Source organism: Uranotaenia lowii, chromosome 2, assembly GCF_029784155.1.
Source record: "Uranotaenia lowii strain MFRU-FL chromosome 2, ASM2978415v1, whole genome shotgun sequence".
Taxonomy (NCBI): Eukaryota; Metazoa; Arthropoda; class Insecta; order Diptera; family Culicidae; genus Uranotaenia; species Uranotaenia lowii.
In genome coordinates, this window is record NC_073692.1 from 284,303,401 (window position 1) to 284,447,579 (window position 144,179).

Genomic DNA, 144,179 nt, shown 5'->3' on the forward strand with positions numbered 1-144,179 from the left:
AACTCCACAAAATTACCAATTTGATTTCACATTGAATGTCATTAACCAATCAGCATAACCATATTCGTACCTTAAAGGGCAATCAACAGTGAAAACGATAGCTTAACATTAGGTACAAAAATATGATGCAGCAAAAAAAAAATACCACCTGAAATTAAATTAGCAATCCGCCAAAACATGTTTGCCAAAACTTTGCTCTCTCTCTCAAGGTAGATGCACTCTTTCTGATGAGCCATCTCCGGATTCCCGCCTACAACCGCCAGTCTATTCGATGATGGGCAAAATTATCTGGCGTTCGCATGAAACATGGAAAGGTACAGGCATAGATGGAGGCATGTTGGTAATTAACAATTTTGCAAATATTCCTCCGGGAAATCAAACATCCGCGTGTTGGCTGGCTGGAAAGTTTTGGTTGCGGTAGCAGAAATTCCAACCACTTACTTGAAGTGCCGAAAAGCTGGATCATATTTGCGCAACCATTTTTAGGAATGCTTACGTTGAAAACAAGATTTCAGTCAAAAATTGCTGCTAATGTAAAACAATGAATTAAAGCAATTTAAATTTCCAGCTCCTGCTCAAGCATAATTGATTTTTTTTTTCGGTTAAAATTCAAGCAATGCTCCACAACTTCAGTAAGTTCGCTTCCTGCCATAAAAGCGATAACTAGCAAAACACTTTCCACACTATATCCCCTGTTTTGTGTGCGCGTTGAGGGTTAGACGAAAAGCTTTTAAGTAGTAATTAACGCCAGCTAGATTGAAAGCCACTAATTTGATCAAGCGACTCCTCGGAAACACGCTGATGAAGATGACGACATCATTGCTGTGTACACCCATAGAAGAGGTTGCAAAAATCCAATGCCTTTTTAGCAAATCTCTGTGCCGATAATGCTCTGAAATGTGCACTGTGCCGAAGACGGTATGTTTGAAAAACCGTAACTGGCATAAGGACTCGGCTCCCAACCAAAATGATGACCACTACATTCAAGCGAAACAAGAAAAACATTTTATGGGATTTCCTTCCTATTGGATAATTCATCCCAGAAACAAGAAAATAAAAATTAAAACCACAGCGCTGTAGTGAGAATCGAACTCACATCACCAAATGTATCGTCTTGCCAGTCTGACATTCCAACCAGTGTACTATTCGAGCTTCATGCAGGACGAGGTATATTTGTCATATGCTTTCTGTTACCGATCAATCACAAAAAACGTACAACAGCAGCTTCCCGGCGTTTGGCCTCCTTTCAATGCATTGCTTTGCCTTATGATGGAAACGGGAAAGGGAACGGGAGTGAAGGAACGGGAAACCCATTGAATGAGAACTGTGCTTTGCTTACTGCCTGCTATTACATACACACGCTACATATACACAGCTGCCAGAGCCGGGCAGCTTGGCCGGTGTTGTTTGCCTGTGAATTGAAGGAATGTTTTTGTTGTTGCTTTTGCTACATACACACGCACAGCTTAGCCGTGTTTGCCGGTTGATTGAATTAGAAGGATGTTTTTGTTGTTGCTTTTGCTACATTCACACGCACAGTGCTCGGTTCGCTGGCTGCCTGGTGTTGGCCGGTATTTATTTCCATCCTTCTTCGGCTTGTGATGCGATGGGGAGGGACGCGAAAACGTTTTTATTTTGTTTCATTCAGACATACGCAATTCGGTTGCGCTGGGAGGTTAATGCCGGTGGGCGCAAATCGAATCAGTGCCGGTCGCGTTATCTTCTTGTACCAATGATGCTATGAAATTGACTACACGCCATTGGCACAGAGGCTGAATTTTGGGTGTAGAAGAACAACCGCACAACGAACGAATGGAGTAGACGCCATCATTAGAGTTTCTAGCTGTTTCTTAGCCGCAAACAGTTGTGGAGCTTTCCCGGGTTGCAGATTTTTTTCTTTTGCTTCCTGCTGCGGGGGTTTCGAAAACTATACGAGGCAGCGAAGATTGCTGGAGTTTCAGTACACGAAATTGAATTAATGCTCCTGCGGGTTGAAAAATCGTTTAAGCAAAATTGAAATTCAAATTATTTGTTCACACGTTGGGCTGCTAGAATTTATGAACTGATGAGAGGGAAAATTTGAGATTGAAACAACGAAAATGCTAATAAGCTCAAAAGCACAAAATTCGACTAAGAACAGAATGAACATTAAAGAAGTTGAGGTGATCGAACTAAAGTATCGTATTAAAGGAAAATTATCAATAATTCTCGCATTCACTTTCATTACGTCGGATGGAACATCATCAAGATTGAGCCAAAACGGCTGAAAAAGTTAGAAAAACAATTCAAATTTTTTTTTGGAGAATTTTTTTTTTGAATATGTCTTTATACGAACCAATTCATCATTACATTTATATTACATTATTTCATTAAATTAGGTGTTCAGTTCAATAATGAACTGTCCAGAACCCTATAGTTTACAAATCACTAAAATTTATTTATTCGACTTAAATTTGCTGAGCGCAATCAAGTTTTTTTTTATGTAGAAAAACATCCAGTAATGTCAAAAATAAGTTAAACTTACAACTAAAAAAATAAAACTACCCTAAAATTAAACTCATTATAGAGAGAACAAATCTCTGCGATGGAAGACTGCATCGATTTGCCTCTGAAGTTTTTAGATGATTTTGTTGGCCATCTCTCCGATCGATTCAATGCTCAAAAGCCGATAGAGATCTTCGGTGCTGTGCCAAGGTGGAAGCTGCAAAATCATTTTCAGAACCTTGTTCTGAATCCTCTGGATGGATTTTTCTTCGTCGCGCAGCAGCTAGACCAAATCGGAACTTCATACATTATCGCTGGTCGGAACACCTGTTTGTAGATAAGCATCTTATTCTTCAGGCACAGTTTGGATTTTCTGTTGATGAGAGAATAAAGAGATTTAGTGTATTTATTACATTTAGATTGAATATCTTCAATGTGATTTTTAAAGTAAAATTCCGATCAAGTGTGAGTCCCAAGTAATTCACGTGATCAGACCATTCTAATGAAACCCCATTAAAAGTTATTGAATGATTTTCATTAGGTTTTAAAAATTCAGCTCTTTGCTTATGGGGAAATAAAATAAGTTATGTTTTAGAAGCGTTAGGAGAAATTTTCCACATTTTTAAGTAATTCTAAAATGAATATTCAAATTTTGATGCAATCTACTGCGTACCACCCGTAAATTCCGACCTTTGGCTGAAAGCAAAGTATCATCAGCAAATAATCTTCTATCTTTTCCTTCTGGTACATCAGGAAGATCAGAAGTAAAAATATTGTATAAAATGGGCCCAAGTAAACTGCCCTGAGGGACACCAGCTCTAATGGGTGTTCTTTCAGAGCATGAATTTTGATAGCTTACTTGTAAGGTTCGGCTAGTCAAATAATTTTGAATAATTTTGGTGAGATATACAGGAAAATCAAATCGAGCTAATTTAGCTACTAAACCTTTGTGCCAAACACTGTCAAAAGCTTTTCCAATATCTAGAAGAGCAACACCAATTGAATAACTTTCAGATTTGCTAGCGTTAATCGTATTAGTTACACTCAAAAGTTGACGTGTAGTAGAATGTCCATGACGAAAACCAAATTGTTCATCAGGGAAAATAGAATTCTGATTAATGTGGATCATCATTCTATTCAAAATAACTCCCTCAAATAGTTTACTTAAAGAAGGAAGCAAACTAATTGGTCGATAACTTGAAGGTTCTGAAGCATTTCAAAGCATTTCTGCAGATTTCAAAATTGGAGTTACTTTGGCATTTTTCCATTTATTGGGAAAATAAGCCAAGTGAAAACATTTATTGAAGATTTTAACTAAAAAATTTAAAGTGCTTTCAGGCAACTTTTTAATAAGAATATAGAAAATCCCATCTTCCCCCGGAGCTTTCATATTTTTAAATTTTTTGAAAATCTTTGGGGGTCCAAATTATCGGATATCGATTAAGAAACGCGTGTTCACTGTTTGACGTAAACTTTATTAATACTCGTTTTCTATGTACAACTATTGCTATTTATACTATTTAATGTGTATGTGTGTGTGAGAGATTGAATGTGTCGTGTTTGCTATTGTACATGCAGGTGAGTGTATGTTATTGCTATTGTTGTTCTCTATTGTCTGCTTTCGCTGTCGACTGTCGTCTGCTGTTGTTGTTGTTGGTAGCCGGCTATTGTCTGTCGCCGGTAATTGCTGCTACCTGCTATTGCGTGTCGCTGATTGGCTGACGCAATTGTCGTGTCGCTGATTGGCTGGCGCAAGCGTCGTGCGTTCTGGATGTCGAACGTTCTCGATGAGTAGAATGTTCTAGATAGTTCGATGCGATGACGCAAGAAGGGATCGGCGGTAAAGTACGCCACAAATCAATTTAAGTTCATCAATATTGGTCTCACAGGAACTTTCAAATACATTTTGCTTAAAAAGAATATCATCAAATTCTAGGAAAATTTAAGCATCAATTGGACTTACAACGTTTAAATTAAAATCATGAGCAGACTCAAACTGTTGGGCTTATTTTCTGCGTTAGTTAAAATAAGTATATCCCCATCTTTCAGAGCAGGAATTGGCTTCTGGGGTTTTTTCAGAATTTTAGTTAATTTCCAAAATGGCTTTGAGTAGGGTTTTATGTCCTCTACTGCTTTAGCAAAATTTTCATTACGGATGAAATTTAAACGAAGTTTGATCTCTTTTTGAAGGTCGCAATAAATAAATTTCAAATAAGGATCTCTAGTTCGTTGATATTGGCGACGACGAATGTTTTTCAGTCGTATCAAAAACTGAAGATCATCATCAATTAAAGGTTGATTAAATTTATGTTTAACTTTGGTTATTGAAGCGGCTTTAGCATTGACTATTGAAGTTGTCAAATTTTCTACAGCCAAATTAATATCTTCTATTGAATTCAGTGGAACGTTTACATCCAAATTGTGTACAATGTGGAGGGATTTCTAATTGAAGAAAAACAAGTATGCCCATTAGGATATTCAACAGTACAATAACCTGCTGAGCAGTCATTAAATAAAATATTCTCATTTGAATTTGATGAAATATTATTCCAAGATCGGTGTTTTGCATTGAAGTTACCAATTTAAAATAAAATTCGAATTATTTCTGGTGAGTTTTTCTAAATCGTCCCTCAAAAAACTTTTCTGTTCACCGCTACATTGGAAAGGCAAGTATGCGGCAACAATTATAATTTTCCCCACAGAAGTTTCTAAATCAATTCCAATTGTTTCTAAGACTTTTGTATTGAAAGAAGGCAGAAGTCTAAATTTGAGACGACTATTGATGACAATAGCTACACCCCCACCTTGTCGATCAAGTCAATCATTTCGTAAAATTTTAAAGAAAGCATTGCTTTTCAAGCTATTGTCTGGCTTTAAAAAAGTTTCAGTGATGGCAGCAATATGTATGATTTGAGTTTTCAAAAATGAAAAGAATTCATCTTGATTATCCAGCAAAGATCTGGCGTTCCAATTCTTAATATTTAAACACCTATTTGAATCCATGAGGGAATCGTAAGTCATAATAACTTTGTTAGCATAATTAAAAGAAGTTTGGAAAGCTTCAAACATTGAATTTGCTTTCAACGGCGTACGTGTTGACGGCTCAACGGTACAGATAGAAATGAATGTAATCAATGTGAAAAAAATCAATTGATGGTGTGTTACGCATGATTTTATAAATAAACGAAGTGCGAGCTTCATGAATACGTCGAAAGAACAAATAAATACAAACTCAAATAAAGCCAATAAAAACCCTTGTAAAAAGTAATGAATGAATGATTCCATTTTTTCGGCGCTTACACGTGCTTTGAGTGCCAACGAAACTGTAATACAAAATGTAAATGAACGAGCTTAGCCACACCGCGGCACGTGTTCTTCCTCCTTCTCCCGTGGGACGTGAAATCAGTTTACTAGTTTTAACGACACCGCAATGGCGTTTCATGCAAAATGCACACCTCTGACAGTAGCATCGTGTAACATATGCAAATTACATTACATCGGAAGGCATTGCTCTCCGTATGCTGGAGAAAAGGATGAACGAAAAAAAAAGTGTTGTCAACGACATCGCCCGGTATGCAAAGCATCGACGTTTGATATTCGAGTCGAATGTGCGATAGACTGTGAAAACATCGTTAATGAGAATGGTGTCCAATGCGCTGGAAACGTGACATTGTGAGTGGTTTCGTTCAGCTGGATCAAACACCTTCCCGACATGATTTTACAAGCGATTTGGATGATTTTTTTTTGAAAATATTTTTCCTAGCTCTGATTCGAAACAAGAGCAAAGATCCTAGACTCCCAAAAGTCGAATTTCAATAAATTTCTCAGAATTTCCATCGAACTAATTGTAATAATATGCTCCCGAAAGTTTGATCAGCCAAAATTGGTTAATGAAACCCTAATCTATAGCAGATGAAGTAATGAATGCACGTACTCAAAAGCATATGAAGAATCAACTTCAATTTGCAGTCTAGCAGCGTGCCTTCGTTCATTGTGTGAATAAGCTCAGTTTGAAAACAAGCTTAATTTTACCGTGTCAAAAAGTCTGCTCATGTGAGTCTGCCAGTATTTCGTCTATCGTGGGATGCTTTCACGAGACGAGCAAAGACGGGTCCGTACGAGTTCTTCTCTGGAGGAATGACAATTAAAATCATTATGGTAATGATAATTTGTGCATACATGCTTTGGTTTAATTAAATATGCTTCGCTTTTTCGCATCACCAGAGTTTCCGAAAAGTTAAACTCTCGCAGCGCCATTTAGAATATTACCAAGATGGTACGACTGAATCATACTAGAGGGAATTTTTAATAGCTCTGTTTGATGATTTACCTACTTGTAATTGACTGCTTTTCGTTCAAATATATCTACCATCTACTGTCGAATTCCAATTAAACAAATTTATTGAAATCCTATTCAATACTGAAAAACGAGTAGTCCATTTAAAACTTCTGACGGTAAAAATGTGTTGATTTTCTACAGTTACGATAAAGCTAACGATTTAAACCTAATCCACTGTAGAGTATAAATAACACTTTTGGGAGTTTAAAGGGCTTGTAACTTTTTTTCAGAAGCGTCCGAATATTTTTGATTGATATGTCTTTGGTTAAATTAGAGTGTGGACAAATATCTTTAAAACTAAAGAGAATCTGTTTAAAACTAATTTAAAATTACACTTACTCATGTTAAAATCGAACAGATGGTACACAGAAACGTTCACAACATTTTATCCATCGGGTGGTTTTTTCCTTAAGTAGTACGTATACCTTGACCCGTTGGATAATGTACGCTGAGTCAATGCGGTGGATTAACACATCACAGATGAAGGTTTGCTGCAGTTATTTCGGCGTTTTTCGAAAGTGGCAAGGGTTATCAAGGCACATATTTGTTCATATGGAGAAATTCGAAGCGGTTCATTTCAAGGGAGGCGACGTAGAGCGTTCCTAACAAAACTACGCTGAACACGTTCGAGGAGGTAGCATTCCCAAGTAACAATTTTATCTTTGTTATGGTCAGCAAAATTTCGGACTATAGCATTAATCTTCATAAAAAGCTAAAGCGTATTCTTTAACACCACCTGGACTCTAATAAAGTCAAAGTCAGGCTATTTGGCCCTATCCTAGAAACGTCATCACGAAAAATTGGTTGGTCATCAATGTTGGTCACCAAAGCTCTTAAAAAGCTATTATGTTAGCCATTTTGTTTGTTTTTTTTTTTTTGATTCTGTGAGTTCTCGGAGTTTTTTTTTTATTTTTTTTCCAGCAACCATAATGGTTGATGAATGATGATTGCGTTATTGAGATACGATCTGATAAAATTAATAGCCAAAAAAAACTATGTTTTAACCTTATTATGAGCATCTTTTCTACAGCCAGTCAAGATTTTAGGTAAAATGGGTATGAAATAGTATCTTGAAAAAAATGCGCCTCGTCAAACCTGATGGTCAATCATGATGTAATTGATGAAAAATAGGCCTGAAAAAATATTTTCAAATACTTGCATCGTGAATTCATCAACATGGCATCATTTTGTGCCCTTCGATTTTGCAACCAACATGGCGTTAGTCAATTCAATGCATAATAGCTTTTTTATGGTCAGATAAATGGCTAATTAGTTTTATAATGGTTTTATGAGAGCAAAAAAAGCATAAAAAGTTAAAATTTAACTTTTCTCTCGCAAGCCAACCAATCACACGCTGAGGATGAGTTCCTCATTTCTGAGTTGTTAATCATTAGTACAATGAATGAAGATAAGCTTTTTGAATGAAAAGGGATTGGTTGTGACTGACTCGTGGAATAAACCATGAGTTAAAGTCGAATTTTGTTGTTTGACGCCATCTTAAAATCCAAGATGGCGGATTCCGCTGAACTTTAAAATGTTGTAAATGACATAAACTCGTATGAAACCACAACATTATTGGTATTGGGTGAAAGGGCTAAACGAGTAGAAGTCTAATTTTTTTTCTTTCCGGCGCCATCTTGAAATCCAAGTAGCGGCTTCTGCTGAGCTTTGAAATGCTTTTGATCACTGGGAATCAAATGAAAACCCCACAATGTGAGTATTGAGAGAAATGGCTAAACTAGTACAAGTCGAATTTCACTATCCGACGACATCATGAAATTCAAGATGGCGGCTTCCACTGAAATTTAAAATGCTGTTAATCACTGAAAATCGCAAGAAAGCCCTATAATATGGGTATTTGGTGAAAGGGCTAAACTAGAAGAAGTCGTGTTTTGCTACTGGACGTCGAAATCCAAGATGGTGGCTTCCACTGAACTTTAAATTGCTGTTTATTTGTTTATTAGAATAAAATCAACGGATCATATGTAGATCCTAATGATAACTTAATAGTAGATAATAACATCAATGAAAATCGCATGAAAATCCCATAATATGGGTAAAGGTTGAAAAGGATAAACGAGTAGAAGACAAATTTCACTATCAGGCGTCATCTTGAAATCCAAGATGGCGACTTCCACTGAACATTGAAAAGATCCAAAACGGATTGAAACATTGGATACATAAAACAACAATCGTTTTAGCTCTAAAAAAGACTGCAAGCCGGAATTTCCCTAGAAAAAACACAACAATCCGTCGATTCCCAAACATAAAAAGATGGCGGCTCTCACTATTCTTTTTAAAGCTGAAAATCTCATGATACATCCACAATACGGAGTATTGGGTGAAGGGGCTACACGATTAGAAGTCGTTTTTCGTTGTTCGATGCCATCTTGAAAGCCAAGATGCCTTAGCTTAGCCTTTACACCCAGTACCAAAATAGTAACGGTTTAATGCAAGCGAAAGCCACTATCTTGTATTTCAAAATGGCGTCAGGTAGCCAAATTCGAATTCTACTCGTTTAGCCTTTTCACATTAAACTCCGTATTGTAGAAGTTTCATTAGATTTTCAGTAACTTATAGCTTTGAAAAGAAAAGCGAAAGCCGCTATCTTGGATTAATACCCATGCAACCAAAAACCCAGCTAACATGAAATCGTATTAGAAATATCCCAATCGATTAGTAACACATTTTCAATAACCATCGTAAACACGTTGGTGTTGAGTGCTTTTCTATCATTAATTTACAAGCGCGGTCCTATGATGGGAGGGGGGGGGGGTGATCACCCCGATCGGCAAGCGGCTAAAAACCGTTACAAAATACCCGTAAAAGCTCGAATTTCTTAAAAAAATTTGAACTTCCCCTAGTAGATGTGCTTTTGAATTTTAAAAAATATTCCACTCCGTGGGGGTGTTTAATCAACGAAAAAGTTTGCTTATAACTTAAAGGCTCGAAATTGAAGAAAAGTCGGTCTACCAAACTCAAGCAGCTGTAACTTGCAATTCTCTGGACCAAATTATACCAATCAACTTTAGTTGAATTACTTAGAGCGTTGACTTAGAATTTGATACCCTTTTATCTGTTTAATATTTAGTAAGGTAATGAAATGTAGGGACATTTTTTTTAATTGTCTCTAATATCCCTCATATGCCTGAATTTACGTGAGCTAATTGTGATAAATTTGGTATTTATTTAAAAATCTGAGCTTCCTAATTCTTCATTATGTTTTGAATTTTAATGGAATGACAAATTTGAAAAAGTCAAATAGGGGGTGAATATTGTTATAACACTGCAATACTCGAATATTTTTTCTTCTGAAGTCATACATTGATTGCCTATACCATGCAGTTTCTTTTTTATTCTGTCAGATAGATCAAAAACAATAAAAATACTCAAACTATACACATATGTATGGAATCAGAAGATTGGCAATTTCCTTTAATTTTCAGAAATTAAATTGCCTTATTAGTAAGAAATTTAAATTGTAGTCACATCCTCCATTGGAGTGATCAGTTTTCCAGTAGACACCTTAAAAAACGTGTGACTTCAATTGACGGTCTTTGGTACCTTCTAATCTTTCTGTTTGACATCAATATTTCACAAAATAAATTCAATCGTAATATACAAAATGTTAAGGCCTCATGAAATCCATTTTTAAGGAAGATTCAGCAACGGAAAGTTCCTCACTATGATTTTTCTTTGTAGTTAAAAATACCTTAAAAACCGAAGGAGTCTGGACAAAATATCATAATAAAACTCTCCTTCAAGATAAAAAGCTAAGACTAATCTGAAATTCAATTATTAAATTCTTTTGATTACAGTTGGTTTATTGACAATTTTAAATCTTCACAAAGTGATGTCTAACTCATTCCAAAATCAATGCAGTTCTATTCTCACTTGCGTTTACAAGGAATTCACAATTAGATTGCAAAATAACAATTGAGTTTCTGAATCACAGTAAAGATTCTCTTGCACAAATTCATGTTCCCCTCGATTTTACATCATTCAAATATGAATTATGAAACTTTAAACTAACCTATATTAAGAAATTAAAAAAAAAGATCCAATTTAATTTCATTTGGTTTGAAATCCATCACATCATGCATTCATATAATGGATGACCTAAAAAAATTCAAGTATATATACTACCAAACAGAAATTGAACATGAAATTTTTAAAATTTAATAGTTAAAGTTTAAAATTTAAAAACTTTTTAAAGCTTTCTAAATTCAAGTTAATGCATTAATAAAACACAAGAGATTCCAAAGCAACAATAAATCAAAAGAAGAAATTGTTGGCGGTGTTTGTAATTTCTGCGTTTCCCATGAGGTTTTTAGAACCAAATAGGAATAAAAACTATTTATAAAAGCTGTTAAAGGAATTGATGTTTTGAGAAAGAGATTCAAATTCATCTTAAAAACTAAAAATCTGCATTCACAATTATAACACATGGAAACAAAATTCACATTTTCCGAGGTGCAAAGAATTTGAAAACTGGCTTTGACTTATGTAAGGGTACTGAATGTAAATTTCTTTTTTTTTTTCTATCTGCACTGTTTTTCAGTATAACTTTTGAAAATACAAGATTAAAATTCATTGAAAAAAATTATGCACTTTCTTGCAAAAGTGTACAGTATAAAAAAAAATTAGACAAAGATTCTAACTTCACTATCAATTTTTCTGAAGACTGTGAGTAATTTACCGTGACTTCTGGACGACAAAATTATAAAACTAAAAAAAAATAAATAAAAAATAAATCTTTTTTTAAATCGTTGTTTTTTAGAAACAAAATCTGTTTCGTTTTTTTTTTGGAATTTACCATTTAGTGGCATTCTTCCATAAAATCTGCATCGATGAATGAATAAAAAATTATTTATACCTTGATTCAAAATAATTATTTGTTGTTCATGTAGGTCAGTCGCTTATCATCGATGGAACTTTTAACTAATTAGTTTTCTGACAACAAATCTGACAAAAAATCGAGTTAAGGTCGCAAAATTTTTCCAAAATCAGTTCGCCAATGTTTTATTTTTTCCTTTGTGGATTTAACCTTTCCCGTTATCAGTCGATTATTTTTTCGGCTACAAGGTAATCCATCAAGCTAACATTCAAATGAGCTTTTTCTGACTTTTGACTTATACTGCTGGATTTCAAGATCTATATCAATTATATCGCCGAAATCTTATCTTATCTTATCTTTCAGTTCTTCCACATAATTATTTTGAAATTTTAAGTTAAAATCCAGTTTTAGGTGTGAAACTCTACATCTGAAAGTTTGGCTTTTTCAATTGCAATTGATAAATACTCTTCACTAAACTAACCTTTCATGGCTTCATTTCATGTTTTTTTTTTATTATAAATCAATATTATTTTAAGCGTTTGGAATAATGAATAAGTACCTACATGACCTAAAATTCAAGAGCAAATCAATTTAAATTAAGTTCAAGAAGCTTCATACTTCAGTATTTGATTTTGATAATCTTATTTTCAACAAAATTTATGTTTAGAGTGTTGATTTTTTATATTGAGAATTTGAAAAATCAAAATCAGAATTTTGAACGAGGATTGTGTTTCCAAATTGAAAATATTATTACAAAATTTCCAAATCCCTGTTCAGAAAATTACTATAATGAAAAATTTATAAACCGTTAATCAATTTGTAGTTCATAGCAATAATTAACTTAATCTCAAAACTATACTTTTGTTTGGTCTAGCACTTAAAAAATATTCAGAAGCTCATCAACATGTGTATAATTTTGATTTGTAAATAGCATTTATAACAAGAAATTCTTTAAAGATCTTTGAAAGTGACAATTTCAAACTAGCAGATAAACAATTTATGACAATTTTCTTTTTATTAACATTTTTTCAAGTGAATTTTGAAGATTTTCTGTTTGTTCTATAATTTAAAAAAAAGTTTGTTAAAAGATATTATTATTCTTCTCTTATTTCATATTTTTCGAAATACATCTGATTTTGATCAGTAAATATTGTATTCATTTGAAAGTGGAAACCCAAAACCTCCCTGCCCCCGCCACCCTCCCCATTTTTTCGCTTTTTTAAAATGATCGTTTTTTAACCAGATATTACGTTCCTTCATATTGACTGATTTTTGAAAATTTGGAAAATCACAAATTTTGATTTTTGTGGGAAAATCAAATCGTTGGAATCAGGGTGGATAAAAATCAATGATTTTTTCAAAAAAATCTAAAAAATCAGATTTTTATGATTTAAAGTTCATCAAAGACCAAAGCTTTTCAAACTAAATCCACATCGATTCGATTTTGTATCTAACGACTCGAAACAATTAACGGTTGTCTTGGAAAATTTTGTTAAATTCCTTCGTAAACTTACTCCTTTTTTATGCATGTTTTCCTTTGTCTAATTTTATAGTTTGAATAAAATTTTTAAAAGTTTTTTAAAAATTAAAATGGTTTATTTCATTAACAAATGAGCAATTCCTTTACTGAATGAAAATATTATCGAAATTCACCAAACACTTTTTATAGACGGACTACGCGAGTAAGAATGTAGCACTCAATCAGCCTTCTTGCTTCAGAGAAATCCAAAGATCAAATAAAAAGAATAAATTCTAATTCATAACTTTTAAAAACTTTGAGCGTTGAAATATAAGCAAAAACATAAAAAATCAGATGATTTTATAAGAAAAAGAAAAAAAAATATTTCAGTTTTCTTGAAAGAAATGAACATTATTTTGAGCAGACTTAAGCGGACATTGTTTGCCAATGCGAACATCATATCAATATATTCATTGAATTGAATTTGAGTGATATTTATAAAGTATGTCCACGAGGACATCATCCAAACTCCAACCACCTTCTACGTGGACAAGCATTCGGCATTCTCATCAATAACTACTTTCAGAATATCACAAAGAGCAAGAAAAAAAATCAGTTCTAAATTCCCGAGGGGATGCTTCGATGCTTAAAAACGTAGAAAAATGATATAAAAATTATTCTATACTCACTAAATTTCAGATATTTTATTCACTGAGGAACTATGATTTAAATCACTGATCAAAATCAAGTGATTTAAATCGTGATTTAAATCATGATTTAAATCACTTTGATTTAAATCAAATCCACCATGGTTGGCTGCCAATTTTGTTTGATCATTGAAGATGATTCTCCGTTTATCTCAGTATTACACTGTTGTGCTTGTGAATGGTCAAAGTATTGATGACACAGAGACATCAATTTTACCGAGGAAGATGAATCCATTTTGGGCCCATACCTAAACGTATTTGAGAAAACATGTGAAAATATGAGAAGATTCCATCGATAACTTCACTTAGGACAGGAAAAAAGTGGTTGAAATAACACATCAGTCTATGCCGGAGCTAATGAGCAGTTTTCTTTCGAAAACTTGATCACTGGCCCACGATTGATTGGAATTTAGTTTTGTATTGAATTGCTGCAAAAGAAGACCATAGAGAACATAAGATTGAAATAAAAATTTGATTTTCTCCTAAATTGTGTATACACTGTTAATTTTATATAGTGCTTAGACATAATGGTACTCTCTATAATCACATAAATCCTCTACCATATAGGTATTTGAAGAAAGTTCTCAAAGAGTAGAAGACGAAAATTATTATAAAACAAAAGATTCGCTAGAATAAAAGAAGACAGGATTACTGGGATTTTGAAAAAATGGAGATAAAAGAGATAAAACAAAATAACACTAAATAGAAAAATATAGAAAAATATAAACGAAAGTATAACCAGATAAAACAAGGTGAGAAAATGAAGGAACCAAACAAAAACAATGTAAAACACGATCAATCAAGGTATACGACGATGAAATTCAATTAAACTACATAAAAAAAACTTAATATCTATTTGAAAAAAAAATTTAAAAAAAGAGAACAAGATGAAACAAGATAAAACACACCAACACAATGTAAGTTAAGGAAAACAAGGCAATACAAAATCGAACAAAATAAAACAAAATCAAACTAGGTAGTACAAGCTAAAACTAGGTAAAAAAAAAACAAAACAAGGTGAAATTAGGGAGAGTAAAACTAAATAAATTAAATCCAAAAAACGTAATTAAACCAGAACGAAACAGGATAAAACAAAATAAACAAATTATAAACAAATTAATAAAAGTTAGATAATTTCGTGATGCAATATCCAGTCCATTATTTTTATCAAATTAACATGTTACAACTTTTGCTTAATTCGATGCGATTTGAATGATTTCTAGCTCTCAATTAAAACGTGCCATTAGTAAAAGTATTTCTAAAGTTGCATAAACTTTAACATACTATATATTGCATTTTCCCCTAGCTAACAGAAGAAATCAGTATTTTCGGGAACTGGCCTTGTGATATTGCTCAGTCGGCAATTGCTTCCTGTGCCGATGTCCGTGAGTTCGAGCCCAAGATTAAACATCGATCACATTTGTACCGGATAAGTTTTTCAATGACTGTCCGCCAACTGCATCGCTGATATACATAAGTCGCGAATAACATAAAAATGTTAAAACGACTATAATCGAAACAAAAAAAATGTTTTTTGCAGGAGTTTATAAAGCTGTCAAACTTTTAAAGCGTTTTTCTCAGAACAGTGATGATGGTGCATTCGCCGAGTTCAAAATTCGATACCGAAATAAATAAATAAAAAAAAATCCAAGCAGGTTATATGCTCAGAGTTGAGGTTAACTGTTTCGATGATGAAATGCATACATAAAATACTGTCTATAATATCTATCAAATCTTTTCATATACACCTGTCTTCTGTTGTTGTTTTCATTTTCAACTAACTAGAAATAAAAACCATCAACATTATTGTTGAGAGATTACCAGCTGATTTTACCTCACCTTGCTCGGGTTCACATAAAATATAAATCAAAATGATTCTTTTGACTTTCAGTAATTTCGGAAGCTTTTCATTTATCATGATAACAAATTTGCCCATATTTTGCCATGTAAGCTTTGTAAGTTTTGTTAGTTTTTATAAATTTTTGATTGAGATCATTTACTGTGTTTATAGTTTTCATAATAAAATAGGCTTGTATTAAACGAAATTTACAATAATTTCCTTTGAATGTTTATTCACCTGTAACCAAAGATTCTATAACATATCTACTATTTTTTAAGGAAGCTTGAATCTATTTGGCGATTTTCTTAACTTAACTAATGAAAAAAAAAATCAATCTTTAAATACCATCCCCAATCTAATGAAAATCTCTTTTGTAGTTCATCCCACTTTTCCAGATGTAAGGTCTCCCCGTTGAAATATTCATGATTTATTCACTTAGAAATTTCTTTCTTCACTTACTTAAACACTTTTGGCTCTAAGAGCCTCATTTATGAACAAGAGAAAAAAATCTCGTATCCGCACTTATTAGTCCATTTTCCGAGGATACTTTGTTCCAAGTTTTAACTATTTTGTGACTAATTTTTAATATTTAAATATGCTGTTTATTAAGGATATGATGTGCATAATAATTAGTTCATCTTGAAAGCTGTCAATTTTCCTTTTACATGAATGTTGAGCAGCTTCGACAGCAAACGCCACACGTGCATCGTCGCTGCTGTCACTATCAAATGATCCGTTAGAGAAGCTTAACATGGCTTCTAATTAAAAGTTTATCCTTCAGCATTTCTTCGTTTTTATGCAACCAGCAGCAAGTTCAGGAAGAAAGTTCACTGGCTCAAGAAACTGGTGACATTATCTTTCGTTCTTTGTTCTTCTTGTGGTGGTGATGTTTCTCAGCGCTAAACTATTTTGCATTCAGATGAAATTTTCAGCGAGCCAAGACTAATGAAGCCAACTATCGTCCAAATAGTAACGGATTGTATTGCAATGGCGATAGGATTTGTGGCGCATTTTTCGAATTCCTTATGGAGTTCTGAACAAAATTAAGAGATAATTTAAGCCTCTCGTCTGTTGAAGCCTTCTAGCTAGACCCGGTTACTGCAACATCGACCAGCAGATGCCGGTGAAGAGTGTTTCGCATTTCATGGGGTGGATTCGTTTTTTTTTTTTTCGTTGTTGGCCCGTCGTGAAAGAAACATTAATTCATGACGCAGCTGCCGTCGAAAATAAACTTTTGATTTATGACCTGACCGTAGATTTGCGGTCGCAACAGATGTTATTTTGAAAGATTAAATCGTTGCGCCTATTTTATAGCACCGCTCGATTAACTCCTCGCTTTTCTTATGTGAGGATCGTTATTAAATGTACCATTGCTAATTTTGAAAGCTTAAAGATTCGTTTTATGTTTTAAACTTTTCTTCGTCTAGTTCCAAATCAAACAAGTCAAAATCTAAGGCTATGTTAAATATTGCCATAACTAAATGAAGAAAGATGACTTTGGGGTTCACTCAAAAAATATATGGATTCTCATTCCTCATATCACATTTCTCATTTCTCATTATTCAATCCTAGTTTCTAATTTTTCATTTCTAATTTCTCATTTCGGTTGATGATAACTTGCCAATGAACATAACATATTAAATCAATTTCTCATTTCTCATTTCTCATTTCTCATTTCTCATTTCTCATTTCTCATTTCTCATTTCTCATTTCTTATTTCTCATTTCTCATTTCTCATTTCTCATTTCTCATTTCTCATTCCTCATTTCTCATTTCTCATTTCTCATTTCTCATTTCTTATTTCTCATTTCTCGTTTCTCGTTTCTCATTTCTCATTTCTCATTTCTCATTTCTCATTTCTCATTTCTCATTTCTCATTTCTCATTTCTCATTTCTCATTTCTCATTTCTCATTTCTCATTTCTCATTTCTCATTTCTCATTTCTCATTTCTCATTTCTCATTTCTCATTTCTCATTTCTCATTTCTCATTTCTCATTTCTCATTTCTCATTTCTCATTTCTCATTTCTCATTTCTCATTTCTTATTTCTCATTTCTCATTTCTCATTTCTCATTTCTCATTTCTCATTTCTCATTTCTCATTTCTCATTTCTCATTTCTCATTTCTCATTTCTCATTTCTCATTTCTCATTTCTCATTTCTCATTTCTCATTTCTCATTTCTCATTTCTCATTTCTCATTTCTCATTTCTCATTTCTCATTTCTCATTTCTCATTTCTCATTTCTCATTTCTCATTTCTCATTTCTCATTTCTCATTTCTCATTTCTCATTTCTCATTTCTCATTTCTCATTTCTCATTTCTCATTTCTCATTTCTCATTTCTCATTTCTCATTTCTCATTTCTCATTTCTCATTTCTCATTTCTCATTTCTCATTTCTCATTTCTCATTTCTCATTTCTCATTTCTCATTTCTCATTTCTCATTTCTCATTTCTCATTTCTCATTTCTCATTTCTCATTTCTCATTTCTCATTTCTCATTACTCATTTCTCATTTCTCATTTCTCTTTTCTCATTTCTCATTTCTCATTTCTTATTTCTCATTTCTCATTTCTCATTTCTTATTTCTCATTCCTCATTTCTCATTTCTCATTGCTGTTTTCTCAATTCTCATTACTTATTTCGCACTTCTCATTTCTTATTTCTCACTTCTCATTTCTGGTTTAGTATTTGCTTCTCTTCTGTTTTGCTTTCCTTGAATTCTCTTTTCCTTATTTATTCTATTTCTTTGTTCGTTCCTTTTATTCCTAATGTGTCTATTTTTTTCTCAAGTTCTTTCTTCTTCTCTTTTGTAATTTTCCGTTTTTCTTCTCGGTTCTCTTTCCAACTTTTTTAGTTTCATTTCTATTTTCTTCTGTTTCAATTTTTGTATCTCAAAATTATGATATACAACTCTCTGTTCTCCTCCTTGCATTGTTCTCTTTCTTTCATACCTCCTCTTTGGTTATTCTTTTGTTAATTTTCTTTGTTTTCTTTCATTTTTTTCTGTTTTAGTCTTCAAATTGGTTTATTCAAGTTTTGACACGTCTCTTCAGCTTCTTTAGTTTGTTTTCTGCTTTGTTCTATTTTCTTCTGAATTGTTACTTTTTGTCCGTTTTCTTCTTCTTTTTCTGCGCTTTCTTTTAATCCTTTTTTCACTTCATTTTTTTTATTATCTTAGTTTTTCACAAAAAAAACTTATTTTTTTCGTATCATAATTTGTTTTAAGCCTTTCAAGCAGTGCATTCTCATGAGATAAGAAAACAAATCCCTGCTTGCAAGTTATTTTCGGTAAGAATGTCCACAAGTTTTTCTAAGAAAGCATCCATTCTTTCGGATTTTTATCTTCTACACGTTGCAAGAAAAAACAATTGCAGCGACGATTCAACAACGTGACAAATGAATTCCTCCACCAATCCTCATGCTGCGCTTTGGTCTATTTGAGTTCGTCTCTGGTTTTTTTTCTATTGCATTTTCTCCTTCCCATTTGAGGCAGCGTGGGTGTCAGCAAGTTGATGCGGAAACGTTGAAGAAGCATTTGCGTCCCCCGCTTCTTTCCACTCTCAATGGCGATGCATGCTGCATCCTGTATGTATTATGCAGGATGACGAATGGGAAAAGTTTAAGCCGACTTTCGCCATGAGCTTCGCAGGTTGGCCGGAATCGCGGAAGAAATGCTCCCCCGGACAAAAGTTTCAACGACGACAACAGCCAAAGACACAGCTCCAGACGGCCGAGTTTCTGCAGAAAGAATCCATTTTGTCCCATTAAGATATCGTAAAGTTTTCAAGCGCAACCGGAAAACTAACAAGCCTCTTATTTTGTCTTAGTGCAATGAAAATTTTAAACTCAACTTGACGATGGAAATGAAAAACTAAGAAAACGAGAAAAGGAGCGGGTAAAAGAGAAAAAAAAGCTGTAGATTGGTACGATGACATTAATATCTGTTTCCTGCTTCCGAGATTGCTCTTTTGCTTTTGCTCACTAGCCGGCATTTTCCAAGGAAAACAGTCTGCTTTCGCGTGTACCTTAAGCCTCAACCTAGAATCTAGGGGGACATTTTATTTCCCGAAACGAGGATTGCCACTGACCGTACGGTGAAAAGTTAAGCATTTTACAACTTTGATCTGAACTTGTAATGACATTCATAGAATATCTTATAAGAAGGGTTGATAAACCAGTAGCGACAAACTTTCAACTAGTATTCTCTTCATTCAATAAACGAAAAGGTTTCGAAGTTTTATTCGGCCCAAAAAAATTACATTTTTAATGCGTTAATATAATTACACCGCTTTCTATTTTAAAAAAAATATGTGTAGCTACCCTATTGAAGTTTTTCTTCAGATAGCAGCAAACATAAACTTTTCCAAGACAACTGAAATTAAAAGTCAGCTGAAAAAAGGAGCACATAATTTGTATTCATAATTCATAACCAAAATGGAATACGAAGTTCACCAAACTGTTTTAATCTTAGACCCGCATAACTAGATCACCCAGTGAAAAAATGTTTCTGAAAATCTTTTGGTACGTTTCTAGCGGATAAATAACTCAAGCAACCAAATGTCTCGTTAAACAGGTCAAACACAGTTCATTCAAAATTGAAGTTCTCATTGAAACTTCGATGTTCCATTATAATTTTGAACGGCCTTCTGTCCAGTTCACAAGTAATCGTTAAATGAGCAAAAACAAAAACAAATCTCTTCTCTCTTATTGCGGTCACCATTAACCCTATTTTGTGATTGAGAAAAGCTGCACAAGCTGAGTAAAGTGGCCCATGCCAGTATTTTTCAAATACACACTAACATATGGCTTCGAAAGATGTTTTTCTTCATTTTTGTTGTAGCAAACAATCGTTTCTATCATTTCTTAGGTGAAAAGTTAACTAAAACGGATTCAATTCTTGGAAACAAAAGGATGAGTCAAATCTGTGTAAAATTTGTAATTTTTCATGGTTAACATATAAGTTTTCTTGTCGCTAGAGCGAATTTCATAGACTCCCTTCGGGCCCGAGGAAAACCACCCTATGTTCCAGTAAGAGATGTGCTGGCCGTGATAGACTTGGACTACATGTTCGAAATATACCTTTTCCTTAAAGCTTTTGATCTTCGTCTAAAATTCTTTTTATTTTCATATTTCCCTTTCTATTTTCTTTTCTTTTCTAATAAAAAGTGATGAACTAGATTTAAGCACATAATTGTAAACAAACAAAACGAGTTTGGCTCCTTAAAACCTAAAGGTATGAGCCGTTTCAAATAAAGATATTGCAAAAAAAAATATTAGTTTTCATGATAAACCAGGCTGAACAGTCTGAATAAACTACAGCTTTTCGTATATCCTCTAGGGATACCATACGTACTCTTTTAAGACTACGTGTACGAATTTTCGATTTGATAAGAAAAACCAACGTATTTCATCCAATTTATGAAGTTTTGTCACATCTTATGCAAAAACTACAAAAGAAGTACAGCATATAACGAATTACTCCAACATCTTGTTTTAATAAACATGCATTCTTAGTCGTTATAAACAGTGAGCACGATAAGCGCCTTAGAGAATGCTAACAGGTGCCCAAAATGCCCAAAATGTATATATAGTACAGTAGGGTTTATCAATATATTGCATTTAATCCGAGGTTTCACTTATCCGTCCGGTGGTCCATCCCCCCGACTACCTCTGATAAGCGGGGTTCTACTGTACATCCTTTTGCATACCATCCGGGCGCAAAGCTTATATGGTATGTGTTTCAAGTTCCAACCTGCTGGCTGGGATAATCCGGGAGCTCAGAAAACTGGAGTTCGGATAAGAGGGATTCTGCTATTTAACGTTTCTCCAGATTTTTTTTTAAATGATATCTCAGATTGGTATTGCGGGATATGGTAACCGTAATATCCACTCGTATGAACATTCGAATGAATATAATAAATATTTAGCTATATTTCACCCTGCCTGCCCAAATGTTGTACCGTCTTTCCGCTGACATCTGGAATACTGCAACATTCCCGGCCGACTGGATGCAGGGTATCCTCGTAAAGGTCCCTAAGAAAGGAGACCTGACAGAGTGCGGTAACTGGTGAGGCATAACGTTGATCTGTACAACCCTCAAAGTACTCTGCAAAGTGATCCTGAAGAGGATCCAGGAGAAAATCGACGCTACACTCCGACGGCAACAAGCTGGATTCCGATCCGAACGATCATGTGTGGACCACATTACAACGCTACGAATCATACTGGAACAAATCAACGAATTCCAGGACTCTCTTCTGCTGGTGTTCGTTGATTTCGAAAAAGCATTCGACCGACTTAACCATGAAAACATCTGGGCGGCTCTAAGCCGACGAGGGATTCCAGAGAAACTAGTCATCGAAGTGCAATACGAGGCATTTTCGTGCAAGGTGTTGCACGACACGGTGTCTTGTCCGAACCAATCCCGGTAACTGCTGGAGAGAGACAAGGATGGATTTTATCACCGCTACTTTTTCTAATCTTCTATTCTGACTGGATCGATCGACTGTGCACCGAACCGAGGATTCCGTGGAATCCTTCAACAATGGAGCAACTGAACGACCTTGACTTGGCTGACGATATTGTTTTGCTCGCCCAAACACAACCGGATATGCAGAGCCAACTAGACGACCTCACCGAAAGTTCTAAGGCAGCAGGTCTCAAAGTCAATGTCGGAAAGACCAAGTCGATGGAGATCAACACAGGAAATCCCTCCAGTTTCATGGTAGCTGGGCAACAAGTTGAGGCAGTGGAGTGCTTCCAGTATCTTGGTAGCCAGATAACGCCTGATGGTGGTACCAAAAAGGACATCGAAACCCGGATCAGAAAGGCCCGATTTGCGTTTGCGAGTCTCCAAAACATCTGGCGTTCTCTCTACGAACAAAAATCCGAATGGGTGGAGGGTGGAGTTTTCATAATTATCCCCAGCTAAAAATACTGACGTGTAGAAGGTTGCATATGCAAGCAGAATCAAACAGTGGTTTACTTAGATTTTAACTAAATCGTACACATTTTCGAATAAGTAAAATGAATCACAGGTGATACTCTGGGAACAAAACGTACTTTTCTTCTTGTAAAGCTTTTGATCAATACTCAATGCCGAGTGCCATGGCTGTCATGCTTCAAGACAAAAATGAAAATTTCAATTTTTGACTTTTCATGGATGGGTGGATGGATGAATAACCAAAAAATATTTTTAAAAAAAAAACAAAACTCAAAACCCAAACTTATCAACTGGATCGTTTAAGTAGACTAAAACTAAGCATCTTTTGTTCTAGAACTTAAGTTGTGATTCAATATTTCTACTTTTTGAATGTGAAAAACCTCGTGAGAAGGACCCAGCAAACATTAATGATAGTATAACGCAGGAACAACATAATTATTCAAACAAATATACCAGATGAAAAGATTGTATAAAACTTACCAAAATAGCATATTTATAGCTACAAAAGTGGAGGCGATATACCTACAATGACAAGATTCCAACGATTCAATTTTCCCACAAAAAGCAAAATAAACGAAGAAATAATAATTTAATAAAGCCAAATAATGATTTAATAAAGCGAAAGGCCCCGATGTGGTCTAGTGGATAGGCTGGCGCAAGTCTTAGTTTTAGTATGCCAGGCGTACTGGGTTCGATTCCCGGTATCGACAGGTAGGATGTGTTTTCTCATATAACTGACTATATAATATAAGAATGTTCAATCAGTTGTCAGCTGGCCAGGTATATACACGGATGCCGGAATACCTGTAAGTAAACTAGCCCATCTGATTGATTCGTTCTTCCAAAATAAACCTACATCAACACAATACATTCACTACATAACAGTTCATACGAAACCATGGGGTCCAGATATGGTGTACACGTTGCATTGGAAATTTGTTGAACCTAATAATCTAAAGAATGCATTTGAGCACATACTTAGGCAGAAACTGCAGTGAATCCGTGCACCTATGGTGGATAACCAACATGCATACAAACAAATAATGATTAAATAAAGCTACACTCAGCCGAAAAAGTATCGTTAAATTTACCTGTATTTTCATGTAGCCCCTCATAACGTGAATTTTTTGCTTGATTTACGTGAATCACTTGATTCTTACGTAAAATTCACATAGTTGAATGCTGTCAAAAGAAAAACACATTCGATTTACGTGAAAATCTAGTGGTTCTTCAAGTATAGACGAATCTGATTTTCTATCAAAAATTCACAAACCGTTACAATCTGCTATACCCCCCTAAATGCGTTACGTAATATTTCAATGGTCCTTTTGTTATTTTAATTTGTTCTATCATTTTATTATGTTCATTTTTTAATCTTGTTTTTAATTGTTTTGTCTAGTTTAACCATGTTTAAACAGATCTTATCTTGCTTTATCCTGTTTATTTATTATCGTCTTATTTCACCTTGATTCTTACCTTTTATCATGCAACTTTTCTTTAAAAAATTGCGTCACCTCGTATTCATTTCCTTAAGATTCCACGTCATATCCATTGCAGTCTCATTTCCACAGTTCTGGATTCAGCCAGGTTTTCAGCATGGTTTTCGGAATATGGTGCGGTTATCACGTGATTACTTTTTGAGCGTTAAATGCGCATTACGCGCATTAAACTAAGAACGGGAATTTAACAATGTACTCAAAATCCAGTGCAAAGTAGAATTAAAATATTTAAAAAATCTAAGAACTTGCAAATTGATAAAAAGTTAAAAAGGTGTCTTTGAAAATTTGTCAAAAAATATGTGCTTAGTATTTTGAGAATCTAAAGATGCGAAAATGTGTAAAACGCCAACTTTCCTATCCACTTTTCAAAATTTTTGTACTTTGATTGTCAATGAAACCGTTTTGAAGGTTCAGTGATTGAAAAGTACTGTTTTTAAACATTTTTTTTTACATTTTTTGTGGTCATGATCTTAAAAAATTAAAAAAAAACATATTCTTATGGGCAACATAAAGCTTCTATTTAGCTTCAGCTTTCTTAGGCACTAAGTGATTTTTTTGGGCATTTGGTAGCTGGTCTATAGTCTTTTTGCGAAATATATTTTTTCGATTTTTTTTCTTAGACTTTGATTAAAAAAATGAACAGCTGGAGCTGAATATTGTCTCAGAAACATATATGAGTTACATCAAGAAGTTTTCAAAACAACATAAAATAAAAATTTAGTTAAAATTGTATAAAGTTGTATAAATTTGGTTAAAATCGGTAGAGAAACTAGAGATATGAACATAGCGATTTTAAGCGAGGAGTGTCTAATTGACACTTAACGTCTAATTAGGGATTTTTTTGTGTAAGCTTTCAGACGTCCATAAAAAAGGAATGGTGCTAAATTAAAGATTTCATGAATTCCTTGAGGGTCACAAAGAATTTTTTTATTTGGATGCGCCTAAATACAAAAAAGTACAAGGTTCCAAACTGACACTCAAGATCGGATTAGGGTTGAAAAAAAAAGACTAAATAGATAGATTTTGTTTTGAAGATTTATGCAATGGACTAAAGAGTCATAAACTAACTTTTTGTAAAATCTCAGAAAAAGAAAACTTTTAGAAATCTCTTTTAATACGACTGATATACTCTAACAAACAAGAGATGAAATATGGCCAAAACACGGTTATTTATCCTCTTATCTATCGATTATGCTTGTTTTAACGACAGTAATTGTCCTCTTAATGAAAGATAAAGAATTCTGCAATTCAAATTAGATTTCTTCCGAAAATCACAGTTCTTTTTTGGTTCTCGAAAAAGCTTCTAACACTTTTACGGATTCAAGAAATGAGTCTAGAAACCTGGAACTACATGTTATCAGAAAATGCAATGAGCAGCGCTTTAAATAATTGAAAAAAATTATAAATAAAACTTTCTTAAATAAATAAATAAAAGATGCTCAAAAATAATAGAACCCCATTAGAGTTTTCTGTTTGTTTTTTGGGAATGAAGTGAACAAATCCGGGCAAAATCCGGACTTTTTTTAAAATTGTATAGCAAATATCCGGACTAGTTCGGATAAAACCGGGCATTCTGACAAGCGTATTCATATTTCTTGCAGAAACAGATAAAAACTTAAGCCAGATTCGAACTCAAGGCAAATATTTCTTCAAGCATAATGTTTTCAAAATAAAATAATCTTTGCCTTGTATATCATGCTTTAACACATAAACAACACAACAAATGCAGGAAAAGAATTGAACATTTAAAAGAGGAAAAAACAAGAAAATGATAAAACTCTATCAATAATATGCAAGCACTCACAGGCGCTTGAGAATGGCTTAATTTGATGGGGTTTTATTACCAGCTTTATTGTACTTGAAACAAAGCAAGATGCGTCGCCTTCATACAGGTAGATACTTCAATGGAAATCATCCGGTTCAGGCAACTGAAGCGAACAAACGATTGGCAGCAGAATTATCTATTAGCATATTATTCTGGTTTCCCCAATTTATGTTTAGTTAAACGTCGGTAATTAATTAAACTCCACAAAACCACACATTGGGCGCGTGAAGTATCTACCTAGCGTGTATTTAAGCCATCTATGATGAGCCCAGATTTCAATCTCCCTGAAACGCACGTGTGTGTGTGTGTGTTTGGCTGTACGTGTGCAGATGTGTATGTAGGTGTGCGTGTGGATGTGTGACTTTAATTAAAATCGTTATTGACTTACTTCTGTTTGTGTTCCCTAACGATATTGTCGCGCTGCAATGCTTCCTGTTCCAGAATGTAACTAGCGTATTCCATCGAAAAGTTCATTATTGTCACATCCAGAAACGTATGGTTGTAACTCAGAATCACAGCAGCGTGTATGAGAAGGGAAGGGAAAAAAAAGAATACTCAAACCCCGTTTTCTAGCATCTTCCTCTGCCATATTAGGTTGTTCCGTCTCAAAAGTAGTCATTCTAACCAGCTAGCTAGCTATCCGAATCCGCCCAACCAGACCCACATTCTTCGCATTTGCCGCCTCCGGAAATCTTCGGATGTTCGTGATGTGGCTTTTTTGCCGGAAGATGAAGAATCCCTCGGAAACTTGTTCCGGCACGATTTCCGAATGGAGATGTCAATAAATGAAAAGTTTTCTCATTTTCCTTGCAGTTTTTCGTGAAGCATGCCTGATGCTACTCAACTCATACACCCGGCCGTCCGCCATTCAGCTCCAGATCCACGGGCCTGGGTTGGGGTTTACGAAAACGAATATCGACATTGTGAGCTCCCGTTCCGGCAATGAAGTTTGACTTTCGGTCGTTTGGGAGCATTGGAATTTGTCGGTCACCAGGAAATGTGTCATTGTTTGTTCCTGGTTTCTGCCTTTTCGAAAAGTTTGGCGTTTGCTAGGGGCTTTCTAGTCAAGATTAAAAGGAATTTGTAATATGAGAGCCAACTCATGCTACCGCGAAACCAATTTCAAAGATGATTTTAGCCGCTTGGGACTTACTAGCTGTTGTTTTTTAAGTCTTATCCATCCTTAAATAAGCCAAGTTTTGTTTGTAGAAGATTATCCACTTTAAGTTTATTTGAAGCGAACACCATAATCAAACAAACATTGAAAGGACATACATGTAAGTGATCTGGTGAAATCGAAAATCGTTAATTAACTTAAAAGTATTCATCAATGTATAAAAAAATTTCGAGATGTGAGGGTGTCCCATTAACAGTGCAAATAAAACAAAAAAAAAAAGCGCAGAAAGAAGTTTTCGCGAATTTCTTTAACATTTTATTATTTTTTAAAAAAGTACATATGCCTTCGTATGTTAACGTGTTAAAAAAATGACTTAAACTGTATAAGGGTACAAACAAGACCAACTTGAATCTATAAATTTGGAACATTGAAAAGCCTTATTTTCCAGATTTTTGGCCTAGTCTTATTTAGATTGAGAGATTTTTTTTACTGGAATTTTTTTTTTTCGTATTCTCAGTAAAGGATGACCACAATTTGCGGATTTATTTTGGTTTTTCTCTGACATAATGGCTGACTGAAAAAATATGTTTTAATAACTCGAGATCCGATCATGCTAATGGAACCAAATTTGGTGTGGGAGTGTATTTGGTTACGAGAAATGTTCCTAAAATTGTTTGGTGCCCCTTCCTCCTTCCAATGAGGAAATAGAAAGCGAGAAGTACTCAAGCAATCGGAACCAAATTTTACACGCGAGGCATTATATGTACGTAGGAAGCATAATTTAAAGATGTTTTGCGACTCTTCCCTCTTTTACGTGTGGGGATAGAAAAGCGGGAGGGGCCTATCATACTTTATTTTACAAAATTTGAGAAATAATCAAGCAAACGAAACCAAATTTGACATGGGTGGTTATTTAGGCACGAGAAAGGTTTCTATGATTATTTGGGGACTCCACCCTCTTAGATTGGGGAGACACAAAGAGGGGGAGGGGATCTTTCTTACAGTTTAATGCATAACTCGATAGCTAATCATTCAAATCAATCCGAATTTCACATAGGAAGGCTACAAGTCAAGTTTCTACGATGTTGAGACCCATCTGTCTCTTCACTGGAGGGATAAGAAGGGGGAGGGGGTCTTCCTTATATGCATTACTCAAGAACTAATCGAACAAAAAAATCAACTTTAGCATGGAGGTATATTCGAGTACGAGATATGGATTTTTGTGTTTCGAGACACTTCCCTCTCTTCAACGGGAAGAGGGGAAGGAGGAGGGAGGTTTTCATACATTATTTTTGGATCACTCGAGAACTTATTATCCAAATAAAATAGCAGCGGGTTTTTGAGTAGATTTTTTCTATGATTGTTTAAGGCTTTCTTCCTCTATTCTCTGATTCGCTAGGAAGGAGAATGGGAGCTCTCATACAGTTTTTAATATCTCGAGTGCTGGTAACACATTGGGAGAGTATTCAAGTGCAAGAAATATTTCAAAGATGATTTGGTTTCCCTCACGGGATAGGAGAGAGAAGAAAGGTGCCATACGCGTGTTTCGATAAATTCAAGAGAAAAACAAGAAATGAATCTATGGTAGTTATAAAAACCCTTTTTACCTTCCAGTGGGGAATAAGAGATGAGAAAAGGAGTTCCCCACAGTTTTGTATAACATGAAAACTTATCCAACGTTTTTGAGTACGAAAAATGTTTCTATTATTTTAAAGGAGAGAGTTTATACAGTGCACAGTCAGGAATGGGAGACGTTTTATCGCATAGTTTTTAAAACTTGTCTAGCTAAAGAAACCATATTTAACATGAAAGGGTTTTATTTTTAAGATTCAAGACCTCTCCTTCTTCCGGAGGAGAAACGGAAAGAAGAAAAGTATGAAAAGCTCGAAAACTTATCAAGAAAATGGAGCCATATGTGAAATGTGATGTTATTTGTTTACGAAATATGTTGTTATGGCAGCTCTTATTGTAAAGATATCGAAAAAATGGGGATCGTCAAGCTAAAGTGGCGACACATACCATGGTGAAGATTATCAAGATGCATCCTGAGAGAATTTCTTGGCGTAGTAACACTAAATTGGCAATAGATTTTAAAACACCGGATCAAAATCGCCGTCAGATCTTGGAAGATGATTTTTAGGCCCAGTCTTACAAGATCCTTAGATTTCAAGACCTCTCGTTTGAACAGAAGCAAGAGCGGGTAGAAATGGCAAAGGCGCAGCTTACGCGGTCTCCGCAAGAAAAATTTGAAGAATATTGTGTTTTCTGCCGATGAATTCATCGCCGTTCAGCGGTTTGTGAAAAAAACAGAACTACAGATTTTGGTTGCCAGAAAGATCACGAACCTATGCAAATTTTTAAAAGGCCACAAGACGACAGAAATCTGTCTTATTAAAGGTCTGGTTCGGAATCGCCCGTATTTTCCTGGTGAAGATCAACCGAACACCCTGAAGAGGTGTAGATCAATCAATTAACGTATCGAAAATAGTTCTACAGCATGTCCTCGAACTGTGGACACGTCTCAATTTTGGTTTTGGTTGGTGGTTTTTCAGCAGAACTTCACACAAGCTTAGGGGAAAGGTTTCCTAAATGGGCCTATCAGGTTAAATGACCCTACGACCGTTTGACGAAATGGCTAACAATACAACATATCTAATCAATGCATATTGAGGGTAATACGCTTTGAACATAAGGCAAGAAAGAATTTTATGAATAAACCACATCAAAAAAATTTAAAAACTCATACAAGGTTTCGATACCTTTTGATGTAAAATATTGACTTTTAAAAATCCTACGTAAAGAAGCTCAAAACATAAAGTTGGGTGGTTTTTGTTTCTTATTCAAATAAACCTTAGAAGTAAATGAATTTAAGCTATTATAATGGTTTCATAATGATTGGAAAGTGGAATAAGAGAGTGTTTTTGTATGCCCCCATCGTGTTTGTAAAATGCCACTACCCATAAATAACAGGTTAAATAGAATAAATATATACGGAAATATTGCCAAAAAACAAAATTTTTTCCTAAAACATAAATAGGCGCATTTAGCCCGCACGGTTTGAGGTTCGGCAATTTTGACAACAGTTATAATAAAATCGATTTCTCAAAAACTGAAGGAGATTTCAACATAAAAATTATTTCAATGTATAGAAAACAGATGCCTGCTTATGTGTTTATAGTTTTTGTACACATATTCGATGCAATAGCTGAGAAAATCAGTATTCTTCTTAATAGGCGCATATAGCCCGCTCCTCCCCTACCAAGAAAAGAGGTCCCAATTTTTGTGTGGTTTTTTTTCGAGTACGGAGTGGTCGGGGAATTCGCCGGACCTGAACCCTATGGACTTGGCCCAGCTAACATGAAATCGTAATAGAAATGATAATCCAAATCGAATATTAAGACATTTTCAATAACCATCGTAAACAAATTGGTATTGAGTGATTTTCTATCATTCATTTACGACAAGCTTTGCCCAAAAAAAGTTGAATCGGATAGCAGTTTAGTCAATTCGTAAATATGTCTCCAAATTGTTGAGAATACGCTAATTCGACATTTACGATTTGAGTGAACTGATTTACGATAAATAGGCGATCCTTCCTTCTTTCTTCCTTTGACCGGTTCGTGAACAGAAAATCATACATATAGAGCTATAGCGCGAATCATTTCAACTGATGAGTTGGCATCGTGATAAGATACCGGACAGACAACTCGAAGGCTGGAATTCAAATCTCGGTCGGGGAAATTTTTTTTTTTCGTTTTATTCTTTTACTTCAAATCGTATATTTTGCTTTTTGTGGGGAAATCGAATCGTTAAAATCTTTTCATTGTAGATATATCGCCTCCATTTTTATAGCTATAAGCTATTTTGTTAAGTTTAATGCAAGTTTAATGCATGACTCAACAATCAGCTGATGGCGACCGGCGTTTTCTGAAAGCACGGCTGAGGGATCCCAAAATCATGCACATCGTTCGCCTTTATTTGTCCTACCTACATAACAAGGATTCATCTTTCTGCCATGAAGGGATGACGAATACCAGTGCAAGGATAAGCTTGGCTTCCGAAGGACTCCCGAAGGAGGAGCTCTGGAAAATATTTTTCGAGGTTCACCACGAGTACGGAATAACAGAAAAGGCGGCTTCTGATGATTTGGAGTCGTATCGAAGGCATCTCCATACACACCGGATCCAATACCTTCAGCGTACCAGAGAGAGCAGCGATAAATTTTACAATCCTAGTTTTCGGAAGTAAGGATTCCTTTCGAAGAGAAAGAGGTAAAAAATCAATTATTAGACACTATACATCCAAATATCTCTAAACATTCGCGAAATACGACTGAAGTTTTAATTTACTGTCAAAATTTCAATCGCATGAAAGGTCCCGCCAAAATTAAACAAATCCAAAATAATTTACTTGGTTCGTCTTTTACAGCTATTTTGACAACTGAAACAAACTGGGACGAAAGCTTTAAAAGTGAAGAGATCTTCGGAAGTATGTTTAGTGTATTTAGGGACGGCAGGAACCTTCAAGAGTCTGACAAGAAGTCAGGCGGTGGAGTTCTCATAGCCATTTCTTCAAATTTTAATTCCGAGATAATTGCTACTTCAAAATTTAATGAATTTGAACATACATTTGGGTTAAATCTCTTATTGAAGGTGAAACGCACATTTTGGCCTGTGTGTATTTTCCACCACATAATGCTAATAAAAGCTCATATGAAAATTTTTTAAATTGCGCAGAAAAAATACTTATAGAGCAACCTCCAGAAGTTAAAGTTAACATACATGGGGACTTTAATCAACGCAATGCTGACTTCATCTCGGACCCTGAAAATGGAAGTATCCTTCTCCCAGTCATTGGGGAAAACAATACTTTGCATTACATATTTGACGAAATTGCCAAATTAGGCCTAAACCAAGTTAATCACGTAAAAAATCAAGAAAACTGTTATTTAGATTTACTTTTGACGAATATTCTTGAAGGTTTCTGCGTGACAGAATCGTTGGATCCACTGTGGAAAAATGAAAAGTTTCATACAGGGATTGAATTTTCTCTTTTTATACATAAACACAATAGACCCAATGACTGCGAGTATGAAGAAGTTCTCGAATACAAACATGCAAACTATGCAAAAATAAAAAATAACTTACCTGTGTAAATTGGCAACCATTTTTAGAGATGAAGGAAATGTCGAATCATCGGTTAGTGCCTTTTATCATATTCTGAACAAAATCATTTCAGAAGACATTCCATTAAAGAAAAAACGACGTCATAGAAATACTAAACATCCAATTTGGTTTAATAAACATATAAAAAACTTAAAAAATCGCAAACAGAAAGCACATAAAACGTACTGTGCAGCTTCGCTTAGCACTCATCGGCTGAACGGGAGACACACGTCCTGCCTTACTGAAGATCGTTCAGAACACTCTTCCTGTTGGTCCTCCCGATCCAACGTAAATTCATAAAGTGAACCTTCAGAACACTCTTCCTGTTGGTCCTCCCGATCCAACGTAAATTCATAAATAAAGTGAACCTTCAGAACACTCTTCATGTTGGTCCTCCCGATCCAACGTAAATTCATAAATAAAGTGAACCTTCAGAACACTCTTCATGTTGGTCCTCCCGATCCAACGTAAGTTCATAAATAAAGTGAACCTTCAGAACACTCTTCATGTTGGTCCTCCCGATCCAACGTAAATTCATAAAGTGAACTTTCAGAATACCCTTCATGTTGGTCCTCCCGATCCAACATACATCCATAAAGTGACCCATGTCAGATTGGCTTTTGGTAATATGCTTCGTCGATAGGATGAATATATTGTTGACCATGTTTTTTCCAAACATTTCGACTCAACTGAAAAATAATAATGTCGTTCAATTGTATAACACTATGTCTCTCGTGACACCGCTTATTAATTTTAAGACCTGCTGTCTCAAATCATTCTTTTGACTTTAACATGCATTTGATGCTATCGGTGAAAATATTTTAACCATAATAAATGAGTCACTGCGGACTGGAATTGTTCCCCGCTCTTGGAAAGAATCTTTGGTTGTCCCAATAGAAAAAGTCAATGGTACATCGAAAGCAGAAGAATTTCGTCCAATTAATATGCTTCCTCTGTACGAGAAAGTATTGGAGTTAGCAGTTAAGGAACAATTAATAAATTATATTGACACGTATAAACTGCTTATCCCAGAACAGAGTGGCTATCGTAAGAATCACTCTTGTGAGACAGCTTTAAACTTGGTGTTGGCCAAATGGAAAGGAATGTTGGAGAAAAGGCAAAAGATAATCGCAGTATTTCTAGATTTGAAACGCGCATTTGAAACAATTTCACGCAGAAATCTTATAAAAACTCTATGGAAATACGGTATAGAGGGCACAACTCTGAATTGGTTCCAATCGTATTTAGAATGCCGTTATCAACGAACGAAGTATGCCACTGTGATATCCAATACCAAAGAAACCAAGGTCGGTGTACCACAAGGAAGTGTGCTTGGACCCTTGCTTTTTATTTTATACATTAATGACATGAAACGAATCCTGAACCACTGTGATATAAATTTGTTTGCTGACGATACTGTAATATTTATTGCTAATGACAATGCTGATGCTGCTGTTGTACAACTGAACTGTGATCTAGAAAACTTAAGTAAATGGCTGAATTTTAAAATGTTGAAACTGAATGTCTCGAAAACTAAATGTTTGATTGTCTCCAACAAGCCTGCAAACTGTGATATAGTTAATGTTAGTATCGATGGTGTGCGTCTTGAAATAGTTCACGAAATTAAGTATCTTGGTGTTATAATTGATGAAAAATTGAATTTCAAAAACCATATCGACTATGCTGTTAAGAAAATAGCACAAAAATTTGGAATTTTATGTCGGTTGCGTAATGATTTGACTCAATGGAGTCTTATTTACTTGTACAAGGCAATAATATCACCGCATTTTGATTTCTGCCCCTCAATAATATGCTTTGCAAATGATCAACAAATGGCTCGTCTACAGAGGCTTCAGAATAAAATAATGAGACTGATTCTAAGATGTGACCGAAGAACCCCTATTCAAATTATGCTGAGTACATTACAATGGCTCTCAGTTAAGCAGCGAGTGACGTATCATACCATGATCCTGATATTTAAAATTGTAAAAGGAATAGCGCCAGAATACCTCCAGGAAAGAATAATCAGAGGAACTGACCTGCATCGCTATGGAACTCGTTTTGCCAGTGAGATAAGAGCAGCTTCATTTTTATTAGCATCCACACAGAATTCGTTATATTATAAAGGAATAAAAATGTATAACACTTTACCTATGGACATCAAGCGAGAAGAAAACTTGACAAATTTTAAAAATAAATGTTTGGCGTTCGTGAAAAACAATATTAGGATATAGTACGTGTTAAAATAAGCTAGTAATTAAATTACATGATGATGATGAACTCAACTGAACAAACGTCTCTGGGCCGCACATGACAAATCTCAAAAGCAACGCGATCTGGGGCGCGGTAAAACCCTGAAAATGGACTCATGTGTGTGTGGGATGGGGCTACACCCCAAAATGTCCCTTTTCCCAGATGGTCCCTGTTCTTAAGTTGAAAAATTTGAAGCAGCAAAAGAAACAGCAAGAAAAAAAAAGCAATAAATAAAAAAGGCAATGATGGACGTACATGGGAACAAATCCAGTAAGATTCAACGAATCAATTGATCAAAGACTAAATGAGACAATTTATAAAAAATATCTATTAAGATAATCCAGCCCAATTTCCCATGTACGGGGGATAGTGGAGGGCCATCATCATCATCATCAACTTATTAGTGGTTGTCTAGCAACGAATTCTAACAATAGATTCAGCCGTACGAATCTAAAGTTCCTTCTAAATTCTTGCTTCTTACCATCGCATTTCTTGAGACGTCATGATTATTTTCTTTATCTTACCGAAACAATGGTTTTTTTCTCTTACTTCTATAGGCAAAATCCAAAATAATTATTCTGAGAATTTTCATGAGTAAAATCATCACCATATTCATATGAATTTTTTTAGGGTTATTATGACCCTTTTTCAATTTTTTGTAACTTTGTCTTTAAGGCAATTCTTTACAAAAACACAATTTACAATTTGACATCTCTTATGAATATCTCGTACAATTCGATATCTCGTCACTGAATCTACACATCTTACAAAGCTTGTCAAAGTTTTTTTTCTGAATTTTCATTGCCTTCCTATGGATTAATTACAATAAGTTTATCTGACTGGTTATATGAATAACGAATTACGAAAAATTTCATGGTTTTGGTCACTAAATCGTCCGATCAATCAGATTCAGCAGATTAAATTTTCCAATATTTGAAAAATAAGATGAAAAAAATTAATTAAAATTATTTTTTTTAAAGAAACAAATATTATGCAAATGTCTGAATAAAAAATAACCAACTATTTTACAAAAACCACCTTCATCCTTGCATCTACAATTTTTAAAATGAAGTTGATGAAAGGATACCACTTTGATGACTGACAACTCTGCTTCGCGCTACAGTCCCTGATCAAAATCATCCGTAATATTTTATTGTTATATTTGATTATTCATTTACCTTTACGGTGCTTAATCCGGATACCGCACGGCACCCTTCCAAAAAACGAATGTCAAATCAAATCAAAATCTTTTATCTTTATCGACTGTAAACTTTAATATTTTGACAATAAACATTTAATTCAAACTTTGAATTTTTTTTTCTCAGTGTAACTAAACTTGCGCCCCTTTCTGGCGGGCGAATTTGTTGTTTCTGTCGGTACCGATTTCAACGGCCCTATTTCCCTACCCGCAAACTAACGCCCGGTTCTATAATCAGAGTATGGTGGCAAATGCTCTATTTAACTTTGCTTGAGCTTGCTGCATTTTCTCTAACCGACTAAAACCACTCATCACACTAAACTTTCTTTTCAAATTATATAATAATTCTACCGTCGGTCATTACTCAGCAAATCGAACATTTGATTAGACCGTTTGCTTTGCGACAGTAAACATAAAATCCTCTTTCCACATAAATGCGGAGTATAAATACTGCGATGCCGGGACATCAATTTTATCTGTGATACTCAACTAATCAAATCGTCTCAAATCGCCTAAATGTAACCCCTCATCTCTCGGAACTGTACACTCAGAAAAATACTATTATGTATGCCATAAGATTCTCTTATGAAGTGGCGCCATAAGAAAAATTAATGAAATTCATAAGATTGTCTTATGACGCGAATGAATTCTGAAGATGAACGCCTACTTCAATGAGAGGTTGTTGCTTTTCATAAGAGATTCTTATGGAAACAGTAAATCACTTTCTAATAAGAAAAATTCTCGATATTTCATGCTGAAAACATTCACTTTATTGTTTTCCAAATTCGTTTAAAATAAAATCCTTCATTGTCACCATCAGCAGCGCATCAACAGACGGCTCCATCAAGGTTTTTTTTCGCCGCATCTTAATCTTCGACCTTTCGTTTTTTGCTGATCAGCTTGCTGAAAAGTAAACAAATAATGTATTTTAGTTTACTAATATATTCAACGTTCGCACCAAAAACAGCAAATCGAACTTACCATTCCGGAGATAACAATAACATTTAACATTGAAGGAAAACTATAACAACTATGAACTGGCGATTGCTTCGTACTGTTAGATGATGAAAAAAAACTGATGCTATGAATGAATGTGTTCATCATTTTTTCACAATGCCGTTTCTTCTATTTTTCATAAGAACATCGTATGAAAATTGAAAGAATTTCATAAGACTCTTATGAAAAATTAGTTTGGACGCAAAAAAGTGGTTCATAAGATGTATCTTATGAAATTTATAATAAGATTTCCTCTGAGTGTACAATTCCATTCTTTCAACTTTGCTAATAAAAGTTACATACATACATACATACATACATACCTGTGGTGAGTCTGAATCGTCTGCGAAACAACGGACCAGCTTTCCAACCGGCACTCGCACTAACACATCGAACCACCAGAGCTACGAGGTTCTGGTATAATTGTGTGTTAATTCACCACTCGATTCGCTAAAACATTTTTCTTTTCACTTCTTTCTACTGTTATTTTGAAAACCAAAACCACAAACTACACTTCCTAATGCGAACGATTAAAATACTAGATTCGATAATTCAATAGAGATCCCGCAACACACTTTGACACTTTCTTCCTTCCATGTAAGATTCCACCAGACCGGTCTAAACTTTCATTCAACTCAAGTTTCACTTACAGCACACAAAAGAAAAAAAATGTCTCCCGTTCAACCGCCACAAAATAATCCTGGCAGGTTTCGCCATTGTGCAGCTTCGCTTAGCACTCATCGGCTGAACGGGAGACACACGTCCTGCCTTACTGAAGATCGTTCGTTAACTGACGACCGCTCCACGACGTGGCAGCTTAGCCGTCGTGTGTGTGCGAGTAGTAAGCAGCGTTGCCACATTTAAATCTGTATTTTTGAGGCAAAAAATCTTTTAAATCTGTATAAAATCTCAAAAATCTGTATTAAAATCTGTATCTAAAATTTTTATTCCGGACACCAACGCTTCCCTACGATTACCTTTTTATATGAGTAAGTAGCACACTACATTTAACTGCGCTTTTGATAATCGAGGACTGCGGACTTTCAAATATGTTTTAGTTTCATGTCATGTCATTTTGATACACGCGAATTACTTTTTGGTTTAACTTTGTTTGAATGACTGCGACTGCAAAAGTTTTCAGAAATCAAACTAAGTGCAACGGTCAATATAAGGTCATGTGGCAAAATGCATAAGTCTCTGTTATGAGCCAGTTTCTGTACTGAGTTGTATTCATAGTATATTGCGAGAAAACTGTCCACGGCCGCAAATAGAAGTCAACAATATTTGACTAGCATTGAAAGATACATTTCGTGTATAGTATATTTGGACTGTTCTTGATATATGATTCTCGAACACAGGTTTCGAAACTGATTTCAAACCCTTGCTTGTCTTGGTAAGCGCTGTTTTGTTACGGCCCCGATCTTTGATCTTGATGATTTTCCAAATTTGCGGGAGTGAAAATTAAATTTGGATTATTGAAGTGAATTGTTATCGAACAACTCAAAATCTAATAAAAGTATCGCTAAATTTTTTGATTTGCAGAAAATCTGTATGAAATCTGTATAAATTTTCAATTATCTGTAATCTGTATATACAGATTCTTGGTTGCAAAATTTCTAAAAAATCTGTATGATTACAGAAAAATCTGTATATGTGGTAACACTGGTAGTAAGGACGATGGAGGGAGATCGTTGACTCGGAAAAGGCCTATCAGCCGAGAGAGCATCGTGCTCGCAATCATCGGCTACACACGTACTGAAAGTACAAAAGCAGTGAAAACCTAGCAAATTATTTTAAAATATGCGATCAACTGAACTTAGCTATCAATAATGCATTTGAAGAGTACAATGCAAAAACCGAGCTTGAAATTAAGTCCTGCCCAAAGAACTTCTTTAATTACGTTAAAACAACACTTTAATCTGACAATTTTCCATAAATAATGCAACTTGATGAACATGTTGGTGATTACTCAGAAGAAATCTGCAATCTTTTTGCAAATTTTTTCCAAGAAATCTATACCACTTATTCGGAAGAAAATCGCGACCGTGATTATTTTGCATTTTATCCAGAATATCCTAGTTATATTGGAGTCAATTACCTTCATGAACAGGATATCTTGAAGGGTTTGAAAAAATTAGATCCCTCAAAGGGACCTGGACCAGATGGAATTCCTCCAGTATTTATAAAGAACCTTGCCAATGAACTTACATACCCTTTGTTTCAACTATTTAATATGTCACTTGAAACAGGAATTTTTCCCAAAGTATGGAAAAGTTCATTTCTGGTTCCTATTTTTAAATCTGGGCGGAAAGCTGATGTACGTAATTATCGTGGAATTGCTATTATCTCTTGCATTCCCAAGCTTTTTGAGGCAATTGTGAATGAAAAGTTTTTTCTTCAGATCAAAAACCGAATAACAGCCAAACAGCATGGATTTTTCAAAGGTCGATCAACTTCTACCAATTTACTCGAATTTGTTGATTATTCTTTAAATGCAATGGACAATGGGAATCACGTTGAGGCTTTGTATACAGACTTTAGCAAAGCTTTTGATCGTATAGATATACCGATGCTTCTTTATAAGCTGCAAAAAATTGGAGTTGTTTGGGACTTCTGAAATGGCTTGAATCATATTTAACAAATAGGCAACAAATAATTAAATTTAATGGAAAGAAGTCAAATCCCATTCAAGTCACTTCAGGTGTTCCACAAGGCTTACAATTAGGACCACTTCTTTTTATCTTGTACGTGAGCGACATTAAATTCATCCTTGAAAATCTTAAAATACTCATATACGCCGATGACATGAAGCTATATTTAGAAATAAAAAACCATGAAGATATGAATTTGTTCCAGAACGAAATAGACATTTTCTACACCTGGTGTAAGAAAAGTTTACTCGAATTAAATGTTAAAAAATGTAACTCAATATCATTTAGCCGAAAACTTTCATCTCCAAATATTGTAATTACACTAGGAAACCAGGATGTAGAAAGATGTAATAAAGTGAGAGATTTAGGAATTATCCTGGATTCCAAACTTACTTTTATTGACCACTATAACACTATTATACATAAGGCGAATAGCATGTTAGGGTTTATAAAGCGTTTCTGCTATAACTTCAAAGACCCGTATACCATCAAAACTCTATATGTTGCCTATGTGAGGTCCGTTCTGGAATATTGTAGCACTGTGAGGTCTCCTCGCCCAGGTATTCATGAAGAAAGAATAGAATCAGTACAAAAACAATTTCTGTTATATGCTCTTCGTAAGCTAGGTTGACCATCACACCGTCTTCCATCATATGAGGCTCGCTGCATGTTGATCGACATCCAAACACTAAGAAAACGGCGAGAGTATGCAATGATTTCTTTTGTAAACGATATTGTTTCGCAGAGAGTTGATACAGCAGAACTACTTTCCAAATTAAATTTTTACGCGCCAACAAGACGACTTCGAAACCGTAATATATTTGCTCTCAATCACCATCGCACAGAATACGCAAAAACTGGACCAATCAACAGCATGATGAACTATTATAATCAACACTGTGAAGCCATTGACTTTACAACATCTCGGCATAAACTCAAAGAGTATTTTAAGTCATTGACATAATTGACTCACAAACATAATTATTTTTATATTTTTGTATAGTTTTAAGCAAAACCAAAATGTATGTGTCTACTAATGATTGACGAAATAAATAAATAAATAAATAAACTCCACAAAACATGACGAGTTGGAAGTTCTGAAGTGCCATCTAGTTGAGTCCTGGGATAAAATACCACAAAAACCACCTGCGGACTTTTTAGAATATGTGCTTTGAGATTCTGCAGCGAGTGAATGATGAGAGATGAAAAGTTTTTCAAATTAAAATTACCCTTCCGCTCATTTTTAACATCTTTCTCCTTATTCTAATCTTCTATTCGTCTATATTCTTTCAATTTTAAAATACTCTTTCTCAAAGAATATTAAATTTCACCGATAAAGCCGATAAAACAATTTTCATAAAATAAATTTACGGCGATTAACTCTTCATTCCAAAAAAGAAAAGTTTTTGTTTTGATCAAATTATTTGTTAGTTCTAATATAGCACTTCAATTGCCGGACCCTGTATGTAGATAAGATATGGAAACAACTATCTCAAAATAAATTGAGCTCCAAAAGTTTTATCCAGAGCTTTTCATGTAATGAATTGAATTTCTAAATAACAGGAAATTAAAAAAAAAAAAAAACGATTGTAAGCTGTGATGAAATTTATTTTTTGCCGTTGTAGCAATAGATTAGCGAATAGCAAAAGGCAGTAGAACGAGCGGCCGTATATCGAGGGTGTAGTCCAGAATTCTAAAGCATTTTAAAACTTTATATTCATGTCTTCAGCAAACTTGTTGATCTCGAAAAAATACACAAACAGTAGAACAAACAAAGTCATTTGAACTTCATATTATAACTTATGAATTTTTGGCTATTTTGTGTCTCTGAGACCTAGAATGAATTTTTTTCAAAATGATGAATTCTTCATTTTAACAGTGATTATTTTTATTCAGTTCCAATGGGTTGACGATCTAGAAACTTAGCTATTTATTTAGAAAAAAAAAATTAATTTTAGAAAAAACAGAATTATCAGTTTTGAATGACCTCGAATAAGTTGCACAGTGTTTCTTAAAAGGATTTTTCTTGGAGAAAATAATGTTGAGGTATATTTTTACTTTGACAACGAAAATATCACCTGTAGTAAGTGACTATTTTTTACTAATTATGAAAAAATTAAATATTAAAGTTTTATGAAAAACTAAATATGCCTTCCAAAAAGCCAACGATTATTTACAAATCCTGACGTGTCCATCAAAAAGATCTAAAGACGAGTAAACGTTGCGGAACTGATACATGTCGCTTGAATCCTTAAAGCATCCAAATTGGAATATGGTTTCCGGGGACATATTGCTTGTGGTGAACGTCTTCCGATTTGAATGAAGCTAGCGTTTGAAGTGAAAAGCGGAAGTTCCAAGTAAAAATAAAAAATCAATCATAAAAAGCGTCGCGTAACATGCCTCCTTTTAAGGTAAAAAAAGTATAAAATACAGTTTGTCACGTTCACTTGCTCGAAAAGTTCTACCGATTCTGATGTCATACTGGGTTTGTCACTTCGTTTGCTTTCACAGACAAACGTTGGAGTCTAGTATTTTTTGCGGACTCCAACATCACGAATGTTGGCGGAATACTTATTTTTGGATCGTGCTTGCTTTCAATGTTTTAAAGCTTTTAACTTAGACTACGGTGGTGTTTGCCAAATCACCAACAACAAATGTGGAGTGAGTCGTATTGAAGAAAGGGTAAGGTAAGGGCTAATAATATTAGCCATATTAACCTATTAGTGTCAAACGTCGCGTGAATCTACAAAATTACTTAAAATTATAAAAACACAAATTTTCAGCAAACATTTTATGAGTATTTTATTTGAAAATCGTTTCAGGTGATAACTTTTACAAAAGCAGTTCGTACATTGCATAGCATACAAATGTTGCTCTTAACTATCAGCTACAACTATCGACACAAATATGTCTTTTGGGAAAAACAAAATTATCAAAAATATTCCACACAGCTATGACCTAACCCTCCTTCAAACCCAACAGAACATTTATCGAATCCACATTGATACGGGCCTGTTCACAGATCTTACTTTCCGGAAGTTCACTCGGCTCATGGGACAACATCCGGACACACTCTTTGGCATTGAACAGCGAGTCCTCCATGGCACTGCGAACGGCTGGATTCTTAGATTCCACTCCTCGACGGCCAAACTCGGCCAAGGCAGCATGCAGCTCAAATCTGGTGGCACCAATAACTCGGGCTTCAGCTGGAATAAGAATTTAACAAGTGAGTTTTAATTTCAATTCGTTTTTCAATAATCTTGTTAAGTGTACAACTTTGTTATGGGAGTGACAGCAAAAATAGTAATATCAAATTTCAAACACAGACCAAATATAATATGTTGTTTGCTTGTTATATATTTATGTTATTTTATTGATTTACTCGTTGATTGAAATGTCGATTGAATATATTCTGTTCATTGAATCATTGATTACGATTTTTGACCTTAAAAATTTCGCTAATAGGAGACCACCAAAATTCGAGAAGATCGAATAAATGAAAAAATTGACCAAAATGACAAAAATGACAAAAATGACAAAAATGACAAAAATGACAAAAATGACAAAAATGACAAAAATGACAAAAATGACAAAAATGACAAAAATGACAAAAATGACAAAAATGACAAAAATGACAAAAATGACAAAAATGACAAAAATGACAAAAATGACAAAAATGACAAAAATGACAAAAATGACAAAAATGACAAAAATGACAAAAATGACAAAAATGACAAAAATGACAAAAATGACAAAAATGACAAAAATGACAAAAATGACAAAAATGACAAACATGACAAAAATGACAAAAGTGATAAAAATGACAAAAGTGATAAACGTGATAAAAAAGACAAAAGTGACAAAAATGAGAAAATTTAAAAAATACAATAACATAACTAACCAAAGTTACAAACATGACAAAAATTGCAAGAATTATAAAATTCATTTAAATTAAATTAACAAAAAATACACAAAAAGACATATCAAACATTTATTTTTGTGATATTTGTAATTTTTTAAATTTCTGACATTTTTAATTTTTATAACATTTGATAGTCCATCGAAATCTATGTTTTGCCTAAATTTTGTGTTTAAAAAAAAAGTACCAGACCCCGACTTTCTTTGTACTTCCTTGTCATTCCAATTTCCCTTATTTTCTTTTATTTTTTGTAAGTTGTTTTATCAGGAAAAAAACTCTTTGGGGCACCACCAAGCCGAGTCCGATTGAGCTTATTTTTAAGCAGATAAGTTTTTTGGGCCAAATAACAGAATTTTCTTGGTTCATTTTTGAAATACTATGATGGAATTATCTCATACATTTCAATACATACATACAAACATGTATACTATGAGTGAATTAGAAATGAGGCAATTAGAGCCGAAGGGGTATAAGTGACAAAATGGTCGATTTTGAGTTAATGATGCCAAACGATTTTTCATATTTCAAACTATATTTGGTGATTTTTTCAGGTTTTTTGAATTTTATTTATATGCTTTTACGTTTGAGAGCAAAATACAAATTTTCTACAAATATATGGCAAATGGCCCAACACAAAAACTTTAAAGCGTGTTTTCTCGAAATAAACTTTCATGCACTTATACCCCTTTGGCTCCAAGGGCCTCAAATAGAATGGACCCGAATTTTAATAAAGTTGATCCAAAGCCTGCAATAAGGTCCATGAAAATTTGAAGCTTTGAAGCGTTTTTGTTTTGCAATTTTGACCTTTTTCAACTTATTTTTTATAATCTTAAATAATTTGAGTCACTCCATTGTGAAGATATGTTCGCTAGAACATCCACATATCAAAAATCAAAATAAATAATTAACAAAATTATTTTTTTTCTATCAGCACCCAGCAAGATGAAAGAGAATATATAACAGACTTGTTATGTCTTTTTGTCATGCATCGACTAGGAAACTTTTGGGGTCCAGTATTGATTATTAAAATTTTGAAATATGTCCCCCTCATGGAAAAGATGGCCTTTATAAAAATTTTGGTAAACATGGAATAAAAATCTGTTAATTTATAAACATTTTAGTTGAATTCAGTATGTAAATGTTCTTCAAGGAGAGAAGAGAGTTCCCAACAAACATTTGGGCTGATTCAAAACGACAGGTCAATGAACGAGAGCTGAGTTAAAGCCTAATTGCTGTTTCAGCTTAATGACTGAACAAAAGCGAACTGGAATGCTGTTTAGCGTTTATAGAAATTAGAAATAAGAAACAGTTGAAGAGTTATACCTATTCCTTATATTTTCATCATGTTATTTTCTTCATATTCGAAAATATTCAATACATATCTTATAATTTTTTGTTAGGAATCCGAAACTGTCTCCGGAGTCAACCTGTAGAAACATATCGTAGATAATGTTTTGTATATGCCCGAGTGCATAAAAAGAGCTAAAGAAAAACTGAAATAATGTTCACCCTTTAAAACCAGTTTGAATCAATTGACGTTCGGATTTCGCAATGTTAGAAAGTATTCTTGACACGTAATTCTAAGCTGTACTTTTTTAAGTGGCTAAGCAGTTTTGGCCATAAACTAGATTCATCTGAACCAAACAAACCAGCAGTTTATAGAGATACTTTAGTAGTACGGGGAAGTATTTTCTACTAGTCTTTGTTCTGACTCAAGGAAATGCATTTGGAATTAAACGTAAATTCGGAAGAGAAACGTAGATCGATCGCAGCTCGCCGAGCTAACATTTTTATTCTGAAATAGTTATTGGAGTCAGGATATCGGTGGGGCTTTTTCTGTGAGTCACCTTGACGTGACTTGTGATATTTTACACCGATATCCATAATATCCGATGACTCCAATAGCCATTCAGAAAATTAAAAAAAAGTAGCTTGGGTAAGCTACGATTGATCTTCGGTGTTGTTCCGAATTTCCGTTTTATTCCGAAAGCATTTCCTTGAGTCAGGACATAAAAATGAAATTTTGCGTGTCACGACACCTGACTCGAAAAAAATGCCCTGAAGTGTTTGATGACTAAAATTTCAATAAAGGGTCATCCAAAATCCAAGAAAAAAATAATATTTTCTGCTGAAGGTTTGATTTGCACACGAGTTACAAATGAAGCACATTTCGATGTTTAAAAAAAAATTCAGGAAACATGGCCATTTGCAGTCTTCCGAAGACAAATTTTTAATTCGAATTGTATCCTCAAAGAGCTATAGAAATTAATTTATTTTTTATTAAAGTCGAATTGAAATTACAAAGGAGAACGAGCAATTTGATTTTCTGGTGCTAATGGCTGTGTAATATGCGGTTCGAAAAAAACTCAAATCCTGGGGTCATAAAGCTTCGTTTTTGTTAAAAACTCATCCATATTTTTTGCAGAATTTCCAAGTAACGTTTACATAAGTAAAATTATACTGTTATGGTTGTCTGGAAGAACTGAATATTTTGTTCTGAAAAATCAACATCATTTTTTTTCTTCTCTGGAACCGATCCTGCTTGTGGGTTTTGTGCCAATTTAAAAAAAAATGTTAAGGAACTTTCCGCTAAACAACTTTGTCGAAAATCTTAACTTTGTATCTTATCAAGCAAAAAAAGTTATAAGCTGTTGAATCTGACATTGATAAACCATCAATTCTGCTGACATCACTGCTAATGCCTAGCGAAGTATAAGTAGTCGTACTATACCTTGATAGGCACCAGCAGTGATGTCAGAAGAATTGATGGGTTTTCAATGCCAAGAGACATACCCGTATTCATACATCCATTGCCTAATAAAGTCTGCTTCATTTAATATTGGAACACAAACAATTGCGTGTAGTTCAGTCATTTATTAACGAATTCATAATTTGTTTTTCATACAAATGTAGCATTTTCATTACTCTTTCATAAAAAAAAAATTAAAAAAATTATTCATTGCTGTTTCGAAGAAATTCTCGTACTTTTCCCGTAATACGGCACATTAGGCGGCGCACACCCTTTTCGTCCACCGTTTTGGCGATTTGATTCCACCAGTTCTTCATTTGAGTCATGTTCCTAACAAGTTTTCCCATTGCCTTAAGCCTCCGCTTCGTGATTGCCCAGTATTTCTCTATCGGCCGGAACTGGGGGCAGTTTGGGGGGTTGAGGTCCTTCGGTATTACGCTGACCCCGTTCGTTGCGTACCATTCCATAACCGTTTTGCTGTAACGGCAGCTTGCGAGGTCCGGCCAAAACATTACTGGACGGTCGTGGGCACGAATGAACGGCAGAATTCGTTTCTGTAGGCACTCTTTTTTTGTAGACTTCTGATGTCATTGTCTTGTCAGTGAGAAAGACTTTGGTTTTCTGTCCACAACTGCATATCCCCTGCCAAATCATGTACTTGCGGGCGAATTTATCCGCAAACACGAACTTATATTTTGCAGGTACATCCCCCCGAGCCGTCGCCAAATAAAATTTTTGACCTGGGATTTGCCCAAAGTCCGCCTTCACGTAGGTCTCATCGTCCATCAGAATACATCCGTCGAACTTGGTCAGCACTTGGTCGTACAGCTTTCGAGCACGGATTCTGGCCACATTGTTCTGCTTCAGCGTCCGATTTGGCTGTTTGCTGGCTCGGAATGACCTTATTTCTTCCCGGAGACGAATTCGTCGCACCGTACTGTGAGCGGCCTGGAACTTGTTGGCCAAATCGCGGTCTGAAAGATTGGGATTCCTCTTGACGGCCTTGATGATTTTCCCACGCAGTTTCCGGTCGACAGTTCCACTCCGACGCTTCGAATGCGGCTTCCGAGCCGTCGTCAATGTTTCCTTGTACTGCTTGATAACACGCCATACGGTATTTCTGGGCATTTTAAGCTGTTTAGCTAGCTTCGATGCCGACAACAATGGATTTTCAAGAAAACTTTGCACAATTTGATCTCTCCGTTCGGCTTCCACGGCGGTTGTTTACAAAATGCTATCGTTTGGTGTTATGACATAAATACATGGTGAAAGGTAATGAATTTCCCGACACGTGGGTGAAAAAAGTTTCCAAATCCGTCCACTAGGAGCGCCACAATGAGCAAAAGAATTTGTTCCAATATTAAATGGAGCAGACTTTAAGATACGAAGTTACGATCTTCGACAAAGTTTTTCAATAGAAAATATCTATTAATTAATTTATAAATTGGCACAAAACACAGACTTGGTTTAAGAGAAGAATAAAAAATGATGTTGATTTTTCAGAGCAAAGTTTTCAATTTCCCCATACAAACATAAAAGTTCAAATTTACTCATGTAAACGTTACTTAAAAATTCTGCAAAAAATCATGTATCAGTTTTGAATAAACACGAAGGTGTTAAGATCCCAGGGTTTGAGAAATTCAAAAATGACCCCAAATCGACTCTGTCTAGCGGTATTACTACAAGTGAACAAACAGTTATTGGTACTGTTTTGTATCCACTTTATGTCAGGAAAAAATAAATTTTATTCAATTTCATGAAAGAAGCTAAGGATTGGCCTTTTTACGGATTGAATTTGAATTTTTATGAGTGTTTTGCAATGCAAATAGTGGTTGAGTTAGTATTCTATTTGAAAAAACCTAGTCAAATTTCAGCGTAATTAATTATTACCTGGGCATATTTTCTCGAACAGACCAATCAAATCCTGGCAATATTTAATTTTGGTCATTAGCTTCTCGTCGGAAATTTTCTGGATCGCTTCCGGTGGTGGACCGCCGCCGATAATTTGCGAAAAGGACAACTTTACGTCCACGATGAAGTGGTGATTCGGTGCGAGCCACCTTGAGTAGTGGGCAATATACTTGCTGCAGTGTTCCTCGTTCGATTTTTGCATCGCTTTCTGATCCACTCGGGCCCTGTCCATTATATTGGAAATTTCCTTCACATCCACCAAACTACGGCATTTGTTGCATATCCAACTACCGAACCAGTTGCTGGCATTTTCCGGAAGCAACAGCCCGTTGCAGTCCGAGTCCTTCTTGAACCCGGAACACTTCAGGGCGCTGAAGTAGGTGCCAAATTCCGTCGGATCCAAACACCGGGCACAGGAGCATCGGAACAGCTTGGTCTGCTGCAGGTGTTCCATTCGACTGGGCGTGCCCCAAAGGACGTCCGTGTAGCAGATGCTCAGCCGTTCACCCTTTTTGATGGCACTCGGAGCCCAGAAGACAATCTCTTTTTTGCTGGTGAAACTCTTGGACAGATTCGGCCGGCAGGAGTGTTCAATCATCGAGGCATTATTGTAGACAGCCACCGATGGCGGTTCCGTTAGAGGAATCTCATGGCCATTCACTTGCAGTATACCAACCACCTTCAATATTTCATCTTCAGTCCATTTGTTTTCGCACTTGAAGAATCTGTAGGCCGAGATGAGCAAACGTGGTCGGTAGGTGAGATTCGAACGTTCGAAGGACCCCACAATCGAAGGTAGTAAATTCACGGCATGTCATCCGAGCATAATTTGCGTTGTCAACACCAGGAAGGCCCCACGTGCGTTCAGTGTCGTCGAGTGGACGATTCAAATCGGGCGTGTAAGAAGATAAAGCTAATTAATTAGTTATTACAGTCACGTCTAACGGATTTCCTCCCCATTTATTGAACAAAAAAAATCCTAACTCCTCCTCATAGTTAAACTTAAATGGCTTAAAATCACAGTAAAATGTCAGAAAAATACTAACCTAGGGATAAAACTGGCCACAAAAGTTCGATCGTTACGCCACTGTTCCGTTCCACGGCGCTGTTCATCATGGGACTCAAGTTTACTTAGCGCTTGCCATTTGGTCGGTTCGTACTGAGCCATCAGCAGGCACCGCAAGGCGGTCACGCACTGATAACCCGGATGTGGAACGTAGAAATGCTGCAGCGACATCTGAAATTACAGAGACCGATACCCAAATGGGTGGTAGAATTACTGTTATTGCATTTATCAATGACCCATGCGAAGTTAATTTACTTCCGAACAATCAATTTAGCGCCCTCGGCAGCCAAACGACTAGAGATTAGGTTTAGATTTGAAGCTTGGTGGTACAAAATCTCATTAGACTGTTCTTTATTTATATTGGCTTATTTAAGAAGGGTGTTAGAACAAAAATCCGGTCTTCGCATACCCTATAACAAAACAGCATCATCAATTGAAGGGTAGACTTTTCTATCTCTTCTTTAATCAATCTGCCCAGATCTGTTAGCTAGCGCAGCATCCCATACGACACATTGTAGAAGTCAGAACCCAATAAACTGTTGATCAGTACACACTCGTTCCGTTTGATCCTTTTGTTCTGTGTCTGATCGTTCGCTAAAAATAAATTTCTGTCCATCCGAACCGTCGCGTTTTTTATTCGTCCAATAAAAGTTTGTCCAGTTAATTGAGTGTAAATCAATTGTCCCCGAAAATCCCCGATCATCCAATTCCGGTAAAAACATTGGTCCTTCGATAGCCGGATGTCGGGACTTTTTAGCCGCCGCGGAATACAGTGACCTGTGTCGTGTGTCGTGCTTTGTGGGTTGGGACAAAAGCTGGACAAGCGGTGTCAGTTCGTTGACCTGTGAGCACGCTGCTAAGCGTGCAGATTTGTGCACAAAACGTACAACGTTATCCTGTGTGGACGGGTGGCGCGAACAAATTGTTTGGACGCTTTCAAAAGTGCGCCGATTGAGTGGGTTAAAATAATTCGTTCTCCCGTGGTTGCCGTGGTTTGCGGATAATTTCCATTTACTTGTGTGAGCCAAAATCGGCAAAAGTGAAACATTTTGCGCTGTTGTTGCTGGTGGGTCTTAAGTTGCCGTTTGCTGTGCCGTACCGGTGTGGAATCACCGGAGTTGCTGTTATCCATTCTATTGCTGCTCTATGCCGTGCTGTTTTCTTGCTGTTCGTTGATCAACTGTTCCCGTGGATCATCTTCGACTACAGGATTACAGGGAAGTACAAATTAGCTTTGATTAACGGTCTGTGGTGATTGATCGCATGTAAATCCCACACATCTGGCTGTAGAATAAGGTTTTTTACCTTCCCGGTTGAGTTGTTGGTCGAGATAATTTTGAAAATTGAACGCTGGTTTGGATAATATTCTGGATCAAGTGGTTGAGTTTTGGCTGATTTTGGATAACACGGCCTGTTACGAATTTTGCGCTGATTTTGGTGGCACATCAGCTAATCAAGAAAAATTACTGTCAAGTCGGTTGCTCGAGACGTTGAGTGGAAACGGTCGGAACTAACAGTGAAACAGTCAAAGTGAAACTAGTGAGTGAAAAGATCCCCCTTGTTTGTGAAAATGCCTGGTGATATACGTGAACTAGTTAAGCAAGAACGCAATCTGCGTGTAACAGTTGACTCGGTGCGTCAGTTTGTGTTGAGTGAAAGTGATAACGCAGAGCTGGCAAGTGTTCGTTTAGAACTGTTAGAATATGCATACAAACAGTTCAAAATAGTGCGTACGGAAATAGAACTTATTACTGACCACCTGAGTGATACCACAGATGAGCTGAGTGATAATGTGGCATTGGAACAAGCAAGGGAGGAAGAAAATATCAGAATTTTGATCCAGTTTGAAGACGATTACTGTGAGCTGAAAAGCAAACTTCTACGCCTGTTGTCATCAATTCGTGGATCCATCAACGAAACTTCAGCTTCCAGTGCATCTGCCTTTCCTGGTGCTTCCTCAACTTTGGCAAGGGTGAAACTACCGGAAATCAAGCTGCCACTCTTCAGTGGAAAAACCAAGGAGTGGGTAACGTTCCGAGACTCTTTTAAAAGTCTCATCCACTCAAGCAATCAACTTTCCAACACAGATAAATTTTGCTATTTACGTTCGGCCGTGACAGATGAAGCTTTACAAGCAATTGCGTCAGTAGACATAACAGCAGCAAACTATGAGGTGGCTTGGTCGACATTAGAAAGGCGCTACGAAAATAGGAAACTCCTGGTGAAATCGTACTTAGACTCACTGTTCTCCATCGATTCCCTGAGGCATGAGAGCTATGAAGTGCTGAACAAGTTTATAAGCGATTTTGAGCGAAACCTCCAGATGCTACAAAAAGTGGGAGAGAAACCTGACCAGTGGAGCACCCTCCTGGTTCACATGGTGTGTTCCCGCTTGGATCAACACACCCTGCGCCAGTGGGAAACACACCATAGTTCAAAGGAAGTTCCGTTATTTGATGACCTGATGCTCTTCCTACGCAAGCATTGCTCAGTGCTTGAATCCATTTCACATCGGAAACCAGAGGAGCCAGATAACTGTGATGAGCCGATCACAGTTGGGGTTAGAAAGCCAGCAGTTCCGTCCATTGTTAAGTGTCCATTTTGTAGTGATATTTTTCATCGAGCCTTTTATTGTACAAAATTCCTGAAGCTGTCAGTGGACGAAAGAAGTGAAGCTGTGAAAAGGGCAAAGTTATGTTTTAATTGTTTGTCCTCACGTCATCTTGTTCGTTCCTGTTCGAAAGGATTCTGCCACCATTGTGGCATGCGTCATCACTCACTGCTACATCCGAAATCCTCCGTCTCGCAGCAACCAAACCGACCCTCTTCGCCAAAATTTCAGCCTCAACCACAATTCTCTCCTACACTCCAAGACTCACCTGAATCCAACCAGCTAAGGACGACCCATCCTCCCAACACTCAACCCTCAACCTCGTATCCTGTAACATACTCGCAGCCAATTCTCACCACAGATCCAAAGCATCCCATTGTACTTCCCTCTCCACCACCAAACCACACAAAACAAGTCCTGTTGCCTACCGCTGTTGTTAGTGTTCAGGACTCATATGGGAACACCCGTATTGCCAGAGCATTGCTCGACTCATGCTCTCAGTTCTGCTTCATGGCTTCTCGTTTCAGCCAACAACTTAGGCTACGCAGTGTAGCAGAGAATCTTACCGTACAGGGCATCGGGAGATCGCAAGCTGTATCAAACACGATGGTGGAAGCATCCGTTGGTTCAAATGCCTCAAATATTTCCCCCATTTCGATGAAATTCTTTATCCTACCTGAGTTGACAGCACCACTTCCGGCTACACGAGTTTCTTATGAAACCCGGCAGCTACCGCGAAGCATTCAACTCGCCGATCCTCAATTCTGGGAACCAGGAACAATCGATCTCATCATCGGTGCAGAACATTTCTTCAATCTGCTATTAGATGGAAAATTTAAGCTGATGTATGACGGTCCGTATCTGCAAAATTCCGTGTTTGGGTGGATAGTCGCAGGCACCCTCCCGGACAAATCGACAATTGAGAATGGGGAAATATACTTAAAGAAGATGGCGATCAGCAAGCCAGATGGTTGTTTTGAGTTGAAGAAATTCAACACAAATTCATCCGGAATTCTGGCACAATCATCGCAACGCAATCCGTGTTGGCGGCCGACCAGCGTGCATACTAACATAAGAGGCTTTAAAGAGTTTGAACCAATCCTGTGATACCGATCCCGTACTTCAATTCCTGTTTTAAGTCAGTTGTCATGCTGTCCACCGAATCCAGTCCGTCCATTCCAGTTGTTCCAGTAGAACACCTCAGCGATCTAGTCATCCAGTCCAGTTCAACCCTGTTGTCCAGTCCAGTTTAAATCGATACCCCGTCTGTTCAATCACCAACACTACAAGCGATGTTATCCTGTCGTTTGTACATCGGAGACAGCATCCTTCCAGTCATTGCAGTTGCAAACGTGCAACCAGACGCAGCCAGTCTGAGCAGGATTCCAGCCCTAAAGCCTAGGGGGGTGACGCGGTTGCGATCGGACGGGTCGGACCTGTCACCCCATCACCACCCAACGTTAAGTACCCTGTTCATTCTTCCAATTGGTTAGGAACTTACTCGTTCTTCCTCACAGGGTCAACGTGGCGCTGGAAGTCCTGGGCTACGTCTTCAACATATTCGTCCTCGTTGTAGTCATCGTCTCCAGTCTCCGTGAACCTAATCATCGTCATCTTAGTGGTGTCATGTTTATCGTGAATATTAGAAACTAGCATTCAGTGAGAGAAGAAGTATAAGTGCGTATGGGATTTGTTTTGAATCAAAGCATAGGAATCTATTGAAAAAGATAATATTTCAAGGCGGCCGGTATGTTAGAACAAAAATCCGGTCTTCGCATACCCTATAACAAAACAGCATCATCAATTGAAGGGTAGACTTTTCTATCTCTTCTTTAATCAATCTGCCCAGATCTGTTAGCTAGCGCAGCATCCCATACGACACATTGTAGAAGTCAGAACCCAATAAACTGTTGATCAGTACACACTCGTTCCGTTTGATCCTTTTGTTCTGTGTCTGATCGTTCGCTAAAAATAAATTTCTGTCCATCCGAACCGTCGCGTTTTTTATTCGTCCAATAAAAGTTTGTCCAGTTAATTGAGTGTAAATCAATTGTCCCCGAAAATCCCCGATCATCCAATTCCGGTAAAAACAAAGGGTAAGCAAACATTTTCAAAGTAGACTATTTTAATTCAGTGTTTTGCAAACAAAACAGAAATAAAATCTGAATAATATTCTGCAAACATGAATATCAAATGTGATTTTTTTTAAGTTTAAGTTCGTTTAAAAATAAGGTTAAATAGGGTTTAATACCAAACAACATTTTTTTTTATTTAGCTTATTCTAGAAACAGTTCAACTTAAAAGAAACATACTCAATTTTTCAAAAACTTCATTACCACAAAAACAAAGTCGAGTCGAAATTTCTCAAAATCTTCAATCACAAAAAAAACCAAAGGACAAAAGAGAAAAATGTTTCAAGTATCTATTTTTGTTATGGATAAAGTTTAAATTTTGAAAATTTATACAAAATAGTTAATTACAAATATAAGGATTGATTTTTTCGTAAGGAAAAACTGGACAAAACGTACTAGTAAAGGATGAACGCTATTTACAACACTATTAATCAATTTAAACCCAAATTGAACGTTTACGACAGTTTAGGGTCTGATTTACGTCTTTTTAAAAAGAAAAATAATAAAAACGGTAGATACTCTAGATTTCGACAGGAGCTAGTTTTCGACAATTTTTTAATGAAAAGCTATCTTTCCATTTGGTGGCTCTAGCTTTCTCTGTTCATATTTTTCTATTTACGTTGAATATAAAAATTCTTCTAAAGAAGTTGTTTATTTACTACTTAATGAATAATTTAAAAGTGACATTATAAATCACCTGTGAAATTCAATGCCATCGACCAAATAAGAATAATTTTGAAAAAACTCCCCTTTTTACTCGAATAAAACCATCATAAATGGAATCAATGGATGGATAAAGTTCTGAAATCAATCTTTTCGGTAATTTATTTCATATTTTTGTTTACATTTTATGAATTTTCAATTATTTTTGAGCTGTCGAAAACAAGCGCTGAAAATTTATCAAATAATCTTTTTTTCGACACCCATCTTTCTGGGTGTGTTTCTACTAGGGTTACCATATCTTTCAATGCCCAAAAGATTATATTGAAATAATTTCTTTATTTAGGAGCAACCGGAGAAACCAGGAAATTTAAAGCTATAAAAGTAACAATAAGTTGCTAGTTGCTAGTAGACTTACTTGGCAGTTTAATAAAAAAAAATACTTAAACAAATTGACAGTTATCGTTTGTAGTTTTTGTTAATTTTCTTGCAGATTTTTAGTGAAAAGTCAAAGGATCGTTGGATTATTCGATGAGATAGAGATCGGAACATCGCAAACATGAGAAAATGTTATATTTCAAATAGAGTTTAAATTGCTGTTGTGCTCTTTGCCAACTGTTTGGGCGCAAATTACATATTCAAAGGCGCTGATTGCCTGCACAGTTCATTTAGAGGCCTGAGAGAAGCTTTTCTCAACGGCGGTTTTAAAACTGTCGAAGTTGTTATATTTTACTTATAGAAAAGTACTGCTGATGAAATAGAATACTTATTTTTAACGAAAAGTTTAGATTTTAATCTATTTGTGATGCTTTCCATTTTTATTCATCGTTTGGAAAACTCGACAAAATAGAGAAACCTAAAGTACTGTGCCATGAATGCATAAAGTGTTGCATTTCTTTCGGACTTCTAGTACATATAACGGGTGATACGGTCAAAATTTGGTCAATATCAACTTGACGTATTTCTTTCAATTTTGCATTTATAAAACCTGAACACCCCTCATTTTGTAGGTGTGTGTGTTGAATGTTGCTCCTATTTTGATTTTGGAATTCACTCTTTAGTTGTCAAAATGCCGTCCAAGGAAGAAGAGCAGCGTATCAAAATTTTGCTCACGCATCGCGAAAATCCGAGCTACTCGCACGCAAAGCTGGCAAAATCGCTAAAAGTTGCCAAATCAACCGTTACAAATGTAATTAAAGTGTTTGGGAACGTTTGTCGACAGCCACGAAGTCTGGATCGGGGGGAAATCGAAAACCGGAAGCCGCTGAGACGACAAAGAGAGTTGCCGGTAGTTTCAAGCGAAACCCGAACCTCTTTCTCCGAGATGCCGCAAATAAGCTGGGTGTATCGTCTACAACCGTGCATCGAGCTAAAAAACGAACCGGACTATCGACTTACAAGAAGGTAGTGACTCCAAATCGCGATGATAAACAAAATACGACGGCCAAAGCGCGATCCCGGAGGCTGTACACGACGATGCTGACGAAGTTGGACTGCGTGGTAATGGACGACGAAACCTACGTCAAAGCCGACTACAAGCAGCTTCCGGGACAGGAGTTTTATACGGCAAAAGGAATGGGAAAGGTAGCAGATATTTTCAAGCACATGAAACTACCAAAGTTCGCGAAGAAATATCTGGTTTGGCAAGCCATCTGTACCTGTGGCTTGAAAAGCAGCATTTTCATAGCTTCCGGGACTGTGAACCAAGAAATTTACGTGAAAGAGTGTTTGAATAAACATCTGCTGCCTTTCCTGAAGAAACACGGTTGTTCCGTACTGTTTTGGCCGGATTTGGCATCTTGCCATTACGGATAAAAGGCCATGAAGTGGTACGCCGCCAACAACGTGCAGGTGGCTCCTAAGGACAAGAACCCTCCCAACACGCCAGAGCTCCGCCCAATTGAGAAATACTGGGCTATTGTCAAGCAGAACATAAAGCAGGCCAAAAAAAACTGCTAAGGACGAGCAGCATTTCAAGGCAAACTGGCTTTCTGTGGTGAAGAAGGTGGACAAGGTGGCTGTACAAAATCTGATGGCAGGGGTTAAGCGTAAGGCCCGGCAATTCGGATTTGGAAAAGCGGAAGCCTAACTGAATATTTTTCCTGAATTTTATACTAATGAAACTTGAAAAAGACATTAAATTTGATTTTTTCACCGATTCACCGATTTACACGCGTTTTCCCTTGACCAAATTTTGACCGTATCACCCTTTAGAGAGATATTTTTGCTCATTTTACGATGTTTTGGAAGCTGAACTAAAAGGCCACTGAAAGCTGAATAGACGATCATTAAGACTTGTTTTGGAACTTGAAACTATCAATAAAAACTTAAATTTTGAGCTGCATAGAACGTACTTCATATCAATGATGGGCCTGAGTTTGTGTACCTGATTTATGGGACTTTTGGTTGCTTGGGCTATCCTGTTTGTAAGTGTTTAGAATTCTAAGAATTTAAACTAGAATAATATACTGTCATTCTTCACCCAATGTGATAATGAGCTTCAATGCTTCAAAATCCCTACGTGGACAGGCTTTATACCATATTTCATGTGTTGATTATTTTTCATATCCTTTTATGGGTTTCGGGTTACACAGGTATATGTGCATTAGGGTGTCCCAAAATTGCATAACTTCTGGGAATCTGGGGGCTCACCCTCCAAATGGTAGATTATGATGTGCAGAACAAACTTTTGTATGGGGCAGACTAAAAAAAATCATGTTTAGAGGTTCCGCAAGCGCGATCTTTAAAAAAACTCCACTTTCAAAAGATTTGATTTTAAATAAATTCTGGGTCCAAAAATTTTCATAAAATTTATATATTTTATACTTTTTTAATTTTGTTTGAGTTAAAAACTACACGTAAAAAATACAAAATGAACGAAATTTGTATCAAAATGAAAAACTAGCAAGCTATTTTCAAGAAAAAAAAATTTTTTGGTCCAAAAATTTTGAATTCAACTGACCAAAATGTGTACCAAGCGTGAAATATTTTTGATACCAATGCCATCAAAAGATGCGGATTTTTTTGCACTTAAACTTTGCTGAACAAAACATGTGGTTTGTATCAACGTGTGAACAGCTATTCACGATTTAATGCTTAACAAAAATCACAATTTAGGTTATTTTTTATTTAATTTATCAATTTTGTCTTAATAAACACTTACTTTAAAACCAAAATACTTGCAAAAAAAGACTTTGATGGTTTAAAGGAGTCATCAGAAGGCCATATTCCGAATTTGAGCAGAATCGGACAACAGGAAGGGGTTGCACTGAATCTCAAGTGTGAAAGGGATTCTGAGACATAGTGTTCTAAAGAAGCATAAAAAACTGGTTTTTCATCATACATTTTTGTCTTTACCAATCGATTGCTTGATTATGTAAGTTTTATTAAAATTTAAATTAAGACTAACATTTCACCTGAAGACTGCAACTCGATTGGACTTAAAACAAAAAAGTTATGGCTGTTCCAAGATTGTATTTTTGTGGCAAATTGTCGTTTAACACACAATGAGTACTTTTTACTCATTGCGTTTTACAGGACAATTTGTAACCAAAATACAATCTTTGAACAGCCATAACTTTTTTGTTTTAAGTCCGATCGAGTTGCAGTCTTCAGGTGAAATATTAGTCTTAATTTAAATTTTAATAAAACTTACATAATCAAGCAATCGATTGGTAAAGACAAAAATGTATGATGAAAAACCAGTTTTTCATGCTTCTTTAGAACACTATGTCTCAGAATCCCTTTCACACTTGAGATTCAGTGCAACCCCTTCCTGTTGTCCGATTCTGCTCAAATTCGGAATAAGGCCTTCTGATGACTCCTTTAAACCATCAAAGTCTTTTTGGCAAGTATTTTGGTTTTAAAGTAAGTATTTATTAAGACAAAATTGATAAATTAAATAAAAAATATCCTAAATTGTGATATTTGTTAAGCATTAAATCGTGAATAGCTGTTCACACGTTGATACAAACCACATGTTTTGTTCAGCAAAGTTTAAGTGCAAAAAAATCCGCATCTTTTGATGGCATTGGTATCAAAAATATTCTACGCTTGGTACACATTTTGGTCAGTTGAATTCAAAATTTTTGGACCAAAAAATTTTTTTTCTTGAAAATAGCTTGCTAGTTTTTCATATTGATACGAATTTCGTTCATTTTGTATTTTTTACGTGTAGTTTTTAACTCAAACAAAATTTAAAAAATATAAAATATATAAATTTTATGAAAATTTTTGGACCCAGAATTTATTTAAAATCAAATCTTTTGAAAGTGGACTTTTTTTAAAGATCGCGCTTGCGGAACCTCTAAACATGATTTTTTTTAGTTGGCTTCATACAAAAGTTTGTTCTGCACATTCTATTCTACCATTTGAAGAGTGAGCCCCCAGATTCCCAGAAGCTATGCAATTTTGGGACACCCTAATGTGCATGTATCCGATTATTCATAAATAAATTCTTAAGACGGTACACTATTGATTTTTTTTACTTGAAAAGGTGTCCCAAAAAAATCGATTTTTTTAACGTTTAAATTGCACAACCAAATCTTAAACAAGAAAGTAAAGAACTTTGAGGAGAGTAAAGACATTAAGAATTTGTTCAATTCAGCAAGTTATATGCCAATTCAGTAGATAATTGAAAAGGCTTAATTTTGGAGGATTTTGTACTATTTATGCGGCAAATATGAAGTTCGAAGCGAAGTCGGAAGTTGTCATAAGAAAGTTTCATATCTCTTTATAATAAATCCTTAGCAGATAATTTTTCAAACTCCCGATTAAGACTTTGCAACAGACATTTTTTTGCTATCCAAAAATGGACATTGGATAATAGATCTCTAAAAAAGGTTTCAATTTATTTTGTTTTTTTTTTTTTTTCAAATATAAAATGTTATACAAATTCTACCCACTTAAAGGAGACTCGAAGTTACGGATTTTGACATTGGATTTGACTTTGGCCTGTTTTAAAATGATTTTTATTATTTCAAAAATGTTGCTCTTGAAATTAAAATTAGTTAAATTTTGGATCAGAAATATAAGACTGTTCTCTCAATAGAAATAAACTTTTTTAAATCTCAACATAAATGTTTTATCTAGAGCTACGAATATTCAATACGATTCAAAACCAGGTTGAAAGTTTTTTAATTCCAATTTCGATTCCAAACATAGGGGAGGAGCGGGCTATATGCGCCAATTAAGCAGAATACTGATTTAATCAAATATTACATCGAATATGTGTACAAAAACTATAAACACATGAGAAGACATCTGTTTGCTATGAATTGGAGTAATTTTTTTGTTGAAATCTTTTTCCTTTTTTGAGAAATTGATTTTATTATAACTGTTGTCAAAATTGCCGAACCTCAAAATGTGTGGGCTAAACGTGCCTATTTATGCTTTAGGTAAAATTTCTGTTTTTTTGGCAATTCTTCCGTATAACTTCATTGGAAATGCTAGAAACTGATAACTTTCTTACGACAAAGCTGAAGTTTTATAAAAATCTATGTCTTTTAAAATTTTATAGAATAAACAAAATTTAGGTTTGCCATCATATGGAGGAATTTCATTGATAGGATAAATTTTATCAAATTTGTTTTGAGATCTTCAATTTGCTCTTAAGATATTAATTAGAGCTTAGATTTGAAGTTTTAATGATAAAAATCATATATTTATATAGTTTAACTTGTTATTTTAGGGTAGTGGCAGTTTACAAAAATGATGGGGGCATACAAAAACACTCTTTTATTCCACTTTCCCATCATTATGAAACCATCATAAAAGCTTAAATTTGTTGTACTTCTAAGGATCATTTGAATAAGAAACAAAAACCACCCAACTTTTTGTTATGAGCTTCTCTACGTATAATTTTTAAAAGTCAAAATATTACATCAAAAGGTATCAAAACCTTGTATAAATTTTTAATTTTTTTTTTGAGTTGGTTTGTTTATAAAATTCTTTCTTGCCTTATGTTCCAAGCGTATCACCCTAAAAATGCATTGATTAGATTTGTTTTCTTGTCAGCCATTTCGTCAAACGGCCGTAGGGACATTTAACCCGATAGGCCCATTTAGGAAACCTTTCCCCTATATGATGGCAAAAAAAATTCTAAAACGTTATTCCAATTCTCAATTTTGAATCTGAAATCTGAATCCATCGGAGAATTTTCAATAAATAAGAATCGAATGCAAAATTCAATTAAAATCTGTGAATACAGTAGTCTTTCGATTTTATCATTGTTTGATTTTTCCGCTACACGTCAAATAAACGCTCGACCTTATTACGATTTTATCTCTCTTTTGTATTAATATCAGAAATCATTCAGAAACCATTTCAAATATATTAATATTCATCCAAAAACGTAGAGTTCTATTGTTCATGGTGTTTTTAGGGTGTGGTATATGAGCATTAAATAATTTCAAAATGTCACAGATTTTTTAATTTTTTTACTGAATAGATTTTTAATCGTCATTCGGATGTTTTGATGGTTTTTTTTTATCGAAATAAGTATTACAACGTCAAACTCATGTTGAGTTTATGTTGTGCCTTGCATTATTCGTGCTTGGTCAATCATTCTTGAATGGAGATTGGTTTTATCTCAACGATTTTTTTATTTAAGATGAAATTCTTTTTGCCTTGGCTTAAATATGCGACAGTGACTCCAAAAATTTTTATATGAAATATATGGTAAAGGAGGCAGGCCCGTGCGAAGGACCCGTCCATGCGGGGGGGGGGGGGGGGTTTCAAAATTGAAATTTAGCTAAAAATAATAACAACACCAAAAATGCACAAAAAATCCGGTGGGTTATTAAAAAAATTTCAAAATTATGAAACTCTATGTTTTGCAGAAAAAAATAAAAAAAATAAAGCACTTCAAAAACATTGAAATTTTGCTTTAAAGTTGCTACTTGTAATCATTTTTTAAACTTTTCATAGATTAACTAAAAAATGATGATCGATTCAAAAAAGATGATTGAATAAATAAGAAAAAGTGAAAGGTTTAAAATGCATAACAGATAGTTTAATATTTCAAGCACTAAATATTTTTTCGCTGCTAATTAAAATACTGGGTCCTGACAAAGACAATAGCTTGAAAATCAGTTTTTCTTAATGAAAATTGATGAATATTTTGTTTTTAGAAAACAAAAATTCAGAATTGAAACAAAGACAAACTTATTAATAAATATTTCAAAAAATTAAAATCGTTCTCTCACCATTTATTCGAAAATTTCTTAAAACTATACAATAAAATTCGATGAAGTTATTTAAAAATGATGCCTTTTATTAATTTCGAATTTCCTGAATTTTCTATATTTTTACACAGAGTTTGTCAATCGCCTCTCGTTTTGGTGATAAATAATTTATAAGTTTAAAGTTTATAAGTGTTGAGTAGACTGCCCCAAATTTGTATGGGAAATTCAAAACCTGTGAAATGTTATGCGCTGCAGGTTAAAATTGATCCTTGGCCTAGTACAAGATCTCATGCCAAATTTGGGCCAGATCGGATCACGTTTAGGGGTCGCTCAACGAGCCTGAAGTTTGTATGGGATTTTGAGACATTTTGTTCGGGAGAAACATGAACAACCAGTTATTCATCAATAACTTTGGTTCCCGTCGGCCGATTTCTTTCAAAAACGGGTTTTCTTAAAGCCTAAATTATGAAAAATATTTCATCCGAAGACTGCATTTCAATTAGAGTTAAGATAAGAAAGTTATAAGGCTTCAAAAATGGGTTAACATTTTTAAGGATGGTATTCATCACTGTTAATGAGTCGAGGCGGTCGAACATATTGAAGCCTCATTAACAGTGCTGAATACCACCGTTAAAAAAGTTAGCCCATTTTTGAAGCCTTATAACTGTTTTATCTTAACTTTTATCGAAATGCAGTCTTCGCATGAAATATTTTTCATAGTTTAGGCTTTAAGAAAACCCGTTTTTGAAAGAAATCGGCCGACGGGAACCAAAGTTATTGATGAAAAACTGGTTTTTCATGTTTCTCCCGAACAAAATGTCTCAAAATCCCATACAAACTTCAGGCTCGTTGAGCGACCCCTAAACGTGATCCGATCTGGCCCAAATTTGGCATGAGATCTTGTACTAGGCCAAGGATCAATTTTAGCCTGCAACGTATAACTTTTTCAAAAGTCGGGTCATTTGGGGCACTCTAGTGTTGAGTGAAACCAATAATTGATAACTAAAGAAAGAACGAAAACTGGCTTTGAATTCGATTACTTCATTTGACTAAGAAGGAAAAATATTTTGATTATGATGATGATGAATAATCTAAAAATAATAAATTAAACAGTTTTAAAAATTCGACAAATACCATAACAATACCAAGGTTTCATTAAATTAAACTTATTTGTTGAAGCCTGCTAAGTTATTTCATTTTTGCTTTAAAAATATCAAAAATTTAAATTTTGCAGGTACTTTTTTAAAAAAATTTTTTAACTCCCTTATTGAACAGAAAACTTGTCTTACTTTTTCCGCAGAAGTCAAAATAACTTGCCGTCTTAGAAAGCTTGATAATGTAATTTAAACCTTTTATTTTTTGTAAAGTTTAAATTGTCTTAAAAATTCTGGTTTTTCTTATATGATTTCACGCATTTAAAAGTTATATTAAAAAAAAGCTGATAGAAAAAAAAAACAATAACTGTATATTTAGATTTATTAAATTTAATGAAAAATTAGCTATAAATTTCTTTTCACTTCGGAAATATGTGAATTTTGTGGCCTTGTGTAATTCATAAAAAAAAACCTTTTGACTGTGGAGTTGAGCATTAGAAGAACAAGAAACACAAAACAAAATTGAAGTTGATATTTGTTTCTTGAAGAAAATTTTTAATTAGCACAGAAAATATAATGACATTTTTTTATAATCAAAGTGATAAATAGTAAAATTAATTCTGATGACTATCGTAAGTATTAAATGCCTGTCACATTTCTACCTATTTGTTGACATGTAAAATGTGTTTTCGATGAATAAATTTTGTTAGCTTCAAATTCTGAATTTTGTTGGTTACACTTCTTAATGAAAACCCCTTCTAAAAACAACCCATATTTTGTGTCAAGATTTGAGTTTCAATACAGATGGTCAATTCAAACAAAATCTGAAATTTACAGTTAATAATTAATATTAATTTGGAAACGTCTTAAAACGAAATGTCTCAGGCCTTGAGTGATATAGGATTAAATTCCGCCGGAGGCGAGCAAATTTTCTAACATGAACGGTAAATTCCTTTCTTGAACTGAAAATTTTACTTGGAAAAAACCTCCATGGGGGGGGGGGGGTTAAACCCCTAAACCCCGCTCCCCCCCCGTTCGCACAGCCTTGAAATGAGGGATGGTCGATTAAAGATTATGTAAGGCTTTTGAAGGCAAAAACTTCTGTCGAGAAAACACGACTACGAAATTCTGAGTTGTACATATTTACACATATTTGAAAAAAAGGTAAAATTTTCATTTAGATTAAGAGAAGTTGGTATAACATAGAACCACTTTAAATCATAATAACAAAATCATTAAACTTATACAATTAAACACTTTAATGAGTTTAATACTATTCAATTGATATTTTATATGCTTTGGCGTTTAGGAGAAATCGTAAGATTGCTATGGAGACGAGTCTTATGAACTTAAGACGATTCTTTTAGTAGGGTAAACTTCAAAATACAGATAGGGAAAAATGAGGACTCTTGATTCCTGCGGATACTTGATTCCTCAACTATAACTTGAAACTCGAATGTCATCAGGGGAGAGCAACCTTTTGAATCAACGGGACACTTTTATTTTGAAATTCTTTCGGCAGGCCGGATTAAAATAAAATTTAGATAATAATAGTTTGCAGAACTTTACGTATTTTTTATAGCAACATTTTTTTTGACAAAAACAAAACTGGAAAAGGATAATCAAAACAAATTCATGTACTTGCATAAAAATTTTATCAAATTTGGGGTGAATAAACCAGCCGGAATTGAATATGTTCATCACTCAATCTTGATCATTTGTCAATAATTTAATTGTTTTAATTGATTTGAAATGTTAAGAGAATATTATCATTTACAAGAAAAAAAAATCATTCGCTTCCCTTTTATTCATTAATAACGAAATATTTTGAATGTCTTTCTATGGTTCGAAAAAGATTTGAACTGTTTTCTAAGAAAATCCCTTTTTTGTTCGAACCGATGCAATGGTATTTTTGTCATCACATCCATTCGCAAGTTCCTTGGAACTTAACCACTGATCATACTGACTGGACACTTAGAACAAAAATTCGATCATTTTCTGGCTAATATTTTTTACCATTTTTCCGATACAAATGCCCTGTAGGAAAAATGTACCTGTGTAGCACTATTTTATCGTCTGAATTGCCTATTTTTTTCGAAAGTTGGGTGAAACTTTCTAACTGGGATAGCATTTCTTCAAATCGATCGATGTGCACTCTGGAATCGATATTGCGTACTGTTGGAAAAATTATCCAAAAAGCGAAATCGAGTGTCCAGTTAGAATGGTCAGTGGCTTAACCATGGCTTTTTTTCTGTGCCTACTTTCGAAAAGTTTTTTTTATTAAAACTTCACAAACACATACAGGATCTCAATGAAACTTGATGTTTCCTCGAAGAGATTCCTTTTTCTTAACTCTAAGCGTACATCTTTCGAGGATATGATGGCTAGCATCTTACAAATGCTAAAACCAACAACCTAAAGAAAGTGTACTATGTATGCCGTGACCGGGATTCGATCTCATACCCACTGGCTTAGAAGACTTGAAGGCTATCCTCTACGCCACGGGCTGCGGCAACAATTTATTTAAATTTTGTCATGAAGCCTAAATTTTTTTTCTATGAACGGTGATATTTTTTATTTGAAGTTCCGTATGAAATCATTGCATTGAAATGTTGACCAAGGTTTCAAAATCATGAAAAATTATTAATGTCACAGATTTCCAACCAGATTTGTCAAAGTTACAGTTAACATTTTTGATTCTGGAAAATACGTACTGATTTCATAAATTTTATCAATTCAATGAAGATTCCTCTTTAATAAGCTTTCTATGGTTGAATCATGAAAATATTGCGACTTTGGTATTGTGGATTGCTAATTTTGAAGTAAAATTACTCAATTTAATCTATGTTTGGCATGATTTACCTATAACATTTTTGAAAATAGCATCATACATAACACAAGACAACACAATTCACTTTTTTCCAAGGTGTAAGGACTCTCAGAACGGATTTTTACCTATTCAGAACCGATGAATCTTAATGTTCAATTAGATTTTTTTTGTTAGCTCAAGTTTTCGAGATAACTTTTAAAAATAGGTAAACTATTAGTTATTCAATTTGTGAACTTGTTTGACAAAAATGTAAAATACAAATACTTATTGACTCAATGATCAACTTTCCCAAAGACTGCAAGTTATTTTGAATTCTGAGAAAAAGTTATGGAAGTAATCTTTTTGTTATTTTTTTTTTCAAACCTGCAAAAAACAACAATTTCGACGAAATTTAAAAGGAAAATTAAACTAAATTGAGTTATTATATTTTTGAACCCTAAAGTCAATTCATTTCGCAGGCTTCAACAAAGATGTTTCATGAGTTAAAATCTTTAATATTCAATATTCAAAAACTTTCTTTAATGATGTCAGAAAAAGTTGTAATCTTATTTTTTGAAAGTTTCAATAAATTGTAGAATTCAATTTTTTGAAAGCGTTATATTTCTAATACAAGAATATCTTGGCAATATCTGAGTCCTTGATTGAATAGAAAGTAGTTTATTGATTGAAACTTTCGAATTTTATGTTGGTTGGTTGGTTTATCAGTTATGAAAGATCGATTGTTCCCAAAACAGATCAATTTAATAATTTCCACCCGCCATATTACCGAAATTAGAAGTGATAGACGAAATCTGTGTAATGTTTTGAATTCAGGACGCTAAAATCTTATAAAATCAGTTATTGAAACATAGGCACCATAATTGCTGTTCCCCCCTGTTGCTGTGTAACGATTACACACTTTTTGGGTTTAATAACAGAATTACAGATGTTGCTTATGTCGCTGAATTCCGCTGAGTAATCTCGATAAGAAATAAATCATCGTTCATTCAGTCTTTGAATTTTCCAAATAGAACAAAATATCAATCCGGTTATACCGGTTATATAAAAATTTTATTTTTTGAGTTGTTGCACTTTGTATGAAGAGTCTAACAAAATGTGACTTGGAGATCTTTTTTTATCACTTTAAAATGTTTCCCACATGAAAAATTATTATTAAAATATTTATGGCAATATGTCAATCGTAAGAGTATACTGTGAACTTCTTAATGCCATATTTTCAAAGTAACAGTAAACCTTCCACTTTTTTCCAGTTTTCCTAAATGTATGTTATGGGTTCACTTGATCCCTCGAGTCCAAAAAGATATATTTTTCTTCTGAATGGATGTTGTTCATTGCTAAGCATGTTAATATTTATCCAATAATTTCCTAATAAAAAGTACTCAAAAAAGTATCTTTTATCTGAAAAAAAGCAAAATGTGCCCTTAAGTATGCAATGCAAATAGGATAGTAGACACACTTTTCGAATTTTTCTTGTCTGACAGTTCTAAACTGTGAAATAAAAACTAATATGGGCAATAAAAGTTGATGAAATTGTTATCAGTAGATTTTGCATGATTTTTTGCCAAAGCTAAGCAGGGAACCCTTATTAAAAGATCAATTCTCCTTTAATAAAGGATCAAGCCTCTTTCAATAAAGAATCAAGTCTCGTTTATCTTTTAAAATATCACTTTTTATTTAGTTTCACGAAAACGCTTATCGTTAACGCTTATCTAACGTTTGCGGTATGTAAACTAAAAATAACATAAAATGCAAAAGGCAGCGATCTGCAAAATGTTTCCAAAAATTATTTCAGTTCCGAATTTGTATGTCAATAACATTTTTCAGTTTAGTCAGATTAAAAATAATTCTGTTGTTCCTGCGATATACCCTCTCAAGTGTTTGCTGGGTATTAATCACTTTTGCAACTTTCAAGTTTATTAATGAGTACCTACATGAATTCACTCAAGGGAAATAGGCAGTTGATTCTCTTTGTCCGTCAATATGTAACTTTCAAAGCTTCATTCAAGTAAATATGTGACTTTTGGTTGCTTGGGAGATATCTCATTTTTTCGCTTGCCGCTAGTATGATACATTAAGAAATTAAGAAGCATAACTCAAATGTTATGAATTTTATAATGAAACCTTGTTCTACAGAATTAAACCCAACAAATCTAAAATATATTAAAATTGTAGAATTTTTATCAGTGGTTTCTAAGCTGAAGAATACCGAATTTTGGTGTTTAACGGCTTAAATTTCTTCGCGGTCCTTAATGTGTTAATAGCTCCACAACTTCCTATGACCATTTAAAAACTACTGATGGAATGAATGTGTTCATTTTTTCACAATGCCGCTTCTTCTATTTTTCATAAGATATCCCAAAAAATATTGAATGAACTTCATTAGACTCTTATGAAATCTAATTTTACACTCTAAATAGCGGTTTATAAGAATGATCTTATCATATCTTACGAAAATAATAATTGGAATTTGCCTGGGTGTAGAAATTTCATTATGTGAATTTAGTTCACAACCCTTTTTTTCAAACAGAGTGAATTCACGTCACAACTTTAAAAAGGCATAACTTTGTCTGTTGTTGTTCAATCAGAACGCAACATATATCAAATTGTAGGTATTTAATTCGATCACAACTTGTTCTAAGACATCAATATTCTATTTCCTCAGAAAGAACAGGAAATTGAGTTTCAATTATACTGAATTCACCGTTCTCGATTTTTTTCATTCAACAGTAAATTGGTAAAACTCTAGAATGACAACAGTTCAAAAAAGTCCAGAAAAGCAAATTTTGCATTTTGTTTACATACGCAAATTCAATTCAATAGCTTTTTTTATCTTTTGTGCTATCACTCTTTTAAACATTGTCTGGTCACGCCCTAAATACTGTCACTGTTGTTGAAGACACCAGTGTTATTCGGAATCAAAACATTGCTCCAATCTGGAAGAATATTGGCCAATAACAGCAACCGGATTTTTTAAAGAAATTATTAGTCATTTTAAAACCGAAAATTATGTAATGAATTCGTTGCCTAATAGAACCAGTTAATCTTTACTGTGTGGAAAAATCAAGTGGTTTACCAGGAATGGTCCAAAAATGAGTTTGATTGTCGACTTCCAAATTTGGGGAATGCAATATTCTTGTAACAACATTTGAAATAAACAGGATGTTGTAAGGATGAATTTGAAGAAATAATTGGATTTTTTTTTTCAAGATCCCTTTAAAGCTAAGTAGTGAGCTCAGAGATAAAAAATGGACAGCCAAATACTTTTTTAACATCTTTCTATTACATCAGAGAAAAATATCAAGAATCAAATTCTCAGAAGCTGTCCGGAGAGTGCCAACTTTTCGTTCCGAAACCCTGTCGCGAATACCCAGCATCCAATCAATTGAAGCTTCAAGCTTCGCCGCAAATTTGCATTCTAACGGGGATTACCACGGAACTTGGGAAGGCATAATAGTGGCCGAGGCGCCGGAATCTCCGGTTCCAGAATGAGCTAGTTTCCGGTTTGAAACAACAATCGATACAATTCCACGTGCCAAGCTATTTTCTGAGACCACCCGCGCGCCCGCCTTTCCTTAGCTCCTTTTGAAATCATCTTCACCATAACACAGTAATCCATACCGTGGATGCAACAGTAGAGTGCAAATTATATATTTTTCAAACCAATTAAACTTTACTAAAACTGGAATTCGTCACTTGAGGTTTAACGCAGGGCACTTCAAAAACAGTTAGTTTAGCACAAGAATAAAAAGAATCCTAGAGTGAAGGAATCAACAAATTTCAACTGCTTGACGGCCGCTACACCTTGCTTACTTACCTTGCTACCGCGAGCGATGGTGAATTTGCACTCCGGCAGATGACTCGGATTGTTCTGGCATTCCCGTTTGCAAACAGGCCAACCGCACCTTTCGCACTCCAGAAATTGGTTTTCCTTCAGGCCCTGGAAGTAGCGCAAGTTTCAGAACACAGAAGGGATTAGTTTTACCGGAAATGGATTTTGATTACGGACGCGTGGCCGCCCTGTGCCAGTGCTTGGCGTCGTCACTGAGCGCCGTCATGATTGCAGCCGATGCTTGTTTGGTGATGCACATTTCGAGGATAAGACTCCATGGCTTTGCGAACCCAATCAGGTAGCTTATCGGTTGCAGAATAATGCTATAAAATTATTTGTCCCATATGTCATGTCCAGGAGAATATGCATTGAAATAGCAACTCGAAACGCTCGCGGAAGCGCTACATAACAAGATTTGGATACAAACAACGGAAACTCGCTGAATGTCATTCAATTTACAATCGTGTATTGCTACGCAAATGTTTAACAAGGTATTATGTTAGAAAAATATTAAACTTTTTGAATATCCATCCTACATTATTGCATGTTATTCATTACATCCGAATAGATTATCAACTTCATCATAAATAAGCTTCACTCGCCTCATCCTTATATGTATGATAACTCAAACAAAACAATTACAAATCGAATTCGATAAACTAATTCGATAAACTAATTCGATAAAGTTTTTGGGTAAACTGGACTTGAGGGTTATTCGCAAGCTATTTTATTTCAAAATTCAATTACATATGTTGGGGTTTTTGTAGTTTATCCTCGACTGAACTCAACTGGAATCCAAAGTATGGAAACCGAAATGCAAAAAAAGATTTTAATAATATGAAACCAGATCCTCTGGAATGAGTGTAATCTCATTTAATTTTCAGAAACGATCTTGTTTCAACAAGCAAAAAACATTTGAAAAACTGATGCAGAAATCTGAACCGGGAATTAGTTTTCGAGGTCTTAGGATTATCTCTAAGTCAAGTAAGATTGTTACCTGTAACAGGCCGATTCAGTATGCAAGTAGTCGTTAACATTGTGGAATTTAAGTGGGTCTATGCTAAGCTTGCCGGATTGCACGGTTTTATCCGGGTTTTACCGGAAATTTAATACAAAATTTGAGAAAAGTCCGGAACGGCCCGGTTGCCCGGATTTTATTACAATACATTGCCAAACCATATAAAAATTATAAACAATCGACTTGTCTTCAAATCCAAAAGGGCGATACGGTCAAAATTTGGTCAAGGGAAAATGCGTGAAAATCGGTGAAATCGTTTATTTAAAAAACAAATTAAATTTCTTTTTCAAGTTTAAAGGGTGATACGGTCAAAATTTGGTCAAAGGAAAACGCATGTAAATCGGTGAAATCGTATATTTCAAAAATCAAATTAAATTTCTTCTTCAAGTTTAATTAGTATAAAATTCAGGAAAAATGTTCAGTTAGGCTTCCGCTTTTCCAAATCCGAATTGCCGGGCCTTACGCTTAACCCCTGCCATCAGATTTTGTACAGTCACCTTGTCCACCTTCTTCGCCGCAGAAAGCCAGTTTGCCTTGAACTGCTGCTCGTCCTTAGCGGTTTTTTTGGTCTTCTTTAGGTTCCGCTTGACAATAGCCCAGTATTTCTCAATTGGGCGGAGCTCTGGCGTGTTGGCAGGGTTCTTGTCCTTGGGAACCACCTGCACGTTGTTGGCGGCGTACCACTCCATGCCAAATCCGGACAAAACAGTACGGAACAACCGTGTTTCTTCAGGAAAGGCAGCAGACGTTTATTCAAACACTCTTTCACGTAAATTTCTTGGTTGACAGTCCCGAACGCTATGAAAATGCTACTTTTCAAGCCACAGCACTATGGGGAAAAAAGTGTACAAACCGCGAAGAAATTCAATATCTTTCGTGCTACATGACCCAAATCTATGGAAATATACTTTCCTTCTGTGAAAATTTCCGGAGAATCGATTGGACATAGTTTCAAACGCCGCAGTGCCTTTGCCAAGTGCCTTTTTAACCCCTGATTCCCCTATATTTTGTAAACATTCCAGAAAAACACTGATTCGAACCAGAGAATTTTGAACGAAAACAGACCTATCGTGTGTAATTTTTTCTGAGGAATTGAATGAAGGCTGTTCTGGCCTCCGTACGCTCCAGAAAATGGAGTTATGGCTGTTTTTACCCTCAATTCCCCTATATTTTTCGATTATTTCAGAAAAAAGCAAATTCGAACTTGAAAATTTTGAACCAATTGGGTTGTATCTTGTGTGATTTTTTGCGAGAAATCGAATGAATGCTGTTTGAGCCTCCGCACGCTTTGGAAAATTAAGTTATGGCTGTTTTACCCTCAATTCCCCTCAATTTTTCAAATTGTTAAGAAAAAACATGTTCGGACTTGAAAATTTGTAATTTTTTGGGACGTATCTTGTGTAATTTTTTCCGAGGAATCCAATAAAGGCTGTTTGAGCCACCGCACGCTTCGGAAAATGAAGTTATGGCTGTTTTTACCCTCAATTCCCCTACATTTTTCAATAATTTAAGAAAAAAGCATGTTCGGACTTGAAAAATTTGAACCAAATGGAATGAATCCTATGTGATTTTTTCCGAGGAATCCAACGAAGTCTATTTGAGCCACCGCACGGATAAGGAACAGAAGTTATGGCTGTTTTACCCTCAATTGCCCAACATTTTTGAAATAGCTCGAAAAAAGCATGTTGAGACGCACGCTTTGAAATAGTGAGTTATGGCTGTTTTTACTCTCGACTCCCCTACATTTTTCAATGATTTTAGAAAAATGTAGGGGAATTGAGGGTAAAAACAGCCATAACTCCATTTTCCAAAGCGTGCGGTGGCTCAAACAGGCTCCATTGGACTCCTCGGAAAAAAATCACACAAGATACGTCCCAAAAGATTCAAAATTTTCAAGTCCAAACATGCATTTTCTTAACAATTTGAAAAATGTAGGGGAATTGAAGGTAAAACAGCCATAACTTCATTTTCCGAAGCGTGCGGCGGTTCAAACAGCCTTCAATCGATTCCTTGGAAAAAACTCCACAAAATACTTTACTTTTGGTTCATAATTATCTGGTCTCAACATGCTTTTTTTGAGCTATTTCAAAAATGTTGGGCAATTGAGGGTAAAACAGCCATAACTCCTGTTCCTTATCCGTGCGGTGGCTCAAATAGACTTCGTTGGATTTCTCGGAAAAATTCACATAGGATTCATTCCATTTGGTTCAAATTTTTCAAGTCCGAACATGTTTTTTTCTTAAATTATTGAAAAATGTAGGGGAATTGAGGGTAAAAACAGCCATAACTTCATTTTCCGAAGCGTGCGGTGGCTCAAACAGCCTTTATTGGATTCCTCGGAAAAAATTACACAAGATACGTCCCAAAAGATTACAAATTTTCAAGTCCGAACAGGCATTTTCTTAACAATTTGAAAAATTGAGGGGAATTTAGGGTAAAACAGCCATAACTCCATTTTCCAAAGCGTGCGAAGGCTCAAACATCATTCATTCGATTTCTCGCAAAAAATCACACAAGATACAACCCATTTGGTTCAAAATTTTCAAGTTCGAATTTGCTTTTTTCTGAAAAAATCGAAAAATATAGGGGAATTGAGGGTAAAAACAGCCATAACTCCCTTTTCTGAAGCGTGCGGAGGCCAGAACAGCCTTCATTCGATTCCTCAGAAAAAATTACACACGATAGGTCTGTTTTTGTTCAAATTTCTCTGGTTCGAATCAGTGTTTTTCTGGAATGTTTACAAAATGTAGGGAAGTTAGGGGTTAAAAAGGCACTATATCTCCGTTCGTAAGCTTGTACGGAGTTTAAAACTATGCCCAATCGATTCTCCGGAAATTTTCACAAAAGGAAAGTATATTTTCATAGATTTTGGTCATGTAACACGAAATATATTGAATTTCTTCGCGGTTTGTACACTTTTTTCCCCATTGTGCACAGGTACAGATGACTTGCCAAACCAGATATTTCTTCGCGAATTTTGACAGTTTCATGTGCTTGAAAATATCTGCTACCTTACCCCTTCCTTTTGCCGTATAAAACTCCTGTCCCGGAAGCTGCTTGTAGTCGGCTTTGACGTAGGTTTCGTCTTCCATTACCACACAGTCAAACTTCGTCAGCATCGTCGTGTACAGCCTCCGGGATCGCGCTTTGGCCGTCGTATTTTGTTTATCATCGCGATTCAGAGTCACTGTCTTCTTGTAAGTCGATAATCCGGCTCGTTTTTTGGCTCGATGCACGGTTGTAGACGATACACCCAGCTTATTTGCGGCATCTCGGAGAGAGAGGATAGGGTTTCGCTTGAAACTACCGGCAACTATCTTTGTCGTCTCAGTGGCTCCCGGTTTTCGATTTCCCCCCGATCCAGACTTCCTGGCTGTCGACAAACGTTTCCCAAACACTTTAATTACATTTGTAACGGTTGATTTGGCAACTTTTAGCGATTTTGCCAGCTTTGCGTGCGAGTAACTAGGATTTTCGCGATGCGCGAGCAAAATTTTGATACACTGCTCTTCTTTCTTGGACGGCATTTTGACAACTGAAGAGTGAATTCCAAAATCAAAATAGGAGCAACATTCTACACACACACACACCTTCAAAATGAGGGGTGTTCAGGTTTTTTAAATGCAAAATTGAAAGAAATACGTCAAGTTGATATTGACCAAATTTTGACCGTATCACCCTTTATGCACCCAAGGAGAAAAATTTTCACTGTTCCATAACTTTCTACAATACCTCTTAAAATTTTCGTTCATATGTTTTTTTAATAAAAAGTTTTCTATTTATAAACGATTTAGTCTTCACGGTTCAGATAAGCATGTTCAATTTCCCAGAAGTTCTTATGTTGAAAAGTAAACCAACTTAGCTTTCATAAATAACTCCAATATCTGTGCTTACTCATACCTATATCCGAAGTGCATCGCTCGGTTCGTTTATCGTCAGGGAGCCAGGAAACGCTGAAAGGCATCACCAAACAACCAACCATCATCGTCATGATACCAATACTCACCTCGAGGCAGCCCACACAGACGGGTCCCGTTATCTGAGCCGGTCCTTGTACCAGTGGCGATTCCTTCAGGACGACCTCCCCGGCCTTGATGTCCTTTGTGGCCACCAGATACCGGCCATAGCGTTCATCACTGCATATCTGCGCTCAGCGTGGTGTTTGATGATGGAAGAAATGAATAAATAAATATCAAAGTTAAGTCACAGTTGATGCCGAACTAGAGAGACAGAGAGAGTGAGGTTATGCACTATGATGGCTCTGGGTTGTTGGGAATGGCGCTGCTCAAATATCAAACGCTGCTCTGCTAGCATACCTTCCTTACTAGACTTGTGTTTTGGCTCTCGAAATGACGAGATATTTGCAAACATCTGCCACTTTCCTTCAGCCAAAAATATATAGGAAATACGGTAAGATGTAAAACCGTCCCACCTCACCATTCGCCCTCAAATTCGGACAGCCGACACGGTGACGATGTTGATGAGATCCCGGGCGTCACGTTTTACTTCGACCGATCGCCCGTTTTCCCCGTTTCGGTTGTAAAGATGCTGTATGGTCGTAAAAAATTTTACCATAGAACGGAATCATCATTGTTTTTCTCAGGAGAACAACAACTTCGGTGCTCTATGACCGTGGAGTGTTGTTCCGTATTTTATAGTTGCATTTCAAAATTGAATTCAACTTTAAAATAATAATGCCCTTGTGGTTAAGTAAACCGTGAGAAACCGTTCGATGAAGGGTTACTCGTTGTCTTACATAATGAAATCGATCTTTCAAAGTTATGTTTGAAGTTAAAACTTTATTTCGAAGACCATTTAACAACATTCAGAATACTTATCTTATCACATTGCGGACCAAAAACGAGATATCTTGTTTTTCGGTTGCCAGGAGTTCGCTACACCTAGAAGCATAACTTAAATATAATAAATTGGTAAAGAAACTATATTTAACTAAATGGAACACAACATTATCACGAATTCATAAATAATAAACTTGTAAAATTTGGTTCAGGGTTTCTGAGATATATAGTGCCGAGTTTTTGTATTTTTGGCCAAGATTTCTTTGCGGTTCCTAATGTGTTAAAATCATCGCATATCATTGCAAGTTTACATTAACATGCCTAACACTAGAAGGACCGGCAAATTGAATATAGGGCTAAGTGGGGTAATTATAAACAAGAGGAAATTTTGAACAAACGCCGTATGCGCCATTAGGGGCATAGTAGGGTCTCAAAACGGATCAAATGTGAAAGTCTGCCATTCTATTGACAAGTTACAGTAATAACTTGCAAACCTAACTATGTAAATTTTGTAGTTACAGTTATTAACAAAAATCATGTCTCTGAGAAACGAAAATCATTTTGAGACGTGTTTGATCAATTGACTCCCTCGTCAATGTGAATGCAGACAAAATGTTGTTTTTAAAAGTTTTAAGTTTAGTTATTGATGCTTGATGTGGTGTGGTAAGATTTGCTGCGGAAAAAAATTTCCACCCACGCACAAAGAAGTGTTCATATTTACCCCATATTTTTCAAGATACGGGATGATTATGATTTTTCTGAGCATTGGCTGATAATTTAAATTGACTATTTACCGTCAAAAAAAATCAACAAATATCGCTACAATGCACTGTTTAGAGGTGGTTTCAATCTAGAAATATAGCCAATATCAAAAGTCATCACGTAACGAAAATCGTAACAGTGTTCATAATTACTCCATAGACAAGGGGGTTATTATGAACAAACGGGGTAATTATGAACAAACGTTTTACGCTCACAAGCTGAAACTTAAAAACTAGAAAAATCCTCAAATGGAGAAGGGAACCACTAATTTATTTTTGGTTACTTTCCAGAATTTTAACATTAAAGAGCTACTTGTATGAGCTGATAGTATAAAAAACTGAGTAATTTTGTTCATAATTACCCCACCTAGCCTTACCTATTTGGACCGTGACCAGTCAAAATGACTGGTATAGAGGAAATTTTTTATATCTTAATGGTTTTAAATTTTTTCATTTGAAATTATTTTGTTATTTATTTGATAATATTTTTGTTGTAAAATGGAAATATTTTTTCACCATGGGTGCACGGAATCACCTCATTTTGGCATAGTTGACGAATGCGGGTATGTCATAAAATGAATATTTCAAATAATTATCAAACAATTGAAACACATTATTAATCTTATTAGATATAGAATCATGTTAGATGACTGTGAGTATTGACCATGGGTGCACGGTTTCACTTCAATTTTGTTTTAGTAAATATTTTCTAGCATCCATCGCTTTGAAATTTTTCAACACGTTGCCGATAAATTATACCTGATATTGTAGGTTTTGAAGCATATATTGTCTATAAGTAGAGCAATTTACCATGGGTGCACGGATTCACTGCCATCATATTACCGTACTGTATCGAATTTTGGGACAGCATGCAAACATTCGCACATACTACAAGCGTAAGTCATTCGAACAAAAACTATTAGCATTATAATGAAACGTAACATATGCATTATACTTATGTTAGGTATTACTTAATATGTTTTACCGTAACCGTACTGGATTGCATTCTGAATAGCAAGCGAGATACCATAAAAACACTAAACGTAAGTCCTTAGTAATAAACATGCAATAGAATTATAAATACAGGGATAATGAGTATTCACGCGGTTTTAAAAACAACTCTTTTATTCCGTATCGGTTACAGGAGAAATTTAACTGATCAATAAAATCTGTTTAAATTCACGGAAGTCGATCGTACCGTCTTGTTACCAATTTCGGGAACAGTATGTGCTTGAAAACTTTAGGTACTATGAGAAAGAAACCCTTTCCAAAATATTTTAAAATGAATGAAAAAAGGTATCAAAGTTCCCCCAGTTTACGGTACCAAATAAGCCGGAATCTTGAATGGAGATTTCTACTTAGCAAACCAGAAAAAGGTTTTTAGCTTCCAAGAGTTTAATTCCGGAACAAACCCCTATATTTTGACAACCTTTAATCGCATAAAGAATGTATTCGAAAAAAATGCAACACTTTGTTTTGTTAATTACTTTTGAATGCATAAATGTAAATTGATGACATTTTCAGTGCAGCTACCTAGTAATGCAATGTGTACGTGTGCAAAATTTATTAACAATCTCTCGAGTGGTTTTTGAGAAAACGTTCAATACTGAAGTTTATTGGCAAAATTTTTGGGCAGGTTCGAAAAAAATCCAGAAAAGTCCCATTGGGAGAGCAAAAGCAGCTGGAAATCAATTATTTAACCAAAGTTCATATGGTATATTGCCCTAGAGGATCGTATAGTGAACTAAAGTTTGAACAAAAGTGAAGATGATAGATTCCATGATGTTGAGGAATGTGAGAGGTTTCTTCAAGCTCAATCCAGAAATATCAATAAAAGAAGTGATACAAAAGATAAATTTTCCTGACTGGTTCGTCTAGCTAACTAATAAACATGCCTAACTTCATTTCTACAACGTAAAAAGCTGATCATCGGTGAAATAAAAAAAATACGGTGGTCAAATCGTGCGCTGAATATTTGGACTCCAAGGGGGGATATTTTGGTAAAATTTCGTAATGGACATCAAAATGAACTCTAGACCAAACCCATCGGGCGTTGCTATTTCGGTCGGTATTTAAGATTTTTTGATTGGTTTCGTTTTTATCTATTTACTGATCTTCGCACCCATTGTTGTCATCCAGGTTGGTATTTGTGATTGTTTATTTTCTGATAGCGACGACCGGCAGCGTTGCTACCGGGTTGCTACATAAACGCATCCTGTAACAACCTACTGCTCGAATGCTATTTCTCGAATCAAGTTAGCGATTGTTGATGCGATGATGGGTTAACAGATATGTTGCTGAAACTCGATTCGAGGTTTAGTAACCATTGGAGGGCCTGGTCAGGCTTCCGAAAAGTACAGCTTTGCTATGACAGCTTTTTTCTTGCCAAACAAACTGTCTCGGTTTTCCTTACCACTCGGTTCGCTGCTGTACCGTCGGTAACGAATCGTAATGCTTTGGCTACATCGCACACGTGCGAGAACCCTGGCTGTACCTGAACAATCGGCTCAAAGCATGCGTTGCCGAAAGTGTTGTGCTTTAAGCTGTAGCGAACCCAACCGACAGTTCGGTTTTCATCTCCCCATCCTCCTGTTTCGAAAATAATTTCATCCTAACTGTCGGCTGCAGGGCGTGACAGTTTTTGCAGGACTGTCACGGGTGACTGTAGTGCCCATACCGTACCCATGCCCGATCGTATGCGCTGCTGCTCGGATCGAATAGATCGAACGAGCCATATATTCACACCGAGCAGCAGCATACGACCGAGGCGTAACGCGAAGTGTGGTGCCGGTGCAGGTTAGGCGGAAAGGGATGGGGAGGGTGATTGGGGTGATCACCACCCGCAGTAGCTTCAAGCAAAAGGAAAATCGTTCGAAATTAACTCGGCCCGAGCGAATCTCGGCTACAGTCGGACGGAGTGAGTAGTACTGTCATGCGAAATTCAACGCATTGAAAACTGTCACGAAGATTTTCCCAAAACTGCCACGAAGTTTAAAAAACTTTCATACCCACGAACAAACTCTCGCATGAGGTAAAACAAGCCATCGCAGTACATCGCCCGACCGCTCCTTTTAAAACTGTCGGGGAAGAAATAGGTATTCGGGAAGCTTTCATCGAGGTGCATGTGCGACATTCGCAAGAATACTGTCGTTCGCCAGTACTTTTCGGAAGCCTGGGCCTGGTCTTAGCGGTCACCAGGCAGGTTTCCAACCAGAGACTTTTTATTGACAAGTAGGGTAACGGACTTATTTTCGACCGGGTACATATTTTGGACCACCTTTCAGCTTTTTTCCAATATCTCCCTCATAAAACATATTAATCATGAAATTTTTTTACAAACAGAGTTCAAGCTACTTCTTATGATTCTAATCGTACATTCAATTTTAATAAGATGATAAGGGAGAGAAAATTGAAAATAAAGTTTTGAATTTTCACAGTTGAGCCGAATCAAGCCCATTTCAGGAGGACGTGCCATCATTAAAGTCATCTTTCAAGAAGTTTTCTGCATAGCTGTGATGAATTAAACAACTACAAACATGTTCACAGCTATGAAAAAACACTTGAAAACAAGTTTGCAAGCTTGAAGAACCGAAAAAACTTGTTTTGATATCATATTTACCCATGTCGAAAATAGGGCCTACTAAATTCCTTAGGGACTTATTTTGGACCACTCAACATAACCTGGGTATTATACTTGCTGTTAAATGTTAATGAACGTACATACGTTATACGACGATATGAAAAGAATTTTGCAGACTATTTCAAACGCTTATTAAAAATAAAATTTGGAATTTTGGCATTATTTTATTTGATTAACTCGCTAAAGCTCAAACACGCTTTAAACGGGGTTTACTCCAATCGGCATAAAACCAAGCCAACGATTGTTTTAACTTACTTTTTGAGGTTTTAACCTTGTTAATCTAACAATCCGCATTAATGGCAACTGTTTGAAAAGCATTTGTCAAAAGCTACAGCTTAAAGAAGCTTAAAAATATGAAAAAAGTTAACATGCACGGTTTTTTAATTAAGTCATTATTTTTTATGCTTCATGAAAAATATACTTGGTTAGGTAGAAGAGGTAGAGGAAACCCCGGCCTTTAGAAGAGGTAGGAAATCCCGTCTAAAGGCGGTGAAAAAACGAAGAAAGCCCAACAACAAATCGGCAAATATGTAACGAGTTTAATTTTTTAAAGTTTGTAACAGTTGAAATATCTTAATTAATAGTAAAATAATTTTAACAAAAAAATATATATTCAACTATAGCTATGAGATCAGCATTAATATGTTTACAAACTAAGGTAAATATTAATAAAATGTGTAATAATTACAAGCAAAAATGTACTTTTGTGAAGTTTTCAGCGGTAAAATTATAACTTTCAAATGATTTAAAAGATCGAATAATTCTCGCATAATTTTATCTTTTGTATCTATGTATTCTACAAAACTGAAGCCAAATCAAATCCACTAAGGTTTTGGAAATCAAAATGCATCAATTGATGACACGAAGTTAATGATGTTAGACAATAATAACTTATCATTGGCTCGCCTGAAGGAGATTGCGTTCTAAAAAATTGATCCTAAAGATAAGCCAACTGGCTAGTATTAACCACTGCAGATCAAATTTCGTCGAGATTGCAGTGTGCTATCGGAATTTTCAAAACATTTGAAACACACAATATAACAGAGAAGTTTTTTTTTCGTTTTTATTCTAATCTTTTCGAAAATTATTGTTTTAAAGCATTGAAAGTTTTGGAAAAAAGGTTGCAGTAAGAAATATTCAACAAACAAGTGTATCTAAATAGAGGCTGGAGAAAAGTTGAAGAAAGTTAGTTCAGGAATAAATTAACGTGAACAAACCAAACTTGTCTACAAGAATAACAAAGAAAAAGCATTACTGAATTATTCGCATAATTTCGCATCAATCGCTGTCGTAAATATAGCAACATTTAGATTAAGTATAAGGGTGGTCCAAAATAGGTCCAGAAGGTGGTTCAAAATAGAAACCTGGTGGTTCAAATTAACGTCTAGAGCAATGATCGAAAAAACGAGTTTTTAGGCTTGAATATTGATATATTGCAACGGAAGAGTAGGCGGCGGTTGAAGGTGTCAGACGCGTTTTTTTCGGAGCTGGAAAATTTCTTTTTGGAAAATTAAAATATACTTAAATTTTCGTACGAAAATTAGTGCGAGACTGTTTGTACGTATGTTTGAGATTCGCAACGAGTCCAGAGTAGTGGAATTATCGGCTTTGTTTGGTGTTTTCCGTAGTGAAATAGTGTCGGAATAACCTGATAAGTGTTTCGAACATCAATTATTCTCTTGCCGGATTTCCTTCATTGTCAAAAACAGCCAGAAAACCGAGGCTAAGTTCAAGTTTTTATTCCAAGCGCATCATAATTCGTGATCGGAGGCTGCGCCCTTAGATTACGGACTGAAAATATGTGAACGGAAATTTGAAGAAAAAAGGTCTAATTTTTTTTCGGAAAGTCGTGTGTGAAATGAAATAAACAATAAATTGAAGAGCATGTAGTTTTTTCGAATGATTTCATAGCAAGAGAAATCAGATTTTTGGATAAGATAGACAGAATGATGGACTCAGGCTAGCCTTTGACGTCAAATTCTAAGAAGAGCCTAAGAGTTACAGCTCCAAGGATTCCAAGCTAAGTATTAATCCTTGTTTTCGATATTTTTGGGATTTTATAGATTAGAATTGGGTTTGAAAGCGTGGCGCCTTGTTTTTAATCGACACGGTGGATCGTGTGGTAAGAGGTGTCTTTAGAGAGGGCTGGTTGGAAATGTGAATTTAATTTGAGAATTTGGAAGTCCAGGTTTTTTTAAATTTATTCTTAATTTTAAAAGCTTTAAAATTTGTACACTTGTAGATTTCGAACACATCAAATTGTGAAATTTAAGAAACTAGAACATTTTGAAATTTTAGAACATATTTAGATATTCCGAAGTTTAAAGTTTGAAACTAAGAATAATCTGAAAATAAAAAAACACTTGATAGTTAAAGTCAACTAGATAAATGGTAATTAAGAAAATGTTGAAAACTGATAAAATTATGTAAATTGTGATGTTAATAAGACAAGAAAAATGTGATACAGGAGGAATTCAATCGATTTTTGAATACATTTTTCACGTTTATCCTACCTGTACTAAGAAATGTAAGTGCCTCTGCTTACATGTCTTGTTCTTTGTAATAGTCCACTCAAAGACATTTGGATTTTTACAGTTGATGAATCTTGAACAAGTTATAAAGCAAATAATTGCTAGTTGGGTGATGGTTATACATAAATACATACATACCTACATTAAAATAGTTTTGGTTTTTTTTTTGTAATTCAAATTGTTTAACTCGATTTTCTCACTTGTATACTATGAATAACTGACATTTTTTGTTGATTTGTTTTCATCGTGCAATTGTGAAAAAGTATGAGGCAAAGTGTTGAATTGCACTGATGAGTTTCCAAAAACGATCTTATCATATCTTAATAAACAAGTAAAAAATTAAAAAGGAGATTCACTTCATCCCTCAATAAAATTTTAATATTCTTAATATCTGCTTATAAATATTCTTAGAAAATTTATAGAAGTATCTTTACACTAAATCGTCGTTTTTGGAAACACATTAGTGTATCAGGGAACAAAATTTAGGAAAACAAGTTAGTTTAAGGAAAATTTTAATACATTTTTTACTTTACTATTAAACTTCTCATTACTGCCTCAAATATAAAAATAGGAGTTTCCTTATGAAATATCTAGGAGCATAGGAGGTGTAGGAAAACTCGATCGCACCATTCACCAAAATGGATCCTGATCTATTACCTTTCCCCCACTGACATAACCCCTTCCTTGGATATTTAAATATAGATTCGCAGACGTATAGACGGTTTCTATAGTTGGTGATATTGACTTACCTTTTACCTTTGTTTTAAAATTTTAAAATAAAACTTTGGAACATAAAGGGACAAAAGGTTGTTAATTAATCCTTTTAAGTATCCTACTAATAATCCTTCCTTCATTCCTCATTGACTACTAGGACGTGGCCGGCGTCGTTATTGATCATTTTCAAAGGGAGAGCATGAGTTTTGTGCATTGTGAATGAACTGCTAGTCCCAAGCACCATTCTTTTGGCCCTTGCACAAAACTGATGGCCTCGATCAATCACGGAGTAGCAACCATTGGCGAGGTAGAACTTGTTCTTCTTAGCCACGCCAGCGATCATGGAATTTGAAGTGCGTAAGTTGAACAAATTCTAATCAAATATGTTATCTTAAGTTTTAAATGAATGATTATTTCTGAGCACTTCAAGTTCTATGATTTAAGGTGGATATGAGTAGTCAACTAAGCTAAGCTAAGCTAAGCTTGAATATTGATATATTGCAACAAACGATGATATTTTTCGATAGAAAAGCCTCGATTTTTGTAATGAATGGATAAAGCAGTCAAAAATTGTAACATGTACTTTTTTTTATTCAGAAAATAGCATAGCCACTTCCCAAAGCGGTCCATAATAGGTCCGTTACCCTATAGTCTGTATTTCCCGAAGATAAACAAGGAGAAAAATTTGAAAAATTTAATGTCTAGTACTTGAGGGCGCTAACGATCTGTGAAAACTACAAATTACTCAGTGTTTCATAATGATGAATGGCTTAAAATACAGAAAAGACTGCCTCCAAATGCGACCGTTTTCTCTGCAAATCAATTCAAAAGGTTCCACAAAGTTAAAACTGTGTTTAAGTTGGATATGGAATCGTTCCGTTACCCAAAAACTGTGCTGGGATGATAACAAGTCAAATATGTATTTTTTGTGTAGAAAGAGGACAATCGGCTAAATTTGTTATGACTTCGAACAAATTAAAATTTTTGAGTTATGTTGAAGGTAAGACTTCGGGAAACAGAAAACGTTATCAAAAATAGAATGTCCGGGATAGCGGTCAAAATTTTCGTTAGACTCCCATATATTTATACATCGTCAGCTAGATCTATTCCTGACAAATACGAAAATCAAAGAAACATTTAAACACCAAAAAGCTGTCAGAGATTATGAATAATTCCAAAATAGACTCATTATTATTAATTGGAGACTATAATTTGCCAAACAGTGGGGTGAAAGAGAGGAGAGAGGGGGCTCCTTTACAATTTTCCGCTAAACTTTTGACTCATTTCTCCTTCAATTCGGGATAAAGTTAGGGAAGAGTGAAGCTCCCATACAATTGTTTTGCATAAACCAAGAATTTATCTAACAAATGGAATCAAATATGACATTGGAAACCATTTAGGTGCGAGTTCGGTTCTTTGATTATTTGAAACACCACTCTTCTTCCAGGGAGTACACAAAAATAGGGAGTGTGCAATAATTCCTTTTTTTTATATAACTGGAGAATACAATCAAATTTGACATATTCTATTTGAAAACTAGATATGTTTCTATGAATGTTACAGAGCGTTTTGCCTAGCAGTGTGGAAAGGGGAGGACGGAAAGGGTTGTATTGTTTAAGAACTTATCAACCAATGAAGCCAAATTCTATGTCGTAGGGTTTATTATTAGGAAAAAAAAAGTGTTCTTTCCAGCAGTTGCAGTTCGGAAGAAGAAAGGGAGCTTCCTTACAAATTTTTTGGCAAAAATCGAGTACTTATTAAGTAATAGAAACCATAAAATATGGGAGAGGTTGTTTACATTCGTATAATTTTAGAAAGTCACTTAAATCTCCAAAAATTAGAAAAATGAAACGAAATGTGACGTTATTTCAATTGAGATACTAAAAATGTAGTAATTCGTGAGCCCTTGCCCTCCTTGGAAAAGAGAAGGGGCGAGGAATCCATACCAGTAAAATATACATTTTGGCATACATAATTAAAGAATCAATGAGAAATTTATAAACCCGCCGGCCGTGGCCTAGAGGATAGCATACCAGTCTTCTAAGCCAGAGTCCATGAGATCGAATCCCGATCACGGCACACATAGTACACTTTCTGTGGTCTGGTGGTTTTAGCATTTGTAAGATGCTAGCCATAATACCCTTGAAAGATGTACGCCTTAGAGTTAAGTAAATTAGATCTCTTCAAAGAAACATGAAGTTTCACTGAGATCCTATATGTGTGTGTTCGTTTTAAAAAATCGCAAGTCTTTAAAAACAAATTAAGAGATCAAATTATAGAAGATTAAATCATCTGTGTAGTGCAATTCGTAACTCCTGTTGAAGCACTCATTTCAAAGTGGTTGATTATGAATTATGTTGAAACTAACTGACCCGGTAAACTTCGTTTTACCCGTTACTTAATACATCGTTGGAAAATGTTTACAGTTCTTTAACTTCTTAGTGCTCGTGAATCAGTTTTCATGAAAATCGTCTTCAAGTTGTACGAGTTTTGACCCTTTTCTAGTTAATTTTGTATAGGAGCCCCCCTTTCATAAAAAGTAATAATCTTGAAACTATTATACAAACCGTCTCTGGCCCGAAAAACTCTCGGATACCAAATTTCACTTAATTTCGACCGACCATTCATACGTGATGGTGTTACAAAGAAAACAAAGAAATATAAGATGACGCCAACTTAAAACATCATATGTATACAATTTTCTAAAATTTCATTTATTTTTGGAAAGAGTAACAGAGCACACCGGGTCGCTATTGACAGTCTTAATTTTTTTAGCATTCGAGATTTTTGTTGATTTTACAATTTTGTTGAAAAAATACGTTGTGACTTATGCTTCAAAAATATTTGAGATTCGTTTAGATGAAAAGATTTTTTTTAATCCCGTCAAAGCTCAAAAGGTCAAAAAAAAATTCCAGAACAAATGAATTTTTCCAATTTTCAATGCTACCCCGAAAATAAAAGGCGATAGGAAAAAATTGCAGGATAAGATTCAGCGCCCTCACATTAAGAAATTTACTCCCAAATTATGTGTACCTAGTGAAAATATGACTTTTGTTGCCTTGCTGAAATTTTCGTTGAGAATTAATAAATTACAAATCGTTTTGCTTAAAACATAATTAGTTGTGCCATTTTATGATAACATTCTATCCATATGATGTTATTTATCATATCAGCAATAAGCTTTTCTGTTATAACTGTAAGTTTGTGGTTGGAGCTCGGATTGAATGTGTCAATGATGAAAAGCAAAAATTTTATATCGATATCCTGTTTTTGTCTTAGCAAAGGCTTTCTACCTGCCTGATTAAGGCATTCAAAGACAATTTCTTATTACAATTTCTTATCTGGATACCTTTGGTAAACGTTAGATATCAACTAAATAGACGTTTTTGTTTGAAGATTCTGTAAGAATGCTTTTTAAGGTTTAATTTTAAACAACAAACTGTTTCATAACTGGAACGATGAAATATATTTATTAACGAGTCATTTCGCCTACAGGGATACTTCCCCCTGATAAGTGAAATAAAAATAGTGACCTGACTGTTTTTTTTTCACTTAACGTTCTAAATATGTGTACGTTCCTAACTTGAATTTTTCCTTTTCGACTTCAAGCCACAATTTTGTACGTAAAACTACTGAAAAAGTATGCATCTATCGTTACGGTTCATAAATAGATTGAGCTGCGGGCCTAGTCTTTCCACTATCTCAATTAGAGAATGCTAATTAATCGTGAAATAATGAGAAATGTGCGAGTAACGAGTTGGCTGACAACTCACGAAATTACATTGCCTAAACCACCTCAACCGTGTACCGGTAAAATTTTCTTATATGTCTCACTTTTTTGAAGAAACACGTATTTATCACCATCGAACCACGAACTATCAAAATATACATTGTTAGACCGATAGAGTTTTAACTAAAGTTTTTTCCATTTAATAATAAGAAGCATAATGATCATTGAAATTAATGATCCAAAGGTCACTAAAAGTATCATACCCATCGGAGCTATTTTTGAACACCTCTAACCCACTTTCACTATTACTAGCGTTGCAAAAAAAAAGGCACAACAGGGAAAAGCGAGCGAACAACCAGAAATTTCCTTCACCGTCGAATGAAAAAAGCGCATAATAATAAATTCGCCTTCCTATCCCATCCCATGCCATGCCACTTCATGCTGCCCATTCTCCCGATGCCCTGAAACGGAAACATACTTTGAATGGATGGCAAACATTTTTATGATGCTTCCAGTCCTGCCTTTGATGGTCGACGCTGCAATAGTACGCAGAACTGCACCCGGAGCAGCGCTTCTTAGCCGGTTGATTGCACACTGGACAAATTCCTCCGGGGACTTCCTTGCTGCCGACGACGACGTCGTTTGCCCCGCCGGTTGCCACGGAACCGGAAGACTGTCCTGCTGCCGAGCTGCCTTCGGTCGTCTTCGTCGTCTCCGATACCATTGTTTCGTTTCACTTCCCTTCACACGCTGCCGTCCGGAACTGTTGTTAAATGTACGGAACCAAGATGTATTCCACTTGGTCGGACTTTCTTCCTCAAACGCGAGCGCAAAGAAAAAACGTGAGCGCAGTTTCCTTTTGTCAGATTTACAATTTATTACTTTTTCCAACGATTTAGCACCCTCAGCGATACTGTCTTAATCACGAAATGAAATAATATTCTTTCAGCAGGGAACGAAAAAAGCACTTCTAAAAATCGCGTGCCTCGCCACTAGCACTAGAATAAGACTTTATTAGCTCGAGCGCGAGTGGAATCTAACTTTTATTCCAAATTAGGAAATGCGAAAAAAAAGATCTCAACCGAATAATTTTCTACCGCACAAACCGGGCCGCGAGTTGCACTAATCTATAAAGAAGCTTCCATTCCAATGATCGCACGAGGACTGAGATTTTTCCTCAGCTTGTGTTGTTCTCACGGTTAGGCACGGTTTCCTTCACGAAAGTCGCGTGAGTAAAACCTAGCGATACATGCCAAGCCGGTTGCGATCATTTCTCCAATTTTCTCAACCACCGGGAATGCGTGAAAATTTACCACTACAAATATCGTCCCGGGACTTGTGTTGGTGATCGTTTTTCCAAGATTCTATTTTGACGTTTTCATGTTTTGCTCGAATTTTCCAACCTTTCTAAAATAACGCCACTCTTGGACGGAGAACGTTCTACGCCTTTCTACTTTGTGCTGCGAAATAATCTTTGAAAACGTCAATCAACACTGTTTTAGTGCTGTTTTTAAATCAAACTCTCTGATCGCTTTGCAAAGGCATTATTGTTAAAGGACGACAGTTTTAGAAATTTGTGCAGTAATTTGAATTTTAAAAACCTTCTTCGGCATTTTAGCAATATTGTTGGAAAATCAGCAATCAAACTAACAAATTAGGGATCTGTTTGAATCGCTGTTTTTTCAAGTGGGGGTGAAGAGTGTTTGTCGTCAAAAAAGTGATGGCTGATCTCCTGAAATGTCTAAGTTTCTTATTGAAACTATTGAATCAGACTGTAAACTAAGCTGAATGATTGAGCCATTCAAAGGTTTCATTATTTATAGTCCTTAATTTTCTAAAACTCCAAAGTTTTTAAATGTAACCCTTATTCATATTGAATCGAGCCATATACATTTCTGGCAAATAAAAATGAAAGGAAAAGGACAATTGATGTTAAGACTCGCAAATTTAAATATCTATCATCGAGAAAGGCCTCACCCAGAATTTATTTTCAATAAATAGGTATTAAAACTGTAAGTTTGTTGTTATCGAACGAATTTCTGTAATCGAGGCAATAAATTTTGGAAGTTTTTAGTTTTTCAAATCCTATCCAAACAAACAAAAATCAGCAATATTTTAAAATCTGATGATTATTTATCACACAAATGTTTTTAACTTCTTCAATTTCTTCTTTTGTCCCCCCCCCCCCTACGAAATTTCCAAAATCCCGAAGGAAATAAATAAAGTTTAAAGTATTTAAAGTAAATTTCAAATATAAATTCAAATTTCCGAAAGATTACAAGACCAAGAACCAAATTTTGGAAGATGGAAGTTAATTCACATTTTGTATTCTTGATTTTATTGAATTTTTCGATAAAAAAAAACTTGATTTATAGGTTTAATGCTATAATATAGTATGCAATTTGGTTGCTTACAATCTTTCGTGCATTTTATTCCAATTTATATGTTTTTCGCATTATTTTTACTTCCCCCCCTCGCGGTGTTCCAACTCCGAGTGACAAAAGAAGGATTTGAAATTTGTTCCGGCCTAATTAAACAATCTTTTTTCCTTTTTGACATATTTTTGTGAATTATCTTCGTTGCAGGCGAGCTCTGGCGTGTTGGGAGGGTTCTTGTCCTTGGGAATCACCAGCACGTTGTTAGCGGCGTACCGCTCCATGACCTTTTTACCGTAATGGCACGATGCCAAATCCGAGCCAAAACAGTACGAAACAACCGTGTTCTTCAGGAAAGGCAGCAGACATTTATTCAAACACTCTTTCACGTAAATTTCTTGGTTGACAATCCCGGAAGCTATGAAAATGCTGCTTTTCAAGCCACAGGTACAGGTGGCTTGCCATACAAGATATTTCTTCGCAAACTTTGACAGTTTCATGTGCGTGAAAATATCTGCTACCTTTCCCCTTCCTTTTGCCGTATAAAACTCCTGTCCCGGAAGCTGCTTCTAGTCGGCTTTGACGTAGGTTTCGTCGTCCATTACCACGCAGTCAAACTTCGTCAGCATCGTCGTGTACAGCCTCCGGGATCGCGCTTTGGCCGTCGTATTTTGTTTATCATCGCGATTTGGGGTCACTACCTTCTTGTAAGTCGATAGTCCGGCTCGTGTTTTGGCTCGATGCACGATTGTAGACGATATACCCAGCTTATTTGCGGCATCTCAGAGAGAGAGGTTAGGGTTGTAACGTAAGGGATGCTCTTCTTCCTTGAACGGCATTTTGACAACTGAAGAGTGAATTCCAAAATCAAAATAAAAGCAACATTCTACACACACACCTTCAAAATGAGGGGTGTTCAGGTTTTTTAAATGCAAATTAGAAAGAAATACGTCAAGTTGATATTGATCAAACTTTGACCGTATCACCCTTTATTCAAACGAAATAAAAATGTTTTGTACTTCAAAAGTAGGGTTTTTATTGCACTTTAAAGGAAAAAAAATAAATCAAAAACCCTATTCGCTGACCTCAGCGGCCATTTTGTTCCACAATCTCTTCATCTCTGTTCCATCCCGAGTCGTTCTATCATTCTTCTTCATCTTCTGCTTGACAATTACCCAAAATTCTTCGATAGGGTGGAATTGAAGGCAGTTGGGTGGGTTGATGTTCTTTTCGACAAAATCCACACGTTGGCCTGATACCACTGCACAGTAGTCCAGAAATGAAATTTGGCGGGAAACAATTATTTGCGCTCCCGCCTTAGGTTTAAGACATTTGATGTCCAAGACAAAATTATACAACTTTACAAAGCGCTACTTTTGCATGAAATAACTTTAGGGTGGTTCATAAAACTCCTTAGATACGAAAATTATTTTTTGATGTAATGAGATAGTGCTGTATAATGTTCAGCAATTACGTAGAACAACATAATTGATGAAATTTTGTAGAAAACTTTGAATGTCTATCTATTATCGTTTAGGTTTTATGATGATTTTTCGTGTACAAGTAAGGGTGGTCCTATAAAAACAAGTTTTTCAGTTATAACTTTGTTGGGTATGAACTTATTAAAACATGTGTTCGCCAAGTATTTAGCAAATTATTATGCGCATCTTTTGCAGAAAACAGATATATTATCTGTTTTTGATTCGCAGTTATCATGAATTTTGTGTTAAAAAATGACCGTTTTGTATGAGCCATAACTTCAAATGGAGCAAACCAAAAAATCAAACTTTGTTTAGTTTGAAAGAACGTATCAAAATCTACATTATATCAAAAAATTGGAGAGGTGTTTTTTGTTTAAAGCTTTTTATTTCCATTTGAACTTGACAAAAATTGGCCATTTTGTTCCACAATCTCTTCATCTCTGTTCCATCCCGAATCGTCCTACCATTCTTCTTCATCTTCTGCTTGACAATTACCCAAAATTTTGCCATAGGGTGGAATTGAGGGCAGTCGGGTGGGTTGATGTCATTATCGTCAAAATCCATCCGTTGGCCCGATACCACTGTAGTACCTCTTAGCTGTAGTGGCAGCTTGCCAAATCTGGCGAAAACTTTACTGGTCCTGTGTGAGATCTAATGTACGAAAAAAAACGTTTTTCAGGCACTCCTCCTCGTACATTTCGGAGTCCATGGTCTTGTTTTTCACAAAAACCGGTGTTTTTCGTCCGCAGCTGCAAATACCTTGCCAGATCAAACACTTTCTTGCAAACTTAGCAGCGAAAACGAATTCGAACTTGCCGGGGACATCACCCCGACCAATGCAGGGCACCACTGCAGTGGCTTATGAAATTTTTGGTCAAATTTTTGCTGATAACGACGAAGAAACCGTAGCTCCCTGCCGATTGTTTTGTTATGGTTCATCGATTCCGAAAAGTGCTTCTTGGGTTTCTCCACTGGGACGCAACGAATTTAGCACTTGGGAGGCCTCAAAGCCACTCGACTTAGTCACGCTGTTTCCAGCCAGCGTCATCAGCCGTCCCAGCCCTGAGTTCGATTTTGGCGATGAGGTCCTCCAGCCTACATATGCAGGCAAGTACTCATACCTTTCAAGAACTTTATCTCTGTGTGATAATATTTCACCCGAACACAGACATCACGCAAACTGCCGCTCATTCCCGCCCGCAAGTACTTCGGCCATTTCTTGGGTTTCAGCACCAGGACGCAGCGACGTTCGCTTTATGGAGACCCCGGAGCCCTTCGACTCAGTCGCGCTGTTTCCTGCCTGCGTCTTCTGTCGTCCTGGCCCTGAGTTCGTTGGTGGCGAAGGGGTTCTCCAGACCGCTCTCTTAGGCAAGTACCCCGTTATGATGAGAACATCTTCCTCGTGTATCCAGTTTCCGATTCATCACAGATCAACCCCGCAAAATCATCTTGACTCCGCTACATCTACTGGGCCTCCAGCACCGGGACGCAACGTATCAGGAACTACGGAGACCTCTGAGACCTTCGACTCAGTCGCGCCGTTTCCTGCCAGCGACAACAGTCGTCCCGGCCCTGAGTTCGTCTGTGGTGAAGGGGTTCTCCAGCCTGCGACTTTAGGCAAGTAGCTACTTTATACTGTCCTTCTCCTCGTGATGGAATTTGCATTTCCAGGGATCTTCGTTCTCGTTCTGCATCCGATACATCCGAGCCCATCAATGTTTATTACCAGAACGTTGGTGGTATCAATTCCTGTCTGGTTGATTACCTCCTAGCCACGTGATGCTCCTGCTATGAAATCATCGCCTTTACAGAAACATGGCTAAATGACCGCACCTTATCCAGTCAAATTATCGGCCCAGATTATGCAGTGTTCCGTTGCGATCGAAACCCCCTGAACAGCAAAAAGTCAACTGGAGGCGGAGTTTAACTTGCTGTCAACTCTAGACTCCCGGCTCAGCTTATCGAAGACAGTTCCTGGGACGATTTGGAGCTTCTTTGGGCCCGCATTGATCTCGGTGATCGGAAATTGTACTTATGCGTAGTGTACGTGCCTCCTGATCACTCTTGTGACCCACTTGTAGCTGAGTCTTTCTCGCGGTGTCTATCCAAAGTAAGCTCAATCTGCTCTCCCGAAGATGACATACTTGTTATCGGTGATATCAACATGCCTGGCTTGAAATGGTGCCCTTCCAATGGCGGCTTCTAGTTTCCAGATCCTATGCGCTCCTATTTCTCGGCTCCTTCCAACATCTTCCTGGACTCTTTGAGCACCGCGACTCTTCGCCAGATCAACAGCTTTGAAAACGAAAACGGCCGTATGCTAGACCTCTGCTTCATAAACGAAAGCTTCAGGAAACCGCTCCTGCTCCTCTTGTTAAAGTTGTTTCCCATCACCCAGCTTTAGTGGTCTCACTCGATGTCACTAGAGTTAACGCTCCTATAGAGGAAACCGCTCCCTTCTAAACTATATAATTGACCGCCATGTTCCGAAACGTAGCTTACCCTCCAACCCACGAGCTCCCTGGGTCACTAATCAACTGCGACAACTGAAGACGGCAAAAAACCGTGCTCTTCGAAACATCAGCAAGCACAAGTCCCTCTGCACAAAGGAAGAATACCGCAAGCTGAACACGGCGTACAAAAAAAGCAGTAGGCGTTGCTACCAGAACTATCTCCACCGACTACAGCGTAATTTTTAGACCAACCCGAGATCTTTCTGGAAGTACGTTGAAAATCATCGGAATGTATCTGGGCTTCCGTCTCAAATGTTTTTAAACGGCCACACAGCGAACACCGATCTTGAAATATGCAACCTCTTTGCTGAGAAATTTACTAGCGTTTTCACAACTGGGTCCATTTCCTCAGAGCAACTGGATATGGCTGTAGGAAATATCACACCTCTAGACTCTTCCTTAAACGGTATTGCCTTCGATGACGCAGCCATTTTAAAGGCGACTGCAAAGCTTAAAAATTCATCATCTACGGGTCCGGACGGGATACCAGCTATCTTCTTGAAACGTTTCATGCAACATTTGTTGACTCCCATCAGACATATTTTTCGAGCTTCGCTGGACTTCGCAACCTTTCCCTCGCTCTGGAAAAAAGCTTACATGTTCCCTGTTCACAAAAAGGGAAATAAGAAAGATGTGAACAACTACCGCGGAATATCAGCTTTTCGTTCGATAGCCAAACTGTTCGAATTATTTTATTATTTTATTTACATAGTATTCCGTCTTACGACATAACTTGACGAACATAATTCCTAAAATTCACTCGGTCCATGGCAACCGTTCTCCAATTTCTCGGGCACCCCACGTTCGCCAGATCACGCTCCACTTGGTCTAACCACCTCGCTCGTTGCGCCCCCGCTCGTCTTGTTCCTACCGGATTCGTAGCGAACACCTGTTTTGCAGGACAGTCGTCCGGCATTCTCGCAACATGTCCTGCCCAGCGTATCCGGCCAGCCTTAACCACCTTCTGGATACTGGGTTCGCCGTAGAGTCGCGCGAGTTCGTGGTTCATCCTTCGCCTCCACACTCCGTTCTCCTGTACGCCGCCAAAGACCCACGCGACGAAACTGTTCGAATTGGTTGTTCTGGATGCGATTTTCTCGTCCTCAAAACAATACCTTTCCAACGATCAGCACGGATTTTTGCCGAAACGATCCACGACAACAAATTTGTTGACTTTTACATCGTCCGTGCAAGATAGCTCCACCATGAAGTCACAAACTGACGCTATCTATACTGATCTGTCTGCTGCTTTCGATCAAGTAAATCACGATATTGCTATTGCTAAACTCGAACGTTTAAGATTCTGTGGATTGCTACTGGACTGGTTTCGAAGCTATTTAACGGGACGAAAGTTATCAGTGCAAACCGGAAATTACTTTTCAAGACAATTCTCCGCTTGTTCAGGTGTGCCCCAGGGAAGCCACTTGGGACCGATAATTTTTGTCATCTATTTTAACGATGTTCTCACTCTCTTGGACGGCCCAAAACTTGCGTATGCCGACGACCTCAAACTTTTCCACACCATCAATGGCCAAGACGATATCGATCTCTTGCAAAGGCAGTTCAACACCATCGCTCACTTGTGTGACACCAACTGCTTGCCTCTGAACCACAGCAAATGTGCGGTCTTTTCTTTTTCTCGCAAGCGGAACCCTCTTCACGCAGAGTACACTCTTGGGAACGAAACCATCGCCCGGGTGGACCGCATCAACGATCTGGGCGTTATCCTAGACCATCGGCTGGAGTTTAAGACTCATACGAATTACATCGTCGATAAAGCGTCTAGAAGTCTTGGCTTCTTATTTCGCGTAACAAAGGAGTTTAAAGATGTGTACTGCCTAAAAAGCTTGTATTGCTGCAAAGTTCGCTCAATGCTTGAATATGCATCTGCAGTTTGGTGCCCATTTTACCAGAACGGAGCTGAACGAATAGAGGCTATCCAGCGGCGTTTTATACGGTATGCCCTGCGACACTTGAACTGGTTAGATCCGTTTCGTTTACCCAGTTACGAAAACCGTTGCCGCCTAATTGATTTAGACACGCTTCAAATAACGCTGCACGTGCTCTAGTCGTAGCGGATCTCCTTGCGTCGAGGATTGACGCTCCCATGCTGCTGGAGGCTATTCCTCTCAGTGTGCGACCCCGATGATTAAGGAATCAAAATCTACAGCTCTATGTTCCCATCCGGCTGAATAACTACGGAGCCAACAGCGCTCTTATTGGAATTTTGAGAACTTTCAACCGCTTCGCCGAGTACTTCGACTTCGACGCTTCAAGGACTACTTTCCGAAGAACATTTTTAATGGTTTCGAGAACTTTGTAGATTTAACTAGTTTTTAACTCATTATTTTATTAAGTTATCATTAGGATCAACATGTGATCCGTTGATGTTTTACACAAATAATCAAATAACCTGGTTGTATAACTTTCGGGCACGTCCTTTGGCTACTACATTATGCTTCAATGTCCGGTTTGGTTGCTTGCTGGCCCGATAAGATCGTATTCTTTCGCTCAGACGATCGGTCGGCATTGAATTTCTTGGCGATGTCGTAGTCCTACTACCCTGTGTTTGCCTTGATCGTTCTCACCACCTTCAAATGCAGTTTCCGATCCTTAGTTCCACTATGACGTTTGGTATGAACCTGCCGATAGATAGTGCGCATCTCACGGAAACGTTTGAGAACGCTGCACACGGTAGATTTGACCATTTTTCACGATTTCGCGGTTTTTGAACGCAAACGTGGGGGTTTTATCGTGGGTGTCCGAAATATATTTTCGTCTGGCGGCTTCCATCACGTGTAACTTTTTTGAAACAAAACAAATCGTAGGGGAGATAAGAGCATAATGGCCACCTTAAGGAAAACGCTTATTTAACCATAGAGAACCGCTATAATATGTGAAATACATCATTGTTTCGTGTTCAGAATAGTCTATTGCCTAATTGGATGAAATTTGAAAAGTAGATAAAAACGATTAAAAATGCATTTTCAATTTTTTTTGCCAAAAGCTCAAAACCAGTCACTGTAGGGGCATAATGTGAAACCCCCCCATTATGCAGTATAAGCACCATTTATCGAGGCACGATGAGCGTTTTCTGCCAGGGAATCTAGCAGCGAATTTGACTCGATGCAACCAACTGAATAATAGAGCTACAGCTTGATTTGTTTCATCTGACGATTTGGCCTACACAGAAAAAAATAATGACTATTACGTGTCATTGAAAATGTTTACCTTTAATATAATACATCCTGTAATTTAAATAACACGTTATTTTCAATGGATTGGTTGAAAAGCAAATGAAAAATTATTTAATATTACAGCAAATGTCCTGTAACAAAAAGGAGCAGGACATGCACTGTAATTTTAAAGATCGAAGCATTTATTTTCAAGTGATAGCATTATCTACAGGCGCTTTCATATTGCAGGACTGTGAAATTATAGGATGTCAACCAAAAGAACAAAATTTATTATTGCTTGCAACTGATCGACTGTTTGTTTCGTGGTAGTGCTATGGAGACCGACCGGAAATACACCAGTGTAAAAGCATCGCGTACGCTTTTGGCCACAAATCCACAGGAAGTGCATGTGTAAATAATTCGCATCGTTATCAGCCATCGTTGATTATTCGTAAGTTCCCATTTTTCATTTTATATTCTTTTATCAATCCACACGTTACAAGTCACCTTCGACTTTTTGCAACAACCAAAATAACGTTCCGTCGCTGATTCGATTTCTCTTTAATTGAATTGAATCTCAGTGAAATATTACTTTTAAAGAAATTTCCTAAAAGACTATAACTTCAATTCGGTTTGTGGGATGGATTTGTAGGAAATGAATAAATATGTACTCTCACACACTCACTACAGTCAATCCAATGATAGATAAATTTTAAAAGACATAGTTTTACATATTTTCGGATTTAAATTTGAAAGTATTTATACTGAAGTTGAGCCTTGAAGTAAATATAAATCTTTTGGAATGTAAAATCAAGTAAGCGAGATCACTAAATTATGAACATCCCAACCCAACTGCCACTCCGCACCACAGCATGCAAAATGTAAACACAACTGTCTCAGCTCACGATGAGGCGAAGAAGAAACAAAACTTTCATTTGGTCGGAACGTTCGGAATCATTTCTGGATCTTTTAAAAAAATGTAAGTACACGGTTATTTTAGCTATAGTTCTCCATTTTTTCTCACAATTTTCTTTATCCCAAATCTAGATGTGTCAATTAACAATTAACGACCAAAAGGAAAACGGCCGCAGCTCCCGCGGAAAGCATTAAATTTATTTATCAATCCGGGCCACGATTATACAAACCGTAAGTAATCAACCAAAATCGCCAAAATTACCTATACCTATACTTTCAAAAATATCCCTACAGCTTATCAAACCGCGGTTGATGTGTAATCCAAAGCTCGGATGAAATCGCTGATACTGAGATGCAGCACCATTTGTTTAAGTTCCGATCAACTACTGCTCAAAAATCCTCGTGCTCCATTCTCCTATGTGTTCCTGTAGATCTTGTTTAGTTCTTCCGAGTTTTTTCTTGCAGTCGCATCCAAACATTCAAATGACCCCCGGCGCACAAAACTCCCAATAGGCTGGAGGAAGTGGACAAATTTCTCGCTGACCACAGTTTCATTGAGATATAGAGGCCGATTTGTCGATGTTTGACGCTTTCGGTGAAGCTCCGGCTGGGAATAACGTCCTCGCTCAGCGCTGGTACCGTCACATTGCACCGTTCAGCAGCCAGGAGCGTAGAATTTGAGGAAGACGGCCACATATTGCCGGTGGAAAACACACGGTATTCGTTGCCACAGACGATGATGACAATGTCGATCTGTTACGATCGAAGGACGAAGGAAAGCGCAGAGGCAGCGAAACTGATGGAGGAATGTGTGTCCGCTTACAACGCCTAAAAGTCCAAGAAACCGGTCCTCATCGCCTAAAGCTTGGTCGACGAGACCGACACGATGGTGATGGAAAAGCCGGTTCGAACCATCGATATGGACGGTTTGTTTTGGAGCTCCTCGACCCTGTGGGATACGGTAAGAAAAAGTTGCAGCTTTGCTGCATCATCGGGACAAAAAGCTGTTTGCGTGAACGTTTCTGTACGTCTCATATGTTGACTACAATAGGCACTTGGAACAAAATCACGAAATCTGAATGTACTGAATTCTGAAAGCGAAAGCCATTTAAAAATAACATCCGGCACAGAAAAATTTTTCAATGATTATTCGGCTGGCGACCACATCCGTTGGCTTAGAAAAGCGTAGTTGTAGCGAAAGAAAAAACGACGAAGGTAAGCGTTTATTTATTTTTTTTTTTTCAGTGAAAAGAACTAATTCATTTTTCTTACTACAGGAACAAACTAAGATTCAAAGCTTAACAATATGAGAAACTCACGAATAGTTGCAGCAATGAAACTAGAACATCAGTTGCTTAATGTCATCGTTTTTGAACAACATCATTTAAATAGGTTGTTGCAGAATAACCCACTTAGTAGCCACTAAAGATTTGTTTAAAAGAATCGACAAATAGGATCCGTTTCAAAGGATAAATATTCAGAAATTGTTCTACGAACTATCTTCAAGTACCCGTGACACCTGTTACAGTTACATTGTCATGTGGATGATATTGTAGAAGAAATACGTAGAGAATTTTTTTTTCATGATTTCACAACCGTCTCCTAAAACGAACTAGAATTTAGATCCTGTATTTAGACTACGCTACTTTTTTGACCGACGTACTGTTAGCAAATTTAAGCGCCTTTATGTATACTTTTATAGTTTGTTTACGAAATAGGAAACTTTTCCTCTTTCGCTAATTATCATATTATCCAAAGGCGTTTAAAAATAACAAATTAGATGAAAACATGATGATTTAGAGAATGTAAATAGATTTAAATTCGTCAATTGAGTCCTTCGGACTCAGAGGGAGATAATTACCATAGTCATCGACTCTGAGTTAAGTTTCAATCGATTCTTCATATCTTAACACGTTAAGGACCGCAAAAATATCTCAGCTGGAAATGAGTTATTCTTAATATCAAAAACCACTTGATCAAATTTTTCAAATTTAGTATGCCTTTGATTAACCAAAAAAATTGTTTTCAATTTTATAGATTTTTGTAATTATTAAATTCCTAATATTTGAGTTTTGCTTCTAAGTGTAGAATCATTGCCGAATTGTCTGCTCACGATCCTAAAGCATCCTCCGATGAAGATATTTTATGAGCATGTTCATATGTTTAATTAATATTTTTTTAATACTGCAATAGCGAGTTCAACTTGAATTCGTTGGTTACTGCTGTAAGCAGCATAAGCATGCATAATTTTGTTTATGTTTCGTAGCAAATCAACTATAACTAACATGAATAAAAACAGTTTATCTTACATTTTGTGTTTTTATTTCTAATCCGAGGTTTTTGAAATTTCCAATATATTTTTTAAATAAAAAAACGCTAAACGCTGAGCTAGTACAGGAAATACAATATTACAGCACTGTAATTTTGAAGTAGCCTGTTATTTTGGAGGAGCTTGTAATTTGAAAACCTGTGATTTGAAAGCATCATGTAATCTAAAAACAGCCCGTAATCTGAATGAAGCCTGTAATTTTAAAGCAGCCTGTAATTTTGAAGCAAGCTGTAAAAATTTTTGTCACTTGAAAATTAAGTGGCATGTGACCTTTTTTAGACCTGTAAAATTGCGGTAAATGTCCTGCTCCTTTTTGTTACAGGATATTTGCCGTAATTTTACAGAAAATAATTTTTTCTGTGTATTGATAAGGTGCCGGAGAGGTAATTAGTAGACTCGAGTTCGATTCCTGGTCAAAGTGATTTTTTTTCATATATCATTTACGATCGATGCATTTTGCACTTAACGGTGAGGCATAGATTCACCTGGTGCTCTGTTCGCCCCAGGTCAACAAATTTATGTAAAAACGCGTTTTAAAATTTATTAAAGTGAAAAACCAATAATTTTATGATGGTGAAAATTGAGAAACAATGTGTAGATCATGTTGCAGTGCGTACATTTCAGATCAAGATGACTTCAGGGTCATAAAAGCTTATTTGGTGGTGCTCAAAAATTATAATATTTTCGTCACTTGAGAACCTAGCTGGTTATTATTTAATATTTCTGTAAAGATGAAAAGGATATTTCTTTTATCGTGAAAAATTAATACTATAGATAGTACGAAACAAATCCCCATGAAAATTTGTTAAAGAAAATACGTACTTTTGAAGAAAAATGTAGTGCTTATTATGCCCTGGGTGCTCGTTATGCCCTTATCTCCCCTAATGTCAAAACATTTGATTATTTAAGATGATCCAAGCTTCACGCCTTCCGGACCAGTCGAGGACCGTTGCGCTCCCAAATGACCCAATTGTATTGAAAATTTGAAACAATTCACCGCTGATAGTTTAGTTCTATAGAAACTTGCACATAAGATTAATTGAAAGCAGCATACATTTAAGAGCTTTTTCTAAAAGCGCCCGAAAGATATGCTCATTTTACAGATTTTGTAAAGCGCAAGGTTTTTATTTTTTTTCGAAGATTTTAGGTGTAGAACTTAAAAATGTGTAAGTGTGTTGAAATTTGATATGTTTCCTATAATTCTACTAAGGCTATGATCATTTAGTATCCGGGCAGTTACAAACGTGTGTATTCCAAAAACTATTCATTTGATCGAAAAAGTAGCTATGGAGGAAATGAAGGTGTTAATATGACATTTAATGTAAAAATATAAGAAAAAAAATTTTATCAATGATTTCGAGAAATACTCTAACTTTTTCATAAAATCACTTTTTTATCTTTGCACACTTTTTTCAGTCATGTATTGATTCATTTTTTTTCCACAGAAGCAAAACCTTTGCAAAATCATGATATTTTACACAAACTCACCTGGAAAAAGCAATTGAAATCTGGTTGGAACCTTTTCATGAGTAGGCATCTCGAAGAATTTGATTTCTTAAATCCGGTTTTAACATAAATTTTGTTGTCCATCACAACACATCTGTCATATTGCATAAAAACCGGATGCTCAGGTTGCGATCTTTGGAACTGATAATTATTAGTTATTTACTTGGTGTCTACTAGTCAGGCAACACTTTTTGCCTGCCGGAAATGGATTTTTGCATTATTTAAGGAGTCTGCAATCAGTTATCCCCAATAACCATAGACCTTTTACCATATTTAAGATCAAGGGTTGCACTCCGATGGTTGGTTTGAAGTTCGTGTGGATCCTAGAGTGGCTCCTTATACTTCTTAACCATTTGTTTCGAAAAAAAATCAGAAAAAAAACCAACAGTTCATGAGCTTTCAAGTCAACAATGAAGAATTTTCGAGGCGCAAAATGCGTAAAAGGAGCAAATTTGTGCAAAATTATTTTTACCATGTCTTTTTGCATCGTTAATATCTTGAACACACGTTAACTTAAAATTCTATCAAAAATAGGCAAGATAGCCCTTTTCATAACCAACACAACGCTACTAAAGTTTTGCATATTCGAGCTCTATTAACGTAGCTATCACCGAAGTAAAGTGCCCGGATACTAAATGATCATAGTCTTAAATAGTTTGAAAACATTCTAACGAAGTATTAAGCCAAAGCTTTGCTTTCTGCTGCATCAAAAATAATTTCAGAAGATCGATAATTCAAACTGAATATTTCTGAGAAATTACTTTCAAAATGAAAAATGAAGTTATTTGCCAGCTATCTTGTGTAAAAATTTGAATTCGATGCTCTCAATAATAATAAAAAAATATATCAAAAACAAATATTTTTCATTTTAACCCATAGTCATCTCCGCACGACGTTATCAAGGGAAATGTGTATCATCTCTACTTGCTATCACTCATTTAACAATTTGAACGAAGCACTGTTGCTAGTTGAATTTGAATACAAAGATATATAATATTTGTTGATGATATAGAAATTGTGTACAACAATGCGTTGGTGAAAGCCACCTATTGAACATTTGAATACCAAAATCATTCGTGCTGAAAATGGCACAGCGAGTGCGACAAACAATATAATTTAAACGATAAGCTTACCTACTCGTATCGCATTTTGATAGAGAACACAAACTTAACGTTGGCAGCAATACTCGCTCAACTGTTATAGGGAGGTTTGGGTAATCAAACTACTTGTCTTTTGTAGTGACTTGTGGAGCTTCAACAAGAGTTATTAACATAAACTATTGCGATAAACAAACTGTGTTTTTCAAGAAATTTATTCCTCAAAACTTAACCTAAGTAATTCAAATTTTTTGTTCAACAAATTAACGTGCTTGACAAAATTTGTTTATTTTCTATCCACCCTACCATCTTTTCGAAACAACAAGTCACTCATTCATGCAAACGAAATCTCTGCTGACCAGTCGATTCGCTCATTCCGGCAAAACCGGTCAACAACAGTCGCTTTCTTGTTGTGTCCCCTTTACCTTCGATAGGAGCCATGCAGCAATCAAGTAAGAGCATAAACTGCTATCGGAACAATAATATTATTTGCTGTACGGTCCTCGTTGCCTACATAATTCGCTCTTGTTCCAGAATGCTATTGTGGTCCAGGCTACGCCACTCCACTGGATGCTGTACGCGATGGGCCCCGGGAGAAGTTGCTATACGTGGTCACTGTTCAGCCGGATTTGGACGAACCCCACGGGGATTATCTGTCGACGGTCGATGTTGACCCGGAGAGCTCCACGTATTGTCAGGTGGGTGCTAATTTTGGTTGCTCTCGGAATGATAAGATTAAAGTACCTACATCTTTTATGGATGTGTTTGTGTTATGCACAGGTCATACATCGAACCTTCACGAATAGCAAGGGAAATGAGCTTCATCATAGCGGCTGGAATACTTGCTCGAGCTGCCATTTCGTGGGAGATGAAAGCAAAGCACCGAAACGAGATCGGCTGATTCTACCGTGTTTGACGTCGGATCGGATCTTCGTGGTTGACGTCGCTACAAATCCACGGGCGCCTACCGTTCACAAAGTTATCGAACCAGATGTGCTGAAGAATGCGAACGTTACTGCTCCTCATACGTCCCACTGTTTGCCAAACGGAAACATTATGATTTCGATTATGGGCGATGCCGATGGGAAAGCCAAGGGAGACTTTGTGGAGTTTGATAAGAACTTCAACTTTGTCGGAACATGGACCAAGGGAGATAAAGTGGCCATGTGTGGATATGACTTTTGGTATCAGCCCTTTTTCAATGTTATGGTCGCCTCCGAATGGGGTGCCCCTCGTCTGTTTCGTCGTGGCTATCATCCTTCGGACATCGAGGACCCTACTCAGTACGGGCGGCGTTTGAATTTTTACAAATGGAACGAACGCGAATTGTTCCAAACAATCGATCTCGGCGAAGAAGGAATGACTCCACTAGAGATAAGATTTTTGCATAATCCAAAAGAAAACCAAGGTTATGTGGGCTGCACTCTATATTCCAATGTCTATCGTTTCTACAAAGACGAAAATTCGGACAAGTATCTGACGGAAAAGGTAATTGATTGCCCGGCCAAGAAAGTGTCAGTGGATGGAAAGGAACCGGAATTTGTCAATGGTATGATGACCGATATTCTTATCTCTCTCGATGACCGGTTCCTTTACTTCAGCAACTGGATGCACGGAGACATTCGCCAGTACGACATAACCGACCGCCGGAATCCTAAATTAACCGGCCAAGTCTGGTTGGGTGGTTCCATTCTGAGTGATTCCAAAACAAAAGTCCTGGAAGACAAAGAACTGACCAAACAGCCGGACCCAACATTGATTGAGGGCCGACGTCTTCTAGGCGGGCCCCAGATGTTACAACTGTCACTGGACGGCAAACGCCTGTACGTGTCATCGAGTCTGTTCTCGCCCTGGGATAAACAATTCTACCCGGACATGGTCAAGGCAGGTGGGACAATTGCGCTAATTGATATCGACACGGTCAATGGGGGCATGAAGATCAACGAAAGCTTTTTGGTCGATTTCGGTAACGAGCCGTACGGTCCATCCCTCCCGCACGAAATGAGGTAAGCTTAGCGATCCAAAAACCAATTAATCAGATTGATTGTTACACGAGAAAAGTATTAAATTTTCCCCCTCCCTTTGATAGATATCCCGGTGGTGATTGCACGTCCGATATCTGGATCGTGAACGAATGAGTTCAACTGTTTCGATAGGAGAGGAAGAGTTCAAACGGATGCTCGCGAAAGCAAATAAAAATCCATTTCCGGTAATTGCAAAATTACATAGCAATGCTTCTGCCAAGCGGCAGTTCGAACGATTTCCCATTGCTAGGGTGCAGTTGCGTATCATTGTACTCGAGGATTGTATCTTTTTTTAAAATGTTTTTTAAATAAACCTCTTTATTAAGTTTAAAAAAATTTAACACTACCGTATTCTGTTTAAATTTTAATGAAAAATTTACTGATAAGGTCTTTAAGCTTAAAAAATGTTTTAATCTCTTCATAAAATATCAAACAGTACTACCCATATTTATAAGCACATTTTTTAAGGATTTTTTTAAGCATTTTTTTAAATTCTAGATCTGACATTTCAATGTGAATTCAGCTGAATTGAAATCTACTTTCTCATTCTGAATTTCAAATTTTGAATCAGAACTCGGAGTCCAAATTCATTATCTAAATTGTGGAAATTTATTAAGAACCTTAATTCGATAGCTTAACCATGACCATGAGTTTTAAAAATGAATTTAAAATTTTAAATATGAATCTGCATTTTGAATATGACTCTTCTAATCTGAATTTGTAATGTAATTGTCCTAGTCCAATTTTGACCCAAAAAGTTCTTTTTATTTTGTCTTTGTCGCGACACTTATCTGCACGGAAAACAAAAAAGGTCAAATTCACCCAGAAGCAAGTTGTCTTTTTTCATCATTCATCTAAGGCTATGACCATTTAGTATCCGGGAACTTCATTTCGGTGAAAGCTACATTAATAGAGCTCGGATATGCAAAACTTTAGTAGCGTTGTGTTGGTTATGAAAAGAAATATCTTGCCTATTTTTGAAAGATTTTTAAGTTAACGTCTGTTTGACATAGGTATTTACGATGCAAAAAGACATGGTAAAAATAATTTTGCACAAATTTGCTCCTTTTACGCATTTTGCGCTTCGAAAATTCTTCATTGTCGACTTGAAAGCTCATGAACTGTTGATTTTTTCTGATTTTTTTTCGAACCAAATGGTTAAGAAATATAAGGAGTCACTCTAGGATCCACACGAAGTTCAAACCAACCATCGGAGTGCAACCCTTGATCGTGAATATGGTAAAAAGTCTATGGTTATTGGGGATAACTGAATGCAGACTCCTTAAATGATGCAAAAAATCCATTTCCGGCAGAAAAAAAGTGTTGCTTGACTAGTAGACACCAAGTAAATAACTAATAATGATCAGTTCCAAAGATTGTAATCTGTGCATCCGGTTTTTACGCAATATGACAGATGTGTTCTGATGGACAAAAAACTTTATGTTAAAACCGGATTTAAGAGATCAAATTCTTCGAGATGCCTACTCATGAAAAGGTTCCAACCAGATTCCAATTGCTTTTTTCAGGTGAGTTTGTCTAAAATATCCTGATTTTACAAAGGTTTTGCTTCTGTGGTAAAAAAATGAATCAATATGAATGAAAAATGTGTGCAAAGATTAAAAAGAGATTTTATGAAAAAGGTAGAGTATTTCTAGAAATCATTGATAAATATTTTTTTTATATTTTTACTTTAAAATTTCATTTTAATACCTTCATTTCCTCCATAGAAAGTTTTTCGATCAAATGAATAGTTTTTAAAATCCACACGTTTGTAACTGCTCGGATTCTAAATGATCATAGGCTTAGCAAAAAGGTAAATTTTACGTTATTGAGATTCTCTGAGCAAAAAAGGTAGATTCTTCCATTTTCCCATTTACTGAAGTAAAAAGGTTAATACCATTTTTCTTTATTGACTGGTTCATCAATAAAAATAAACAAAAATTTTTTTAATCATTTTTTGATATTTATTCAAGATGGACGGGAGCTTTGAGCTTATAACTATTGTTTTATATGTTTTGAAGAAATAAAATCGTTGTTAGGGCAAAACCAGTGCGACTTTTTTTCCCCAGGTTCATGGTAATCCGGTTTTTCTCCTTTACCGGGTTAACACTCCTGCTTTCTTTCGGTCACCCTTTTCAAGTTCTTCCGCTCCATCTTGGCCGCTGGATTCTTTTTCATTGGTAATCACATTCATTCCCTTCTCCATTCGATTCATCTGGTCAGCTGGCTGCTAAGACTCTACTGTGGCTTGTCCCGAGCGATATCGAAAATATCTTCAAGCTCACGGAAATAACTTAATTGACCTCTAAATAAACAATTTTTGACAAGAACAATTTCACTTGTTTTTATTGTTTAACCCCCTAGTGCCATCAGGCGGAATTTACTAAAAATGTAATCAAATCGCATCGAAAAGTTATTTTTACAATTTTTGTCGCAAAATGATTAGAAAGAGGTTGTTCTAGGATTCCGTAATTATCACAGCTGTTATTCATGCGCGTGGCATTCTCTATAGCTGAAAGAAGCTTAAAAACCAATAAAAACGAGAAAATGGCCCATTTTACAAAAAATCGTTATTTTCAAAGTCTCAAAAAACATAGTTTCATAAAGCATTTCGTCCTGAAAAAGTTAATAAATGTGTAGCCTTGAATATGGCAAAGAGGCTGGATTGATAGTTTTTTCTTTTGAAATTCACCGAAGTTGGTTTCCACTGATGAAATAAAAATCTTGCCTAAAAATATTTTGTTTGATTAATCAAATTGGTAGTGATTTTTGAAAAGCGTGAAAGCTGGGTGAAAATATGTTCGGATACAAAAATTTCGGTTGTACAAAGTTATCTGAAGTTATCGAGAAATAAAGGAAACGGAATAACAGTTTTGCTGGGAGCCTACGGAGATGTCGAACTTTGAACGCGCTGTTCTCGAAACAGTGATGTTGGCACATTTGCCATATTCAAAATTCGATACCGAAGTATTGTCCACCAATAGGTTTTTGGCACAACAAAAAAATGTTTATTATCACAAAATACAACTTCTAATAATTTTTCGGCGATAAAAAAAAATGGGTTCTAGAGTAAGGTTGCCAGAATTTTTTCAATACCTATCCGGGCTGAACAAATCCGGGCAATTTTTTATAAAAACCTGGCAAAATCCGGGCATTTTATTTCATAATCGTCGACCAAAATCCGGGCAATATCCGGGCAATTTATTTCAAAATCCATAAATTACTCAACAATAACCAAGAAATTAATAAAAAATATTTTCATCTAAGTACATCGACAGATTTTAACTCGTATTAGAGAGTTCCAAAATACAATCCATGATTATTTTTTATGAAACTTGCTCAATAAATTTTGTTTAGGAGGCATAAATACAAAATTCTTACAACACAATTTGTTTTTTGTTGTTAGATTTGCCAAATAAAGTGAATAAATCCGGGAAAAATCCGGCCATTTTTCCATGAAATCCGGGCAACCGGACCGGGCCGGACTGTTCCCAAATTTTGTATGAAATATCCGGGCAAACCCGGATAAAATCGGGCAATCTGGCAACCTTATTCTAGAGTAAGGATACCATACGTACTCTTTTAAAAGTAAATACATGTACTCTTTTTCGATCGAGAAATGGACGTACTCTTCTTTTTGTGAAATTTTACCAAATGTACACTTTTTTTGTTGAAAGACATTTGATCAGAAAAACCAACGTATGTCTTACATTTTATGAAGTTGTTTCACATGTTATGCATAAACTACGAAAAGAATATAGCAAATTACTTTAACATTTTTTTTAATAATCATGCATGTTTAGTCGTTCAAAACGATGAACGCGATAAGCGCTTTTGAGTATGCTAACAGTAATCAATTTGCACAAAATTTAGGTATAGTACAAGAATATTTTAAAGTAAAATTTGTACGTCTCGGTGGTCGAGTGGTTAGCGTGGTAAAACGGTAATCTCTGGTCCATTGATGGCATGGGTTCGATTCCCATCTTGGTACTGGGTGTTAAATGTGTTAATCTTAAATTGTCCACGTCATGTATTCAGTCTGTAAAGCCTAAGTCGGTTAAGACGGTGTATGTCTTTTTTTTTAAAATTTATAATTGTCAGTTAAGTCACATAACCTCCAAGACATTAACAGTATTTGATTATATCGAAATATCTCAGTGCCACCTCAGATAACACGAAATATGAACAGTAGAAACACGCTTATCTGAGCTCTGGTTGTCCGAGATTCCGCGTTATCTGAGTCGCCATTTTTATTCAAAATCCATGAAAAAATGTGTTTAATCATCGCGATGTATTGTTAAGCTATTAAATTGACAGTTTTGGCAAGTTTTAAATCTGAACTTGCCAGAAACGTCGAATAAAAAGAAAAATGAAATCCATGTTTGAACCCATCTACGCCTGAATGATATGCAATACCAAGCAAAAGGATAGGATTTACCAATATATTTCGTTTAACACGTTCGTCGCCATGGCACCCATATTCGAGTGACGCGTCATCAAAAAGCGGGTGACGCTCTCTTACTCAAGTTATCCGCTCAGTTTACCCACACGTTGCAAATCTGGGAACTCTCCCTCTTTTCTTTCTCGCTCCCAGAATTTCTTTGGGCCCGGCTAGTAAAACTACCAAAATGAGCGTCGCGACGAACGTGTTAATCCGAGGAGGTCCCTCCCACCTATCCGAGATGATCCCTCCCCCGACTACCTCGGGTAAGCGGGTTTTTTTTAATTTATTTATTTATTTATTTAACTACAGTCAGTCATTTAACTACTGTAGTCAGATGACAGGGTCTACATGAAATTCTATTCTAACTAACAAAGAGATTATTTACTTATTAATTTTCAGAATGTTTGCATAAGAGTTTTCAAATGGTTCGATACACTAATCGTTGATTTGAATTGGCTAGTAGTAATATTAAAATCGTAAAGCTCGTAGAATGCGTTGAAGATTTGTTGCATACCTCGCATGGGTATGCAACCGCAGTTTGTTCTACGGAATTCGAGACGAAAGAAGTCCTGTCCTCTTAAGATCCTTGGTCGAACGTTGATGTTGATGGAACGAAGAAGGGCTGGAGCGTCGACGTCACCATTTAAGATTTTCGCGATGAAATTCGCTCGTGCGATGATTCTCCGCTCAGCTAGGGTCTGCATTGCAAGTAATCGATAGCGGTCCTTATAATCTGACAAGTTATATGGGTCGTTCCACGGCAGAAAGCGTAGGGCATACCTGATGAATCTTGACTGCACGGATTCGATCCTTGTGTACCAATAAGACGAACACGGGCTCCAGACAATCGATACTGTTTCCAGAACTGACCGGACGAGCGAGAAGTATAATGATCGTGGACAATAGGGATCTTTCCATTCTCTAGATATTCTGCATATGAATCCCAGGTTACGGTTGGCCTTTGCTATTATAGACGAATAATGTTCTCGGAAAGTCATTTTGCTATCAAGCACAAGTCCAAGGTCCTTAAAGGATTTTGTCCTTTCATTTGTTTCCCTTGAGATTTAATAATTCCAGGCTATGGGTTTAATTTTCCGCGAGAACGAAATAACGGCGCATTTTGAAGTGCTTATTGTCAGGCGATTTAGGGAGCACCAGTTAGTGAACTGATCTATGTAAGATTGCAGTTCAACACAGTCATCTGTGGATTTTACTTTCCGAAATAATTTTATATCATCAGCATATCCTAATCGGCAGTGTGTAGGTAAGGGTTGTTAGATATCATTGAGGAAGATTGAAAACAGTAGCGGACCTAGGTTGCTGCCCTGCGGTACACCGGAGAGGATACTGAATGGGTTAGATTCATGCGTGCCGAGCTTAACCGTGACTAGTCTATTGCTGAGGTAATATTTGAGTCATTCAACTACTGTGTCAGCCACACCCAAGTGTTTGAGTTTAGCTAAAAGTAGAACATGGTTCACTCGATCAAACGCTGCTTTTAGATCCGTGTAAACTGTGTCGATTTGGTATCCTTTTTCGATCAATTTGATGCACTGGGAGGAAATTGCGAAAGATTAGTATCAATCGAATGGCCGGGAAAAAATCCGTGTTGATCATCAGAAATGTACGATTTGACTGCATTAAACAATGATTGCTAGACTATAATTTCGAACAACTTGGAGCCTGCACAGAGTGATGTGACGCCTCTATAATTTTTGACATCTTGTTTGTCACCTTTCTTATGCGCAGGGAATAGTACTGTTCTTTTCCACAAAGAAGGGAACGTTGCGGTAGCGAGTGAGCGATTGAATATTCTAGTAAGTGGTTCAGCCAGAAAATTTGCGCATCTCTTGATCACTATTGGGGGAATACCATCAGGACCGGGAGAAGTAGACGATTTCATTTTGTGTATTGCAGCTTTAACTTCATCCACAGTATATTGAGGCATGGTAAGATTCAGAACATTGGTTGGCAGACGACTAAGGACTCTTTCTATATCATATGCAGTAACAGGTTCATTGCAGGAAGCACTGTGCATCCTTTTGCATATCATCCAGGCGCAAAGATCGATAAATATATGGATCTTGCGTGAACCTAATGGCTGGAACTACGCGGAAGCTCAGAAAACTGAAGTTCGGATAAGCGGTGTTCTACTGTTTCACGTTTCTCCTGACTTTTTAGATAAATGATCTCAATGTACTCTTTTTGGGGAATATGGTAACACTATTCTAGAGGGTTTAATAATAGGATTAAATAGTGTAATAAATGAGATAATTTCTTTATTTCGTATTGGTTTTTTAAATTGCTGATTAATTGGATGCATTGAAATTGTTTGAATTCTATTTCAGTATCTACTGAATAAAGCTTAAAAAATGCATACAAAATGAGGACATATTTGGTCTCGTATGAAGTAGATGCACCCACAAATAAGACTTTTAATACTCCAGTAATGAACTTCCTTGGGGGTGGTATTATCGGTATAAAATTATAGGCCAGACCGGCATAATCAAGCTTTCTAATAACTAGCATTTTTGTCCCAGCGCAACCGCATTGCATATGTATAAAGGAAACCAAATTAAACATATCCCATATTCTATCACAAGACAAAGCAGGATGGAAACAATCATCCAGTAAGGTTATTTTCATACAAAGGACAATGGAGGATGAAAAAACACCAGCCAAACGACAGACAGCCAATGCAGGACGGTTTTTTGGTAATCGGCTGTAGCAGAAACACTATTAATTAGATGACTAGGATTCAGATGGTGCACTGGGTTCTTATCTTTATCGGACTGGCAAGCCGAGATGAGATGTAGCAGGTAGCAGTGAGTTCAATTCTCGCTATATTTTTTGGCATGAACTTGCCAATAGGATGAAAATCTCACAAAATGTTATTCTTGTTTCACTTGAATGTAGTGGTCATAGTGGGTTTTGCTCGGGGTAGTGGGTAAGGCTATGATCATTTAGTATCCGGGCAGTTACAAACGTGTGTATTTTAAAAACTATTCATTTGATCGAAAAACTTTCTATGGAGGAAATGAAGGTGTTAATATGACATTTAAACTAAAAATATAAAAAAAATAGTTACCAATGATTTCAAGAAATACTCTAACTTTTTCATAAAATCTCTTTTTTGTCTTTGCACACTTTTTTCAGTCATGTTTTGATTAATTTTTTTTACCACAGAACTAAAACCTTTGCAAAATCATGATATTTTACACAAACTCACCTGGCAAAAGCAATTGGAATCTGGTTGGAACCTTTTCATGAGTTGGTATCTCGATGAATCTCGATCTCGATCTCGATCTCGATGAAATTGATCTCTTAAATCCGGTTTTAACATAAATTTTTCTTGTCCATCAGAACATATCTGTCATATTGCGTAAAAACCGGATGCACAGATTGCGATCTTTGGATCTGATCATTATTAGTTATTTACTTGGTGTCTACTAGTCAGGCAAAACTTTTTGCCTCTGCCGGAAATGGATTTTTTGCATTATGTAGGGAGTCTTCATTCAGTTATCCCAAATAATCATAAACTTTTCACCATATTTAAGATCAAGAGTTGCACTCCGATAGTTGATTTAAACTTCGTGTGGATCCTAGAGTGGCTCCTTATACTTAATAACCATTTGGTACGAAAAAAAATCAGAAAAAATCAACAGTTCATGAGCTTTCGAGTCAACAATGAAGAATTTTCGAGGCACAAAATGCGCAAAAGGAGCAAATTTGTGCAAAATTATTTTTATCATGTCTTTTTGCATAGTAAATATCTCATACACACGTAAACTTAAAAATCAAAAATCAATCAAAAATAGGCAAGATAGTCCTTTTTATAACCAACACAACGATACTTAATTTTTGCATATCAGAGCTCTATTAACGCAGCTATCACCAAAATAAAGTGCCCGGATACTAAATGATCATAGCCTTAGTGGGTTTTGCACGGGAGCTCGAGTCTTTATGCCAGTAATACTTTTCCAATCATATCATCTTTGGTACAGTACACTTTTCAGCGCATTTTCAGGCATTTTTTCAACCTCTTCTATGGGTGTGGTTAATTATTTGAAATCTTCGTTGAAGACTGCATAACGAATTTTAGACTTCAAAAAATAATCCAAATATTCCTTTTTGTTTCAATTTATTAAAATTTCGTTAAAATTCCTTTATTTCACAAAAGGGAAATTCTCTATTTTTACTCGTAAGTCGAAAAAATACACTTAATTCGAAAAAGTTGAAGTTTGATTTTAATCCTTAATGGTAAAATACTTTCTAATATTCCACAGTTTTGCTAAAAAATTGAACATTATTTTACCATAAATAACCTACTTCAAATATTCAACCCTTGAATATTATCAACTCGAGTTGATAAAAACAGTATTGAAAATATCTATTCAGCACCCCCAAGTTTGTCAAATCATCTTTTAGATTCTTAGCAGCTCGAGAAAATATGAATTTTGATGCCTAGTTCTATCAATATTTGACAATTGTTAAGCCTCCAAACAAAATATTTTTTTTTTCTGCCTCTAATCAAGCGCCCTAATTGTCGTCCTTCTTTTAATTAAAAATGTCCTAAATTTTTATAGTTTATTTCACCGAAAGTCATGCTTTCCTATATTTTTACCGTTAAGCCTACCCACGCTTAGATATATTTCAAGGTATGTAAAATCCAGGGTAAAAAATAGCCTCCTGTTTATTATATTGACAACGATCTTAGGAGAATTTTAACCTGGCTATGAGTATGCTTCGATTAACCTTGCAAGGAATAAAATTGGGGAGCAACTCCCCGAGACTCCCCGACGTTCAAATTATCCTTAACGAGATCTCGACTATTGCCGATTCCACCCTAGAAACCGAAAGCCGACCGTCAATTAGAATCGATCCGACGAAAGCTGGGTTCTATCACAAGACTTTCTTCTGCCAAAAGATAAACTTTGATATAGACAAAAGAAATATTACAGTTTCAATTTCCTGCAGTCGGTTGTGGCAGTACAAAGGCAAAGGCAGGAAAAACTTGCTCTACAGAGAACGGCCATTCGCCGGGCATCCATAATACTGCCACTTGCGCCATTTATGGAGTGCTGCTAAGGCCATCTCATCGACAGCTGGCCGACATTCACACCCCTTCATCAATTTTTACTGCAGAAACAAGAGCAAGGATTAACCTTTTCGTGTCCTCAATCTAAATGAGAAGCTCATGCTAAAAAATATGTTTCCCTAAGCTATGCCATATAAAATAGAATATCATAAGATAAATCAATGTATCCCAATCCTAATAGATTTCGAGCACATTCCCGCCAACAGTCTTTAGAAGGTTATTAGAAGAAAAGTGTAGCCGATGCGAGTTTTATCCATCATCGAACTGCTGCTTCCGAGATTTGCCGTTCAGATTACGCCTGGTCAAGGGAAATGGTTACACTAAATCATAAACCGGGTGAAACTTTTCAGCTGGGAGAGCGCAGAACTTCTTTGTGCTGTCGAGGCAGATCCGAAATCTACTGTTTTCCACGCAATCTCGGGAGGGAAAATGTACATCTAGAATCACTAGAACAAAGTTTTAGTAAATTGAAAATTCCCACTTGCAAACTTCGTGCTTCGTTCATAAATTTATGATCACTGGCTGTGGGAAAAGTACGAAATGCATTCAAAGTTTTTCACTGAGAAGCTCCAGTTATGAATTTTCATTGTTGGGACTTTGCAACCGCATTTCCAATTGCCAAGTTTTTCTTTCTGCTAGATAGGTAATTAGATTTATTTCAGCTCCATCCAGTGATGATTGAAAGCTTTCTCGAAATAGCCGTTTTAGAAATGGAGCAACGTTTTAGATAACATTTTACAAAGTGTTGCATACTTGAAGGCGATTTAAAAATGGACAGCAAGAGTCGTTCGAGTAAGAAGGTACCTAGACGTTGTCACGTGGTAGGAAAAGAGAATCACATATTTAAGACCGACAGTTCATAATAGTAGATCCAAATTTAATAAAATTTAAAAGACTTTCACCTACCAACATTTCAGGTTTATAATGTAACACATATTTTAACTGGAAACTTTAATGACTATCCTTTCTTATCAATTTAATGTCTTTCAAATTTCCCCTGTTCAAAAATACATTTTTTGAGGAAGAACCCATGAATTTCTTCAAGTTCTACAACTTGACAAGAGAGAGTTTGTCTAAAGAGAAATTTTCACTTTAAAATACCTCTATTAAAAAATCATTTTTTATAATTACCTCTTACTCATAAAGTTTCCATTTTTTGGTAGGTACTCTTACACAATTTCTGTATCAAAATATTTAGAACAAATCTCAACAGTACCTTTCAAGTACCTTCAAATTTGAAGAAGGAGAAGGACGGATGGAAAATAGAAATATAACATAAACCAATAATAAATTAGAGGCTAAGAAATACATTACACCCAATTCGTTGGAGGGTGCTCAAAAGTTTCATCTCTTAGATGTGTGAAAAGCTTCCAGGCAGTAATGAATGTCTTCAAAAGAGCTCATAAGGTGATGAGGATAAATTATAAAATTCATTTATTTGAAAAATAAACTTACGTTTTAATTCTCACTTTTTAATCATATTTAAACCATTCACAATATTCCATATCAAAACAGATATATTTGAACTCTCAGATAAAAACGTCATATACCGTCAACTGGGGCAACATGCAACACTTTTCAACTTCAATGGCTTCTCAAGTCTTAATGCCTACAGATAATCATTGCTCTTGTCCATCAAAAGTTTTAAAATCGATGGGACTATAAATTGACGTTGGCAGAAAAATTATTGGTTTTACCAGTTATTTTTAAACCTTCAAAAACATGCGATTTTCACCCTACTAAAAAAAGGGGGTAAGTTGCAACAAACTCGAATCGAAACGTTCGAAAATTTAAAGTTTTTGATATATTTGTGATGTCATAACGCATAAAGCACCAATTGCAGAATTTTTTGTTTAGTTCGAATTAAATTTTGCATTTTTATATCGAAAATGTTTTGTAAGGAAAAAGTGTAAATTTTCTGTGTATATGTATAGGGGTAAAAAATACTACAAATATTCTTCTAGCTTATATCATGAAAATAAATTTCAGGATGGATGAAATTTGAATGTTAACAAACGCATACCTAATGCAAAACAATCATATTCCATCGTATGGAAATGAGATTAATGAGGTTTAGTTCTGATTTTCATTTTCTTGCCTTTTCCCCCAGACTGGTAAGTGAATTATAAAAATATTTTTTAAAAAAATTGGTGATTGTTCGAAAAATATTATTACACCAACAGTGTTGGTGTATGATAATGATAGCAATATAAAGTTTGTAGGTGATATCATTAAGCCAATGTTTATGTTCACAGTTAATCATACCTTTAATGCATTAAAAGTTTCAAGGTTGACGAGACATCAAATTGGCGAAGTCAGAAAAATTTTTGGTTTCTTCAGATATTTTTAATTTTCTAAAAACATGCGATTTTCATCCTCTTCAGAAAATGGGGTAACTTGCAACAAACTATGTTTTTGATAAGAAATCTTATTAAAACGTATGAAAATGTATAGTTTTTGATAAATTTTCGATAAATTCAAGATCATTACGCATGAAAACACCATTTGCAGTGATTTTTTGTTTTGTGAAAACTTATTTTCACATTTTTTCTAAAAATTAGGGTGCTGCATACATTTAGGGGTAAAACAAAAGTACTAAAAATTGAAAAAGCTGAAATCATGAAAAAAAATGTTTGGATGAAAGAAATTTCAGTGTTGACAAACGCGTGATGCAAAACAATCATATTCCAGCATTTGGATATGAGATTTACAAGGTATTTCTTTGATTTGCATTTTGTTGCATTTTACCCCACACTGGTAACTGAATTATAAAAATATTTATTTAAAAAAATTGAGTGATTTTTCGAAAACTATTTTTACATCAATAGTGTTGGTATAGGATGAGGAAACCAGTATAAAGTTTGTAGGTGATATTATCAAGCCAATCCTTCATACTGGGTATAGTTTTTTACGGCATCGAAAATGTTAAAAATTGTACATTTAATGTTCGATTTTTTTAATTTTATATGAAAATCAAAAACTTTAAAAAACTATCTCAGGATGCTAAAAATTATGTCATCATCATGTTGTAATCATTAAAAGATATCTTTATCGCATTACATAAAATTAAAAATTGAATCAGTGTGGTGTTATCTAAATGTTGCATCCAACCCCGCTGTTGCATGATGCCCCGTTTGACGGTATAGTTTTTTACTGCATCGAAAAATGTAAAAATTTGTACATTTATTACTCGATTTTTCAAATTTTTATGAGAATCAGAAACTTTTAAAAACTCTTTCAAGATGTTAAAAACTGTGTCATCGTCAATTTGTTATCATTCAATGATAAGTTTATTACAGTTTATTAAAATAAAAATATAGTATAGTATTTTATACAATGTTTATGTTACTTAACCATAAACATTGTATAAAATACTATAAAAACAAAACAGTGCATGTTGTTTCAAACTTCAAATGCATAATGGTAAATTTACTTGTTATCTACCCAATAACTGTAAAAAAAAGATACCATTCCGATAACAACGGTTTTTGAAAGCGACTTTTTGTTTAGTTTATAATTTTAACTACGTTGTCGAGTAGATCTGCTTAATTTTCAATTGCAATTTTCTCGTAAACAATTATCTCATTCGAAATAACAAATGAGAAAAAAAAACGGTGGTTTAAAATGAAGAGAACAGAGATTTTTTTTCCAAAGCACTTAAATTGGAGACAAAATTTAAGTGTTTTGTAGGAAAAATCCTCCCTGAGGTAAGTGGGGACGGGTTTATTAAGACTTCATTTTTACACACTTTTTATTTTTTCTTTCCTTCATCCACTACAATTTAGCTGTATTTAGCATTTGGATGATAAAAGTTGGAAAAATATTTCACAATTGTTCCGCAATAAGTATATGTTCAAAATCGGTTCTGGTGTGTTGAAAGTTTTTTCTATGGTATTTATGCGCAAACAATATATGAATAAAAAAATATTTTAAGCGATTTACTTTTAGTAATATTCGATTTATTATTTTTGAAGTTCTTTAATGTTAGTAGTACAGTAGTTTTTCGATTTAATCACGGTAAAATAAAAATTACCGTGAATATGGCGAAACCGTGAATTTGGCGAAACTAAAAATCAAAGAGCAAAAAGTATTTTTATTGTCTTCAAACAATAATTTATTATGTTTTCAGTACTGAGAACGTTTTGTAGCAATAAATTTTTATCAGAAGATGTAATTATCAAAGGATCGATTTCAAATTAAATTATTCTTTTTTGCAACAATTTTAAGATTTTTTCTTGAAAAAAAAACCATGTATGATATCAATTTGATATTTTACATCTAATTAAAGTGAATTATTTAGTTTAGATGGAAATATTACAGTTGTTATCTTTTACGTCGATTTTGAAAAAGAGTTCAAAGAAAAATGTATCAAAAAAATTCTTCTGCAAATTTTCAATTTCAATATTTAGTTTCACACCTTTAACTAACTAAAAAGTTTACTTTTCGAAAAATACTTTGAAATTTGCTCCACTTTAACTTTTTATTCGTGTTTCTCGAAATTTGCTTTATGGGCATCCTATGTTTTTCGTATGTAGAAAACCATAAATTTGAGCCCTTTTCCATATTTTAAGGCAAAGCTAGCAAAAATTCATTTAAATCTTCCAAAATTATCCATTCTGTCAATAAGGATTGCGCACGCCACCCTTTCAAATAAATAAATTAAACAAAAAAATCAGAGATACTTATCTCTTTTCAAAAAACGCTTTAATTCACCCACATGTTTATATGATTCGCATACTTATCCAAAAAAGGTTACCTTTTTAAAGCGGCTCATTAAACACAAAAAAAACAACACTAGCGTTAGCGTGACATAAAAATTCTTAGATATGTCGATTACTACAAAAGTTTTTACAATCAAAATGACTATTTAAAACACTGTACAGCTAAAATAAACAGTTCAATGGTATTTTCATATTATTGAATACCCATAACATAAACCATAAAAAATAACATGAACAAAGACACTCTACGCTTTTGAACAAAAAATTAAGGTCCTGGAGATGGTTTCTGAATGATTTCTAGAAAAGCGTGAAAAAATCAAAAAAATAACCGTAAAAAAACGAGCATTAATTTAGCGAGTATTGAAAAAATCGAACAGTGATTAAATCGAAAAACTACTGTATTTCGTATTTAAAAGTAACTTTAGAAAATATGTCCTCTAATCTTAAAGTTGGTGAGCTGAATTTGTTAAATGAAGTCTTAAGTAACAAAATGGTGAACTTATGTACTTGCATCGAAGGTTAAAATCTTTACATTTGATCAAGAGTCTGGTAGGTTATGCTTATTTGTTTAAGGCATGGAATAAGTTTAAAAACAGCCTTCACTTTTAGATACACGTATTTTATTCTCAAATTAAATAATCTTATTCTTCCAAGCTCTTGATCAAATTGTAATAATAAACCATCGCACACAGGAGTATATGTATGTATAGAACAAAAAGATGGCAAAAGTGTTTTTGATGTTTACTCTCACTCATTTGATTATATTGGAATAAGATTATTAAAATATTATAAAAGTATATGAAACTAGTTTTTAGCCAATTAAATCACCTATCAGTGATTTTTAAGCTTTCTGATTAGTAAAAAGTCGATATCAGTATCAAATCCGCTTGATACTTCAAATGTTATCTTCCGCTTTGAATAATACAATATCATTAAAATCTCATTTTTGAAGCATGCATCTTGCTGTCCTTAGTTCATTTGTGTAACATCCATGGGCACGATTTTATGGAGTCCCTGTGTTTTTCTTCGCTTATTTTTTATTCTATTTGGAGCTCATCGTGAAATTTCAATAAGCCGTTTTTCAAAATCTACAAGACTTGCATCTATAGAGCGATCTTCATACTCTATTGGCGTATTTTTTTTTTTGATTCCGGATTTGGCTCTGGAACCGTCAGAATAAAAAAACAAGTTTCGGGTTTCGAGTTATTCCATACGTAGGTGTGCGTGAGAACGAGCGCAATGTTTACATGCAGCTGTCATTTTGTTCTCCCTTCTGGATTTCTTCATTCGGTTCTTCACATCCGGATTGCCGTTTTTCGTGTCCGGATTGCACTGGACAGCAGATAGTACGATTTTGCTTGGCTGAGAGGTTCAAAATAGCGGCAATAATCATTTGCCCGTTCATTATTTCAACTGTTTTGCTTTCAGCCAAAAACAGCTGTTTAATGTTTTGACAACAACGTTGAGAGTATTGGTGAACTTCTCGCAAAACTGACTTTTTTCTCAGGGCGACTCCGTCCCTTTTTCGAGCGAACCTAGGTTGCCTCTCGAGCAATAAATGAGCACGATGACAGCAGTTAGAGCGAACCTAGGTTGCCTCTAGTTTGCCTCCAGGTGAAAAAAAATACGGTATATGATGCATGATTATTTTAAACAGCTGATCTCTGAGGAATAAACGTTCCTCCTGCAAACAACATTTTTTAAATAAATTAGAATATATATTCGACATAAAACTCGTAACTAAAAATCCCAGAATTTTTATTTGGTAACATTTGAAAAAAGAATAGTGTATAACTTTCAAAACTTCATAAACAACACCGCAACTTTTTTACATATTCCACGAGATTAACATTGAAGAAAATGTTTCATAAGGTTTCATAAACTATTTGCAAAAAGCATGGAAAAACAATTTTAGACTCTAACTCAAATAATTATAAATTTATTGAGTAACTGATTCAAATAAACATTACGATTTGGTTGATTCTGTTGGATCTACTTATATGCTAATTGTTCCAACTCTGCTCCTAATTTTATCTATTATCTATTTATTTTATCTATATTTATGATTGAATTGATCAATCAAGGATTCAGATTCTAGAAATTCTAGAAATTTTTGTTTCAGAAGTGCCTCAATTCTTAAATCGTTCAAGAAAGTTCAAGAGTGTTTGATATAAGGCTGGAAAAAATATCAATTTCTTCTATTGTCACCCCTTCGATATTTCCAAAAAACCTGAAGGGAAGAATAAATTTAGTTTGGAGTATTTAATGTAAATTTCTAAAAAAAAATGTATTTCCGAAAGATTACAAGACCAAAAAACCAATATTGGAAGATAAGAGTTATTTCACCTTTTAGTTTCTTGATTTTATTGAGTTTTTCGATAAAACAAATTATATAGGTTTTGTGGTTTTGTGAAATGATATAGTATGCAACTTGGTTGCAATTTATATTTCGCATTATTTTTTAGTATCCCCTTTTCTCCCCTTCGCGATGTTCCAACTCCGAGTAACAAAAGAAGGATTTGAAATTTGTTCCAACCTTAAAGATTTAAACACAATCGACAACATCGATTTAACTTCGATAACATGACAAATACTTAAGCACACTAAAGATTCAAACTAGTTCGATATTTCTTTGAAATTTATACAACATTTCCATTATTTTGCAGATTTGGGGAAAAATAACAAAAAAAACTTCAATAACTTTTTTCAAGTAAAAATTACTCACGGTTTTCGAGAAAGTTGTTCTAAATGACATTGTTTTCAAAAAATTTATGGTCATTTTTAAAAAGTGCACAAATTTATTTGATGATATTATATTATACCTGTATGTATGTATATCAAAATAATGAATATTTGGAATCAGCGTCCCAAAACTTTTTAAAATTTATTGAAATAAGCTCTTAAATTCTTTTCACCTCGGAAAAAATGCCAATTTTGTTGCCTTGTAAAGTATTCGTTTTTTTGTGAAAAATTTTATCAATAAGTAATACAAATTTACTGACACATTAGAAAAACGAATTATATATTTAAATCAAATAATTATTGTAGATATGGCACACAACATTAGGAAGTTCGAGAACATTTTAGAGAGCTAGAAAAGTTTTACTTATTTTTGTTCCCATTACTCAAGATCGCTAAATCTTTAATGTTGGTTTGGCTTCTATCCCATCAGATACTTAAACATACTTTGAGGATTGAATTAATAAAATTATAGATCTCATTGAAATCATCAGATTTGCCCTGGGATTTAATTACACATCTAAAGAGCCTTTTCGTTCTGATAGCAAAATGGTACCAAAAATATAATTTTGAAATTGCATATCACATAAATAAACTTCAATAAAGTTTCTGAATAGCGCTACTGGGAATTATATTTTCATGTATTAATTAATGGTTCCTCATAAAAAAAATCGCTTTATTCACTCCCTTTAGCTCCAACCATCAAACGTTGACTTAAAATTTTTGCACCATCCACGCTTGAGTGACATTCTCAACTGAGGTGAAACCTTACGAAGCAAAATTTAACGGCGGAGGGCTAATGGTGCTGTACTTACATGCCCGTACAGGAGGAAGGGAATATCGGTGTACACAAATTGCAAAATTTTCCCCGAGGGGAACACTATTTGGCCACAGTTTGCGAACACCCTGCGCCGCGTACTGTTTTCAACCATCTTTTTTGTTCCCCGGTGTTGTACCGAATGCTGAGGCTGAAGTGTTATTTTTCCAAGCGACATACCAACTTACCTACAACCAGCAGGAAAGCACTTTCGAACAGTTTAAATTTTTCGAAAGCGGCAGAAGTTGGCAACGATTTCATTCTTCATGCGGTGTTGATTTGAAGGCACAGAGGCGTGAGTAATGTTTTGTAATTTACGCCGATTAGAACTCGAAATGGTGCATCATAAACTGTCGAACACGCATACATATGTATGTTGCTGTTTCAAAACTTCTTCTCATATTGTATTTTAAATGTCATTTATGTAGATAGAGTAGGCAGTAAAGCTACATTTAATAATCTGAAATTTAAGTTATTTTGATAAATTTCATAAAACGGAAAATTATTAAAACCTGATATTATACACCGTCTTTAAAAAAATAAATCACTCCTAAAATAACAACAAATGCAACGTTTTCTGATGCGTACCTATCTGGTAAGTTTTTCTTCGCCAAAACTCTGCCCCTACCATGATCCAAATGAATCCCATGATAATGAATCGAGCAGAGAGTTTGGCACCGATGCAGCAATTTAACCAGCCACGGCATCGAAACGGTTCACCTTTTGGCATCAATTAGTTATATTATATGGCCAAAGTTCAAGGAATACTTGCAAAAGCCAGCTTAAAACAAGTGAATCATTCTACAGAACTGACTGTTGCTGATTGGCCTTAATGGCTGGAAAAATTACAAATATATGATGCCGAAGATATAGCAAAATTTTACGGAATGAAATCTTTGTTATTCCGTTTATTTTTCTAGGTTAACTATCCATTTTTAGTAGGAGAAATGTTATTACCGTCATTTTGTGGCATCTAATTTATTCGTTATTTAAAAAAAGTTGTACATGCATTAATGAAATTAATTTTCTTAAGAAATTAAATATTTACTGACAATCTCTTAAAAAACAAATTTGAAAGGCTTTGCTACAACAACAAAAAACATGATCCTTATCTCGAGTTCCATATTATTGAAAATATGATTGTTTAAAAAAAAGGAATTATGATAAATTTTCAACCACTGATAAAACCAGAAGTTTCATTCTATGAAATGCAATGGGCTTGTGATATAGCTCAGTTGGCAAGTCTGTTGTCTTCTGAGCCGATGTCCGCGAGTTCGAGCCCAAGAGTAAACATCAAACACAGTTGTACCGGATAAGTTCTTCAATAACGGTCCGCCAACTGTAACGTTGATAAAGTCGCGAATGCCATAAAGATGGTAAAACGACTATAATCGAAACAGAAAAAATTCTATGAAATGCGCTTAATTTTCCATGGAAACTTGAATCCAATCAATTTTCACTTTATCAACGAATTTTATCCTTCTCTCTGGAGCCACCATCAGCAATCGGTCTAAACGTAAGCATTCGAAAGTTTTTTTTTTGCAATTCCATGCAATGTTTTTATTTTCAAAACAAAGCTTTTATTTGAAAACGGCTGCATTTTCTACCGAAAAAAAACAGTATCGAAAAGTGGTTTTCGATACATTTTGAAAAGTGTCAAATAATGCTGATTTCCAACACTGTTTTGATTTCGAAAGAACTGCAAACTGCAACCGCAGGTACCATAACATTTTTTTACATGGGTATTTCCGGCATAGCAAAAATTGCGTATGCGACTCTTTGAAAAACTCATTTTTTCATCATTTGTCGTACCGTAAACTGGGGGAACATTGATCACTTTTTAATTCATTTTCGAATATTTTAGAAGGGGTTGCTTTTGTAACACTAAAAAGTTTTAAAATACTTACTGAGGTAAGAAGTTTAAAGCATGATAATTGATAGCAGAATATTCAAAAGACATTAGGGGCTATAACAGAATGTTTGTTTCAAACCCAGATTTCATAATTCGGGGTAGCTTTGGGCTCAATTGTATTTTTCAACGTTTTCTTTCAAAACAAATACACTCAATATATGAACAATGTTGCTCCATACATTTAGGGGCAAAAATTATAAACATTTCTCAATATTTTTTGGCTTTAAAAACCAAATGAAATTTTACCATCATGCAGTTCTCTAGGTCCTCCCAGTGCTTCCATTTTCTTTTTTTATTCAAACTAAATGATTTGATAGGGGTTTTAGTCATTTGTTCTACACAGGCTTTCTCATAGAAAATATCCGTTTTCTAAATATCCAAAAATTATCATAGAATGGCCATAAAAATAGCTCTAAAACTATACCTATACAAAGAAAAAAAATTAAACTTTCAAATAAAACAACCCAGTTGCTTCTAAATGCTATCATTTTATCAGGAGAGGTGTTTGTTTGTGAGTCTTAAAAAAAACGGATATTTTAAAACTTTAAAATAACATTTTTATTAATATAAAAAAATAAAACTGCAAACCAAATTTAACCTTTTTGAAACTCAATTTATAGGCTTTCATTCAAACGTAGAAAACAGTTTTCAGACTTCAGCCTTCAGACCAGGGTCGGTCCTAGAGCTGGCTCTTGGGGGGATGATTTGAAATCAGTCAATATAAAGGAACGTTTTTATCATTTGAGTGGGGGAAAGTACAGGGAGGGGTCGCGGGGAGGAAGGGGGGGTAGTTATTAGTTGCAAATGATTCTACGATATAAGCTGCACACTGCTTCTCTTTTCCTCATGAATTTCGCTGAACAACATGTATTTATAAAAGTATGGAACAAGAGATGAATAGTGAAAACTTTATCAAATTTTCTCTATATATTTGAGGCCGATCACTTTGTACGAAAGCACGGTTTTGGAAATTTTATATCCTCCCTCCCCCCTGGTAAGACAAAGTAAGATTTTTCAAACGACGTAATGACGTAAAAAGCATGTTATTGCGGAACGTAGAGGGTCGTTGCTGCCATAGCGTGTACTTCTTGATTCCAGAGAGAGCCAATTTCGATTGCGAAGAGTTCGTTCTGGTGCATAGATGTTACATCAGGAAAGCAGCCATGCGCAATCGATTTCGTTCCGTAAAATCTTTGCCACGAATAGAGATTGGCTGATGGAATGACGATTCGATAGCGTTTGGAGACCAAGCAGGGCACAACGATGGTGGCAGGTTTAAAGAATTCTCCCAGGGTAGCTCACGAAGAGCATAACGCACAAATCGTCGTTGAATTGCCTCAAAACGCGTAATCCAAGCAGCTTCGAAAGGCCACCATACCAGGTTCGCCGATTCCAGTATTGATCGAACCAGGCAGCAATACAGAGCTCGCAAGCAGATCGGATCGGTGAATTCTTTACTCAAACGTATGATGAATCCCAGCATGCGGTTTGCCTTTTCAAGTACCACAGAGTAATGACGTTTAAAAGTCTTACGACTGTCCAATAAGACGCCAAGATCCTTTATTTCCTCCACACGATGCAACTGCTCACCCAGTATATTGTAATTATACAAGAACGGATGTTTCCTGCGCCCAAATGTTATAATACAGCACTTCGAAACGCTCAAAACCAATAAATTACAGGCAATCAGCTAGACTGTTTATGACTAAATATATTTTTAGATCGTCCGCATACTGGAAAACGCCACATCCCATGAGTAGCAAATTTATATCATTACAGAACAGCGTAAACAATAATGGACCCAGATTGCTGCCTTGTGGTACGCCAGAGTTTGGAATGAAATCAAAAGATTCGGCAGAACCAATTTTAACAGCTAATCGGCGATTCGTTAGGTAACTTTTTATCCATGTACACAGTCTTTCGGAAAATCCTAAGCGTTGCAATTTTTTCAGGAGGATTTCATGATTCACTGAATCGAATGCAGCTGATATATCTGTGTAAATAGCATCGATTTGTTTGCCGCCATCCATTTTCGATATACAGAAGGATGTGAAAACTGTTAGATTTGAAGTTACCGATCGTTTAGGGAAAAATCCATGCTGATTCTCAGAGATCCAGTTCCGACAAGCTGAGAACATAACATCGTTGACGATCCTCTCCAATACCTTTGAGCATGCAGCCTTTACCTCTGTAATTAAGAACATCTTGTTTGTCGCCTTTTTTGTGGACTGGACTCATATACGATTTTTTCCAGATGGAAGGGAATTTCTGTTGTACTAAGGACTGATTAAAGATGTGGGTAAGAGGTTTTATCAGTGAATTGCGACATTTTTTCAATACGCACGCTGGTATTCCATCTTGTCCGAATGAAGTGGAATACTTCAAATTAATGATAGCCTCTGAGACCATTTCCTCACTAATAGCAAAAACGTCCAGATCCAGAACATCAATGGGTAATCGCGTGACGGCAGCGTTTAGCTGATCGGCAGTTGGCGATTCGACTGAAAAGATACTGGAGAAGTGCGTTGCAAAAAGGTTGCATTTTTCAGCAGGTGACGTAGCAATTCTTTCCGTTTGGAGTTCACAAATTTCCAGAACTGTTTTGGATTACGCCGAAGTTTACTCTGAGTGCGATTTACATAAAGGCGATAGCAAAGTCGATTGTATATCCTATATCGTTTTGTAGCATCATTTAGTTTGATTTTTGTAAATGGGCACCTGGAATTACAAAACTTCCGCAGCAATTTCGAACGTGTCTGTTTCAAACGCTTCAGGTGAGCATTAGTCCAAGGAGGTCGAAGAGGAGGCCGTACCAGGGATACGGATTGGTCAAAAACATCATCCAAAATTGCGCAAAAAGTACTAACAGCCATATCAACATCAGTACAGCTATGGAAATTAGACCAATCATATTCAGAGAGAACACGGTTGATTGTATCGAAATCCGCACGACTAAAGTCACGAGCAGATGTATCGAAAACCTCTACAAACTCAATGGGATTCGGGAACGAAATTTCAAATTGTAAAGGAGGATGATACATGTCTATTGGGACGACGACATCGCTGGCCTCGATTATGGAGCTGATCATAATAGATTCATCCGAAAAAACCAAATCCAACGTTCGATTTTGGAAGTTACGTATCCCGTTTCGTTGATTCATTCCATTCAATGTTGTTCCGTCCAAGAGTTGAGCACTAGCAGTGTTCAATAATGAGGAAGAATCCAACACCATGCTGTTACTTGGTCCAGGAATCCACAACAATTGCGGCTGATTGAAGTCACCAAGAAAAATAATACTACTTGAAGGGTGTTGTAGTCTAGCTTCTGATAACGCATCAACATGTAAATCGATAATTGAGCTATCCTGACTTTTTTCCGGTGGTATATATGCTGATCCAATCAAGAATGAGTTACTTCCATTGGACACCTTCACCCACAAGTTTTCTATGCTATCGTCGTTAAATGTAACGATTGATGAACTAAGCTTGCTTGAAACCGCTATGAGGACCCCGCCACCTCGACTACGACGGCTATTGGCACTATTTCTGTCGCAGCGAAAAACATTAAACTCAGAACCGAATAGTTGACTAGAAGGTATTGAAGAATCAAGCCAGGTTTCGGTGAATGTGTAGATTTCGTAGCATAGTTCAGATGCGGCAATAAAGCATTCAGAAATTTTAGATTTCAAATCACGCACGTTCTGGTAATACAGGCGCAGAATGTTCATGGATGGCTCAATAATGTGTTGCGAAGTTTTCTGATGAAAGACAGGAGGGCTTCTGCAAGACGAGGACGGGTCACTGAACGCAGCGAAAGATATAAATGGGTACTTGCCTGATTGCACAGGCTGGAGAGCCCCGTTGCCTTCTTCGAACACAGGGCCGGGACGACTGTTGTCGCTGGCTGGAATCTGCGCGACTGTGACGAAGGGCTCGGGGGCCTCCATTGTGCTAATTTCGTTGCGTCCCGGGGGTCCAATCAGCAACTGTTCAGCAAAATTCTCGGTCGAGTATTCGTCAATCACATCTAATGGCACACACACATTAAACCTTCCATCCAATCGATAACCAAACGTAGGAGGTCTGTAAGGCGTAGGCGCAGGGCAGTCATTGAACGAATGAGAACATGAAAAAGAGTACTTGCCTGGCGATACAGGCTGGAGAGCCCCGTTGCCTTCTTCGAACACAGGGCCGGGGCGACTGATGACGCTGGCTGGAATCTGCGCGACTGTGACGAAGGGCTCGGGGGCCTCCACCGTGCTTAATTCAATGCACCCCGGAAATCCAATCAGCGAGCAATCTGGCGAGTGTTCCGTGTATGTGATGAAACTAGAATGTATGGGTTTGCTCAAATGAGACAAATACTTGCCGTGACATGGCAATCGGAAGCCTCTCCCTTGACCACCTGACCAAAAGACGGGACGACTTAAAGCAGGAACAAATGATCGTTGGTGGTCAGGTAAGAGAGCTTCCAAATTGGCATGAGAGATGCGTCCCGGTATCCAATGATGTTTACTATTAGGCCCCAACGGTTGTCGAATTTGGTAGTTTCTATAGCGGTCCGCGAAATTGTCGAGAGCTATAGTCCATAAATTCCCTGAAGAATAATCCCTTTGGCCAAGACTGTGGGTCCATTGCTTTATTTTTCAACTCCGGAGAAATTCCAACCTTGAATGAAATGAAGCGGAACGACGTGGTGTCACTTCCTCTGGGGACTAGTTTCACTACGTTGACATCGTCCACACCAAGGTTGGCTTTAACCATGTCTTTAACTGCTTCTTCGGAAACATCGGGTTTGATGCGAGACAGGTATATCCAAAATAATTTTGAATTCTCGTCGTCGCACAACGGAATTGAAACAATATTCCCTCCAGATGCTTGTTTCGAACCAAGTTGGCAAGGTTCAGCAGAAACAGCATCAGGAACTCGAGTCCGCTTCAATGGACGCCTGAACCCAGACGTGGGTGTTGATTTTGTCCACACAGGGGTTTGAACAGGTTTCGGTGCAATCTTTTGAATGTCGGAACGCAATTCAGAAATTGCGCTCGTTAGCTGTGTTATCACGTTGTTCTCAGGTAGAGCATTGAAAGCCATTGAGCGAAAACTAGCATTCGAGAATAGTCCAGCACAGTCATCGCAAAACCAGAAGACGTTTTTTGCGAGCGTTTCTATCTGTCGTGCCAAACTTTTCGACAAACCCGTACATTGAGTGTGGAATCTTTTGCCGCAGAATCCTTTGCAATGTATTTGCTCGATTCCCGAGATGGCTTCATTGCAATTCGAGCAGCTGTGATCCATAACGCCGAAAAGTATGCAGAGTGTTTTCCTTCACTGGAACTATTTGTGCTACTCACAACCAGATGTCGCTTTAGTCGAAAAAAATCGAGTAGGATTGTTTACAAAACGGTCTCGATAGTAAACAAATCAGTGAGAAAAACCCGGAACTTCGGCGCAGGTTTATCACTTCCTCGCGCAACTTTACGACACAAATCGATAGTTTACGCGTTTAAAACGGACTTCTTACGAGGCAGACAACACACGTCAGAGCCGCAACCAACGAGGATGAAGCGACACTTCCCCCTAGTAAGAGATCGTAAGCAAATGTGAAACCCTCCCACCCGCCCTAAGTGCTTAGGTAATTAGTGAACGGCCCCTATACTCATTTTAATATCCTTCTACACACATCTTCCACATCCTTTTATAAAACAAACAGCGATCTATAATTTTCACTGAAAATTTTTTAATTTTTTTTAATTTGTAGGTACATATGTATATCTGGTATTTTAAAATTGTCACTTTAAGAGCTCTTTAAAGAATTTCTCGTTATAAATGTAATTTTTTCAATGAAAATAATACACACGTTATTAAGAGATGAAAATGAAGAAAAAAAAATTTCAAGCTATCTTTATTTTTTTTCCTGAGCTTCTCAATATATGACCTCTGATATTTTATAATTTTTTGGAAAATTCATCGATAAAGCCGATAAACTAATTAACAACATAAATAACGGGCATTACATTTTTCATTTTACTGAATCATGATTTGGGAAATATATCAACAACAAATCAATACTTTAAATATAAATTATGTAGAAAATACGATTGTCAAAATCAGTTCCTGAATATGAAGCTTCTGGAACATAATTTTATTTGATTTGCACTTGAATTTAAAGTTATCATTCAAAATTTGAGATAACATTAGATTAGAGAATTGAAGGCAAGAATGCCAAAAAAAGACAAATTCCCGGAAAAAACAATACATATATCGTCTTGATAATCTTCGTATTTTACAAAATGGAGAAATATACTTACTTCAATAATTTTTTTTCATGGTAAATTACTCACAGTCTTCATGAAAATTGATCATTAAGTTAAAACCTTTTTCTCTAAATCTTTTGATATTTTACATTTTAGCTAAAAAGTGCACAAATTTTTTCAATGAACATTCTATTTTCAAAATTTATACCGGAAACAAGAGCTGATAAAAAGATATAAATTTTCATTTAGTGCTCCTAAATAAGTCGAAATCAATTTTCAAATTATTTGCACCTCGGAAAATGTGAGTTTTGTTTCCTTGTGTTATAGTTTCGAATGCAAATTTCGGATTCTGGAGATGAATTTGAATCTCTATCGCCAAAACCAATTCCTTCATATTGAAACAGCTTTTATTAATACTTTTTTGTTCATTGTTGTCTTTTGAAACTCATAGGGAACGCAAAATTCATAACAAGTAATCACTTTTTTCGATTTTTTGTTGCTGTAATCTCTTGATAAGATTTTTTTAAGTTAAACTCTTAATTTGTATATTTTATATTCGATTCCTGTTTGGCTGTACTTTTATTTTTCATGGTCATCCATAATATGAATGTATGATGTGATACATTTTAAACAAAATTAAATAAAATCAGATCTGAAATTTAAATTTTCGTTTTTGAATTTTTAATATTGGTTATTTATTATTATAAGTTAATAATTCATATTTGAATGGTAGAAAATTGAGGGTGAAAAAAATTCGAGAAAGAGAATCTTTACTGTGATTCAGAACCTGAATTCTTATTCCGCAATAAGTCATGAGTTCGTTGTAAACGCAAGTGAAAATAGCACTTCTTTATATTTTAAAATGAGATTAGCATAAGACTTCTGAAATGACTTTATAAAGTTTAAAAATTCTCAATAAACCAGCTGTAAACAAAAAAAAACAGAACTATATTTAAATTTCAGATATGTTTCAGATTTTTATTCTTAAAGTAAAGTTTTATTAGAATGATTTTTCCTGATTCTGAATTGATAATTTTTGTTCGATTTAAAAAATATTTTGAAATACAAAAAAAAACCTAATGGGAAGCTTTTCGCTGCTCAAAACTTCATCAAAAATGAATTTAATGCGGCATCAACACTTGTTATTTATTACGATTGAATTTGTTTAGTGAAATAATGATGACTAAAAGACAAGAAGAAAGATTAGAAAGTTAGACGGTCAATTGAAGTCATATGTTTCTTAAACGAATACTGGAAAACTGATCATTTCGATGGATAAAATTTAAAATTTCTTACAATAAAGGCAATTTATCATTTGAAGCGCAAAAGTTTTTTTACTTCTTAGCACGACCAAGATCTGTTAATCCATAAAACATGGTAGAAATTTCTTAAAATAAAGAAAATTTAAAATCACATGATTCCGTACATTTAAAGTGCAATTTTTTTTTATAATTTCTTTCTAAATCTAAGCAAATAAAAAAAAGAAACTGCATGTTGAAGACAATAATTGTATGACGACAGCAGAACAAATATTTCAAGTATTTCAGGGTTATAACCATATTCACCCCTCTATATGACTCTTTCAAATTTGTCATTTCATTAAAATTCAAAACAAAATCAAGAATTCAGAAGCTCTAAGCAAATTATTAGAAGCAAATTTAATATTTATAACGATTTGCTCGTGTTAATTTAGGCATATGAGGGAAATAAGTGACAATAAAAAAAAAGTTGTCCCTACATTTCATTTATAGAAAATTCCAAATCAACACTAAACAACACACTTTTGTTGAGTTACTTATCAACAAAAGTTATTTAGTATAATTCATTCTAGGGAATTGCAAGTTACAGCCGATTGAGCTTGCTGGATCGACTTTTTCCAATATTGAGCCATTTAAATGATAAATTAACTTTTTTGTCGAACAAATACCCCCACGGAATGGAAAATTTTGAAAATTTATAAGCACATCTAATAAGAAAAATTCTAACTATTTAACGAAATTCGAGCTAATGCGGGTATTTTATGACGGTTTTTTTGCCGCTGGGCCTGCTTCATGATGATTATCATCAAAAATTTCATATTGATCATAGATCCCCCAGTTTAAATTATTCATTTCATAGAAACAAAGGCGCATGGTAAAATGTAACAGTAAATCCATCTACTAAATATCGCTCCAAACTAGTCTAAACAAATATTTCGTTGACAGACAGGACGACGGAGCCATAAAAACGGTATTAATATCTCTGTCATACAGTAGATTACCAAGATTATTCTGCAAACGCAGTGACCGCTCCTAGCGACATTTGAGGAGAACTTAGAAACCCATCCCTCATTTGCCTAAATCCGAGCACCAAATCCGACAGACAGTGACATGCCAAGCTGGCTTAAGTGCGTGCGAAAAATATTGCAATCATGTATGACTAATTAACCACAAAAACGGCGAACCGATTTGCGCAGTTGGAAAACGAGCGCTCTAGAAAACGCGGATCGCCCGTCATAAGTTGGCGGTTCAATAATGCGCACAAAATCAATTTGGGGAAACTCGAAACATTAAAAACAAATTACCGATCAAGAGCTCAAAACATCGTCCAAGCAAAGGTTTTCCTGGGTCAGTTATTCGATTTCGATGTTGTACGCTCCGCGAAGTTAGAAATGTAAATAAATCGTGTGGGATAGCAAAACACGACCACCTGTTCGCAGCACGCGGCTTTTATTTTTCATTTATTTTCCTGTCAAACCAAATCAGCTTCGCATTTTCATTCACAACTTCAAATGGCGTCCACTCCTGTCGCGCATAGCTTGAGTGTGTGGTATTTAAATATTTGGAAATTGGAATTATCCAATTATTTAACTACTGTAATTCAAGCAGCATCGGTGCAGTTTAAGCGGTCCGAATTTAGGTCGAATCATAACGTGCATATCATAGGATCGGTTCAAGAAGTTTTATTTGCAAACCAAAACGACTAAATCACTTCTGCCCTACCGTTCTATAATTATTTTTAACGGCCATATGTTTTTTCAAGAAAAAATAAAACATTTCATTCTCACATAGTTCAGCACAGCGTCACTCTGTCGAAACTTTTCAATTCTTTTAAAACGCTAAGGTCAATGATACAAGGTCTATCTTATGTTGAAGTGTGAAAAATTATAATTCACTTTACTCAACTCGTTATTTTAAAGAAAAGGTAATAATTTTTTCTTCCACTGAAAAATTCTATCGCTAAACGGTTCGAAATAAGTCGCTTGATTCTGACATTTCTAACAAAAAAGGCCAACCACGAACATTGGACTCGTGCGTGGTATTCTACTCCGGAATGATTGTGTGATCTCGATTCTATTCACGTTGGCGATGGTGTTTCCCATTTTCCGTTCGTCGCAGCAGCATATTGGCTCGAGCAAATTCGAGAAAATTGAGCTGCGTGAAGAGAAGAAACCATCTGTAAGATGATTTCGTATATCCACAACACGACACGCGTGTTCCTCCGATGGCGCTTTGTGATGATAATTGCTGAATTAGTGTAGGAAAATTAAACTGTATGGTAGATTGAAAAACCAAACCAATTTACGTAAAAAAAGGTAGATACCTATTTCGTTTTCAACAACATTGCTAGTGATAAATTCTTGAAAATCAACATTTTTTATGTAAAAAAACTACGAAATTTTCCAATATCATCAATTATATCATCGATTGTCACGTACCAAAACGCTCATCAGTTTCTAACCTACGAGCTCCTTGGGTAACGAAAGAGCTGCGACAAATGAAAACGCTTAAGAATTAAGCTCTCCGTTATTACACTAGGAACAAAACTCTTCGCGCTAAAAATGAGTATTGCAAACTAAACTCAGCTTACAAAAAACTATGCTCACGCTGCTATCAGAGCTACTTAATTCGGATACAGCGAGGTTTCAAAACAAAACCCAAATCATTTTGGCCGTCAATACATCAAGAACCAGCGGAAAGAATCCGGCCTACCGCCCTCCATGTTTCTGGATGATAATTTAGCGACCTCGGAACCTGAAATTTGTAATCTCTTCGCTGACAAATTCCGTAGTATATTTGACTCAAACTCAATATCCTCGGACCAAGTTACCAGTGCGGCTTGTAACGTCCCTCATTTGAACACACGGCTATATAAAATTGTTGTAGACGATGATACTATTTTGAAAGCGACCGCTGAGCTCAAATAATCTTCCAAGTTTCACTCGATGAGTCAACGTTTCCATCCATATGGAAAGAGGCCTACATGTTTCCGGTGCACAAAAAGAGGACAGACGAAATGAGAACAACTATCGTCGCATTTCTGCATTATGTGCGATAGCCAAATTGTTCGAGCTGGATGTTTTGGAACCCATTTTTACGTATTGCAAGCCTTATTTTTCAAATGAACAACATTGTGCGGTGCACGAGTTAGCAAAGAGACACGTACTGCATAGATTGCACTAACCGTGTATGTGGCGTACAAATACAACCGACTGTAGTTATTCGTCTCTCTCGTCAGCATCGCCTCTTCTTTTCGTGTGTCAGCAGTCTAACAGATAAGACGTGTTTGCGTGGTGAGTTGTTGTCTCGTGATTCGGGTGATTTCCAGTACATTATTAGCGATTGCACAAACATGGATTCACGCCTAAGCGCTCTACGACTACAAACCTGTTGACATTCACGTCTACTGTGCAAGACAGTATCGCCATGGGATCTCAAACCGACGTCATCTACACTGACCTGTCAGCTGCTTTCGACAAGGTGAACCATGACATAGTCATCGCCAAACTCGATCGTAATGGTATCTGCGGGTCTTTACTGGAATGGTTCCGCAGCTACCTGCTTGGACGAAAAGTCATTGTTCGAATCGGTGAATTATTTTCCAGTCAAATCCCTGCCAAATCCGGAGTGCCTCAAGGAAGTCATCTAGGACCAATAATATTCCTGATATACTTCAACGACGTGCTGTTGCTCCTTGATGGTCCAAAACTAGCGTATGCTGATGACCTGAAACTGTATCGCCGCATCAACGGTCCCGAGAATATAAATTTCTTACAGAGCCAGTTCAACCTCTTCGCCTCTTGGTGTGATGTCAATTGCCTTCCCTTGAACCGTAGTCAATGCGCAGTAATTTCGTTTTCCCGCAAGCGGATCCCGTTATCAGCCATTTATCATCTTGGAAACGAGGCTATCGCTCGCGTCGAACGAGTGAAAGATCGTGGCGTGATTCTTGACGCACGGTTGAATTTCAAGATTCACACAAACTACATCGTCGACAAAGCCTCCAGATGTCTAGGTCTTCTTTCCAGCATGACGAAAGACTTCAAGGATGTCTACTGCTTGAAGAGTCTTTATTGTAGCTTGGTTCGATCGACCCTTGAATATTATCAAAACGGCTCAGAGCGTATTGAGGCCATCCAACGGCGTTTTTTGCGATACGCTCTCCGACAACTCAACTGGCACGACCCGTTCCGACTTCCCAGCTACGAGAGCCGCTGTCGTCTAATCGACATCGATACGCTGCAAGGTCGTTGCTGATTTGCTCTCATCGAGAATAGCCCCACATTGTTAGAGGAACTTCGACTCAACGTACGACCACGAGTTTTGAGGAATCGTGATCTTCAGATATTTGTCCCTCTCCGGCTGAACAATTATGGGGCCAACACAGCTGTAATCGGTATTATAAAAACATTTAACCGCTACTCAGAGTACTTCGACTTTAACGTTTCGCGTGATGTATTCCGAAGAAAAATTCTTTGAGTTTTAAGTCTGACGTAAGTTATCGCTTTTTGTACATTGTCTTTAATTTTAATTTTTCATTTGGATCAATATGTGATCTGTTGATTTATAATTAATAATAATAATAATAATAATAATAATAAGGTTCTAACGAAGTACGACGGATGCATCCTCATGGATGACGAAACGATCATGAAGATGGATTTTGGGCGGCTTCCTGGCCAAAATTTTACAAAGCCACTGCACTGGTCGGGGTTATGTTCAAGTTCAAATTCGATTTGGCGAGCTGCCACTACAGCAAAGATGTAATACAGTGGTATCGGGACAACGGGGTGCCCTCAATTCCGCCCTATCAAAAAAATTTCGGCAATTGTCAAGCATAAGCTGAAAAAAAATGTTAGGACGAATCGGAATGCAACAGAGATGAAGAGATTGTGGGACAAAATGACCGCTGGTGTACCCTACATTTTGAGTATAAAAGTGTATGGGTTTATGAGAGTGAATTTGGCTACGAGCAATGATTCTGAAATGGTTTGGGACACCTCCCTCTTTCCAATGGAGAGATAGGAAGCGGGGAGGGGGCTCCCATACAACTTTTCGCACAATTCGAGAAGTAATCAAGCAAACGGAACCAAATTTGGCATGCGTGGGTATATGGGTAGGAAGAATATTTTAACGATGATTTGAGACTTATCCTCCTTTCCAGATATAGAAAAGGGGGGGGGGGGGGGGGGCTGCAATACAATTTTTTGCAAAAATCGAAACCAATCAAGCAAATGGAATCAAATTTCACATGGGTGGTTATTTGAGTATGAGAAAGGATTCTATGTTTATTTAGGACTCCACCCTCTTCTATTAGGGAGATTTAAAAGGGGGAGGGCGTCTACGATATAATTTAATACATTATTCGATAACTAATCACACAAATTATGTTTTTTTTTCCCATATGTTTTCATCGATGCCTTTAGGGTCACTAAGCATCAGTGTAAAAATTGAGATAATTTGGTTGATTCCTGAGTTAGCGCGACGCGTTTCAATTTTGTTTGGAAATTTGTATGGAAAAAGAAATTTTTGCACATTAAATCATCCAGAAAATTCAAATAAGCTTGAAATGAAGTCGATCTTTGATTTTTGGTTTTGACTATTCTTAAGCTTCATTTTTTGCTAACATGACAAGCAGCTAAGAATTTCATGGAAAAAGTTATAACCTTTTAAAATAAAAAATCTAAATCCATTGAAAAGTATTTAAAAATTGCGGATATTGCTAACTAGAGCTGTAAATGATAGCATGAAATGTTTTTGCAAAGGTTATATAAATCAATAAATTGTTTGTTTGTTTTGTTTATTTTTAAATCAATAAATTTTCTCTAGGGTATAAGTTAGGTTTTTGCTTTGTTCACATGAATAGTAATGCAAGAATCAAGGAATATTTTCCATCTAAAGTTAAATTTTTTAGAACTCTAAGTACATCTGTGGCGATTTTTGAATGAAAAATTTTGTTTTCCCACAAAAAAATTAAAACTCGTTGCGCTAATTCAGGACTGAATGGATCGCTTCCAAAATATGTATTGCTATTTCTGGCAGCAAAAACAACTAACAAAAGTTATGGGAGGTGTAAAAAATTAAGAATTTGAAATTTCCATACAAAGCTTGCAGCGGTCTAGAGACCCATATGTCCTTCCACTGGTGGGATAAGAAGGGGGGAGGGGTTTCCTTTTATGCATTACTCGAGAACTTATCGAATAAAAAACCAAATTTATCACGGAAGTAGATTCGAGTACGAGAAATGGTTATTTTTAATTATTTGAGATCCTTCCCTCTCTCCAAAACGGAAAGAGGGTAAGAAGGAGGGATGTTGTCATACAATATTTTTGGATCACTCTTGAACTTATTATTCTAGTAAAGCAGAAATAAATATCAATATCTTCTCGCCCTTCGAAATTTCCAAACATCGCGAAGGGTGAAATAAATAAAGTTTATTATCCAAATTGTGGCTGATCGGAGTTATTTCACCATTTGTATTCTTGATTTTATTGAATTTTTCAATGAAAACTTACTTGATTTATAAGTTCTGTGCAACTATATAGTATACAATTTTGTTGCATACAAGCTTTCGTGCAATTTATTTCAATTGATTTGTATTTCGCATTATTTTTTTTTATTTTAGAAGCCATTTGCCAGCTGAATAGAAACAAGTCGGCTGGGAAGGATAGCATTGCAGCTAAACTCATCTAAATGGGCCCGGACAAGTTGGCCGATTGCCTACATGGGTTGATAGTCCGGATCTGGGACATAGAACAGCTACCGGAGGAGTGGACGGAGGGGGTAATATGCCCCATCTACAAGAAGGGCGACAAATTGGACTGTGAGAACTACCGAGCGATCACTGTCCTCAATGCTGCCTACAAAGTGTTGTCCCGAGTCCTACTCCGCCGCCTAACGCCACAAGCAAACAGATTCGTGGGAAGTCATCAGGCCGGCTTCATGGAGGCAGGGGTGTCATTCGCTCACACAATGAGCTCAATGTGCATTTTTTCCATAGCACATTGAGAGAGCAAAACCGAGCACTGACTGAGCTAGCTGTCCATCAATGTGCCACATCGAAGCAAATCACTGTGCTACGCAACGATAGCCCTCAGCACATTGAGCTGCACAATGTGTACCAGTATACCACCACAACGCTGAATTCAACAAACGAAAGCGAATTCTTTCCCAATAAACAAGCAACAGCAACAACAAAGCCGAAATTTGGGCGGGCTCGGCCTGCCGGCTGCCGAACACCGTTGCCACAAAAATAATCTGTATCATAAATGAGTCTGATCTTCGTCCATACGTGTACAATTTAACAGAATTATAAACAGATTTTCGTGACATCGCTGCTCGGCAGCCGGCAGGCCGAGCCCAACCGAATTTCTTTTGTGTTGTTGCTGTTGCTTGTTTATGAGTTATTTTATTCCTTGCAAGCAGGCGGTGTGTCTTCGTGCCGGACTGGACGAACGATGATCGTTTTTGTTTTCTACTGATGAGAAGAAAAAATAAAACGAAGAAGCGTGCTTGGCAAATTTCTAAAGCCAGAGTTCACATTGAGCAGCACATTGAGCAGAGTGGATCAGCTCATTGTGTTTTTCAGCATTGTGAGAAACCTCTCAGAAAATCCGGTTGTCGGCGCGCAGTAAGAGAGCGAGCAGTAGATATTCTATCGCCGTGCGCGCAGTTCTAGAAAGCTTGCGTTCACATTGTGCTTTTAGAACACATTGTGCTGTTTTGAGGAGTATAACACCCCTGCATGGAGGGACGGTCAACGACGGACTAGATATTCACATTGCGGCAAATACTCCAAAAATGCCGTGAACAACAAGTCCCTACGCACCATCTATTCATCGACTTCAAAGCCGCATACGACACGATCGACCGTAACGAGCTATGGAAAATCATGGACGAGAACGGCTTTTCCGGGAAGCTGATCAGACTGATCAAGGCGACGATGGATGGAACGCAGTGTTGTGTGCGGATTTCGGGTGAATTGTCGAGTTCATTCGAATCGCGCAGGGGGCTTCGACAAGGGGATGGATTATCCTGCATGATATTCAACGTGGCGCTAAAAGGTGTTATTCGACGAGTGGTGGGCGAAATGCGGGGCACGATTTTTAACAGATCCAGTCAACTTATCTGCTTTGCCGATGACATGGATATAGTCGGCAGATCATCTGCGGCGGTGGAGGAGATCTATCGCAAACTGAATGGATTGGTTTGATGATTAATACGTCCAAGACGAAGTACATGCCGGCCTGCGGATCCGAGACCGACCGAACCCGCTTGTCCAGTAATAACAAGGTCACGATCGACGAAGACTTTGTCTATCTCGGCTCACTGGTGACCGCAGACAATGACACCAGCCGTGAGATCCGGCGGCGAATTATCAGCGTAAGTCGTACCTACTATAAACTCCACAAGCAACTGCGGTCGAGAAGACTTAGCCGCACGAAGTGCAACCTGTATATGACGCTCATTAGATCGGTAGTTCTCTACGAGCACGAAACACGGATATTGCTCGAGGAGGACCTGCGTATACTCGGAGTATTCGAGTGTTAAGAACCACCTTCGGTGGCATACAGGATAACGGAGTGTGGAGGCGAAGGATGAACCACGAGCTCGGGCAGAAGGTGGTGAAAGCTGGCCGGATACGCTGGGCGGGACATGTTGCGAGAAAGCCGGACGACTGTCCTGCAAAACAGGTGTTCGCTACGAATCCAGTAGGAACAAGACGAGCGGGGGCGCAACGAGCGAGGTGGTTAGACCAAGTGAAGCGTGATCTGGCGAACGTGGGGTTTCCGAAAAATTGGAGAACGGTTGCCATGGACCGAGAGAATTTAAGGAATTATATTCGTCAAGTTATGTCGTGAGACGGAATACTATGTATTAAAAATAAGCTCGCAGAGCTCAGTTTTTATTCTCCAGATTTTATCTCTCCTTTGAAAAGTTAAGAAAAAAGGAATGAATTATAAACTGAGTTTACTTATCGTCTCATTAAGCGTAAAATTTCGTGACGTCCTGGGAAAAATGGTAGGTAGTCCCTTAGCCTAACGAGTTTTTCTCAGGAAGAGTCGCACTTTCGCAATATCGTTCAGTTAGGTACTGGAACAGGTTTCTATTGCCGTCTAAGGTTTGTCTCCATAGACCTTACTGGGTATACGATAATTCCGCTCGATGGAGAGTCCAGTGCGTTACCATCCCTGAGCCAAATTTTGATTGCCTTCAGTGTAGATGCTTAATGCTCCGAAATCCATGGCCATCGACATAGGAGACTTAATTACTATATTCTACACCAAGGCTACTGGCAGAAAATAAGGAGTTGATTCCTATTATTTGTGAAAAACACTTAAGCATCTCACGTTTTCTCGTCATCCCAGGTCAAATTTTCTTCCCCTAAACAAAATTGCAATATGTAAAAAGTCCCGAAATCAAAACGCCACGCCGACTCGTCGTCTTCGTCGTTAAAACCGTGGATTATATATTTTTTTCTTGGTTGTTTTTCTCAACCATTCTGGTCACTAACGGCGCGCCGCTCGAAATTGTGACCGATCAGTTCAGCTCACAGCACGGTTTCCGACGGAGGTGTCACTGGCGGTTTTCGTTCTTTGAAGTTTCCACTTTCAGTAGTGAGTCTCGGAGATCGTTTCAAGGCGCATCGAACCGCGTGTTTAGTACTCTCATCCGGTAAGCATTTTGCGAAGGAAATAGAATTCTAATGTGTGATCTCCCAGACGACTTCCGTCAAGCTCACCTGATTGATCCTGCACCCAAAGAAGAGTCCCACCTGGCGGAGTGATTTTTGTGACGAGAGACTTGGATGGGAAAACAAAGGTTAATCTTCCGGCTCAGCATGATCAACTCAGAATGACCAACCACCCCATCTGTTCGAAGCAAAACGTTCAAAATGTAGCGAAAAATCCTTCCAAATTGGTTTGTCATTAACGCCGTGCTGTGTAAGGTGTCGTGTCGTGATCCATTTTTCTTTTGATGTTTTGTTTTCAGTCCTCCTCTACAAAATTAGAGTTTAGAACAAAATTAGCTTCAGACGGTCTCAATGTGCAGTGCATCATTAGCAGAAGGTTACCACATTTTCGTATCTTTGTTGAACTGAGCTTGTGAAAATAAAAGTTAATTGACTGTTTGACAGAGCATTTCTGCCGCCTTAGAAAGAAGAGACGTGTGAAATCGGAATAATCCGGAAAGGTGAAGCGGCCAACCGAGAGCGCATAGTTCACACATGTTCCCAAAGTTTTATTTATTTGCAACTCTGTTTGAGTTTTGGGAGGGAGCTGTACGACGACGGCGAAGACAACGCCAACAGCGACGGAACAGAATTCGGCCCATGGTCCCATCTTGTGGATGCAGTTTCAATTGTGTTTATTCGAGAAGTTTGAATTTTGAGATCTATTTTTACAAATCAAAACATTATATCATTGTACAGGCGTTCATTCATTTGGTTCAGGATTGTGCAAAAATAAATGAGATGTAAGCGTTTTGTTTCGCACGCGCACCGTATCAATGGGGAGCAGTGTCAAGTTTTGTATATTTATGAATCACTCAAGGATAAATTACTCAACTCAGTGTTTTTGTGAAATGTTCTAAAAATATACAGAACATTTTGTTTTTCGGAACAAATTTGCAATTTGATTTTTTGTGCAGTTTCATAACTTGTCACCTGAATCAGTAATGTAACTAAGTTGATTAATTTTGATATTGACAGATTATGCTGAAAGGCTGAAACACCAATTTAGCAATGTAAATTCCTAAACAACTTAATGATTATTCTATGACTGCTTTTTTCAATGATACGTGAAATCACAGTGTCCAATTGTGGTTTTGAATAAATTCGCATTTTGAAAACAGCATCCTTAACTCTAGGAACCAGGAGGAAGAATTTCAAATCAAATAAATATATCTTGTTGATTAGTTTGATACAGAGGTGAGCAATAGGGTGTCCCAAAATTGCATAATGTCTAGAAATCTGGGAGCTCACCCTCAGAATGATAGTTTAGGATGTGGAGAACAAACTTTTGAAAAAAGTCCATTTTTTTATTTGATTTTAAATACCTTCTGGGTCCAAAAATTTTCATAAAATTAATATCTTCTTTTTTTTTAATTTTGTCTGAATTATATACTAGACGTAAAAAATCAAAAATGAACCAAATTTGTTTCAAAATTCGAAATCAGCAAGCTATTTTCCAGAAAAAAAAAATTTCCAAAAAAAATTGTATTCAACTGAACAAAATGTGTACCTAGCCTGATTTTTTTAATATCATGCCATCAAAAAATGCGTATTTTTGTGCACTAAAACTTTGCTGAACAAAGTATGTTGATTGTATCATCGTATGAAGAGATATTTACGGTTCAATCTTATTAACATCACAATTTAGGATATTTTTTATTTCTTTTATCAAATTCCTTATTATAAATACTTACTTGAAAATCGAAATACTTGCAAAAAAGACTTAGATAACTTAAGGAAATTATCAGAAGGTCATATGCCAAATTTGAGCTAAATCTGATAACGGGAAGGGTCTGCACTGAATCTCAAGAATGAAAAGGTTTCTGAGACATTGTGTTCTGAAGAAGCATAAAAAACTGGTTTTTCATCAAATACTTTTTTCATTGCCAATCGATTGCTCATTTACTATATTGATTTTGCTCATTTTTATAAAATTTTAATTTCGACTAACATTTCATATCCAGACTGTAACTCGATTGGACATAAAACAAAAAAGTTATGAGGGTTCAAAGATTGTGTTTTGGTCGCAAATTGTCATATGAAACGCAATAAGTAAAATGTACTCATTGCGTGTGAAACGACAATAGAACAATCATTGAATTGAACCGTCATAACTTTTTTGTCCAATCGAGTAACAGTCTTGATATGCAATGTTGGTCCTAATTAAAATTTTAGTAAAATCAATATAAATGAGCAATCGATTGGTAAAGAAAAAAGTATTTGATGAAAAATCAGTTTTTTATGCTTCTTCAGAACACAATGTCTTAGAAACTTTTTCATTCTTGAGATTCAGTGCAGTGCCGCCCCTTCCCGTTATCAGATTAAGCTCAGACAGTGAGAGAATATCTAAAATCGAATTTGAAAAATATCGGATAAAATCCAGTAGCAGTACCTTAATTTTTTGCCATACTTTTTATTTCAAATTTTCAGAGAAGGAATAATTTTAGTATTGTTATTTATACTTTTATCGAGATTTAATTTTGAGTGGATTATTTTTTTTTGTACAAAAATTGATTTAAAATATAGAGTATAGAAAAGTTTAAATCGTTATTCTGTGATATTTCATTGTGAGTTTCCGTTTTCCAACGGCACTATTGTTGGACGAAGCAGTTTCAGCTGATCGCGGATATATTTTTCGTCTTCTAAAATCGAAGAATAAGTTTCTTTTTTTAATTGCAATGTTAACTGCTTGCAATAACGAACAGAAGATGGTTGTGAGATCATCCATAAATTGATATAAACACCCTTCTAGTTCTGCCTTCTTCTTCTTTGCGTTTGCATTGATTGTTAAACATGTAGCAAAACGTCTTACATAGTGGAGTTATTTGGGGTTTTTATAAAAGACTGCTTAAATTTGAAATATTGATATAATTTATTGTTTTTTTCTGTTCGACAAAAAATCTTTGATATGACATTTTTATTCGAATACATAATTGCGAAAAGCGTTTGAAAAATTATGTTTTTATTGACAAAAAAATAATTCGGATCAAAATTCAGACAAACTTTTGTGCCAGCTCAAGAATAACATGTTTATAATTTTGATGAAAATTTGAAAGAAAAATTGAACCCTTCACTGACAAATATAGGGCTACGCTTCTACAAAAAAAACTTGAAATTTTAACTGTTGTGTATTTGTATTGTTAAATTGTTGCAGAATATGAATCATAACACAGAAAACAAAAAACATTTTCTTGTGAAAAACAATTGTTGCTAACTTTTCAATGATTTGCACCACTGTGCGGCCCTCCGATGCACAATGGGAAAAAATTGTATGAACCGCGAAGAATATC

General features: G+C 36.0%; 3 protein-coding genes and 1 pseudogene across 5 annotated transcripts in view; 3 read left to right on the forward strand and 1 right to left on the reverse strand.

The window, feature by feature from the left end:
- Nucleotides 1–42,091: 42,091 nt before the first annotated feature.
- On the reverse strand, nucleotides 42,092–87,665 carry LOC129748034 (SET domain-containing protein SmydA-8-like). Its single transcript, XM_055742497.1, has 6 exons — nucleotides 86,972–87,665; nucleotides 74,325–74,462; nucleotides 69,286–69,408; nucleotides 48,941–49,131; nucleotides 47,874–48,619; nucleotides 42,092–42,521 (listed from the first exon to the last, which is right to left on the reverse strand). The coding sequence occupies exons 1-6, from the start codon at nucleotides 87,215–87,217 to the stop codon at nucleotides 42,274–42,276; spliced, it is 1,692 nt and encodes a 563-aa protein (XP_055598472.1). The 5' UTR covers nucleotides 87,218–87,665; the 3' UTR covers nucleotides 42,092–42,273.
- Nucleotides 87,666–97,440: 9,775 nt separating this feature from the next.
- Nucleotides 97,441–98,618, forward strand: LOC129742741 (probable elongation factor 1-beta; annotated as a pseudogene).
- Nucleotides 98,619–102,111: 3,493 nt separating this feature from the next.
- Nucleotides 102,112–104,230, forward strand: LOC129746459 (methanethiol oxidase-like). The gene is made up of 4 exons (XM_055740112.1): nucleotides 102,112–102,337; nucleotides 102,420–102,583; nucleotides 102,666–103,891; nucleotides 103,975–104,230. The coding sequence occupies exons 1-4, from the start codon at nucleotides 102,325–102,327 to the stop codon at nucleotides 104,021–104,023; spliced, it is 1,452 nt and encodes a 483-aa protein (XP_055596087.1). The 5' UTR covers nucleotides 102,112–102,324; the 3' UTR covers nucleotides 104,024–104,230.
- A 36,473-nt stretch (nucleotides 104,231–140,703) lies between these two features.
- Nucleotides 140,704–144,179, forward strand: part of LOC129747852 (SET domain-containing protein SmydA-8-like) — a 41,384-nt gene continuing 37,908 nt past the window's right edge. Inside the window, exon 1 of one of the 3 annotated variants that reach the window (XM_055742226.1) lies at nucleotides 140,704–140,831. The gene's annotated coding sequence lies outside the window, so the exon portion shown is untranslated. The other 2 variants (XM_055742228.1, XM_055742227.1) reach the window with 2 other exon arrangements.

Bases quoted from the DNA above. Each gene is read 5' to 3' on its own strand.
- LOC129748034 (XM_055742497.1), bottom strand. From the start codon at position 87,217: ATGGTATCGGAGACGACGAAGACGACCGAAGGCAGCTCGGCAGCAGGA. The intron at 74,463-86,971 runs GTATGTTTCCGT...CGCTGAGCGCAG, and splicing joins ATGTTTGCCATCCATTCAAA to ATATGCAGTGATGAACGCTA. The intron at 49,132-69,285 runs GTAAGTAAGCAA...CTGTAATTTCAG, and splicing joins CCATCGCTCGCGGTAGCAAG to ATGTCGCTGCAGCATTTCTA.
- LOC129746459 (XM_055740112.1), top strand. The intron at 102,584-102,665 runs GTGGGTGCTAAT...TGTTATGCACAG, and splicing joins AGAGCTCCACGTATTGTCAG to GTCATACATCGAACCTTCAC. The intron at 103,892-103,974 runs GTAAGCTTAGCG...TCCCTTTGATAG, and splicing joins TCCCTCCCGCACGAAATGAG to ATATCCCGGTGGTGATTGCA.